General features: G+C 40.7%; 5 protein-coding genes across 6 annotated transcripts; 3 read left to right on the plus strand and 2 right to left on the minus strand.

Annotated features, from left to right (window-relative positions):
* The first annotated feature begins 10,068 nt into the window (after nucleotides 1-10,068).
* Nucleotides 10,069-50,151, plus strand: mao (monoamine oxidase). Its single transcript, XM_068329914.1, has 14 exons — nucleotides 10,069-10,368; nucleotides 31,301-31,395; nucleotides 31,973-32,110; nucleotides 38,060-38,164; nucleotides 38,257-38,348; nucleotides 40,336-40,477; nucleotides 41,912-42,061; nucleotides 43,358-43,517; nucleotides 43,593-43,689; nucleotides 45,777-45,830; nucleotides 45,907-45,964; nucleotides 46,078-46,175; nucleotides 46,440-46,551; nucleotides 46,933-50,151. The coding sequence occupies exons 1-14, from the start codon at nucleotides 10,314-10,316 to the stop codon at nucleotides 47,149-47,151; spliced, it is 1,575 nt and encodes a 524-aa protein (XP_068186015.1). The 5' UTR covers nucleotides 10,069-10,313; the 3' UTR covers nucleotides 47,152-50,151.
* LOC137605158 (piggyBac transposable element-derived protein 4-like) lies at nucleotides 11,088-14,782 on the plus strand. Of its 2 annotated transcripts, XM_068329611.1 has the most exons (3): nucleotides 11,089-12,637; nucleotides 13,026-13,549; nucleotides 13,912-14,112. In XM_068329611.1, exons 1-3 carry the CDS (start codon nucleotides 12,259-12,261, stop codon nucleotides 13,966-13,968), a joined length of 960 nt encoding a protein of 319 aa, XP_068185712.1. In that variant the 5' UTR covers nucleotides 11,089-12,258; the 3' UTR covers nucleotides 13,969-14,112. The 2 variants fall into 2 exon arrangements, with proteins under 2 accessions (XP_068185711.1, XP_068185712.1); XM_068329610.1 differs by having other exon boundaries at nucleotides 11,088-12,637; nucleotides 13,026-14,782.
* Nucleotides 50,152-50,603: 452 nt separating the features above from the next.
* Nucleotides 50,604-66,630, minus strand: itgb2 (integrin, beta 2). Its single transcript, XM_068328939.1, has 16 exons — nucleotides 66,600-66,630; nucleotides 65,354-65,405; nucleotides 65,134-65,231; nucleotides 60,522-60,726; nucleotides 60,267-60,437; nucleotides 58,522-58,763; nucleotides 58,249-58,407; nucleotides 56,450-56,545; nucleotides 56,272-56,361; nucleotides 56,034-56,171; nucleotides 55,087-55,277; nucleotides 54,051-54,283; nucleotides 53,031-53,250; nucleotides 52,675-52,889; nucleotides 52,267-52,433; nucleotides 50,604-51,535 (listed from the first exon to the last, which is right to left on the minus strand). The coding sequence occupies exons 2-16, from the start codon at nucleotides 65,400-65,402 to the stop codon at nucleotides 51,470-51,472; spliced, it is 2,340 nt and encodes a 779-aa protein (XP_068185040.1). The 5' UTR covers nucleotides 65,403-65,405; nucleotides 66,600-66,630; the 3' UTR covers nucleotides 50,604-51,469.
* A 2,528-nt stretch (nucleotides 66,631-69,158) lies between these two features.
* Nucleotides 69,159-104,276, minus strand: pde1a (phosphodiesterase 1A, calmodulin-dependent). Its single transcript, XM_068329060.1, has 16 exons — nucleotides 103,917-104,276; nucleotides 100,287-100,313; nucleotides 87,218-87,331; nucleotides 86,943-87,125; nucleotides 85,964-86,030; nucleotides 83,509-83,625; nucleotides 83,004-83,144; nucleotides 82,698-82,798; nucleotides 81,390-81,515; nucleotides 81,100-81,201; nucleotides 74,334-74,454; nucleotides 73,459-73,540; nucleotides 72,224-72,338; nucleotides 71,059-71,243; nucleotides 70,028-70,204; nucleotides 69,159-69,950 (listed from the first exon to the last, which is right to left on the minus strand). Exons 1-16 carry the CDS (start codon nucleotides 104,267-104,269, stop codon nucleotides 69,895-69,897), a joined length of 2,067 nt encoding a protein of 688 aa, XP_068185161.1. The 5' UTR covers nucleotides 104,270-104,276; the 3' UTR covers nucleotides 69,159-69,894.
* Nucleotides 104,277-111,731: 7,455 nt separating this feature from the next.
* Nucleotides 111,732-143,262, plus strand: dnajc10 (DnaJ (Hsp40) homolog, subfamily C, member 10). Its single transcript, XM_068330177.1, has 25 exons — nucleotides 111,732-111,986; nucleotides 118,240-118,479; nucleotides 118,625-118,790; nucleotides 118,956-119,006; nucleotides 121,367-121,449; nucleotides 121,822-121,953; nucleotides 123,713-123,806; nucleotides 124,853-124,930; nucleotides 126,825-126,868; nucleotides 130,401-130,466; nucleotides 130,931-130,996; nucleotides 131,095-131,184; nucleotides 131,282-131,392; nucleotides 131,476-131,590; nucleotides 133,068-133,195; nucleotides 133,805-133,921; nucleotides 133,998-134,099; nucleotides 134,258-134,318; nucleotides 134,694-134,788; nucleotides 138,915-139,048; nucleotides 140,278-140,331; nucleotides 140,421-140,568; nucleotides 140,648-140,770; nucleotides 142,768-142,872; nucleotides 142,949-143,262. The coding sequence occupies exons 2-25, from the start codon at nucleotides 118,276-118,278 to the stop codon at nucleotides 142,958-142,960; spliced, it is 2,379 nt and encodes a 792-aa protein (XP_068186278.1). The 5' UTR covers nucleotides 111,732-111,986; nucleotides 118,240-118,275; the 3' UTR covers nucleotides 142,961-143,262.
* Nucleotides 143,263-144,179: the final 917 nt, after the last annotated feature.

Consider the following 144,179-nt stretch of genomic DNA (forward strand, 5'->3'; position numbering starts at 1 on the left):
TCACTGCCCCAAATGCTCCTACTACCACGGGGACCACATTAACCTTAACCTTCCACATCTGTTCCAGCTGTTCTTTCAACCCTTGATATTTCTCAATCTTTTCGTGTTCCTTCTTCCTGATGTTGGCATCAGCTGGAATCGCCACATCTATCACCACTGCTCTCTTCTGCTCTTTGTCCATCACCACAATGTCCGGTTTGTTAGCCAGTAGCTGTTTGTCGGTCTGGAAGCTGAAGTCCCACAGGATCTTAGCCTTGCTGTTCTCAACCACCTTCGGTGGTATGTCCCACTGGGATTTGGGTACTTCTAGTCCATACCGGGTACAGATGTTCCTGTACACTATCACAGCTACTTGGTTGTGCCTTTCCATGTATGCTGAGCTGGCGAGCATCTTACACCCTGCTACCACATGCTGGACTGACTCTGGGGCTTCTTTACATAGCCTGCACCTTGGGTCAGATCTACTGTGGTAGATATTGGCCTCTATTGCCCTTGTACTTAGGGCCTGTTCTTGTGCTGCCATGATCAGTGCCTCTGTGCTGTCTGTCAGTCCAGCTTTATTCAGCCATTGGTAGGTCTTCTTGATATCAGCCACTTCCTCTATCTGACGGTGGTACATGCCGTGTAGGGGCTTGTCCCTCCATGTTGTCTCCTCCTCCTCCTCCTCAGGTTTCTGCTGTCTAAGGCATTCACTGAGCAGTTCATCTGTTGGGGCCATCTTCCTGATGTACTCTTGGATTTTTGATGTCTCATCCTGGACAGTGGCCCTGATGCTCACTAGTCCTCGGCCTCCCTCTTTCCGCTTAGTGTACAGCCTCAGGATGCTGGACTTGGGGTGAAACCCTCCATGCATGGTGAGAAGCTTTCTAGTCTTGATATCTGTGGCTTCTATCTCCTCCTTTGGCCAGCTTATGATCCCAGCGGGGTATCTGATGACCGGCAGTGCATACATGTTGATGGCTCGGACCTTGTTCTTGCCATTCAGCTGACTTCTCAGGACTTGCCTTACTCTCTGGAGGTATTTGGCTGTGGATGACTTCCTTGCGGCCTCCTCATGGTTGCCATTAGCCTGTGGGATTCCAAGGTATTTGTAGCTGTCCTTGATGTCTTCTATCCTGCCCCCTGGTAGGTTGACCCCTTCAGTTCTGATCATCTTGCCTCTTCTTGATACCATCCGGCCACATTTGTCTAATCCGAATGACATCCCTATGTCGTCGCTGTAGATCCTGGTGGTGTGGATCAGTGAGTCAATTTCTCGCTCATTCCTGGCATACAGCTTGATGTCATCCATGTAGAGGAGATGGCTGATTGTTGTCCCGCTTCGGAATCGGTATCCGTAGCCACTCTTTGTGATGATGTGACTGAGGGGGTTCAGGCCTATGCAGAACAGCAGTGGTGATAGTGCATCCCCTTGGTATATGCCGCACTTGATGTTAACTTGGGCAATTGGCTTGGAGTTAGTCTCCAGGGTTGTCTTCCACTTCCCCATTGAGTTCTTGATGAAGGCTCTTAGTGTCCTGTTGATCTTATACAGTTCCAGACATTCCAGTATCCACGTGTGTGGCATTGAGTCGTAGGCTTTCTGGTAGTCAATCCAGGCGGTGCACAAGTTGGTCTGTCTATTCTTACAGTCTCTGTGTACTGCTCTGTCCACCAGTAGCTGGTGCTTGGCTCCCCTGGTGTTACTACCAACTCCTTTCTGTGTCCCGCTCATATATTGATCCATGTGCCTACTCATCTTAGCTGCCATGATGCCTGACAGGAGCTTCCATGTTGTACTGAGACAGGTTATTGGCCGGTAGTTGGATGGGGTAGATTCCTTCTGTGGGTCTTTCATGATCAGGACTGTCCTGCCTTCAGTCAACCATTCTGGGTGCGTCCCATCCCTTAGCAGCTGGTTCATCTGTGCTGCTAGACGCTCGTGGAGTGCTGTCAGCTTCTTCAGCCAGTATGTATGGATCATATCGGGGCCCGGTGCTGACCAACTCTTCATCTTTGACACTCTTTCTTGGATGTCTGCCATTGAGATGGTTACTGGTTCTTGTTCTGGGAGGCAGCTGTGGTCAGTCCTTAGGTCCACTAGCCACTGGGCATCGGTGTTGTGTGATGCTACTCTTTCCCATATGCCCTTCCAGTATTTCTCCACCTCAGCTCTTGGTGGGTCTGGCCGGATGCTATTTCCCTGCCACTGAGAGTACACCTTTGCTGGTTGAGTGGAGAAGGTCTTGTTTATTCTCCTGGCCTCAATCTCCTTGGTGTATCACTTCAGTCGGGTAGCCAGAGCTGTTAGTCTCTGTTTGGCAGTTTCGAGTGCTTCAGGTATGGAGAGCTTGCTGTATTTCCTGGGTGCCCCTTTATTCACCATGTTCCCCTTCTGTAGCTCGGCTAGCTGGCTGACTATATATATATATATATATATATATATATATATATATATATATGGGGACACTTTCAAAGTTTTCCAATTTTTCGGACTGACTGACCTTCATTTCTTAAAGTAATGATGGCCACCGGTGGTCAGGGAAGCCGTCCGACTGAAGAAGGAGGCCTTCAGGGGCATGTTGTCCCTGGGGACTCCTGAAGCAGTTGCAGGGTACCGACAGACCAAAAGGACTGCAGCCTCGGCTGTGATGGAGGCAAAACAGAGGGTGTGGGAGGAGTTCGGAGAGGCCATGGAGAACGGCTATCGCACGGCACCAAAGTTGTTCTGGAGGACTGTCTTACACCTCAGGAGGGGGAAACGGAGAACCATCCAAGCTGTATACAGCAAAGATGGGACACTGTTGACCTCGACTGAGGAGGTTGTCGGTCGGTAGAAGGAACACTCTGAGGAACTCCTGAATCCAACTACCCAAACTGACCCGTCCTCTGTTGCAGAGGCAGAGCTGGAGGATGATGGGGGATCAGAGTCAATCTCTCGGGGCGAAGTCACCGAGGTAGTTAAACAACTTCACAGTGGCAAAGCCCCGGGTGTTGATGAGATTCGCCCGGAAATGCTGAAGGCTCTGGGTGTTGAGGGGCTGTCGTGGATGACACGCCTCTTTAACATTGCGTGGAAGTCTGGGACAGTGCTGAAAGAGTGGCAGACTGGAGTGGTGGTTCCTCTTTTTAAAAAGGGGGACCAGAGGGTGTATGCCAACTACAGGGGCATCACACTCCTCAGCCTCCCTGGGAAAGTTTACTCCAAGGTGCTGGAAAGGAGGGTCCAGCCGATTGTCGAGCCTCAGATTGAAGAGGAACAATGTGGGTTCCGTCCTGGTCGTGGAACAACGGACCAGCTTTTTACTCTCACAGGGATCCTAGAGGCGGCTTGGGAGTATGCCCATCCAGTCTACATGTGTTTTGTAGACTTGGAGAAGGCGTACGATCGAGTCCCCAGGGATATACTGTGGGAAGTACTGCGGGAGTATGGGGTGAGGGGGCCTCTCCTCAGGGCCATCCAATCCCTGTACGCCCAAAGTGAGAGCTGCGTTCGGGTTCTTGGCAGTAAGTCGAACTTGTTTCGAGTAGCTGTTGGCCTTCGCCAGGGCTGCGCTTTATCACCAATTCTGTTTGTGATTTTCATGGATAGGATATCGAGGCGTAGTCGTGGTGAGGAGGCTTTACAGTTTGGTGGCCTGAGGATTGCATCGCTGCTTTTTGCAGATGATGTGGTCCTGTTTGAGTCATCAGCCTGTGACCTGCAGCGCTCATTGGTCCGGTTTGCAGCCGAGTGTGAAGCGGCGGGGTTGAGGATTAGCACCTCCAAATCTGAGGCCATGGTCCTCAGCAGGAAACCGGTAGACTGTCTTCTCCGAGCGGGGTATAAGGTCCTGCCACAAGTGAAGGAATTTAAGTATCTTGGGGTCCTGTTCACGAGTGAGGGAACAATGGAGCGTGAGATTGGACGGAGAATTGGGGCAGCAGGAGCGGTATTGCAGTCGCTTTACTGCACTGTTGTCACAAAGAGAGAGCTAAGCCGAGAGGCAAAGCTCTCCATCTACCGTTCAATCTTCGTTCCTACCCTCACCTATGGTCATGAGCGATGGGTCATGACCGAAAGAACGAGATCGCGGATACAAGCGGCTGAAATTGGCTTTCTCAGATGGATAGCTGGTGTCTCCCTTAGAGATAAGGTGAGAAACACTGCTGTTCGCGAGGGGCTCAGGGTAGAGTCGCTGCTCCTTCACGTGGAAAGGAGTCAGTTGAGGTGGTTTGGGCATCTGGTGTGGATGCCTCTGGGACGCCTCCCTAGGGAGGTGTTTCTGGCACGTCCAGCTGGGAGGAGACCTCGGGGCAGACCCAGGACCAAGTGGAGGGATTATATCTCAACACTGGCCTGGGAACGCCTTGGGATCCCCCAGTCATAGCTGGTGGATGTGGCCTGGGAAAAGGAAGTTTGGGGCTCCCTGTTGAAGCTGCCCCCGCGACCCGACTACGGATAAGCGGTGGAAGATGGATGGATGGTTACTTTTCAAAGAGGGTGTACTCATTATTGCTGTGCTCTGTGTATATATATATATATATATATATATATATATATATATATATATATATATATATATATATATATATATATATATATATATATATATATATATATATATATATATATATATATATATATATATATAGGCAGAGCTGGAGGTAGCAGAGATTCTCAGAGATGAGGTTCTCTTTGGCAGTGAACAGGAAGGATAGGATCAGGAATGAGTACATCAGAAGGATGATGAGTTTTGAACTGCCAGGCAGGAGGCCTAGAGGAAGACCAAAGAGGAGATTTATGGATGTAGTGAAAGAGGACATGAAGGTAGTTGGTATGAGAGAAGAGGATGCAGAAGACAGGGTTAGATGGAGGCAATTGATTCGTTGTGGCGACCCCTGAAGGGAAAAGCCGAAAGGAAAAGAAGAAGATATACTGTGTGTATATATACTGTATATATATCTCCTCTCCCAGGCACTGCTAAGATCATGGCAGGAAAAATCGGGTACATATGTGGTTGAGAATGTTTTACTTTGGTACCATACCACTTCTAATTCTTTCTTTTTATTGTTTTGTCTTTTTTTCCTGCCGGCAGTTAACGTTCAGTCTTGGCTCTGGCGTCAAACAGCGAAGTGTCTATCCCATTTTTGCCCCCAAATATATCAGGGAAATTTTTCCTGCTAAATTAGAATAGCTAATTCTCACATAAATTATAAGTTACGGACACGGTGTGATCAGTCATTCCTCTTTAATACATACTGGTATGGGGAGCAGAGCACTCGAGAGTGATGCTCCCACAGTTGTTACAGCAAACTGTTCTTTTATATCTGTTTTTGAAGCCCATCCAAAAACAGATTTACTGCACACAAATGTTCACCTTCTGGTTTCCCGGACTTCATTGCTTCTTGCCCCCCTGCAATCCAGGAACTGTCATCAACCCCTGTGGTTGGTCATGCCCTTAATGTATTAACAATCCTTTTGACTCCGGCCATCGTAAAATCATGTCAAACCCCAAAAGACACCATGACTCTGAGAACTTTATTGCTAGCATTTCTCACATTCTGCCCTTTTGACACCAAGTGTCAACACAATAATGAAATGCACATCATGTCCAGATTTTCAAAAGTCATTAATGTCTCTGGAGTTCCCTGAAGTCCATTGTCATCTGTACTTCCTTGTCATTGGTAAATTGTTGTCTTTTTTTTCCAGGTGTCTGAATAATCCAGAGGTATATATATACAATATATATTGTATATATACATATATATGACGGTGTGGATGCGGTCTGGACCAAATGTATACACCTCAAGAGTAACACTACGGTCAAAATACCCAACTGATTCACGTGCGGAACAGAGCAAAGACAAATGCCACTTCTGACAAGATATTCACATACTGAACAGTTGTGCTATCAAACTGAGTTTGCCAATGCAACATGTGATGTTGCATTAACACAGTGATGTTTAGGAGCAACAGACAATGTCTGTGTAAAGCAGTGCCTCTCAATTTTTTTTCTGTTACGCCCCCCCCAGCAAGAAGAAAAAAATTTGCGCCCTCCACTCTCCGCCACAACTATAAATAATACCAATTGTCTATAAAATTGTTAAGTACACCTCTGCATAACATTGTATCCTTTCTAACATTAAACAAAAAAAAAAGAAACATCGTTCAACTTATAACAAAGAATAATTTTATTCACATTATTTTTTAGTCTATGACAGAAAAGAGTGCATCAATTTGCCTGGAATAAAAAAAACCCCTTGTTTAAACTGTGAACATTTTTGACCAACTTATTGCACCATTTGATACTGAAAAATAAAATTAAATAAAATCTATTCAAATTCAGTTCAGCAATATTTACTGGGAAGCACAATTCATAAAACACTTTAACCCACAAAACAAAAACGAATAAGACAATTTGTGTTGTTTTTTTCTTTCTTTTTTTTAATCAAAATGATGAAGTCAGGATTAATGTCTACAATGAGCTCGTTTAGGCAGTAATACTGAACTCTCAGCTCCTGCTCAATGTGTCAGCTCTCCTGCTATGGTGGTGGTGGTGGTGGTGAGCACTTTCGTACTCCACATTATATGATGCTAACAGCGCTTAAAAAACTTTTTCATGTTGTCTCTTGAGGGTTTGTTTAGTGCTCTTCAAAGCGCGTAACCCTACTCTGTAGAGCTAATGCTAATATACTTCCTGTGCACACCTGACAATGAGAGCACCACTGCTTACTACTGTAGTGGATGTGCAATTAAACTTTACTGTGGTACGGCAAAAAAAGCATTGCTCCCCAGGGTCACAGGATGTCCCTACCGCACCCCCTAGGGGCGTGCCCCACTATTTGAGAAGCGCTGGTCTAAAAAAATGTCTTTTTTAGACAGATATTGTCTGTTGCTCCCAAACATCTCCAAAGTCATGTTTAGGAGCAACAGTCAAATGTCTGTCTAAGCAAAGTCTGTTTTAGACAGAAATTGTGAACAATTACCTACTGGTTGCTCTCAGTCATCATGGGAATGAGTAAAACTGCTGTTCAGAGTAAGTCATGTATGTCAGAAACCTTTTTAAAACCAGTCAGTAAAAACATTTTCCACGTCAGAAGTTCAAGTCAGAGCGTCAGGCAGAGCAAAAAAAAATTTCTAGTACAATTCATGTACCTCTTACAGAAGTGTGGAATTATTATCTTTAAAATCTATGCGAAACTGACGAGTTTGAACCCGATCTGAACCTGACTCTGGACAAATGATTTGCTGTTTTAGGGAAAACAGTTGAACACCTGGTAGATTACAGATAATCCAATAGCAAACCATTAATGACAAATACCTGTATATGTGGATGTCTAACTCAAGTAAATGTTAAAAATTTAGAGTTCATTGTAAACTGTCTCAACCAGCCATGAAGATTAATACAATGATTAATGTGGTTATACAAACAATGAAGAGGTTTCAAAAAGAACAATGTTGAGATATAATCCCTCCATAGTTTGCTCACCCAAAGGTGATGAATATCAGCCCGCTCCACTATATGGTGGAGTGTAGCATGTCTGTTTCCACATCTGCATGGCTGGAATAGTGATCATTTTTATTGGTAATGTAGCCACCATGACTGACACTCCTTGGTGTGCTTGGCTGTGCTTGTCAGTGTCCATGTGTATGTTACAAATAAAGTGAAATATCTGTTCTCATGGGTGCTACTGGGATGAAGGTGTTCATGACTCTATAGCCATATGTTCTCTACACTGGGGTTAAAAGAGGAGCTAAGCTGTCAACTGATCACCACCAGTGGTGAGTTGAATCAGTTTGCGGGGGAAGATGCAGGACAGACCTGGGACAGAGAGGATCTGCTGGGAATGTCTGGCTGAGAACAATCAAGTTGGTCTACAACTCCCACCTTCAGCAAAGCCTTGAACACTTTCTGGGGATGGCAGCAGATATGAAATCTGATTGGTCCATGTTCCGCGCTGCCATTGCTGAGGCGGCTGAATGGAGCTGTCTTCGCAAGACTTCAGTGCTGGTTACGGTGGTAATTGCTTAACAGAGGTGATGGATGACGGTGGGCTGAAGAACGAGTCCTGCAAGGCATGGTTGGCCCATGAGAGTCTAGTGGCCGCTGACAAGTACAAACAGGCAATGCAATGCTTAGCTTCAGCTGTGAAGGAGGCAAAGATCTGGCTGTGGGAAAGGTTTGTTGAGACCATGGAAGATAACTTTCATAATTTGACTACATCACTGGATACAGTTGAAATATGGAGACATCATTAGAGTAAATTATACCTTGGGGACATTGGGACAGCAGTAGCTTAGTCCACAAGGTCTTAGCATGGGGAGCAAAGGGTGGCAAGACCAGTGTGGACCAAAACGTGTGGAGTAAGAAATGGTAGTTGGAGATATGTAAACTAGTTGGGGTGGCAGTAGCTTAGTCTACTTAGTCTTGAACTGGGGACAGAAAGTCGCCAGTTCAAGACACAGGTGGGCCAAAGTATTTTGATTGTGAACTGGCAGTGGCAGGTGTCAGTTCACCAATTGAGCATTGCCAAGGTGCCCTTACGCACCATCCCCCAACAAGCTGCTCATGGTGCATGGGAGAGCAGCCTGCCACCCAACCTGTGAACTTCCCAGTTTGGATTCATTAAAGTATACAGTACCTATCTACCTCCCATAGTAATCCCTCGCGTTCCGAGACTCACGGAATGCAGCGCACTTCCATGTATTAAAGAAACACTTAAAAGCGCTTTTAACAGTCTATCAGAGTGTGAGAAAAGGTAATACAGATAGAAACGTTTATGAACCCTCCCCATGCTGATATTAAACCACCTTCTATCTGCATTATCTTTTCCACACTCTGATAAACTGTTTAAAGCACTTTGTGTCTCACGGAAGTCTGAGACTGACGGAGTGGAAAAAAGTAATTTTCCGAAGGGGATTATTAAATGCTAAATTGACTGACTAATATGAGCGTGAGCTGTTTCTTTCTGCCCCTGGAATGAACTGAACTTGTCTTGGTATACCTATCCCATAGTCAGCTGGAATGTGCTCAAAAGCTGTTAGGAATGAAATATGAGCCATGGTTAAAGTAGGCAATATTTGATTTAGGTTCCAGTGGATTTCAGACTCTAAATAATTTAACTGTAATTATTTTCTCCATTACATGCAAATAGCATTGTTATTGGCTTTGTGAGAGCGTAGGAGGAGGTTGTCATAATTCTGTGCATTTGTTTTTTCCTACTGTATGTGGAAAAAGTATTTCCCCTCATAATTGGCTTTGTACATCTTGTTCATTTTCATCTTGGCTGATGTATTTTAGCTTATAGATTCTTTTATCTCTGCACAGTCCTTTTTGTCTCCAGTTCTGGTAAATTTTGTGTACCTTGATTTTATTGTCCAGTTCTTCCTCTGTGTCTCAGTGCCTCATCCTCACTGCGACATCTGATTCTTGTGATATCATTATCTCCCAGTGTACTCCTGTATTTCTGCCAGTGAATTAGGACATTGTTGCATTCCTTTCTTTTCCATACAATTTCTCGTGTTTCCTGTGTGTGTGTGTGTCTTCTGTTTTAATAGACTCATCTTGTTTATTCAAACTTTGTCCTTGCCTTATCGCTGTTTGAAAGAGCTACTTTGGATTCTGATCTCTTGTTGTACTATATCAAACATACCTTCAACTAGGGCAAATGATTGACAGAATTTTATGTAAAATGTTTATTTGTTAATTTGTGTCTCATGGAATTTGTGGACGTATGTGAGCAGATGTTATTCCTTATCAAACTACAAAAATTGCACAGTGCCTCCTCAAATTAAACACATGGAAGCCTCTTGATACAGATCCAAAAACCCCTTGAGGTTTCTCCAATTAAACAGAACAGGAGAACCAAGTCACATCCTGCTCAACTCAGCGCACTGTTTTTCATAATTTATAACAAATTGTAAGTATACAAAGACAAATGTTTCGGTGTGACACTCATTCGAATACATCTTTTGATTCTTCATCATCTTTCTCATTATTAGTTATCCAGGTTTTCTTAACAAATACTAGACTTATTATGAATTTCAAAATTTAAAAAAAAAGAAAGAAGAAGAAGCATCGACGGCAGTTCATTACCTTTATATCCTCTGATAGCATGGAATAATGTTTACATGACAGACGTTAAACACCATCGGAGATGGAACGGGTGACTGACTCGCTGCATCTGAGTGCTCGTCGTCCTTATCAAGACGCGCGCTCTGCTCCAGGATCGGTGGGCGGAGTCTGGCGCGAGGCCTGCCGAGTGCTATTAATACAGATGCGCATAGTTCTGATTTCTTCGTTCGGCGACAGAGCAGCACGGTGCAGCGGCCAGGGCAAGAAGGAAGCGCCATGACTTCACCAAGCAACACCTACGACGTAGTAGTGGTCGGCGGAGGAATATCAGGTAGGGCAGCGGTAAACATTCATTGGCTATGAAATTTTGAGAGCAACTGTTGGTTACATAAACCGTCCGCACGTCTCCCTGTGCGCTCTAGATGCGACAGGCAGCTGTGGCAAAAAGGCTGTTTTTGCATTAAAACACTGAAAAACATCCGCAGTCCGGAACTGATTCGTTCATTATCTGAGAAACGAAAGCTGGCGAGCTGAACGACACCCGTTTTGTCGGCGTCCTGGTCTCTTCCGCGACTGTTCCTCCCTCCCTTTACACCATTGTAAGGCAGCAGTAGTGCCCGTTAAGTAATAGCTAATCACACTGTGTGTGTGTGTGTGTGTGTGTGTGTGTGTGTGTGTGTGTGTGTGTGTGTGTGTGTGTGTGTGTGTGTGTGTATGTGGGAAGGGGGTGAAGAGAGATTTTTGTTTTAATTTTTAACAACACATTTATTCATAAAAGTCATAAATTAATTCAATTAATTAAATTCATAAAATACAAAGTAATCACGTTGACAAAAAAATCCAAGAGATTCACGTAAAGAGGATTTTCAATAGTACTGTGCGTTTACTGTGCGTTTTCTGTACAAAAAAACATCTAACCTTTTAACATTTATTAAACTAAAAAAAGCAGAGAAAATTAGGGGAAAAAAACAATTATCCGTTCTCTACAATCTTCTCTTCTGAAATAATTTCTTTTACTTTTTTCCTTAGTTTTGTCAATCTATGAAATTCTCGGTCTGTAAAAACTGGTTCACCACTTCTTGTTTTACTGTTCAAATAAAAGCTGATCCAGAAACATGATGAGGTCAGAAAAAAAAATTATACTTTTGCCCTCAAACCTTTTGTGACTTGAAGGATTTTTTTTATGTAGAAAGAGAGAGAGAAACTCTTGTTACACATTTGTACATAGTTTGACCTGGAGATGTAGATTTTGAATTTTCTTTCTCACTTTAAAACAATAAGGATTACAGAACACATGAGTGTTCATGGCCAGTAAAACGGATAACGTTTATGTAAAACTAGAGTCGATAAATACATAGATAGATAGATAGATATACTTAATTGATCCCAAACTGGGAAACTAAGTACTGTGCAAATACTCGTGCATTCGGGCAACAACACTCGCGACTTCACTTCATTGGGTAGTTTTGGTAGGTGGCCATGTGATACCGTATGCACATTCTATTGGCTGATGGCATGCAAAAGTGCGTTACGTTAGTCTCAGATTTACGTGACACACAAAAGTGCTTTAAGCAGTCTTATCAGAGTGTGGGAAAAGGTAATACAGATAGAAGATAGTTTAATATCATTATGGGGAGGGTCATAAATGTTTAAATTACCATAAATAGTAAGATAAATAGTTTGTCGCTCTATCGCAAAATTAGTTAATCGCGTGTGGTTCCTGGAACGCATTAACCGCGAGGAACGAGGGCGCACTGTATTCCCAGTGCTGTACTGTACTTTCTTTATGAATACATTTTCAATAATATTTGGTTTATATGAATCAATTTTAAACTTACAAACAATGAAATGTTATTTTCTAATATAGTACAGCAAATAATTACACTGTCTCATTTTCATCCACTTCTTACTTATTGTGGGTATATTATAAGGTTTTATTCTTAATTATTGTACAGTAACATGATATTATGTGCTTTTTAACTCACAGAGTGCCAAAGACGAAATATTTCGTCTTATAGAATCCAAACGTTGAGTGCCAAAGATGTCATATTTCGTCTTAGGCGTTTTTTATAGGGAACGTTAGATCAAAGCGTTTCGCACATTCTGTGTGATTTTCAGCCTTGTATTCCATTTATTCCGGTCGGGGGCAGTGTTTCACACCCTAGATCACCAGATAAAACGACGAAGAAGCGTCGGTGTTGGGGTAGTAGTGGAGAGCAAAATGGCGAAGCGCAAGGCGAAAGCATGTGGAGGAGGCAGGTTCAAGCAGCTCACACTGGCACAGAGCTTGTCTGGCAGTGTAGCTGCTGTGGAAATGAGCGACAGCGGTAAGGATCGGGGGGGTGCAGGAGATGCACCCAAGGAGGTTGAAGACCGGATCCGTGGCGAGGAAAGCGTGGCGGGTTGTAGCGGGGCCCCCCCGCAGTTCGGCGGCGTCCCACGTGGGAGCGCCGCTGCGGAGAGTTCTCCGCTGCGTCTGTCCGGCGACAGTTCTGACTCTGAACCGGACCCGGACTCGTCGTCTGAGTGGATTCCGTCAGAAAGCAGCAGGGAGTCCTCCCCAGATCCGTGGGAGCCCACGGAGGAGCTGAGGAGCAAAGGTAACTATTTTGCTACTTTGTTGCATGATGTAAAAAACACGTGTCGGCCCTCCATCCCGCATAAGTTGTTCCCCATCCATGAATGTATTACTCTTTTGTGTAAAATGGTACTTATTTCAGGCATGTGTGTGTATATATGTATAATATGTGTGTGTGTGTGTGTGTGTGTGTGTGTGTTTTGTAGAATGGTACATATTTCAGGCATGTGTGTGTATATATGTATAATATGTGTGTGTGTGTATGTTTTGTAGAATGGTACATATTTCAGGCATGTGTGTATATAATATATATATATATATATATATATATGTTGTGTAAAATGATATCCTACTTATTTCAAGCATGCATATATCTATAGTGTAAAATTGTATATTTCTATATTTTACAGTCCCTAAAAAGAGTAGAGGACGTGCACCTGCTAGAGGGAGAGGTGCGAGGAGACGCCAATCACTGGAGGTGGATGCAGGTGTTTGGAGTCATGATGGCTGGAAACCCACTAAGTTCCCATTCGTGGCAACCCCTGGTCCCCAGAATGCGGCTGCAGACCTGGATTCAGACCAGCCGGTTGACTTCATGGAGCTGTTTCTGACTGACGAGCTGCTGGGTCACATTGCGTCTCAGACCAACCTGTATGCACGGCAGTTTATACAGGCACATCCTGAAGCTCTGCCACACTCCAGAGAGAGGGTGTGGAAACCGGTGACAGTTCCAGAGCTCAAAAAATACTTGGGTCTTATGTTCCTCACCGGCTACATAAAGAAGCCCAGCGTCAGCATGTACTGGAGTGAGGATCCAATGGAAGCCATTCCGTACTTCAACAACACCATGCCACGCAACAGGTTCCAGCTAATTGGGAAGTTTCTCCACTTCAATGACAATGCCTCACAGGATGCTGGAGATAAACTTTATAAAGTGCGTCCTGTCCTTGATTTTATTATTTCTAAATTCAAACAGCTGTATCAGCCCCATGAAAACATTTGCATTGATGAGGGGATGTTGCAGTGGCGTGGCCGCTTGAACTTCAGGGTTTACAACCCTCAGAAGCCAGTCAAATATGGCATCAAATCTTATATTTTGTGTGACTCGCGGACTGGCTATTGTTATAATATGTTGCCTTATGTTGGCCAGTCGAGCACACTCCCAGACATTGTGTTCTCCCTCCTTGACCGCCTGACCGAGCAGGGGTACACAATATTCATGGACAATTTTTATAATTCCGTCAAACTGTGTGAGCAGTTGTGTAAAAAAAAGACTAATGTTTGTGGAACCCTCAGGAAAAACCGTGGCGAACCACAGATCATCAGAGAGCCGTCAAAGAGAGACTTGGGTGAGGAGGGGAAGGTGGTGCGACACAACGGCCGGGTACTGGTCTTGGCCTGGCAGGACAAGCGCCTGGTGAGAATGATTACAACCTGCCACAACGACAGGATGCAGAGGGTGGAGGTGTGGCAGAAGGGTCAGCGGGAAAAAGTGGCACAGCTCAAACCGAAGTGTGTGGTTCAGTACAATTCCTGCATGAATGGGGTGGACAAACTTGACCAGAACATTGCGTACTACCCCTTCATCAGGAAAACTCAAAACTGGACAAAAAAGTTTGTCGCCTATTTGTTCCAGATTTGTGTGTACAATGCCTATGTGTTATTCAGGTCCAGGAACCCAGGGATCAAGAAAACACACCTGGATTTCATGAAGGATATTGCCAGGTCCTGGACTGAAAAGGGGTACGTGTCACATGAGGAGGGCGAGGAGATGGAGGTCGAAGACGTGCTGCAAACCAGGTCACTCAGAAACAGAGACCCAGAAGGCAGACTCGATGGCCTGATGTCCAGGCACAAGCTGGAACGTTTGAGGGCCACCACAAAGAAGGCACATCCCTCAAGGAAATGTCGGGTGTGTGTTAGAAGGGGTGGGAGGAGTGAGACCAGGATGTGGTGCAAGGCATGTCGTATTCCCCTGCATGCAGGAGAATGCTTCACTGCGTATCACACGCAAAAAAAATATCATTGATTACACCCACACACACTCACCTGTAAATGGTTCTGACAGTTGAGTGAAATGAATGTACTTTGTTATGTTGTCTAATTTTCAAAATTGTTATAAAATCATTTGTTCATCAAAAATGTTTTTTCTAATGTTGTTTGCATTGTTTCAATAAGTAAAAGTATTTTCAGAAGTTTGATGTTGGAGTTTTGCTTGAATTTGCTTCTCTGCAGTAAAACGTCATTATCTCCGTTTTCTGGTCAAAATCAGCCGTTTTTGCTGAAACCACCCTGTGTTCTACGGGCAATAACTAAACACACATAGATGCTAGAAACAAACTTTTTTTTCTGATGAAAGAAGACAGTCTAAAGTTTCGGGTGATATGTGGAATGTTTATGTAGCCTAAAAAATGAATATTTGGTGGGCCTTCAAAATTCAGTGAAAATGCTCAAAATCTCTGGAACTGGGGAGCTGTCCGCTCTGAAAGTGTCTGGCAGTCAATGAGTTAATGGTTTGTGATTTCACAGTTCCAATATTTGTGATGGACCGATGTAAAGTCAAGTAAAATGACATAAACTTGATTTTACTTTGCCTTGCATTTATTTTGAAAACTGGCATATAATTGTCACGGTTCGCTGTGGCAGTGCTGGTGTGTGGCAGGGAGAGGGGCCAGGCTTGTGGGTGGAGCCACGGCTCCACACCTGTGTGTCCTCTCCACACCTGATACTCATCCACACACCAGTAACTGATTTTCAAACCTGAACTTCATTGGTGTTATCATCATGAAGCTTTTTAAGCCAGGTTGGATGAGAGCTGGTTGCGGGTCCATTTCTCAAGTTTGGTTTCTGGTAGTCTGTCCTGATTTTGTGATTCTTGTCTGTCTGGAGAATTTTTGAGTTTGCTATTAAATCATGGAGAAAAGATTTGCTTTTGGTGTTCTGCATTTGGGTCCATATCCCGCCATACATGACAATAATGGAGAACGACTTGAATTGAAACAATGTAAGCTGAGGTATACTTGTATAGTCAATTAATATTACACCTAAAAATGATGACCGGGTGACATCATTTTATCTTATATGTTTACAATATGAGTAGTTTAGGTCTTGTCTTTGCCAACCTAGTGGAGTAAATTCTGGCTGTCGATAGTGGCATGTTTATTTTTGTAATCCCCAAAGAGAAATTAGAAGCACACACTAGTTAGTCAGTCAATCACATGCACATACATAGCGACATTAGTTTCTTGAAAACAGTCTTTGGGTGTTTTTTCCTGTGTGCCTGCTTGTAAGTGCAAAAGTTTTGGGGGCTACCATTTTTACATTACCATACTTCCACTGTACTTAATGCTTCTAGACATGCTAACTCGCATGGCATGAATGCATACACAAATAAACACTAAAGCGTCAAAGGTTTCCACAACAGCAGGAGGGTGGAGGACGTGGTGTAAATGAACCTAGTAAATACAAAGCAATAACTTTCTCAGAATTGGTGGACAGTGCAGGTGGTATAGTTAGCTGGCTCTGATAATGCAGCACATGTGGTAGTGGCATGTACGTGGTTGAAGAGGCACCAAGAAGATTGTTTTTAACGAAAGTAGAACAAACCAGTGGATCCTCTGATATTGTGAGCAGCATACTTTGTTGGCTCTGACATTGTGGTGAGTGTGATTAAGGTGCCAACACTGCTAAAAAAGGATCACAATCAATTTCTTTCCATGCTGAGGCTGTGACCGCTATGCTTTCATGGAAAAGTCACATTTGGAACAGGGGAGACACTGGGCAGAGTATGGTGAAAAGATCTGAGAGGACACACTCAAAAGGAGGAAAGGCAGAAAGAGGACATAATGTCTCTGGGTGTACTCTGTACTTATAAACACTTGATGATTTCACAAGGTGGGAGAGGGGCCCCATGGATTTTTAGTGGTTCACATTGAATGAGAAAATAGAATTCAGGTTAAGGGATTTGGTACCATCCTCGCTGCCACTGCTTGAAATGTTCACAGCAGACTTAGAGACTTGCCCCAATTGGAGGAGTTTAAGTATCTTGGGGTCTGTTCAGGTCTGTCGTGCGGAAGAAGAAGCTGAGTCGTAAGATGAAGCTCTCGATTTACCGGTCAATCTACGTTCTTACTCCCACCTATAGTCATGAGCTTTTTGTCATGACCGAAAGGACAAGATCTCAGATACAAGCGGCTGAAATTACTTTCCTCTGTAGAGTGGCTGGGTGCACCCTTAGAGATAGGGTGAGGAGCTCCGTCACCAGGGAGGAGCTCGGAGTAGTGTGTGTGTGTGTGTGTGTGACAGTGAATATCTGTTAGACTGTTAATAAAGGCTGAGGCTGTTTGTTAATGAGAGATGTGGACACACACAGCTGTGTTCGCTATGATGCTGAGGAGACACCTTTAGTGGACACACACACATGACTGAAGGGGAGCTAACTAGTTAGCCAAATGCTAGCTGTTGTCAACAGCTTTGAGGAACTTTCAGTATATAGCTCCTAGCCAGGTCATTATTGCACACTGTTACCGTAGCCTGAACAAACTCCACCTCTGCGATGACCACGCCCATATCTGGGTAGACAATCAAATATGACTCAGGATAGGTCAATTCAGCCCAGTGTGTGATATCACAAATGGCGCACTAGTAAATTTAATCGTTTTGATTCTGTCCGGGCCATGAATTCCTAAAATTCCAAAGATTTATTGACGCACAAAGTGTTTTTTTTACCAGATTCTAGGATTTGGTGGGGTTAGGGAGGACCACTATGTATATGTCCAATCGATCAAAACAAGATTTAACTCATAAAAGAAGACGAACGTTGGAGCTTAAATATTTGCTTCGAACTTCCGATCAGGAAATAACACACCCTGTTCAAACTGAGTGGTACACTCGTAATGCATTTAATCAGTATTTAATGTCAGGCTGCTAATTTAATGGCAAATATGCCACTCTGTTTGACTCATAGAGCTGACTTTAACGTCGGCGCCTCACTGTTGTGAACCTCACCGTATGCCACTGTAGCATAGTAGCAACAGGGTGGAGATTATTACACAAGTCACAGGTATAGAATTAATATCTATTAGATAGTGTTTTGTGAAAAACTTGAATAAAGAGGTTCGTAGGAGGTGGGTACACAGAAAACTCACTCACACAATGAATCAAACCACTCCTCTAGGGCTATAATAAATGTGTGATTTATTACACGCAGAGAATAGAGATATTAAGAAACAATACGTACAAACAACAAACAAACAATAAGTCAAAAGACCTCTATGATGCTAGACCAAATGTGTCGTTTAGTCCCCGCAACGCATAGCAATGCAAACAAACAATTCTATGATGCTAGAATAAACTTGTAGTTTAATTCCCCACAGAGCACAGAAACAATTCTATGATACTCGAATAAACTTGTAGTTTAATTCCCCACAGAGCACAGAAACAATTCTATGATACTCGAATAAACTTGTAGTTTAATTCCCCACAGAGCACAGAAACAAACAGATAGTTGGTTGAGCTAAGGCAATATATGGTGGCATTCCAAATATGCTTGGCCTCTTACCTTGATACAGGGAAGGAGAGCCTACAACCCAGGCAGAGTAGCTTCAACCAGGCTGGGCGTCCGTATGTAACCCGCAGCTGACTCTCTCAATCTTCCTATCTTTCTCTCTCTCTTCTTTATCTTACCACCCTGAGACTGAAACTCCTCACCTTTTATACCTTTTAAGAAGAAAGGCCTGCATGCGAGCAGGAATGGCCAGTTCCAGCTCTCAGGCAGCCCTCCTTTTGGTGGTACCCCCCGCTGAGGTATAAACATCACCACCCTCGAGAATGCAGTGTAGGAGGCTTTCACGCACTCGTAAACCATCTGTATCAGGAGACCTTACACCTTTGGAATGCACCAAACCTATCACACCAAAACTAAGAAAACTAAGAGATCTTTATTACACATTGGAATGTAATTTAAAGGCTTTCATGCACCCATAAAACATCTTATACCTTGACTGAAAACAGGTCTCCATCTCCTCTCCATCGGTTCTCCTTTGGTTCTCCATCTGGTTTGATGGCTGTAACCTGCTGTAACCTCTTTGTCCAAACAAACTAAGATGTGACTTAGCCCAGCAGTTGCATGGAGAGGTTTTGAAGCAAGTTCTCAGTAAGGACATGATAAGAGTTTAAGATGTTGAGTCAAACCACACACACACAATGCAAAAAATGTAAATTTTCATTACAGATAGATAGATATTTTATTAATCCCAGTGGAAATTGCACATATCCACTGCTCAGGCATTACATAACGAATAAATACTGGATAAACACCAGGAGAAAAAGAAACACTGACATCACAGGACATACCACAAGACATACACTACACTAACGGACACATGCAGCATTAACAGGACATATACTAAACATAACTAAAATATAAACAGTATAAAATTAAAATATAAACAGTATAAAATTAAATTATACTAGAATTATACTAGTATAAAATTATTATACTAGAAGTCAAGTTATAAAACTATTAACTACAAATGGAAAAGATAAAAAATGAAAATATTGTACTGAAATGATATGACCAAAAAATTGCACAGAAAATAATTTGTCCAACAGATCGAAATGGAATGACATGAAAAAATAATATTGTCCATTGGTGGAGGGAATTATTTGCCATTGAGCAGTCTGATGATTGTTGTTCAGAGCCTAAAATCTTCCGAAGAAGCTAATGAGCACATTGGGGAAGCCAATGTCATCTTGACAGGGTGTGGCTTTAGTGATCGATCACTGTTGGTGCCGCGGGTGGCCACCTCAGTGTTTTGGTGCGCCCTTGTTTTTCTTCTTTTGAGCTTTAATTCGGTTTTCTGCGACTCTGATGGCTACTACTCCAGGGAAGCTCTCATGACCATCAGAGCTACTACTCCAGAGGATTTATTTCTGACTTTTCTGGCCTCAACTGCAGTTTTAACGCCAATTCTGGCCAGGACGGCTCGCAGCAAGGTGAGACGCCGCAGAAGAGGAAAGCTCAGGTGCGCTGCTGCATCTCCGCCGGCGTGGACTACGCACAGCGCTCCCTGGGATATTCCTCTCTAACGTGCGCTCATTCTGCAACAGAATGGACGAGCTGAGCCTGCTGCTAAACACAAACAGGGATTTTTCCACGTCCTACGTCTTGTGCTTTATGGAAACGTGGCTGTGTGATCTCATTCCGGACTCTGTGCTTCACCTGAGCGGGTTCGATCTCTACAGAGCGGACAGGAACATGGCGCGTTCTGGCAAAACGAAAGGAGGTGAAATTTGCTTTTACATCCACAACATCTGGTGCAACGATGTGACAGTACTAACTCGACACTGTTCCCCGGACCTGGAAGCCCTTATCATCAACTGCAAGCCCTTCTACTCGCCCCGTGAGTTCTCCTCATTTATTCTTGTTGGTGTTTACATCCTGCCGGAGGCTAACGTGCACGTGGCGCAGCGCGTGCTGGCTGACGAGATACTGAGAGCAGAACGTGCACACCCGGATGCCTTGGTTACTGTCCTCGGGGATTTTAACAAAGGTAATCTCTCCCAAGACCTCCCAAAGTTCAGGCAGCTCATCAAGATCCCCACCAGAGAAGGGAACATCCTGGACCACTGCTACTCCACCATCAGTGGTGCGTACCATGCTGTTCCTCACGCTGCACTGGGCCAGTCCGACCACATCATGGTACATCTGATTCCTGCATATAGGCAGAAATTAAAGCTAACCTGTCGTGAGGACATCCAAGAAGTGGACCAATGATGCAGTGGGGGAACTTCAGGAGTGTCTGGACTGTACGGATTAGAATGTTTTTAGGTCTGCCACCAACAGTCTAGATGAGTACACGGACACTGTGACGTCCTACATCACCTTCTGTGAGGACAGCGTCATCCCAACACGCACCAGGGTTAGCTATAACAACGACAAACCCTGGTTCACAGCCACACTCAGAAGACTCAGGTCAGAGAAGGAGGCTGCATTCAGAAGTGGGGACAGAGGCGGATACAAGCAGGCCAAGTACAGATTTGGTAAGGAGGTGAAAAGAGCCAAATCTGCATACGGTAAGAGAATGGAAGAACAATTCTCAGCCAACGACTCTGCCTCTGTCTGGAGAGGGTTCAAGGCTATCACCAATTACAAGCCTAGAGCCCCCCACTCTGTCAATGACCTACGTCTGGCCAACAGCCTTAACGACTATTACTGTCGTTTTGAAAGACAATGGGACAGACCTGACGCCCCCATCACTATCAATGACCATCCACCGGCCAGCAGCCCCATCCCCTCCCCCACTGTCTCATCTGGCCTTTCACAGCCCCACACCTCATCGCCACCCCCCCCTCCCCAACCTATCCTTATCAAAGAAACAGAGGTGAGGAGTCTCTTCCAACGACTCAACCACCGCAATGCTGCAGGCCCAGACTCCATCTCTCCCTCCACCTTGAAGCATTGTACCAACCAGCTGGCTTCAGTGTTCACTCACATCTTCAGTACCTCACTGGAAACCTGTCATGTACTAGCGTGCTTCAAGACTTCAGTCATTGTCCCAGTCCCCAAGAAGACAAAAGATCACAGGACTTAACGACTACAGACCCGTCGCTCTGACATCTGTGGTCATGAAGTCCTTTGAGCGCCTTGTCCTGACCCACCTCAAGGAAATTACTGGCAACCTCCTGGACCCTCTGCAGTTCGCCTACAGAGCCAACAGATCTGTAGACGATGCTGTAAACATGGCGCTACACTTTGTCCTCCAGCACCTGGACTCCCCAGGATCCTATGCCAGGATTCTGTTTGTGGACTTCAGCTTTGCTTTCTATACAATCATCCCAGCTCTGCTCCATGACAAACTCAAAGCTGAACGTGCCCGACTCAATGTGCAGGTGGATTACAGACTTCCTGACAGACAGACGGCAGTTCGTGAGGCTGGGGAAGCATGTCTCCAACACCCAGACTATCAGCACTGGATCCCCCCAAGGCTGCGTTCTTTCCCCTCTGCTCCTCTCCCTGTACACCAACTGCTGCACATCTGGTCACCAGTCTGTCAAACTCCTGAAGTTTGCTGATGACACCACCCTCATCGGCCTCATCTCTGATGGGGATGAGTCGGCCTACAGAATTGAGCTGGACCGCCTGATATCATGGTGCAGCAGGAACAACCTGGAGCTCAACGCTGTCAAAATAGTGGAGATGATAGTAGACTTCAGGAAAGACCCTCATGCCCTCCCCCCCATCATCATCTGTGACACTCCAGTGACCCCTGTAGAGTCCTTCCACTTCCTGGGTACCACCATCACCCGGGAGCTCAAATGGGAGCAAAACATCGGCTCCCTCACCAAGAAGGCTCAGCAGAGGATGTATTTCTTGCGGCAGCTGAAGAAGTTTCACCTCCCTGCGAAGATGCTGGTGAACTTCTACATTGCCACCATTCAGTCAATTGTCACATCCTCCATGTCAGTGTGGTTTGCTGCAGCCACGGCCAGGGACAAGGCCAAGCTGCAGCGCGTCATCCGTTCTGCGGAGAAGGTGATCGGCTGCTGCCTGCCAAACCTCCAGGAACTGTTCGACACAAGGACCTGCAGACATGCAGCCAGGATTGCTGCTGAGCCCTCTCATCCTGGCCACAACCTGTTCCAGACCCTCACCTCTGGCAAGAGGCTACGGTCCATCCGGACCAGGGCCTCACGCCATAAAAACAGCTTCTTCCCCACTGCAGTCAGCCTAATGAACAATGCCGCCCCCCCCCCCCAGGTAACCATCTGCCCCTGAACACCCTGCAGTGACAGTTTACTCTTTGGACTTCTCTTCTTCGCTTGTATACACCAACCATATTGGTTGGTGTATCACCGGCCACTTTATTAGGTACACCTGTCCAACTGCTCGTTAACACTTAATATCTAATCAGCCAATCACATGGTGGCAACTCAGTGCATTTAGGCATGTAGACATGGTCAAGACAATCTCCTGCAGTTCAAACCGAGCATCAGTATGGGGAAGAAAGGTGATTTGAGTGACTTTGAACGTGGCATGGTTGTTAGTGCCAGAAGGGCTGGTCTGAGTATTTAAGAAACTGCTGATCCACCGGGATTTTCACGCACAACCATCTCTAGGGTTTACAGAGAATGGTCCGAAAAAGAAAAAAAATCCAGTGAGCGGCAGTTCTGTGGGCGGAAATGCCTTGTTGATGCCAGAGGTCAGAGGAGAATGGCCAGACTGGTTTGAGCTGATAGAAAGGCAACAGTGACTCAAATAACCACCCGTTACAACCAAGGTTGGCAGAAGAGCATCTCTGAAAGCACAGTATGTCGAACTTTGAGGCAGATGGGCTACAGCAGCAGAAGACCACGCCGGGTGCCACTCCTTTCAGCTAAGAACAGGAAACTGAGGCTACAATTTGCACAAGCTCATCGAAATTGGACAATAGAAGATTGGAAAAACGTTGCCTGGTCTGATGAGTCTCGATTTCTGCTGCGACATTCGGATGGTAGGGTCAGAATTTGGCGTCAACAACATGAATGCATGGATCCATCCTGCCTTGTATCAACGGTTCAGGCTGGTGGTGGTGGTGTAATGGTGTGGGGAATATTTTCTTGGCACTCTTTGGGCCCCTTGGTACCAATCGAGCATAGTTGCAACGCCACAGCCTACCTGAGTATTGTTGCTGACCATGTCCATCCCTTTATGACCACAATGTACCCAACTTCTGATGGCTACTTTCAGCAGGATAATGCACCATGTGATAAAGCTGGAATCATCTCAGACTGGTTTCTTGAACATGACAATGAGTTCACTGTACTCAAATGGCCTCCACAGTCACCAGATCTCAATCCAATAGAGCATCTTTGGGATGTGGTGGAACGGGAGATTCGCATCATGGATGTGCAGCCGACAAATCTGCGCCAACTGTGTGATGCTATCATGTCAATATGGACCAAACTCTCTGAGGAATGCTTCCAGCACCTTGTTGAATCTATGCCACGAAGAATTGAGGCAGTTCTGAAGGCAAAAGGCGGTCCAACCCGTTACTAGCATGGTGTACCTAATAAAGTGGCTGGTGAGTGTATATCACATCACATTGTAATGTAAATTGTAAATATGTTTTATTCCTTATTCCTTATTGCTTCTCTTCCACCTTATAATGCACCGACACCATGTCAAGTTCCTCATATGGTAAACTTTACTGTACTTGGCAATAAAACTTTTTCTGATTCTGATTTATATTCAGTGACAGTGGATGCCCTACCACAGACAGGGCACAAAGGGGTTAATTGCTTAATTGATACAGTCATCAAATACCTAGTTACATGTTCATGACAGCTGGTGGAACACATTTGAGTACTTTCAACTTGGTGTAAACATTGATCAAGAAAAGTGCTTTCGTGTTTGTTTGTTTTTATAAATGCCTGTGGGTCTGAGTGGACTGTAATTTAGTCTGTGTTGTATGTTGTGCATATATGGTACATTTGTCAGTAAAGATGACTATAACTATGAAAAGCAGCAGATCTACAAGGCATGCACGCATGGAGGCACGCACACCCCCCCCCACGCACATTCACGGCACAGCCAAAGCTTGTCAAATACAGTCAAATGTGTTGGAGATTTATTTGTCTTTTTATTTGTTTCTTTGTAACTTCATTGATAACATCAGATGAACATTAGGCCTCATTTTCACAGCCTTAAATACCATATATATGTTATATATTATTATTATTCATGATCGAGAAAACGTGCTTGCGTAAGCATGATGACCCTAAGATGGATAAGACTCCAAATGCATACTTTTTCGTCCCATTAGAGTTCTCTCATCTGCACAAAAGTGCTCTCTGTTCAATATCGTTTACATCACTTGACTCATCACAGGCAATTGAATATAACTCAAATTCATTCATCTTCTAATCCACGTCTTCTGCTTTTGTTGGGCATTTCTATTTGAGTTTGAGGTGATACTTCAATATTATATTTTTTTTCATTCATTCATTCATTTTCCAACCCGCTTAATCTGCTAACGCAGGTCGCGGGGTAGCCAGTGCCTATCCTGGCAGTCTCAGGGCGTGAGGCGGGGGACACTCCGGGTACGACGCCAGTGTACCGCGGAGCCACACAGAAACAAACGATCATTCACACACACACTCACTCCTACGGTCAATTTGGGACCGGCCAATTAACCTGAAGCGCATGCTTTTGGAGGTGGGAGGAAGCCGGAGAACCCGGAGAGAACCCACGCAGACACGGGGAGAGCATGCGAACTCCGCACAGAGCGGGACTCGAACCCGGGTTCGCCGTGTTGTGAGGCAGCAGCGCTAACCACTGCGCCACCGTGCCGCCCTAATATTATATTTTGTTATTTTGTTAACTAAAATTAATCAACATGTGTATGGGTTATTTTTTTATTGTAGTAATTATTTATTGTTGCAATTATAAGAATCATACTTTATAATCATTCTTTTAGCTGCTTTTGTTACTGTGGTTGCGGTTGTGTCTTTTTTCCTGTCCCTTTTCGTCTTCGAACTCCCCATCTCTCTCCCCAGTGGTGTCCTTGCTCCTGGGCGATAGTTGGGTCTCCATAAAATGAAGAGTTGGTCTCGTTGTGTTGTTCTGGGAAAGTGCTTTGAGAAAAACTGAGATAAAACCATAACAATTGTTTTGATATGCAGCTTTATAAAGGAAGCTGACTTGACTTGATATTGGTGTGTGAATTATTATTGCATCTGATGTGGTAGCATCTTGTATGATAGCCTCTTTGTTTGAAAGGGTGAATGCTGGGTTGTTTTGTGAAGCGCTTTCATTCAACTTTTTCATTGTCGCTTCTCCCCACCTATACATTTGAATAAGATGAATGAATGAACATCGAATGATATAAACTGTAAATAACACACTACTTTTAGGTTATTCTGGTTACTCATTTCTATTCTTGTGAATTTACAGTAATTTTAAGGTTTTACGGTACATATTTAAAGTATCTTCATTTCAGTTTAGGAAGTTATTCTGCTACAGAAACATCCTATGAAGTTAGAGCAAAGTCCATCTATGTTGTATAACAGACTGAAATAGTGGAAAAAGTCTTATCCTCCAATTAAAACAGAACTGATAAAACAAATTCTTACCCCTTCCAATTGTTTGGTCCCCTCCATAATGTATTGAGCTTTTACACCATGACTTACCCTACATTTTTCATGAAAAACGATTATGTAGTTCTTGTCCGTCCATAATCCTAGATGTATAATTCTGTGTTGTCAGATGTATTATTTTTGTCGTTATGGCTTGGAGAGTAGTTTAATTAATCATAAAAGCCTATTTGTCAGCTCGACGAATTACCTTCAACCTGTGCAAATAAGGAACCCTTTGTGCTGAACTCCTATATTTATTAATTTACACAGCTCCTGTGTGTTACCAATGTAATACGTTACACCTTGTGTGTGACAAACCATGAGAAAAGTGGCTGTCATCTCAGCTGTAACCATTTTATATGCGATTGTGACAAAAGCACATGCAATTGATGTTTGTGCATTTGTGTTATGTTAGAATTTAAATTTTTCCTCATCTTTGCACTCATACCACCCAAAACTATCATAATTTACTTAACTTATAATTGAACTCTGAATAAACCAACAAATAGGTTGTAGGGCATCAATAAGGGTGAGGATTCAGGATGTGGGTGAGTGTAGCATTACAACCTGGCTGAGATCAGTAACATATAACATATTAAATTGTGAGGCGGCACGGTGGCGCAGTGGTAATTCATTTCTATTCTTTTACATCTTTTATGTCCTATTGCTAGATACAATGGAAGGGAAGAAACACGGAAAATGTTCCTTGTATACAGATACCATATTGCTCTACATAATGAATATAGTTAATTATGCCATAAAAATATATACCAATACGTTTGCTCAAATTTTGGCACTTTCTCAAGTACTAAAATTTATTTTCAAATACAGTAATCCCTCGTTACTCGCGGTTAATGTGTTCCTTGAACATCCACAAAAAATGAAATTCTGCGATATAGCGACCAAATATTACTGTACATCCTGCTTCAAAGCAGTTATGTATTGTGTGTGTTTGTGTGTTCGTCAGTCTGTTTGTATGTTCACCAAATATCTTCGCAACTGTTGCAGATAGAAAGATGGAACAAAAAACACATTACTTGAGCGGCAAAGGGGATGAAAATGAAATGATGACCTCAAGGAAATTAGGTCAAGATCAAATTTCAACTTTTGTACTTTCAGGAACCGGGTAAGATAGAAAGACGAGGGAGAAGGCCAAAGCTAGTACATAGCTTTGACCTACCATGACAGGTCAAAGCTATGCACTTGTCAGGTAATACTTTCAGGGTACCCTGACCTACCCTGGAAGTAGGTCAGGGTAAGTCGTGGGATTTTGCAGTCTCTGACTGCCTTGGTTCTTGTTCATTTTATTATTTATGGTAATTTTAACCTTTATGAACCAGTGACGTGCAGTGAGGTTCACGGCAGTGAGGCACCAATGTTAAAGTAAGTTCTACGAGTCAGAGTGGTGTATTTGCCATTAAATTAGCAGCCTGGTTAAATTCATGACGAGTGTACTACTCAGTTTGAATGGGGCGGGTTCTTTCCAGATCTAAAGTTTGAAGCAGATATTAAAGCTCCGACGCTTGTCTTGTTTTGATCGAATGTTATTCCAATCTAAGGTGAGGCTCGACTGCTCACTGCTGCACTGTGTGACAGTCATACTGATATTAAACAACCTTATATCTGTATTACCTTTTCCCACACTCTAATAAACTGTTTAAAACAATTTGGAATTAAAGAAATGTGTTTCTTTAATACACAGTATTACTGAGGTATTACTGTAAACGTTTTCCAATAAACATCTCAGCTAAAAAGGTTAAACAGTGGGCAAATACTATTTCATTTATATCCTGAAGGTTTAAGATACAGTACTTGGTAGCTATGCTTAGCTTAAAATAATATTTATACAAAGTCTACCTATTTAAAATATACGTTGAGATTGTATCAAATAGGTTTCCTGATCAAAGTAATATCCCAGAATGATTCTACCTTTTTCTATTGTCCTAGAAGAGATGCAAATAGTCTTTGTTTTCACAGACAAAGACTGACCTTAGGGCTGAGTACAGGTAATAACATCAGTGTAATGGGGCAAGATTGATCAATCTCTGACAAAACAAAGGAGAAAACCTTTCAGGCTGAGTGTGTTTGCACGGGGAGGAGAGGCTGGAGTTGGTTTAGATTGAACAAACAAATGTACATGCTGATAGGATAGGTCCATCTGATTTATTCTGTCCTGATCAATCTTGGTTATGGCACAGGCATAAGTCTACTGTATGGACAACCACATATTCACCCACAGAACTGCTTTTTGTTGTGTGGTGGCAAATCTCTTACTTATCACAGTTTTAAAATGAAGGTTAGAACAATAAAATTATCTTTGTTTTTGCAAATTAACCAAACTCAAACAAAAATATCTCTAAAGTTCAAGTCATTTTTATCTGCTGCTACCAAACACAGTCTTGTCAAAGGTGGTTTGAGAGGAATAGAGAAAACCCCCCCATCAGAACCCCTTTTTGTAATTTGCAGAAGGCTGGACTCTGATGCCTTCATTGTGCGTTATTATTCTTAATAATTTACAAAGGTGAAATTAGGGATCTTCTTTGTTGTTCCTCCTTAGCTGGCAGTGGAGTTTAGCAGTTATGTCATTGGTGCTGAATTGACAACTCTGTGCAAAAGGTTCAAGTATAAAGTAACTAAACAAACACAAGAAAAACTAAAACAAAACAAAAACAAAACACAGGTACAAAAACAAGCAATTATGAGAATAAATTTAAAATGAACCCTCAAGATTGTACAATGTACTGTGTGGCAGAGAGCTCAGTAGCATTAACTGCGACGAGGGGATTGCACTGGGTTCCTAACTGGGACGGACTTCCAACATGTAAACCTTTACTTTCAGAGAACTGTGTTCAGTACTCTGATCGCGCTTGAGTAAAATGTGTTGGTCAGTCTGGACGTCCATGCCTTGATGGACCTGTACCTCTTCCCAGAGGACAGCAGTGAGAATAGGCTGTGGGCGGGGTGTGAACTGTCACTGGTGATGCTTGTGACCCCACGCAGACATGTGGTATTATAGATGTCCGACAGAGAGGATAACTACACCTATGACCTGTGCTGACTTACTGACCCTTTCCAGAGCCTTCCTGTCAGCCTGAGAGCAGCTGTTAAACAGCTGCGTTCCCAGGAACTTGAAGTCGCTGACCCATTGCATCAAGTCCCCTCGGATTAGTGTGTGCGCTTTTGACAACACGTTATGTAAAACAGCTCTCTCCCTCCCTCCCAATAGATAATCAACGATAATGTAGCCGCAAGAGGGCAAAAGCCATTGTCTTACTGTGCCGGTCCCAAGCTCGGATGAATACAGAGGGTTGTGTCAGGAAGGGCATCAGACGTAAAACTTTTGCCAAATGAAACGTGCAAATCAAATCTATGACTTCTGTACTGGATCGCTTCAGAGGCAAAGCTCTCCACCTACCTTTCAGTTCCTACCCTCATCTATGATCATGACTGATGGGTTATGACTGAAAGAACAATTGCAGGTACAAGCGGCCGAAATGGGTTTTCTCAAGCAGGTAGCTGGTGTCTCCCTTCGAGCTAGGAGGCTCAGAGTCGAGTCGCTGCTGCTTCACGTAGAAAGGAGTCAGCTGAGGTGGTCTCTGAATCTGGTGCGGATGCCTCCAGGGCGCCTCCTTAGGGAGGTGTTCCTGACAAGACCAGCTGGGAGGAGACCTTGTGGCAGACCCAGACCCACTGGCCTGGGAATACCTTGGAACCCCCCAGTCAGAGCTGGTTGATGTGGCCAGGGAAAGGGGAAGTTTGGGGTTCCCTGTTGAAGGTGCTGCCCCTGGAACCCGACTCTGGATAATGTGAATGAAGATGATGTTGATTATCATCCGGAGTCGACAAAGCAAAGCAAAGGCTGCACTTACAGTGCATATCATATAGTGCAAATTATAATTAAAACAACATCATATCATATTGTAGTCCAGTGGTTTTTAACCTTGTTAGTGGTACTGAACCCTGCCAGTTTCATATGCTCACTCACCGAACCCTTCTTTAGTAAATATATATATACATTTTTTTTCAAATTTAAGACATGATTATATGTTTTACTGTTGTATTTAATGAATTGTGCATTAATTTAACCTTTTTCAAAGAACAAAACCAAGACAGTGCATGAACTCACATGAAATGACCTACCTGCAAATCAGTGTGATTTGCCAAATAAACTTTTACTGCAAGCTTCCAAATAAGAGCTGGCTCCACATAAAGGGACTGTCCCTCAGTAAAAACCATAACTTTTAAGTTACAGCCTATGCATTGATCCACTGCAAAAATGTCTTGTGGAATGGAAAATATTTAAAATAATAAAAACATTTGATAAATATTTTGTATTGGATGATTTTACTTTATGAAGGCTCATAAACTTTTTTTTTTTTTTTTTCAGTGACTCTATTTCTGAAAAAGTACCCCACCAGGTTGCTATTGTTTTGTTGCAGCAGCAAAATGAAAACTAATTACTGTACATCTGTACGACACCACATTGATCCAACAATAGTAGCATACTGGGTGATGGAGTGAGTACCTTGTGTTTTCTTTTAATAAGAGAAAAAGAAAAGGAGGAGCAAGAAGGAAGTTATTTTCTGAGGCCTATACCTCTTGCTGAAACTTGGCAATTATCAGTTAATGTCCATTTGCATTTAAAGTTAAGACAGAGGGACCCTGAAGGCAGTGATCATGTGATAGTTTATGGAATTGTTTGTCTCCCTTTGGTTTAGAGATTTCCCCTCCCTTCCTATTTCTTCTCTCCCAAATCTCTCTTCATATCTTGTGAGTAAATCAGTAACAGTAATTGGTGGCGGATGGCTGTCCAAAAGAGTCTGGGTCCTGCCCGGAGTTTCTTCTTCAATGGGGGAGTTTTTCCCCGCCGCTGTCGCTTTTGCTTGCTCTGGAGGGTTCAGTTGGGTTTTTCTGTGAATGCGCTTTGAATTGTCTGTTGCCATGATTAAGCGCTTCATAAATAAAACTTGATTAATTGAGTTTGTGTGCATGGTTGTCGATCTTTGTGTGGCTCCGCGGTGCACTGGCGTCGTGCCCGGAGTGTCCCCCATCTCACACCCCATGTCAGCTGAGTTAGGCTCCAGCTCCCCGTGGATGAAGCGGCAGAAAATGAATGAATGATTGATTCACGATTGTTTGTAGATAATGTTTCTCTTAATGTTTTTACAAAAAACACCTGCATCCAAGAATCAGCCTAGTCAGTTACACAAACAACATATATTCCAAAGAAAATCATACAGATATGTAAATAATACCCATATGTCTTTGTAGATATTTAAAGAATTCAATTTGCCAATCTTGCTAAAAGTTACATGATCGAGAAGGGTAACTGAAGGGTAATTGAAACTCTTAATTATAGGAAGATCTGACGTTGCCACAGTCATTAAACGTGAAAAAATTGCTTCCTTCCCTTTATGGGAATTAAAACAAAGGGCGTTATTGTATCTCACTTAAGTCTCATGTTGTATATTATGAACCACCAATACACAATGGCACATATTGTGAAGAGCAAAGAGGTGCAGGAAATGTAGTTGGTATTTGCCTTAATCCATTATTTTTCTGTCTTCAGGTTTGAGTGCAGCAAAGCTATTGAAAGCCAATGGACTGAACCCTGTAGTGCTGGAGGCCAGGAATCGGGTCGGAGGTCGCACCTTTACAGTCCGGGTAAGTCCATGAGTACAAAATTCCCAGATACACCAGCTGGACAAGAAAAAAACAGAGCTTTTTCCTGTTGCAGGCAAAAAAAACCCTGCACTTTTGTTTTAGCTAGCACATACTGTGTTCTGCATTTGTGTGAGACGAGCCCACTCTTACCAACAGGAAACTAAACCATAAGTTTGAATTGAAGATAGACAAATCACATCACACAAAATAACGTTTTCCAACCATTTTCAGTCGACGCTCTCTGAACACTTGGATATTCGGCTTCTGTGCGTGCATTGACTCAAGTTGTTTGCTTTATTTTCGCAAATTTGTTCTGTCTCCCATAAATTTTAGCAGATTTACAGACACACTTGACCACAGATTCAACATGTTCATTCATTCATTTGGTTTGACATCCAAAATAATTCCATTTGAGGTGTTGCAAAAGTTGTCATGTGAAGGCCAAGGCTGAAACTTTCTCAATCAATCACTTTTACTTTTCTCTTCAACACCATCAAAGATAGTACTCTAGAAAAAGTCATATTTTTTTTTTACATTTTCCCCTCGTCATTTTTCACTGTGCTTTGTTCTTTTTCAGAATAAGGAGACAAAGTGGGTTGATCTAGGTGGCGCTTACGTTGGACCAACACAGAACCGAATTCTTCGACTTGCACATGAATATGGCATAAAGACCTACAAAGTCAACATCTTGGGAGACCTGATTCACTATTACAGTGTGAGTGTCATTTTTATATGGTGATAGATAATTTTCTGCTCATACATTCTACGAATGCTAACCAAAATGACATTGCCTTCATGATATATAATGGTAGTATAATAATCACCTTGAAAATAGCTCATTAATTTTCCCTTACAGTCATCTTGGGCTGCTGCCCTATGCATGGTTTTCACCTTGTGCCCCAAGCCAATATGAAAAAAACAGTCATAACTTATATAACTTTTAAAAGTAAGTTACCAACTTTCAACTTTAAACTCCATATTTTTAGTTCAGATGAAAATATTTGTTCAACATATTTCAGCAAAATATGTTGAAATATTTTGCGTGAGTGTATGTCTGTGTCTCTCCGTGGTGCATAGGCATCGCACCCGGAGATTTCCCCTGCCTCATGCCCTTAGTCAGCTGGGATAGGCTCCAGCTCCCAGCGGATGAAGCGATACGAAGATGAATGAATTAGTGAATTTCAGCAAAATATTTTTTTCATGTTCATATTGGAAAAAAAATTGCATATGGCAATGGAAGAGCACACAGAACCAATGGATGGATTCTTTTTTAGTCCATTTTGTTCAGACACAAGAAGAATGAACAGTTTATTCATGTCTTAACCCTTAAAGTCCGATGATCACGCCGGCGTGATTAGAGCGCATGATGTTTTTAAACCATTCTTAACAAATAAAGTCTGTCACGTGGATTGCTGTGCTCATGTATACGTGGCAGTAGAGATGTGAAACTGTCTTACGGTTTTTATTTGGAGCCGATTGACCCCAGAAAACCGGAGATATGATCGTTTACATTTGATCTAAGAAAAGCGCTTCACAACGGCTGCTTATCGTCAGACGGCAGACACCGTATTTCTGTCCATGTAGGCGCCCTCGTACAAGCGGTGATGCATGTATTCACGTGATGTAAACATGTTTCGCGATTCTTACATGCTTGTCACGTGATGCAAACACGTACCCTGATTGGTGCATCTTGTCATGTGACGAAAACATCTGTGACTCAAACGTCTATGTGCATGATTTACTCATTCTTATGTGCGAATCGTCGGCATAGTCTTATTTTGAAAACTACTTTGAAGAGTGGCACAAGTGACACAAACTACATATAGTTATGTTAGAAGCCTATGGCAAACTTTTTTGAGTTCAAAATCAAATTCAATGAGCATTTTTTGGGTTTTTATGTACAATAAAATACAATTTGTTCCATTTTCGAATTTGACTGTGTGTCTCCTTTGAAGAGTAGCACAAATAACACAAACTGTATATACATGTAATTATGTTAGAAGCCCATGGCAACCTTTTTACAGTTCAAAATCAATTTGATCTGCATGTTTGTGGTTTTTATGTGCAATTACATAAATTTTTTTCATTTCTGAATTTTACCCCTGTGTCTATTTTGCCCCAATATGTCAATATAGTAAGTTATAGGGAAATAAAAACTATCTCTTCATATAGCTGAAGTTGTGCTGAAGATAACCATACCAAGCATGGGTGTGTTAAATCATTTTTGATGTTGTAATAGAAACAAATATCAAAAGTACCAAAAAACGGCCAAAATGGCCGAGGGCTTAAACAGGGGGAGCTTGATTGACGTGCTCCATGTCATTGATGGCTGTTTCTGCATCAGAAGTCGTGACGTCAGTCATGGCCAAACATTTCTCTCCTTGTGTGATGTCATATAGTGGTAGGGTGTTGTAAAATGTAAAATCATAGTTCCCTGGATGGTAATAGAGCACTAAGCCTAAGAAGGACATCATTTGTTCCTTGAATTATGGTTGTTGAACTCTCAAGATGGCTTGGACGTGTTCTGGACCTCATTTATGAACCTTGTCAGGTAAAATTCTTCCTGCTAAATGAAGAATTATAATTACAAGGTGTGATAAGTCATTTCTCTTTAATACATACCGATGAGAGTGATACTCTGACAGTCATGTGAAACCCCCACAAGGCACGATGACTTAGAACTTTAATACATGCATGTTCTCACACCCTCTGGATTGATAATTTGCCAGGATGGATTATTTAACAAGTTGCAATTTGTCTTTTGAAACCTTGTGACCATTTTCTCCCAGAAAGAAATCAAAGACACAGTATCATTGTGACAATCTGTTTTATTGAGGTTCCTAATTTAGCAGTTTTTCAGTTACATCTGTAGCAAACAGAGAAGGACCTGAGGCAAAACCCTATAGCATTTGTGTCAATGTCTGTCAACCATTAAAACTAAAAGAAAAGCAAAATTGTGAATCAGGATGAACTGGGATGCATAAATATGCGTTTGCCAAATCAATAACAGTGAACCGGTCTTAAACCGGTCTCAATCTGCTGGAACCTGTGACATAAGTGTTACAACATTGTACACAGCTGGAGTTACACAACTTTATTTACTGCTCTGAGGGCTTGAACTTGTCTCCAGCTCCCATTTGTTGATTTTTTTTTAAACTGGTACAATGGGGGTGTTAAACTAAACAGTTAATTTTAATGATTGTATTAATAATGGCATCATAACTGTTTCAGTAAAAAGAAAAAAGAGTAAAATTATATATTAGTTTTATCAAAATGTTATAGTCTCGTAGTAATTAAAAAAACAGTTTTAGAAATAAAGATTTTTTTTTTTCACTTTTGCTTCTCACTCAATAGTTTTCTTTGTCCTTGATTCATATATTCTTCTGTGGACACGGCACCAAGCTGACAGAACCTTCTCCACACATTTCAGTAATATCTATAGTAATATCTGTAGTAATATCTATAGTAATATCTGTAGTAATATCTGGCAGTAATATGTGTCTCTTTTTCTTCATTAACTTTTGATTGTTTTTATGCAAGAAAGCAGTTCAGTCACTTACTTTTTCTCCAACTTTTGCAATCTTTTCAGAGGCATAGTGATAATCAATCAGTCAATCATTCAGTAAATCAACCTTCATTCGTATAGTGCGTAATCACATCAGCAGACTTTTCAAAGCGCTTTAACAGACAAACCATACAGGACGCTTATGCTTCCTCTGGAGGATCTAACTAACTCGCTCTCACTAGAGCGTCTACAACGAGCAGACGTCGTGTTGTCGTTTGGTCTATCTTATTAAGGCAGAATCATGCAGGTGAGTCTCGTGATGAGAAACTTCTCTTGCGAGATCAAAACATATCGTCGATTTCTGGCTTTGAAATTTAAGTGGAGAAATGGAAAAATCGTGAATATTTTTGTTGAATGGAAGTGCATTTAAAACTTGTGTCCCAGGGACGCACGCTGTCTGACGATCGCTGTAAAAAATGTGCATCAAAGACACAAAGACGCACGCAAACGAGAACGCTGCGTGTATGTTTTCCAGCCAACAACCTCTCTACAAAATTAGAAAATGGAAAGGATAACAATTGCCACGGGGGTTTCTGGTTCTGTTTACTCCTAAGTGGTTGAAAGGAGAACCAACAAAGACAGAAGGAAAATGAGGCACAGGCCATCTATGTCCTCTTTATTCCTTGCTCCGTATCTCAATCTTTGTCCTATTAATTCCCTCTCTCTACACAGGTAGGCTCCTCTTCCTGATTTGATTTGCTGTCATGTACTCTGGACAAATTACCCCTCCTGTAAATTAGTGTGTGTGTGTGTGTGTGTGTGTGTGTGTGTGTGTGTGTGTGTGTGTGTGTGTGTGTGTGTGTGTGTGTGTTCAAAATAAATTTAAAGTTTTTTCTACATCATGGTCAATTATCCTTGGTAAGTATAAAGGAAACATCAATAGGGGATTTAAGAACAAAAGAAGGATGCTCCTAAATGGGACTGATAGTATTCAAGGTCAACAGTTTATTATTATGGCATTGCTCTAGGTCTTTTGAATTATGCATAATTTGACACAAAGAAATAGTGAATCTTAAAGAAAAATTGTTTGAAACATATGTTCAAAATGACATTTCATAGGTATTTTACTAAAATTAATCTTGTAGTATATTCTGTCAAGGAGACCTCCGTTTGTCATTTCCTCTCATTATTTGTTTGAGGTCTTAAAAAGCTCAAAAGGTAGATGGAAGAAGTTTATTAAACTCATGATTGGACATGATTTGAGAGCAGTTTGGCTCATGGTATAAACTACTGATTAGATTAGCTTTAAGGTCAGCACGTTAAATGATAAAAGTAAAGTTCAAAAATATAGACAAACAATACAGTGTATTAATTTTTTTTTTAAATGTTTATTTTTTAATAAAATAAATTCAAATATAGACCAAAAAATGTAATTAAAATAAAAAAAAAGTAAAATCTTTGTTACACAGAATAGATTAAGCATTTTGAATCAGAACCTAGTTGTTTCACCATCACACGTCCCCTGTATGTCATTGTCCGGATACCAAATTGTGTTATGTCTGTGCTGTCTCCTGAGTGAGGACTTACACTTATGTGGAAGTAGATACTAATGTGCATTCTGTCTTCTGCCATCCCCTTCTGTATTCACTCGGGCAGCATCACCATGGTGATAGTTCATTTGTTACACAGCAACAGATAGTTTTGATCATGGCATTAATAATGTATGTCCCGAGACACTAGCTGTGTCAGTTTTCTTTTCCAACCTTATCCTAAGATCGATTTTATAACTGTGATGGTCGGACTTTTTCCCCTACACACCAGTCCTGAACACTTTGTGGGTGAAAGAAATCATAATTTCTTTGCATGATAGATTGCACATAATAGGCTCATTGTTGATGTGAGACAATGCCATCAGATTATAATTAAAATCTTATTGTTGATTCTGTTAGTGTCTGTGTGCAGCTGACTTCAGACCACTTTGAAGGCTTTGACTCTACTTGTCAGCTCCTTGTAGTAAAAAAATGGTTAAATCTATTAAATTTATCAATTTAAAGAACTTTAATAAAGTTAATCTTTGAATGTTCTTGATTATCCAAGTCATGGTAGAACTCTCTGTCAAATGAAATCAATTAGATGTGTAAGATAGGCTGGAAGATATTTCACCCAAGAAGCTTCTTCGGTTCTGGATGACTGGTGGCTGGTTCCGGATATTTATTTTCCCTTGTACCCTGGGGAAGCCACACAAATGTACCTTTTGCCTCCCCAAAATCCACATGGAAGGGGCTTCAATCAGAGCTATCAATAATTCATTCATTTATTCACTCATTCATCTTCTTGAAGACGAGATAATCGTCAACATCTTGTCTTCAATAGTACAGTTTGGGACGGTGGACTCAAATGCTCAATACCATTTCAACCTGGAAGTTGTGTAAATAACATCTTTGCAAATCAGTTTACCATATTATGGGTTCTATACACGTGGAATAACGCCTTTGTTGGATTGTTCAGTTGTTCTCGACACTTTAAAGCTAGTGACTTGAAGCTTGAAATGCAACTTTTCTTCACATTTTCGTCTGGTATTTAACTTACTGCATTAATCTTAAACTTTTAGCATACAATCACATAAAACCTGCATGCTGAACCTACAGATAGAGCAGAGACATGATCACTGTGAAGCTTGAAGCAATGGAGCTGTTTTTGATCTAAATGTTCAGGATGCAGAGTCAAACCTTCACACCTTCACCTTTCTAATTTGAAAATATGGTTAACAAATAGAGCAATAGTAGCTGCGTTCAGCAATCATGTGGACTGTGTACTCTTGTATCAGATGGTTGTAAATCTTTGAATCCTTTGTAAAATGTTGCACAAATGGAAGCATATCAAGGTGTTCCATCTCTTAGTATACAGTTCACCGTCATTTTGATTAATATTGTCAGAAGTCTGTTAATGTGTGAAGGTAAATACGGATATTACTACTTTCACTGTCTGTAACTGTCTGTCATTGTTAACTGTCTCAACTATACCTGAAAATGTTTCCTCATTATGGTAGGAACAGTGCTAAATGACATTATTCTTGTAATCAATATCAGTGCCAATCGCTGACTTTAAAGATCAATGTCATGAACATATTGATAGTTTGTCTGTCTGCCTGTTCCACAGGGCAAGTCTTACCTATTCAGAGGCTCCTTCCCTCCCATGTGGAACCCTTTTGTCTGGTTGGACTTAAACAACCTGTGGAGAACAATGGACCAGATGGGTGCTGAGGTAAAGCTTGTTCAACGGTGTTCCTCCCCACTCTTTGTATCACGTCTTTGTAAAAGTATTGTTTTCCCACTCATCCTCGTTCTGTATTTCAGATACCCAGAGAAGCTCCCTGGGCAGCTCCCCATGCTGAGGAGTGGGACAAAATGTCCATGCTGGAACTCTTTGAAAAAATCTGCTGGACCAGGTAGCACAGAATATAGAAACCATTGTGCTTTTGACACCTAAGTGAGTTAGAACAGTTGTGTATTTTGTTTTAGGCTTATAAAACACAGACATAGGGAAAATATAGTATATAAAGAATAAAGAAACCTCTGAATCTCTGTACTTAACAGTATCCAGCTTGGAGCTCAAATGTACCACCATCAATCAATCAATCAACTTTTATTTATATAGTGCTTAATCACATTTGAAGACATTTCAAAGCGCTTTACAGTATGTACACCATGTATATACGTACACCATGTACGTATCCAGCTACTGAAATTAAGACATAAGACACCTCGTATGTCATTTTAGGTTCCTGGGTGGCTTTGAGTGGCCATGGGCCTCTGAAGGTTTAGTTGAGGACATATCATATATGATATCAGGTCATGGTTCAATTTGGTTTCTTGAGTAAGATACCTTACCAAAGTACAAAGTAAACCCATGGAACAGTTGCTGTTCCATGGGTTTATTAGTGACTGTGTAAATGGTTAACAACCTGATAATGTTATAAGCCTTTAAACAGTAAGACAAATTAGAAAGGTGATGAATAAATGTACTGTAGTCAGCCTGATCATAAAGACTATTTCTTTCAAGATTATTACTTTATGGAGTGGTTGGCCATGAAGAGACAGACATGAGAAGAAAGAGAATAGTCCTAAAACTGAACTACACTCTGCAGTCATATGGTGTGAAACTTGATGACTTGGAAACAAGTGATTAATAAACAATATAATCAGTGTCACATATTATTATATATTATGTATATATATTTTAATCAGTGACATGCGTTCAGGGGAGGCAGGTGAAAGAAAATGGAAAATGGAAGAAATAAATTAAATGGTTATATTTATCCAGTGATGTGTATTATGAAGTTGTTTTCTGTTTAATGTCACCAATATTATATTATTTTTACTCAAAATTGCCAAATTTTCACATTTATCGCTGAACTACTGAGAAGAGACCTGTGAGGCCCCAGCCAGCCGAGCCTCAATATAGATTGATCAATGACTCGACTAGCTGTGCTGGTAGCTAAACAGTGAGACCCTAATGCTATTTCTCTATATGTCGCTGATAAAATGTTGAAACACGTTTGCTCTATGAATTAAATTTCCATAGTTTAGGTAACGTATATAATGTACAGTGTTTTTTTGTCAACAACTGTATGTGTGTCACATCTTTTTTGAGTTGAGCGTTCCTAAAACGGCTGGGAAGAGGCACTAAGTGAGGCACGCAGTTCTTTTGCTTCATGGTAGGGGGCGCTGATGATCCCAGGGATTCTTCTTGTGATTCCTCTGCAGAATAAGTTACAGCAAGCTCCGATCTATAGTCAGCGCGTCAAGTGCAGCCATTCATTAGTTTTATTCTGCTCACCTTGTCTTACTATAAAAATGGAGGATTACATATCTCAACTCAAAATTTTTTCGATGCTTTTGTTCAGAAGGAGCTGCACATGTATTTATAAGTAAATGTAACAAACATGCAGGTAACAACATAACATTTTTTTAATCAAATGCTTATCTGTGTGTTTTAGTTTGTATGTGTAAATAATTATGCTCTGAGACGTTAAACATAACCCACTCTCTGTTGTTATTGAAATGGTGAATAATATACTCTGTAGGTTCATATGTTTGTAAATCTAATTATGATGAAGTCAGTGCCTCACCAGTCTTGAACCTCATCGCATGTCACTGATATATATATATATATATATATATATATATATATATATATATATATATATATATAAATAAAATATATGTATGTATATATATGTATATATATATGTATATATATGTGTGTGTGTATATATATATATATAATATATATATATATATACACTATATAATTACATATACACACACATACATATATTAGTGCTGTCAGGCGATTAATTGTCTGTTCAAAACCAAATACTTTTAACCCTTTGGTTCTGTTTTGTACGTCTAATCTCTCTCCCTTTCTTCAAGTACTGCTCGTCATTTTGCGACACTGTTTGTCAACGTGAATGTGACCTCTGAACCCCATGAAGTGTCAGCTCTGTGGTTCCTCTGGTATGTGAAACAGTGTGGAGGAACTATGAGAATCTTCTCCACCACCAATGGAGGGCAGGTGGGTCTTCATCATTTGTACCTCGCTTGGGTAAAAGACGGAGAAGCAAAGTTAAACAAGACAAAATTAACAATTTTAGTTTTGTAGTTGATTGAGGAGATAAGGCAGAATAGAACTGCCTAAGAACTAATGTGAGAATTATGTCTTTAGTACTGAGAATTAGCTTGCTTTGTCATGCAGAGTTATGTTCGCTGATGCAAAACGGAGTTTGAACATCAGTGATCGAACCCAGTGCCTTTTAAAGCAGTTCATAGACATTCACTTTTATTTTGTAGCTGATCAGTGTCGTGTAATCATAAGCCTTTTTTGAGCATGGTGGCGAAAATTCTTCCATTAGACTCTTACCGACAAGTGTCTTGTTTGACACAAGGTAAATGGACAGGTAAGACATTTCCATTTAAAATGATAAATCTGTTTGTTCCCTTAAACTGAACAAACAGATTCACCCTGTTTAACAAGACTGATTTAATTTTGGCTCATTTTCTGTTAACTTGCTGGCTCATTGATCAAACTGCCACAGCGGCTTCACATAATGTTACTGTTGAAGTGACACTGACTATGGAAAGGTCACTGCCTGTTAAATTTGTGAAAGAGGTGCTAAAAGCCTGTCGAATAGATTTGTACTTTTTATTGCATTTTATGTTATTTTAATTTTTTTTCAAATTTATTTTTGACTGTAATTTGACCGTCATAGTCCATTATAAGTTCACTTACATTATGAACCCAAGTGCAACAGTGTAGTCAGTTTTATTCATTTTTATTCATTTTATCATTCTTTCAGTAGTAAAGTTAGAACAGGCCGTTTGCTCATTCCACTAAAGGAACTTTTATAAACAAAATACTTACTTTAAAAATCCCAATCTTAATAAAGAATGTCTCCTTTATTAGGAATAATTTGTTCACTTAGTTGCAACCACTTATTTTATAAACATTCATGAAAAACATCTGTATCAGGAATGTGATCAAGAGCTTCCTATTTATCACATTAGCTCCTTAATGCACGATGCTCTTCCTTTTGGCGCCTTGCTCTAGCGTCGCGGATATGACGTCACAGTCCACCATATCCGATCGGTGTGTTTAGACCTGTTCAGACTGAGACGCATCGGTGTAGATGTGATGTGAAACTATCTTCCTAATGTGGTTTCAATCCATCCCTTAAAAATTGTATATCATGTGGTTGGGACTGTTCAGACTATAAAAGAGACAGCAAATATCAATCTGGATGGGCTAAAAATCGGATATAGGCGACCTGTCTGAACAAGGCAGTGTGGGAAAAGGTAGTACAGATATGAGGTGGTTTAATATCAGTATGGGGAGGGTTCATAAACGTTTAAATTACCATAAATAATAAAATAAATAGTTTCCATCCATCCATACATCCATCCATCCATATTTGTGTTGACCGACCACTCATCTCTCTGTTCTCCTCTGCAGGAGAGGAAGTTTGTAGGTGGCTCCGGTCAGATCAGTGAATGCATGGCCAAGGAGCTCGGAGATCGGGTGAAGCTCGAGTCTCCAGTCTACAGGATCGACCAAAGTGGAGACAAGATAATGGTGGAAACTTTGAAAAACCAGACATATCAAGTGAGCATTTTTAAACAGTAATGATTGTGCTTTAACCATTACAGTGATGGAAAATACATTTTTTAAAAGTTCTGCGTGAAGAACAAATTTCCATTTATTTTTTCTTTATACATTGAACATACATTCATTCAGTACAGATAGTCCTCAACATATGAACATTCGATTTACGAACATTCGACTTCTGAACATTCGGAGATACAAACAAACGCACACCACCAAGCAGCACCACTGTACAGTACAGTAGATCACACACACACACACACACACACACACACACACACACACACACACACACACACACACACACACACACACACACACACACACACACACACACACACACACACACACACACACACACACACACACACAAACTTTCTGTTACTATAGTTACTTATGACAGTAAGTGAAGCCAGCTTGCAGCCAGCTCCAACGACTTGTCTGAGTTTGTGTAGCCTGTCTTTGTGTGTGCCCACATATGGCGCGCCCTCAGTGTCATAGCAAACACACACACACATGCACAAGGCGACGGATCAGTTTGGGGCAAGACATTTCAAATACAGTGTAGTTGGACATCTGGCAGCTGAATAACATTAATTAAAGAAAGCACAATATGGGAGCTTTAAAGTCCTGTTTGTCTTCGAATAGTTGAGCGATAAAGCAGGGTCAGAGGAAACATAACAATTTTTCCTCTTTCTTTTTCTTCTTGCATTTTTCTTTTACTTGTTTTTGTTATTCTTAAAAATTTGAGCAAAGACCAAGATATGAATTTCTCCATTTGTTGTAGCAATGTTTTGTCAAAGCAATGTACAATAGACCTCTTTGTTGAATAAATTCACCTGGACTTGAAAGAACAGCTGTTGCTAGACACCACACTGTGTTTGGACACCTTACAGCTTGAGCCTTTCTCCATTTATTTTAATTTTCAATCAGACAAGGCTCAAACTTAAGGTCAGGGTACTGGGACTGGGTAGAACGGAAGGAATATTTTCATAGTGTTTGCTACAGCATCATCAGCATTTTTCTATTGAGAAATACATATATAATATTATATAATATTTGACAATTAATATATTAATTATTTATTAATATATACCCTGAGAGAAGATAATTGTCTCTATTAATTAGATGACAGGTAAGTAGAGAATATCATGGACTAAACTTGAGAGGAATTAAATAAGCCAAAAGTCTGTGTATGGATGAGGAACATTGTAACAAATGTAATTGGTTGCATTGTGTTGACCATGCGTTTTTGGTGCCTTATAAGTTAACAGACTCCTTATGTTTCTCTGTAAGGCGGATTACGTGATTTTGGCCACCCCTCCGTCTTTGAACCTGAAGATACACTTTAAACCTGAGCTTCCTCCACTAAGAAACCAGCTGATCCACCGTGTTCCCATGGGCAGTGTTATCAAGTGCATGGTATACTACAAAGAGAACTTCTGGAAGAAAAAGGGTATGGGATAATACTTTAAGGTATGTGTTATGCTTCTTTTTTTTTTGTTTCACTTGTGCACATCCGTCTCTGCAGGTTACTGCGGGTGCATGGTGATAGAGGAGGAGGATGCTCCCATCAGCCTGACACTGGATGACACAAAGCCTGATGGGAGTTTTCCTGCTATTATGGGGTAAATGGAGAGCTCCAGTTAATTCTATACATATTTAAAAAGATGCATGTATCATGAGGATTTACTATAGAGTAATGGTTGATCAACAGGCGGAGATTCGAAACACGAACGCGAGTCCCAGATGTGTTAGAATGAATGAAACAGCGCGGTGCACAGCTTATTGTGTCATTAACTTCCTGATTGATCAGATTAGCATTCGGATTGCTGACTGTTTGCTTTCTAATTGCTTTACAATGGAACAAACCAGAAAGAGATCTCAAGTCTGATCTCGAGTCGGCCATACGATTGAAGCTGCTACTGCTGCTGTGGTGAAGTCTCGGTATCACGACTTTTATCTCACAACATAGACCTTTTCCAGTGACACTAATCCTCTTGTCTAACTCACCCACACAATATAATCTATATCTCTTATTGCTTTATTGAACCCTGCAAAGATCAATAATCATAATTTCCTATAATATATGGATAAAATATAGCAAACAAAGATTAACACATTAAATTAAATTAGATTCGGTTTTATTTAGAAAATATATGCAATGCAAAGCTCTGTTTTCTGGGTTTTCTGGGGCGGCAGTGGCTCAGCGGTAGAGCGGACGTCTTGGAACCAGACAGCGCCCAGCCATCGGCGGTTCGATTCCCGCTCCAGCCAGACATCTTCGGAGTGTGAGCTGACAGTTGGAGGTGTCAGCTCACCTCAAGGCCACTGCCGAGGCGCCCTTGAGCAAGGCGCCGTCCCCCCCACAAGCTGCTCATTGGGGCGCACCCCCGAAGCTGCGACCCGTCCCTCCACCTCCCTGTACTCGTCATTAACTGCATGCCTACAGGCCCCTAGTGTGTGTTGTGTTCAGGGGCCTGTATACAATGTTTATGTGTGTGTGCTGACTAACACATATATATATATGCATGTACAAAAACTGGAGAGGAAAACATAATTTCCCCATTGTGTGGACTATTAAAGGTGGATTATTATCGACTGTTGTGTGGTTGCAGTGCAGCCACCCTGCCAAAGAGGGCACCCACGTTCCTAGTGAAATAAACTGACATTATGCAAAAAAAAAAGCAACAAAATGACTGAAGAATGAAGAATAGCTCCCCCGATGTCCGGGCACCTCACCCTGAGCCCAGCCCCCCTGCAGAGAAAACTCAATTGAGAAGCTTCAGAATCTTATTCTTTTGGTCATTGCCCAGACCTCATGATCACAGATGAAAGCTGGAACACAGACGGAGCAGTAAAATGGAGAACTTCATTCTAAGCAGTAAAATGATGCTCAATTGTATCATTTATTTCCAGTGGAGTTGTCTTGTTATAAACTAAAAAGACAAAAACTAAAAACATAAAAGAATATGTATGTTCTGAAATGCAGAAGTCTAAAGAGCACTTGGTCCCAGTGAATGGTAAGAGGTGATGATCCTGCTTCCTGCTTCTTTGCTTTACAACATCTTTGTTGACATCTGTTTGACAAAATGTGCCCAATGTCATCCCTATTTTTCATCCAGTCTGCAATCATGGTTTATGCAGGCAACTCTGCGACACCATTGTTGGGTCCATCAGAGGGCATTGGTTATATAGTTATTTCTAAAGATGAGTGAAAATAGTCACTACTAATTTGTTGTCAAGTTTACTAATTCTACAGTGCACCAAAAATGTGGGCTAAGGTTCAGTAAATCTGGTTGCTATTAAAGAAAAATTAATAGTTCCAACACAGATGAATCATTCATCATCAGGAAATGTTGTCATGTTTTTTTAAAATTAACAATAAATACAGGGTACCACCCAGGAAATGGAGTAAATTACAAAATACTGTCAGTCTTCATCAACAGTGAAACATACTTGCACCCACACAACCAGCATTTAAAGCACTAATTTCATTAAAAGTGACAGTTATTTTCCAGGAAAACTCCCAACAGTCTATTGCATTGAAAAAATTGAATGTTGAGCATCCCGAAATTGTGGCATCACAGCTCTTTATCATCTTGATGGAGCGTTAGGATTTCCCCTAAACTAACCTGGAAAAACACAAAGTGTATTATGTGAACAGACCATGTCATTGCTATTAATACATATGTCTGTTTTTACTTTTCTCCAGATTCATCCTTTCCCGCAAGTGCAGACAGTTAACAAGCTTAACTAAAGAAGAGAGGTAAATGAATAATGGTGACTAAAATGAAGGCATTTTCAATGCTGCTTTAATCACAATCATTATTTGTTGTCATTAGGTTAAAGAAGATCTGTGAGATTTACGCCAGAGCGCTGGGAACAGAGGAGGCCCTTCATGTGAGTTTGAATATGGTTTAGTACAGTCACCATATAGCAACAGTAGAAACATAGGACATATATACTGTATCGTGAATCTATTCGAGTGACACTTGTATGTTTGTGTCTGTCAGCCTGTCCACTATGAGGAGAAGAACTGGTGTGAAGAGGAATACTCTGGGGGGTGTTACACAGCATATTTTCCCCCAGGAATTCTTACCCAGTATGGCAAGTAAGTCTGTTTCTGTCTCTCTCTTTCTGTCTCTCTCTAGTAGAACATTTCTGGATAGCAGCTTTTATATGAAAAGTAAAATAAGAAGGGGCGATCCAGTTTTTACAGACAGAGTTGTATGGATTGAAAAAGACTAAAGAAAAAAGTAAAAGACATGATTGTAGAAGAGATGATTAATTTTGTCTGCTTTTTTAAAGTTTTTTTAGAGTAATTCACACCGAATTCTCTCTATAACGTTTTATTTTTCTGTTTGTTTTTCCCAAGGGTGCTGAGGCAGCCGGTTGGTAATTTGTACTTTGCGGGCACAGAGACGTCCACAGAATGGAGCGGTTACATGGAGGGAGCGGTCCAGGCTGGAGAGAGGGCAGCCAGAGAGGTCAGAGCAGTCACATCCTTGGAACTGCAAGATCCACAACATTTAAGCCCCATTCCCACTGCGTTTGCATTTCCACTGGTCAAAGTAGTAGCTGATTCTACTTTTTCTGAACCTTCTTTTAATATTTTACAAGCATGTCAACCAGGTTAATTCATGTACAAGACTTATGTTGAGCCCTAAATATTTTGTGTTGGTACTGGATTCACTTTGATTTACTGTAGCATCTTACTGTATCTTACACTATTCAGACTTTTTTTTTTTTGTAATAGGGAAGTAAATTGTGAAGTGTGTGATGATATACCATGTTCTATCTTGCTGAAATTATTGTATTAATTTCTGATGTGAGTGTAGTGACTTAACAACTGTTGTCCCCTGCTGCAGGTTCTGTGTGCAATGGGTAAAATCCATCAGAGTCTGATCTGGCAGAAGGAGCCTGAGTCTTTGGATGTCCCAGCTTTCCCTTTTCACACTACATTTTTGGAGAGGAATCTACCTTCAGTTGGCGGGCTGCTCAAACTCACAGGAGTGTCTGCTTTCCTGTGTGCTGCTACTGCAGCAGGCTTTATGGCATACAAGAGGGGCCTCATTCTCCAGAGTTAAACTTCTGTCATCTCACTCTACTGCACCTCAAATGGTGTGCTGCATTATATAGTTAATATTTCTAGTCCAATAATTTATGATCTATGACAAATCACTAAACTTTATGGCATAGGATACTTTAGAGATAGCTTGCTCTCTGACAGATTATGCAGGAAATTCAGACCATTAATATGTTTACTGTCTATTCACTAAAAAAATAAAAAAGGAGACAAATATTGTGATAAGCTTATCGAAATTGAAGATGTTAGGAATGAATGAGGGAGCTCTAAATGTAGCTTGAATCTGAGGTTCAGGTAGTGAAACCACTAAAGGCTAAAGAACCAGTTCTAAAAAGGGAAAATATAACTGTCACTATTAATGTGTGTGCGTGCGAGCGTGTGTGTGTGTGTGCGTGTGTGTTGTGTTTGTTGTGGGTTCAGTGTCTTATTGCTGAAGTGCTGATATATTCTGACCTTCATCAGAATACAGTTGTGTCAGTGCAGATGACAAATTTGCAGAGTGAGAGGTTTAGTAACGCTTGTGATGTTCTGTGTCACTTATTGATATCAATTCTCATGAAAAGACCAAAATCAATATTGTCCTGCACAGAACACATAGCTTAATCATCTGTGTTACAAATTATTGTATTATTGACATCTTCTTTATCAATGTTGTTTTATTTTCAGTCAGTCATTCCACTTGTTTTACAGTTTGTTCAGTGTTTTGTTTTGTTTTCCTCTTTAATGTCTGGTCAGTTCTTATATTTTCAGGAGCATTGGTTTGTGTGCCTGTTACACACAAATTATGGTGGATTTTCATGCATATTAGGTGGACCAGAAGCACCAAAGTAGATTGATCTAGGTTTTTTTCCCCACTTTATTAATCATTGTGAGATTTTTTTTCTTCACCATTTCCATATATTACATATATGACAGGAGCAAGAAAATAACCATTACGATTTAGACTAGATCTAGATGGAAAGGCAGAGTTATTTTTTCTCTGATTCGTTGAACAATGCAAAAAAGGTTTCATTGACCATGTTGTCAATTTCATGTAAACAACTCTATAGATAATTACTAAACAGAGTCATAAGATGGAGTAATGAAAGAATGAAGCTTTTATATTTAAAAGTACATCCAGATTTAATATTTTAATTTTTTATATTATACACTATATTAATCCCCAAAGGGCAATTACGGTAGTTAGTTGCAGGAATTGGACCGCCAATCTTGGGAAATTGGACGACCCGCTCTACCGTTGAGCCACTGCTGCCCCTATAATAAATAGCCCATTTATGCTCCTTCTACATGAGTAAATGGATACAACCATCCGTAAATGATCTATCATTCTGTAAGTACTGCTTAAATTACAGTAATACAACTGCTGGAGGGCAATGAAGTGAAATTTCCATAATAAATATGCAGATTGTTATAGAAATATGTGATAACATACTTGGTACATGGAAAGGAGTAAAATTTAATTTAAGAATGTTGTTCATAGTGGTCTGTCTAATTGATCCATATCTATATGGTCTCTAAAAACACACCCAAATACGACATAAATGCAGAAGATGCACAGAAGGCTTTGTATCCACGTCAGACCGCATAAATGGGCTTTTAAGAATGCTTTTCTAAGTTAGGAATTTACTCAGATTGACTTGAAATATATTAGATGATTTGTATTTGACTTATAGTATTTAACATTTTGGGGATATAGCATTTATAGCAGTGGCTTGAAAACGGGGATTAACAAAAAAAAAGAAGATTTGGTTTCAATCTAATTCTTTTTGAATTTGACAAAAAGAATTAAAAGTTTTATCACATGTATTTACGTGTAATATAGTGCGACTGCGGTGCTCGATGAATTCATGAACACATTTCAGTTTACCTTCCGATGGGTAAGATATATATGCTCTGTGATATTTGACATGCCATACCACAAATTTTTATTTTAAATTTTAATTCAAATCAAGTAAAAAGTAACACTAAACAAATATCACAAGTAAATTTAAAACATCGATTTGTACGACAACTTGAGAAACCTTGTAGGAATCATCTACCAATCGTAGTGAAGACTAGTTTGTGAAAGCTCCCAATAACATTAGTACTAGATTCAGTTGATTTCCATGACAATTAAGAGCAGCTTTATGGTGTCGTTTACTCCTGTCGGCAATCCGAGATGTAGTAAAGTTATTTAATACAACTGAATAATGGGAAATAAATTACTCTGACACAGAAATTCAGTTAGAGTAATCGCTGATTGTTTGCATTATTGCAAAAAACTTTTGCAATCCATGATAAGCTGTACCTCAGACTGGTGCTTGTGTCTCTTGTGATCTGTAATGCCTTAACGGAAGTAGTCGTGTTTTTACCATTTTTCTCAAGTGCCTATATGGACTCTTACAATCTAAGGAGCTGAGGTGTCGGATGGACAGAGCGGGTCATTGGTTCAATGTGTCATCTGTAACCATCAGATTATTTTGACAAACTCGCGTGTGTGTTTCAGCAGGTCGGTAACCTTTTATTTTTTTTACCTACCATTACCTGTTTTACCTGAGGTCTAGACTCAGTACAGAGTTGCTTCACGTAATGCTGGGTGTAGAAACTGTGTAAACTGTGATCATCCTAAAAATTTAGGCTTTAGTAGTCAAATAGCTTACAGTGTCTCCAATGAAGCCAAGTCTATTTTGTACTTGTGGTGCCATTATTATCTATCTAGCTGTTTTAATTCACCATGTGCACTAACCTTTGACCCTTATTTTTCAGCCTACGATATGCATGTAGTTTTGTGCTCACAGTACAGATAATAGTGGTTTGGCTCACATTTGACCCCACCTCTGAAAGTGTTAGTAACGCTCCTCAGCTGATCCTTCTTCATTGTCTTCTGTGGATCTTTGACTGTTCTTTCAATTTCATGTGCATTTGAATCTCATTAATTAACCTCTCAAATTATTTGATGTTTCTAATTCCTCTAGAAAAGCTGATGAAGTTTTAAAAAATGTTAAATAAAACCTTTGCTCATCTGAAATGGTTTTCTGTTTTTTTGTATATTTTAGGAGTTTGGAAGTTGCTACATGTGTAATGCCAAATTAAATGCCAAATCTACTAGCGAATATATCTAAACTGGGTGAAATTAAATGTTACCGTTTTAATCAGGTTTACTATGTGCTTTTTAAAAGATAAAGTCTTGTCCAACACTACACATAAGTTCTTGACAGACTTCCTCCAGATGTTTTTCACCTTTCACAGTAATCTCAAATGCGGATTGAGGATGATTTCTTAAGGAGAAAAAACATTCTCACAGTTTTGTTAAATTACTTTCAAGTATGATAATGCCATCCAATCAGAATAGTTTTCCCTTGCACTTCGTAGCACTGCTGCTGCTCTTGACTTAACGTGGACATAAATTACAGTGTCATCGGCGTATCGACATATCGAATGAACTTAAAACACTGCTCAAAAAAATTAGAGGAACACTTTTTAATCAGAGTAAAGCAACCTATCAGTCTACACACTCTCCAAAACACTTTCCAAACTGCTCCTAAGTTACAACGTAATGAGAATAACTCATCACACCACTTCAGTCATTAAAGACATACAGATCAATAAACAGCGTTCATTTAAAATTACAAACATAAAGAGGACAATATAGCATTCATAACACCTTGATGAAAAGAAATGAGAGAAAAATATTGACGGCAGTTAGTAAACAATTACAATGGAATTGTTTACTATATAGTAAATGACAGATTAAGATTTATTCTTTTTTTATTTCATACGTTATTACAAGAAACTTCACCACCTTCATCTCATTTCCAACATTCGAACAAACAGGCTGACAGGTAGAAGCCGTCTCACTTTGTGTAATCCCCGTCCCCTAATTCACATTAAACACTTCACTCATCACAATGTGTTTTCAACCAATTCATAAATTGAATGTTGTGGCACATTGTTGTATCAACCAACCATTCAGTTGCAATAGACTTAAGTGTCTGCACACGTCTCCATCAGTTCACCAATGTAGTCATTACATCTTACATACAATTTTTTACAACTCCAGATATTAGCCTTTGTCCCAGATATATCATAAAGCATAACCATGTTTACATTCTTCCTTGGAACAGCAAGGGTTTGTCAATGTTGTAGATGGTCAAAACAAGAAGATGACCCTGCCAGTGTCCTAAGGGTGTCTGTCCATTGTGTTTGAGCCTCAAGAAAGTAAGTAAGCCAGTAAATTATGTACATCAGCCAATGGAGAGATTTGAAAATATTATTGATGATATTCTCCTGACATAAAGTCATGCCTGGTACTGAACTCTCCATCCTGGGGTGGTAGCCCTTTACTCTCCAGTGAAGGTTGGGTTTGTCACAGTGGTGGTGGCATTTTGGAACAAAGGGTTGTCGGCCTGGTAATGGAAAAAACATGATTTTTATTTCTTATTATGAATGATGTCTTTTGTTGCTCAGAAGTGATTTGATCAGCTATGATAGATGATGCTACATACTTTTTTGTCAAACTTTTGACAAGTACAGACATCATCTTCATCCACCCTCCACAGACGATAAGATGATATATAGATGTGATAAACCTTTATTTATTTGAACATTTTTAATACGATATTCTGTCTCTTTAAAGGTTGTGTTGCAGATTTACTCAAAATAAACCAGGGAACTGGCTCATGACGTGAGATCGTAGGCAACTTGCTACTTGTTTATTTTAGACAACAAATAATCAGCTGTGATTTTCCATCTGTCTGTCACACGTCATCCATCCCTGACGGGCACAGTGTGTGACAGACGTGGGAAAGACCTGCAACACTTGGCTAGTTTAAATGATCAGTCTCTCGTCACTTTGGGCAACACTGACAAATTCAAAAATATTGTCAGACACAAAAGTGTGGTGTATTATAGAACATTTTTACAGCAAGACTCACATTTTGAGCCAAAATTTTAAGATAAGATTTAAGATTGTTCGAGTTGTAGCAGCGTAGGAGTGGACATCTTATCTTCTCTTCTTTTAGGATTTGTTTAGAATATGTTTCAGCCTCCAAAATTATTAGTAATTCTGAACGTGAATAGTAATTTTTGTTACAGAGCAACAGAATCTCCATGTGATGTCAAGCCGTGGTCATCTTACCTCCGCCCACTTGGATTTTTTCTTTTCATTCTCAAATTTCTTGTACTCTTTCAGGTCCTTCATGTAGATGAGTAACTTGATTAGCATCAGCAGCAGGATCCCAATAAGAGCCACGGATGCAATGGAGCCTGCAATAATGGCTGTAATGCTGGGTGGTTCAGGGCAATCTGAAAGAGGAGTTATAAATTACATTATAAATTACAAAGTTTTCATTGTATCATTCATCCCAGTGGTTTTATTTAATATTAATGCATTGTTTCAATTTAATTTATTTTCTCTGTGCTTATATTTGGCTTTCCATGACTTAGTGCCTGTTTCATGAACTTAAATGGAAGGAGAAGCAAAGACTTAAAGTCTACCACCTGTCTTGAATGACCCTATTGAAGATGATAGTAATTATGATCTTACCTCTATCTCTCAAAATTTCAGCTTTGTAATTATCCTCTCCAACCATCTGTTCCAGCTTAAATGTGATCCAGCAGCCCTCCGAGTCCTTTTGCAGGCATTCCTTGCTTGGTAAGGTAAACTGGTCTACAATCTCATGATTAATGACCTTTTTGCAAGCCACACTACAGTTTTGTTTAGCCAGACCTGATTTAAAGCCAAGGCACTCAATGCAGTCCCTGAAACAAGATTAAAACCAACAGCACCAAATTACTGTTTAATACCACAATCACAAGAAAACTGAAAAGTAATATTTTTGTAACTTAAAACAGGATTTACATTTAAAATAGAAAAGAAAAAGTTCAGTTTGGTTTTCTTACAATTTGGCCTGGCAAGGATCAGGACATGTAGGGCATTCCTGGCATAGTGGACGCTGGTATCCCTCTATACACTCACAGCGATTACACTTGCATGTACCTCTGCCATTACATACAGTGTTGTTGTGAGTGCGACATCCCTTATCTGAAACTCTGCACTGGCAGGCTGAGCCCTCGTATTCGGGAACACATTCACACCTGCCGCACTTGCACTTACCATTACCTGTAAAACAAAATGGAAAAGAGAGGTGGTGGGTGGTCCTTAATGTAGCCTGCATCACGCAAGGGAAATATTTTCAAAGTTCATATGATGTTCAGTCTTACAATACATAGCACGTAACAGCTTTCTTTAAACTTTATTATATTTTGTAGCATACAACATTAGACTTGTTAGTATACATCATACTTCTTATTATGTTATTATGCTACGTTTATGGTTATGATCAATATGAAATACTTTTTTATGCCTTATTATGCTTTGTAGTAGATTTTATGCTTTCTAGCATGCTATAGTAGACCTCTTAGTACACAAAATTATGCTTAATAGAATATTATGTCATGGCTATGATTCAGGTTAATATAGCATTTCTTCCTGTATGCCATATTACTGTTTTAAGTATACCTTATGCTTTTGTAATATATGATATTTTCCAGTATATGACAATGCACTTTTTAGTTGATAATACTTTCTGGTATATTATAATTATAACATATTATATTTTGTTGTACGTGTCTTTCTGCTATACCATATTATGCTTTCAGTTATATCATACTGAATTATGCTCTCTAATATATTGTATTTTACCTTCTACCATATTATCTTTTCTAAGACAGTCAGATAGACAAATAGATATAGATATAGATATAGATATAGATATAGATGGATAGTATACATTGTAGTACGTACTCAATGCAGAAAAAACACATTTTTTATGCTGATGTATTAAGTATTTTAGTGCCATGTGCTTATTTTGGAATCAATCCCGTTACTTTCTGAAACACTGGAAAAGCAGCAAACTCTACCTCCACATAGTGTATTCTGATACTTCTCACAGTGTTCATCATCACACTCGCAGAATTCTCCATGGTAACTGCTTCCACTCTCTGTAGAGTGGCACTGGCACCTGCCGCACACACAGTCTCCTCGTCCTTCACATTCTGTGCCATTGTCTCTCTGGCACGATGCTCGCAGGGAGTACTCATCCTTTTCCCCTATGGAACACTCACAGAACTGACCAATGAAGCCTTCATTGCATCTGAAGAAATGTATAAATAAATAAAAAATCAATCCTTCCGTTAGAACAGAACACTGTAGCGTTAAACATAAATTCCTCCCTCTGTTAGTTATTTTTATGTTATTTATATTATATTATGACTCATTCATTCATTTTCCATACCCGCTTCATCTGCTGTTGCGGGTTGTGGAGTATTGGAGCCTAATTTCATTGTGTTGTTACTATGTCCTGTACAAATATTTATATTTTGAATGTTCCTATTTCTTAACTTTCTCTTAGCAAACTGGAATCAGAATTGTCCTTGAGATTCAAAAAGTTCTCTCTTATTTTTATCTTATCTGTTTTGCACAATACATTGATTTTGGTTCTGAAAATTTCAAGTGAAAGTCTTTTGGGGGAAACTAACCAATATATAAAACTGATGCATGTACAACAGTGGGCGGCAGTCAGCCGCCTAGTCAGCTGGGATAGGCTCCAGCTTCCTACGACCCGCTACAGCGGATGAAGCGGAAGAAGATGAATGAATGAATGTACAACATTTGCACATTATCGATGGCACATTAGTGCAACACTGACCAAAGTATTACATTATTAAGAAAAATAAACTTAATAATAAAAAAATATTGAATAAAATGAAATCTACAGATCTAAACTTTACTAGTTTATTTATCAATAAGCATTTACTCTCCCTGTTCAGACCTTATTAGATAAACATAGTCATTATTACAAAAACTAGACAGTCCCCAAATCAGGTCTGTTACTTTAAAATAAAATAGGACTTCTAGTGCATGTTGACTAATTTACATGTTTGTTTGTTGTCTTACCTGCAAATACCACAGTGGACCCCTCCCTTGTATTTGCAGTGTGAGTGGCTATTGCCTTGGGGGTCTTTACATTCACAATCACACTTCATAGATAAATTCACTGTCAGTGTATCTTTAATCCCGAGAGGTCTAATAGTGAAAACCGTATCCTGAAAACATGAGTCAGCTGTCACTGTGACATCAAATTTGATCTGGAGAGAAGGCAACAAGGGTTGTAGAGTCAGTAAAATGTGTAACAGTTTCATAAGATGTTAACATTAGAAAAATCTCTGAATATAAAAGTCATGAGCTACTTATATGTTTAATGTCCTCTTGTATTTACATGGAATACAGTGAATCTAACCTTGAGATGCTTTCTGACATGTTAGCCTCATTTGTTCTCATTTATGCCAGCTCTGGCTACACAGCTCCTCTCTTGGATATATAAATGTGTCTCTTTCCATGTATTACAGACATTGATTATTATTATTTATGTGATTGAAATTATTTTCTTTCATTATGTGGAACTGAAGAGCCCCTGCCTTTGTCTGCATCCTACCACATAAAAAACAAGCCTATTTCATCAAACAAAATACATTTTACATTAATCATCAGGTAGAATTATCAACGTGACTGAATATTGTCAGAACGGTGTCTTGAGGGCGGTACTCTCTCAAATCTCTATCAACTTCCTGTATCTTGGTGAAGCGCCGTTTTCATCTTCACAGTTTACCAGCAGTCGACTGTATTCACATTATTATGATCAAGGTTGTAAAGCTAATTATAATTAAAGTTGCAAGAGCTTTACCAATAACAGCTCTTGTAACTAAAGAAGATGTACAAGCATTATCTTCAGACATAATTCGACTGAAATCTTCCTAATCAAGAAACATTTAACTCATATTCAATGAATGCACTTGATTAGTGAACAATTCCATTAAACATTAAATATTAGAAAAAGAACTGACCTCTTGACCAGCTCGTACATTATCACAAACACCTTCAGTGTCACCAGCTGGTCCTGAATGATCACATTTAGGAGTGTAGACGACTCTCACATGGTCAGGAAGATTGTCATGGGTCACAGTTACTTTTGAGGACAGTTTCTGTCATGAAGATACAGATGAACGTAGCACAAAATAATTAAGATTGTTTTGGTTGTGAATACAGAAAGAAAAGTGTGGTATTAGTGAAGGGCCAACTTACATTATAAGCACTTTTGATCAATTGAACAACGTTCTTAGAATCAAATGACAGAACTCCCACCTCTGATTTTGGAATCATTTTAGAGAGTTGCTAGAAAATAAGAAGCATTCAAGTTAATCCAGAATAAGGATCGATAATGTGTGCTCTAAACATTTTTTAAAGACATTTAAAAAATTACCTTGTACACAGTCTCTACATCTTTCGTCACTGCAAATATTGGCTGAATGTTGTTTTTTTCCAGCTGTGTAGCTAATTGTCCAACAGATGGGTAATCCTTCAGACCAAAAAATATTGACTAATGTCATTTGCTGTTAGTGAAACTCAGTCAGTCCTTCTTTTGATGTTTCGGAAAGTGTGCAACAATACTGCCCTACAATGGATGTTCAAATATATTGGAAATCACTTTTCATTCTTACAGCAACACTCTTCTTCTTCCTCTTTTCCTTTCAGCTTTTCCCTTCAGGGGTCGCCACAGCGAATCAGTGTCCTCCATCTAACCCTGTCTTCTCATCCTCTTCTCTCACACCAACTACCTTCATGTCTTCCCTCATTACATCCATAAACCTCCTCTTTGGTCTTCCTCTAGGCCTCCTGCCTGGCAGTTCAAAACTCAGCATCCTTCTACCAATATATTCACTATCTCTCCTCTGGACATGTCCAAACCATCTCAGTCTGGCCTCTCTGACTTTATCTCCAGAACCTCTAACATGTGCTGTCCCTCTGATGGACTCATTCCTGATCCTATCCTTCCTGGTCACTCCCAGAGAGAACCTCAGCATCTTCATCTCTGCTACCTCCAGCTCTGCCTCCTGTCTTTTCCTCAGTGACACTGTCTCTAGACCAAACAACATCGCTGGTCTCACCACAGTTTTGTACACCTTTCCTTTCATTTTAGCTGAAACTCTTCTATCACACATCACACCTGACACTTTCCTCCACCCGTTCCATCCTGCCTGGACACGCTTCTTCACCTCTTTTCCCCACTCTCCATTGCTCTGGACTGTTGACCCTAAGTACTTCAAATCCTCCACCTTCTTGATCTCTTCTCCCTGTAACCTCACTCTTCCACTTGGGTCCCTCTCATTCACACACATGTACTCTGTCTTACTGTGGCTAACCTTCATTCCTCTCCTTTCCAGGACAAACCTCCACCTCTCTAGCTTCTCCTCCACCTGTTCCATGCTCTCACTACAGATCACAATGTCATCTGCAAACATCATAGTCCATGGAGATTCCTGTCTAACCTCGTCTGTCAGCCTGTCCATCACCATAGCAACAAGAAGGGGCTCAGAGCTGATCCCTGATGCAGTCCCACCTCCACCTTGAACTCCTCTGTCACACCTACACACACCTCACCACTGTCTTACAGTCCTCATACATGTCCTGCACCACTCTAACATACTTCTCTGCCACTCCAGACTTCCTCATACAATACCACAGTTCCTCTCTGGACACCCTGTCATCAGCTTTCTCCAGATCTACAAAAACACAATGCAGCTCCCTCTGGCCTTCTCTGTACTTCTCTGTCAACATCCTCAAAGCAAGTACTGCATCTGTAGTACTCTTTTTTGGCATGAAACCATACTGCTGCTCACAAATGCTCACTTCTGCCCTTAGTCTAGCTTCCACTACTCTCTCCCATAACTTCATTGTATGGCTCATCAGCTTTATTCCTCTGTAGTTGTCACAACTCTGCACATCTCCCTTGTTCTTAAAAATGGGCACCAGCACACTCCTCCATTCCTCAGGCATCTTCTCACTATCTAAGATCCTGTTGAACAACCCAGTCAGAAACTCTACTGCCACCTCTCCTAGACACTTCCAAACCTCTACAGGTGTATCATCAGGACCGACTGCCTTTCCACTCTTCATCCTCTTCAATGCCCTCCTCACTTCATCCTAACTAATCTTTGCTACTTCCTGGTCCACAACAGTCACCTCTGCAACTCTGATTCCCTGAATCAATTCCATACTTACCATCGTCATGCTCTTGGTGTATACGTCATCTTCCATGTGGCAGTGTTCATCGTTGGGCTCCAGAATGCCAGCCAGTTTTCCATCGCCAGCCATGTGGAATCCAGCATCAGTTGTCAAGACAATCAGCCGCGTGCTGTTGTTCCTCCAGCCAATAATGTCCTAAATAACATAACAGGGCGATTTGAGCTTGAAAACACAGATTTTCTGCATTCATTTTAAAACACTTGATTGCATGGTGATATCGTGCAATTTTCCTCCAGAGTGAGTCCTTACCCCACACACAGCGGCCTGCATCATGGCATCAAGGCTCCCCTCGGGGGAGTCCAAGTTCCCGGAAATTAACTGTTCAGTCACTTTTTCTCTGAACTCGTCCTCCTTGGGTGTCATACTAAGCACGTGTCGATAGCCAAAAGCAGGCTGACACTGCTGGTCATCGTCGTCACATGGCTTCTGTAGTTTCTTCTCATTGGTGTTAGTATAAGGAAGGACTGTTTTGTCAACAAAGGCACCAAACCCTATAGTTAAATGGAAGCAGCTGTTAGCTCCTCTTTTTTCTTCTTCATTCTTTATACAATAACACTTATTTAACATTTCTATAATAACATTGTGCAGAAATGACATACTTGGTTTAAAGACAGTATGGTTTGTTGTCATAACTCTCAAAAGTGGAATGCCAAAAAAATTATAAATCACGTCGGAAGTGTGGCGAATATCGGCTTATGTAAATATGTTCTCACGATTTGTTTCTAATGTCAGACAAATGACTAAACTGCATGCCTACACCCGTGTGTGTGTGTGTGTGTGTGTGTGTGTGTGTGTGTGAGTGTGCGTGTGTGTGTGTGTGTGTGTGTGTGTGTGTGTGTGTGTGTGTGTGTGTGTGTGTGTGTGTGTGTGTGTGTGTGTGTGTGCGGGGCTGTACTATATAGAGACGTGTGTGAATATTTAGAGAGGGAATAAAAGCAATTTCCCTACAGGGATCATTAAAGGATTGATGATGATCATTATTATTCATTCATTCATCTTCCAAACCCGCTTCATCCACTGCCGCGGGTCGCGGGGTACTTAAACCTATCCCAGCTGGCTGGGGCGTGAGGCGGGGGACACTCTGGGCATGACGCCGGTGCGCCGAGGAGCCACACACACTCACACCTACGGTCAATTTCAGCCAATTAACCTGAAGCATTTTTGGAGGTGGGAGGAAGCTGGAGAACCCAGATATTATTATTATTATTATTATTATTATTATTATTATTATTGTTGTTATTATTATTATTATTATTATTATTATTATTGTTGTTGTTATTGTTGTTATCAATATTATTGTTATTATTATGATTATTATTAAGCTGCTGAGCTCCAGATTAAAATATTTTTTGCAGTGAGACCAAGCAACAGCAGCTCCTAAATAAATTGGTGAATATAAATTATACTGTATGTGTTTGTGAAACATAATGCTATGCCTAGCTTGTTGTCTAAATCTTGGTTCTAAGGCCATTTACATGTTTGCTGAAAACTATGGTTTGAAAGTCTTCTGTGTTTACACTGCATTATTTCTAAAACTATAACGTCAGTCTACAAACAAGACTGAAAAGTGTTATGGTATGTATGCCAAAGCAGTGGCGTAATTTAAAAATAAACAGTATGCAATATAATCATGGTGTTGGTTCAGTAAATCTAGATCAAAATCTGAGAATTCCTTTAACGTTGTAAGATGGGGCAGTTTTTGTTAGTTTGGTTCATAACTTTTGAGCAATGCAAAATGCATTCCTAGTAAATCTAAGAATAAATCTCCCCCACAAACTCATCCAAATGTTTCAGCTACCAGCTCCATTTGAAATCCAATGTCCAAGTCATGAAGTTAGTTAAGATATGGTTGTCACAGTCATGTGTCCTCATTTCTTTCCTTACTTCTTTGTTATCCCAAAATGACTGCTTCCAATAATCATAAAAAAACCCCAAAAACATTGTGTTACTGAATATTTGATAAATTTGTTAGACGAGAACAGTAATCTGATTACCTATTTGGGCATGCGCAGTAATGTTATTCAGAGCTGCAAATAGATCTCGTCCGAGGCCTTTGACATGCTCCAAGTCATCTTTCATTGAGTGCGACAAGTCCATCAGGTAATACAGGTCGACTGGGTAACCCTGAACTCTTTTAAAAGAAAGACTGAATGTGGTAGAAAGCCCTGAAAGAACAAAAATAAATAAATAAATAAAATTATCTTAAATCAAATAAAATGATGAAAATTTCTTTTCTTGAAGAATCTTACCAGGTCGCATTCTCAGACTAATTTTCTGTGGACTCAGCTGGACCGGCTGCTGGTCGGAGGACAGCGACACAGAGAGAGGCTTTTCCTCCACAGTGCTCTTGTCGTTCTGAGGGGAGATGATTTCATCCGGCTCGCAGCCTCTGGCTATCAGCTGAGACCGGGTGTCACAGCGTACCGCTTCCTGTTTACCTGAGCTGGTAAAATTCTGTAAACAAAACAAAGTTACACACATGTGATTACTATGATTATTGATATGCTTTATGCTCGTTATAAACTATATCTATCTAAGGATGTGTCTGCACATGTTGAGTATACACTCAAAAATTACTTTGTGACAACATTAGGAACAAAAACTTTCACCTGGTACCTGAACCCTGCTGGTCTAATTAAATATTCTGAGACTCTCAACCTGCCTGCTTGTCTGTTATTCTTTTGGGTTCCCTCTGCCAGTCTTGCTCAATTTTCTGACAAAGAGAGAATATCTAGCCTGTAAGCATCTAAACAAGGAGGACTTTGAAAGGTAAAACATTTTATCAAACTGTTGATTTGATTCTCATCTGTTCCCCGTATTAAAAAAGGAGCATCCGAAACAGATGTTTTAAAGTGGCTTGACAAAAAAGAGCTTGAAACAGGGAAATCCCACAGACCAAAATTATTCCTAAATTTAGCCAAAATTTAAAAGAATGTTAAATTATTATTCTAGAAATATATGAGGGAAGGGATAGGTAATGAATGTCTCTGCAGGACTAATGTCCTGAAGTGAAACCAAAAATCACATCACTCTGACACAAAGTTATGATGTGGTCAGTGTTGTCTCTTGGTTAAAAAATAAAATGAAATAGAAAAATAAATGTTAAAAATGTATATATATATATATATATATATATATATATATATATACACACACATATATATATATATATATATGTCGATATATATATCGAGCAGCTGGATAGTACAGTGGTTAAGGGGCGTGGTCTGGAATTCAAGAGGGGCGTGGTCTGGAATGCAGGAGGGTGTGGGCGTGGCTTCGAACCCCAGACATGACGGACACTATCCAGTGAGGGTCCTTAGGCAAGACCCTTAATGCTATACGAGCCTACCTCAAACATGAGTGAACACAATAATGACATAGTCATACCGGCTCGGACGTCGCCCGGGTTAACAAGGTCCGCGTCAGATGCTAGGGAACCAGGGCAATCTGATGACAAATGGGCTACTGGAACAAGACACACATGGACAAGGGCGGAGAATCGGAGTTGTTGGAATGCTACTACACAAGTAATCCCAGAGAGAGGGGATATATAGGGCGGATGTGGGACCAATGGATGCTTCGAAACCCACAATCAAGGCTAACAAAGAAACAGCTGTTAGCCCAGTGTTCCAACATCCGTAACCGAAAACTGCTGTCACAACTAGAGATCGATGAAATACTACAACAATGCTACGGCAAGGGGGAGCCAGGACGCCAGGTCAGCGGGGGGATATCACCCCCCCCACAATCCGTGATTGGGTACCAAGCCCCAAGAGACATACACAGCCTCAATACAAGAGCTGCTGACCTGCGAAGGAAGATCGTAACCCAAATGGAAACCTGGAGCCTCCGACAAATACCGAAGCTAAGTTGTCAAGTACCTTCAGAAGATCTGCTAGAAGATGTGAATGCTGCAATAAGAACCATCCCCACAGGGAACATAACTGAGACCAACAAGCTGATCCACAGTACAGCAACAGTAATCCTCGAAATGCTGGGATATAAGATCAACACAGGGCATAACAAACAATACCCTCCATGGAAGAGACGGTTAGAGGCCAAGATAAAGGCGACACAGAGAGAAGTCAGCCAGCTAGCCGAGCTACAGAAGGGGAACAGGGTGAATAAAGGGGCACCCAGGAAATACAGCAAGCTCTCCATACCTGAAGCACTCGAAACTGCCAAACAGAGACTAACGGCTCTTGCTACCCGACTGAAGCGATACACCAAGGAGATTGAGGCCAGGAGAATAAACAAGACCTTCTCCACTCAACCAGCAAAGGTGTACTCTCAGTGGCAGGGAAATAGCATCCGGCCAGACCCACCAAGAGCTGAGGTGGAGAAATACTGGAGGGGCATATGGGAAAGAGTAGCATCACACAACACCGATGCCCAGTGGCTAGTGGACCTAAGGACTGACCACAGCTGCCTCCCAGAACAAGAACAAGTAACCGTCTCAATGGCAGACATCCAAGAAAGAGTGTCAAAGATGAAGAGTTGGTCAGCACCGGGCCCGGATATGATCCATACATACTGGCTAAAGAAGCTGACAGCACTCCACGAGCGTCTAGCAGCACAGATGAACCAGCTGCTAAGGGATGGGACGCACCCAGAGTGGTTGACTGAAGGCAGGACAGTCCTGATCATGAAAGACCCACAGAAGGAATCTACCCTTATCCAACTACCGGCCAATAACCTGTCTCAGTACAACATGGAAGCTCCTGTCAGGCATCATGGCCGCTAAGATGAGTAGGCACATGGATCAATATATGAGCGGGGCACAGAAAGGAGTTGGTAGTAACACCAGGGGAGCCAAGCACCAGCTACTGGTGGACAGAGCAGTACACAGAGACTGTAAGAATAGGCAGACCAACTTGTGCACCGCCTGGATTGACTACCAGAAAGCCTACGACTCAATGCCACACACGTGGATACTGGAATGTCTGGAACTGTACAAGATCAACAGGACACTAAGAGCCTTCATCAAGAACTCAATGGGGAAGTGGAAGACAACCCTGGAGACTAACTCCAAGCCAATTGCCCAAGTTAACATCAAGTGCGGCATATACCAAGGGGATGCACTATCACCACTGCTGTTCTGCATAGGCCTGAACCCCCTCAGTCACATCATCACAAAGAGTGGCTACGGATACCAATTCCGAAGCGGGACAACAATCAGCCATCTCCTCTACATGGATGACATCAAGCTGTATGCCAGGAATGAGCGAGAAATTGACTCACTGATCCACACCACCAGGATCTACAGCGACGACAGGGATGTCATTCGGATTAGACAAATGTGGCCGGATGGTATCAAGAAGAGGCAAGATGATCAGAACTGAAGGGGTTGACCTACCAGGGGGCAGGATGGAAGACATCAAGGACAGCTACAAATACCTTGGAATCCCACAGGCTAATGGCAACCATGAGGAGGCCGCAAGGAAGTCATCCACAGCCAAATACCTCCAGAGAGTAAGGCAAGTCCTGAGAAGTCAGCTGAATGGCAAGAACAAGGTCCGAGCCATCAACATGTATGCACTGCCGGTCATCAGACACCCCGCTGGGATCATAAGCTGGCCAAAGGAGGAGATAGAAGCCACAGATATCAAGACTAGAAAGCTCCTCACCATGCATGGAGGGTTTCACCCCAAGTCCAGCATCCTGAGGCTGTACACTAAGCGGAAAGAGGGAGGCTGAGGACAAGTGAGCATCAGGGCCACTGTCCAGGATGAGACATCAAAAATCCAAGAGTACATCAGGAAGATGGCCCCAACAGATGAACTGCTCAGTGAATGCCTTAGACAGCAGAAACCTGAAGAGGAGGAGGAGGAGGAGGAGACGACATGGAGGGACAAGCCCCTACACAGCATGTACCACCGTCAGATAGAGGAAGTGGCTGATATCAAGAAGACCTACCAATGGCTGAATAAAGCTGGACTGACAGACAGCACAGAGGCACTGATCATGGCAGCACAAGAACAGGCCCTAAGTACAAGGGCAATAGAGGCCAACATCTACCACAGTCGATCTGACCCAAGGTGCAGGCTATGTAAAGAAGCCCCAGAGTCAGTCCAGCATGTGGTAGCAGGGTATAAGATCCTCGCCAGCTCAGCATACATGGAAAGGCACAACCAAGTAGCTGTGATAGTGTACAGGAACATCTGTACCCGGTATGGACTAGAAGTACCCAAATCCCAATGGGACATACCACCGAAGGTGGTTGAGAACGGCAAGGCTAAGATCCTGTGGGACTTCAGCTTCCAGACCGACAAACAGCTACTGGCTAACAAACCGGACATTGTGGTGATGGACAAAGAGCAGAAGAGAGCAGTGGTGATAGATGTGGCGATTCCAGCTGACGCCACCATCAGGAAGAAGGTACACGAAAAGATTGAGAAATATCCAGGGTTGAAAGAACAGCTGGAACAGATGTGGAAGGTTAAGGTTAATTTGGTCCCCGTGGTAGTAGGAGCACTTGGGGCAGTGACCCCCAAACTGGAAGAGTGGCTCCAGCAGATTCCTGGAACAACATCTGAAGCCTCAGTCCAGAAGAGCGCAGTCCTAGGAACAGCTAAGATACTGCGCAGAACCCTCAGACTCCCAGGCCTCTGGTAGAGGACCCGAGCTTGAGGATGACACACAGATACCACCCCACAAGGTTGAGAGGGACATTTTTTTTATTTTTTTAAAATATATATATATATTGTTACTGGCCTGGACCCACTATATATATGCATGTGAACTATAACAATGTCCCTATGGGGATCAGTAAAGTTAATTAAAATTAAAATAAAAGGTGTAGGTATATATTTGGACATGCTACTATATTTAGACATTTTGTGTAATATTGTTTCTCACCAGCTGTGTACACCAAGCACAGTACGGCCCAGATTTTACACAGTCGCTGCAGGAGTTGATCACAGACTTCACACAAGTTTCCTCATATTGACACAATCCTGTAAATCAAACCACAAACTGTATGTAAAAGTAAACTCAGGTCAGCAGCGGTAGAGAGGGTGATAGCTGGGATAACAGGTAATGGAGAGGACAGGTAACGTGACATTAATCAAACCCTTACCATTTCTCTCCATCAGCAGGAGAAGCAGAAACATTAAACACAGTTTCATGACCTGATGACAAAAAACAAATCCTTCATCACACAACAACACAACAAGGAATTGAACCCAGAACCTCCTGCTGTGAGGCAACAGCACGCCCCACTGCGCCACCACGCACCGATTTGTCATAACATCATTTTAAATATAGCACCAAAGTCAGCACAAAGAGGACAACCAAAGTTCACCACCGTACTTAAGAGTTTAAATATTTGTTTTAAACAAAATATGACGCTATAAACATACCAAAGTATTGCCCAGTGTCAGATCAAAAAAATATAGGCGTTGGTGAGTACATGACACAGAGAATGAATGAATGAGGAATTCAAGGAGGAATTCAAGGAAAATACCAGAATGTGCATCGAACATATGTGTTCTAATACCCCACATGTGTTCTAATACCCCTCAGTAATACTCAGGTCACATAAAAACCTTTCATCTAGTTAGATTATTCCCTTGGAGGTCATTTGAAAACATTTTTATATTGAAAATGAAGGGCTTACTCTCAAAAATCTCACAAAAAATATATTAAAACCACCCTTTTCTTAGGCAAGTAAGATTAACAAGGTAACCAAGAAGTAAGATTCAAACTGGATGATAAATAATTGTATGACTGGTGTAAGATATGGGTCACAATATGCCTTTTGCACCGTGGGTCTGAGAGGACTGCGATTTCATCTGTGCTATATGTCGTGCATATATGGTACATTTGACAATAAAGATGATTTTTTAACTGACTTTGACGAAGCCGACCTGTTAAGAGGTAGTAACAGAACGCTAACACAAGAGGAACGTTAAATTCTCAGATTTCAGTAAAAGTCTAAATGAATTTATTTCACATTTTGTATTTAGGTAAGACCTTCATTTGTGGAAATGTTTCAGACTGTGTCGGTGTTTCTAATCAAAACTAGAGAAAACTAAAGAAAACATTTTCTATGATAAACTGAGGGTGACTATGATTGTAAAGACAATGTAATGAAGAAATCTGTAAAACAATTTAAGAGCTACTGACAAATGTAAGACAGCAAGATGTACTTTGTACTGTACTGTATATGTTACAGTAAAAAGTACATACTTTTACTGTAAAAAGTACAACTTTGGTCTACCTGCTGTTGACCAAAGAATATTATAAAAACACAGAAAAGACATATAAAATTTAAATTCTGCATTAATAAAACAAATTACTGAGAGGTACTAAAACAAACTTACGAGTAACGGGATGTGTTCTGTGTTTGACAATTTGTCCTCAACTCTGTGTGAAGAGACCCCACCCACATAACAGGAAGTGTGAAGCAAGCAATCAGACAACAGCAAGTAGACTAAAAATGTAGGTTTCATGTCATGACGTTAAAAATAACCCTGGTGATATCAGACAATTCTAAAGAAAACCTTAAGTCACTTTAAAAGCCCGTAAAATTTGACAGACTGAACACGTGTCTGAAAACTTCTCACAACTTCACTTTAGTCAAAGTGCACAGATGAAAATGCAGTCCTGTCTGAGCCACGGTCAACAGGCAGTACAACAGGCAGTACAACAGGTAGTACAACAGGCAGTACAACACAGGCAGTACAACAGGCAGTACAACAGGCAGTACAGCTCAGGCAGTGAGTTATACTGCCTTTAGTTTTGCTTTAGTTTGAACAAACTATTGTGGAGTAGAGTCACTGAAACCTTTATCCATCTTCCTGCTGCTGCTGGTGAATGAAAGGGATTCTCTGCACTAATTTGTAATAAATTCTTCACTCTGACGCCTTAAACCACTTCCAGTTTCAGCACTTGAGTTGGTAACAACACCTCCAGCACCATCACACTGAACACGGGAGCCCCCCAAGGATGTGTACTGAGCCCCCTCCTCTTTACTCTGTTGACCCACGACTGCACACCAACTTTCAGCTCCAACCTCTTCATTAAGTTTGCAGACGACACGACTGTGGTTCATCTCATCAACAACAACGATGAGACAGCCTACAGGAATGAGGGGGGCCTCCTGGCTATGTGGTGCAAGGACAACCATCTCCATCTGAATGTGGAGAAGATGAAGGAGATTGTTGTGGACTTCAGGAGAACACGCACCCAGCATGCTCCACTAACCATCGACGGTGCTGCAGTGGAAAGGGTCAGCAGCACCAAGTTCCTGGGTGTGCACATCTCTGAGGACCTGTCCTGAGACCGCAACACCGCATCGCTGGACAAAAAAGCCCAACAACGCCTCTACTTCCTCCGCAAACTGAGGACAGCAAGAGCCCCACCCCCATCATTATGACTTTCTACAGAGGCCCCATGGAGAGCATCCTGACCAGCTGCATCCCCCTGTGGTCCGGCGCCTGAACCGTTTCCTGCAGACCCTGCAGCGCATCGTGAGAGCAGCTGAAAAGGTCACTGGTGTCTCTCTCCATTCCCCTCAGACATTTATAACACCCGCCTCACCCGCAAAGCCATCAGCATTGGGGGTGATCCCACCCCCCACCCCCCACAGCCTTTTCAGCCTGCTGCCATCAGGTAGGAGACTGCAGAGTCTGGGGCCAGAACCAGCAGGATCAAGGACAGTTTCTGTCACCAGGCGGTCAGGAGGCTCAACTCCCTCCCTGCTCTGCCCCCTGCCACAGCCTTGAACTCTACCCTCACACTGCCCTGCCCTCCCCCCAGCACCAGGCTACCTACCCCCCCCCCCATCAACTCAGGGACTACGCACACGTCACTTCCCCTACAGGATTAAAGAGTGTATAGAGATGTTAACCATCCCTTGTGTTTCGTCTCATACTTCGTGCTGTACTGCCTGTTGTCCTGCCTGTTGTCCTGCCTGTGTTGTACTGCCTGTTGTCCTGCCTGTGTTGTACTGCCTGTTGTACTGCCTGTTGTCCTGCCTGTGTTGTACTGCCTGTTGTACTGCCTGTTGTACTGCCTGTTGTACTGCCTGTGTTGTCCTGCCTGTGTTGTACTGCCTGTTGTACTGCCTGTTTACCGTGGGTCAGAGAGGACTGTAATCTCATCTGTGCTGTCTGTCCTGCGTCTATGGGACACTTGACGATGAAGCTGACTTTGACTTTGACTTGAATGGACTGAACTAATCCTTCAGGGGCGAGACGCGTTCATGAGCCAGCTACATGTAAATCAAGTTCTATGCATTACACCTTTCTCAGCCTTGCATAAGGTCATGGGCGGTTTTCCACAGAACAGCATTGGTGTGAAATTGAGGACGTTTGCATTCTTGCCTCACAGCAAGAAGGTTCCGGGTTCACTTCCTTCTTTGTGGAGTTTGTTCGTATATTCACCTCATGTCTGTGTGAGTTCTCACCAGCTTCTCTGGCTTCCTCCTACCTCAAACAATCTGCAGCTGAGGTGAACTGATCACTCCGAGGTTATCATAGGTGTGTGTGTGTGTGTGTGTGTGTGTGTGTGTGTGTGTGTGTGTGTGTGTGTGTGTGTGTGTGTGTGTGTGTGTGTGTGTATGTGTGTGTGTGTGTGTGTGTGTGTGTGTGTGTGTGTGTGTGTGTGTGAATGGTGAAGCCCTGCAATGTGCTGTTGACATCCGGTGTAACCCACTTGTCACCCATTGCCAGCTGGGAGAGGCTTCAGCTATTTTCACAACGCGGAAAAGCAGCTGAAAATGAGATGATTATGGTTGTCAACAAAATGGCACAAAGCACAATGTATGGCTGAGGCTTATGCAAACATTATTTATTCAGTAAAAAAAAAAACCCAAAACCCTTTGGAATTGTATGATTCTGGTCCAATGACTAACAGAGGAAGAAAAAATCAGGGGTTGATCAAAGTCATTTATTGTCTGAGGATCATGAAATGTCTGTAAAGAAACAAATATTCATTTAATACTTTTGCCAGTCATGCAAAAACTTTAATACTAAACAACTCTTTGCCATCCCTAAAGCCAGGTTTGGTAGCCATAATGTCAAAGTAACAAAAGTTTCTATGTTTTTTTTTAAATTTACTAAATACACTTTGACAGCTCTGACAACACATAGTAGGTTGGGAAAGAAGCACAACATGCTTGGTAATTATAACAAAAATCAGAAACCACTTATAAAACTCTGAACATATTATGAGAGGTATGTAACAGTATACCCCATATTCTTCTCAGTTTCACTCAGGAAGTCACATTTAGCTGCTCTATGTATCATTTCTTCCAACTTCCTCGACCACTTAAGGAAACTTTTTATTTTTCATGTTTCCTCTTTTTGATTAGTGTTGTCATTTCCAATTAGTTCACAGGCACTGTTCTTCTGGGTATCTAATAAAACTACAAACACTTTCACGACTGTGAATGTACCCCATAGCTGCTAAGAAGCTGTTGTCTTATAAATGTTGTCACTTAGAATATGATCAGTTTCATGATTAGCTGTGAATATAACATCTTTTTTTTTTTTTAAAGTCAGGTGCTGTATTTAAAAATAGAGCCTGAACTCTTTTCGTCGCTTCGTTGCAACGTCTGTTGCCATGTTGATCTGCCACAGTCAGATACAGTGATGAGTTTGCCACAGAATGTTCTCAGGCGTTCTCAGGCACTTCGTTCTCCTCTTTGTTCCTGTTTCCTGGTCCCGCCCCTGAAACAGATGACAGAAATAAGCGAGCTTAAGGGTTAAATGGTTGGAAATGTCTGAACACGACGGCGCGTTAGTACCATTCCAGGATAGGTGATCTGTAGGCGTGTGGTCTGGAGATTTGTCGTTGTGTGTTTCATCTGACTTTTGTGATTGGTCAGTTGTGTGTTCATCAGGGATTCTGTGACTGGGTGAGACATGTGATGGGATGTCTGCTTGCACTTCCTCCTGTTCTTCTTGCTCCTTATTGGCCAGTTCTGTACACAACAGACAAACCGGAACATTATCTTTACATTAAACTCTAAATATTTAAAAACATTCTTTTTTCGAGGAACCAATCACACAGAGAGCAGAAAATGCGTCTATAGCACTATGTTTTTTGTGGAGTAAATTTTTTTTTAAAAACTTTTCAGCTCAACAATACCAACACTGCTCCACAAAGACATCATGCTGCTTTGGTGTTTTCTGGCTTTTTTTCCAAGCCATTTTTGGTGCATCTCAGAAAAGCAGCTGCACCAGTAGGGATAACTCTGTGGGAGGCCTAAGAAGGAACAGTGTTGATTTTGAAATGGATTTTTTAAATTTATTTAAGAAAATACAACTCAGTAATGACGTACAGGTTTACAGTGGTGTTTTATGCTAAATACCACAGTACGTCACGAGGATAAACTGAAAATTTAAAGAAATTCTAACATATTTAAGTATTAAATTGCATTAGAGATGGGGTGATTCCAATTTAGAACTTGAGCTCAATTTTTACACAAATTGCCTTTTGATATGACTTGATTTGCAACGTCACTTGAAAGTAAAATTTTACAATTTAAAACCTTTTTCTTTAGAAAATTACAGAGCCTAAGTGTGATTATTGTCATCATTATCATAGTAATATCCCCTACAGCTGTTCATATATTTGTAATTGTAGACAAGAAATCCTTGGTTAATAATAACATGTAAAACAAATACACAGAGCAACAAACGCCTACATTGTAAGTCCATTATGGTGTGTGTGTGTGTGTGTGTGTGTGTGTGTGTGTGTGTGTGTGTGTGTGTGTGTGTGTGTGTGTGTGTGTGTGTGTGTGTGTGTGCATGTGTTTTGCAAATGCTATGTCACCATGCACAGAGAGCTCTTTCCATCTGTCCTTGTTGCTGGCAATGACTCCAGACAGACGCCGCCTCAGAGCAGGCACGTCGATGGCGGTCAGGGAAAAGTCCGTCTGTACGTCTTCACTGCTCCCGTGAAGACCGCTGCTGTGTCTCTGCACTGACTCTACGGTAACTGAACCGCTTCCTGTTCGACTGGAACAGAGCAGAGTTATGGATCAGGGGCTTACAGAAGGGAAAGGAAGGACAAACCTGTATTACTACTTGTACTTCATGGTGAGGCCGATGGCAGCTAAGGGCAGGGGTCAAAGGTGAAGATTACATAATATTTTGTCAGCCAAAGGAAAAATAGTGTAGAAAATATCACCATAATTCCTGGCTTCTGATTGGGTGGGCAGTCAAGGGCCCATATCTGTATTGGCTCAGTCATACTTCTTACAGTCTACATAGAGCAGCTCATGTCAGTCCATAAAAATTGCGATACTAACAAAAAATAAAAACTCAACCTACATTCCTTCATTGTATCCAAAGCTGTGTTATGTATTGATCTTTAAACCCATAAATGAGCAAAGTACAGTAATTCGTCTTCACATTAATGTTAACAAGCAAAGTTACTGTCCTACCTTTGGTTACCTTCTAAAAGTTAGACACATCAGAGGTGATACAATACGTATGTACTTTTACATTTTAATGTCAAGCAACCTGAAGAAGACTTTCAGAACAACATCACAACATTCCTTTCTTATTTACAACATACACGAATATTAGTAATAATAATAAATAACTTAAAAAGTTGACCTTGGAGTTTATTAAATTCTGGTTATATTGAGGCGACTATGGTTCAGGTTTTAGTTCTATTTGAGAACAAAGCTCATTCTATTTCTTTAAGCACTATTATATGTTATGGCTGACAAGAACCAGCCAAGCGTGCTATTGCTAGTCCCGTCTGTCATATTCTGAGGTGAATCTGGGGTGAACACTTAATTTATACTTTCAAACACTTACTTTAATGACAGTGTCTCATTGTGCCTTGACAGTAAAATCCATTCCACTTAAGGATCAAGTTGTAATTTTAATCTTGGGTCTATTCCACTATTTTTAAGGCATTACAATAAATACGATTCATTTCATATGATAAACACCTCTCCCGCAAATAAAAGTAGTAATACTTGCACCTCCTGTTTCCTGTATCTCCGGCCTTTTTGTCTTCTTCTATCAGAGGGCCAATCACCTTTTCTGTTGTGTCAATCAGACCACTGAAAGTCGGCTCCACAATGAAGTCTATGAAACCTGCGCCCAGACAGACACAGAGGAAAACAGCATGATCAGGTCACAGTGTGTGTGGCTCTTCAAACCACCAGCAGGTGTCACTCCTGAGACACCGTTAGGAAACGTACACCTCAAAATATTGGAATATGATGGAATAGCACCCCCAAACCCCTTTTTTTTTTCTTAAACACAATGAGACTTTTATATTTTCAGGATGTATTATACATATTTTTTGAAATTATGGTAATGTTTCACAGCCAATGAAAATCAAATATCTAGTATCTTAAAATATTAGAAAATTTTGCCGAGATCAATCAGCAAATGCATTTAAAATACTAAAAATTCTAAAATAATAAAGTAGCCAAAAATTCTGAAAAGTACTCCATTATGTATTCATTGCAAGTCCTGCTGGAAAAGCAAATCAGAATCTCCATGAAGCCTGACAGCACACAGGAAGAAGCATGAGGTGCTCTAAAATCTCCTTTTAGAGTGCTGTGTTGATCTTTGACCTGAAGAAAGTTTACCTGCACGAGCAGATGAAATGACACCCCAAATCATCATTAACTGTAGACACCCTGAAACTAGAATTCTATGCCTGTCCACTCTTCCTCTAAGCTCTGGAACCTTTTATGTGGTGTTTTTCCCGTTATTTTTTTTAAGCTGTAGGCATAAATTATGAAAATCTAAGTAAAAAAAATAGTTGAACCCTTGTAGTTTTACATCCCACCATGTGTGCATGGAGTGTTTCACAAAAGCACAAATAGACACATACTATTTGTGCCCCATTTGAGTCAAATTAATACCTCTGCCACCCTCGCAGCTGGCCAGAGCCCCCCAAGGATCAGCTGACTCCCTCCCCTTTGATAGAGACGCTCCCATTTAACCACATTGGTGTTACTGGACTGCCACCTGCACTGGATCACCATGAATTTTAGTTCATATTTCATATCTTTTGTGCTTTCTTCTTCAGGTCTATGTAACAGGACGTGGATTGATTGATTCACTTTTTCCACATACAACTTGTCAACGGGTCCCCAGCACAAGATTTCTATTTTTTTCCTGTTTTGTCTTTAATGCTCCTCTGTTACTAATTATTTGTACTTGAGGTTTTTAAGTATTATTTGCACATGATTCTCCTTACCTATCTGTGATTGGGCGATCATGGTGGCTTTGCGATCACAGAGAGGAGAGAAAGGAAGGCCAAGTTCCACCTCTTTATCTCCCTGGAAAAGACAAAGGATGACCAAAGAACAAGTTAACATGGGAGTCTCTGAGAAACCTGAAATCTAGACACCGTTTCTGTCCGGTGCCCTGAAGGTGTCAGCAGAACGAAGCTACCACCTAGATGCTGACATCACCCTGCAGGAGCTGTCTGAAGCCCTCTGTGATGTTAAAATACCTGAACAAATAAAATACTTATACTGCCACCTGCTGGCAGAATGAGGTGTGTATTGATGCACACTGAATATTAATTGTATAGCTGGCTGAGGTTGATACTGACATTTACCCCCAGAGTGTGTAGGCCTCATGTGGCACTGGGCGCACACATTTTGCTGCTTCCAGCCATCCATTTTCTAGTGAACAAAATGGCAGAAATCGTCTCGTCTACAGCCGTGTTTTCACTTTGTGGGTCAGACGTTTGGGGGACCCTATCCCAGCTGACTATAGGTGAGAGGTGGGGTGGGCTCCAGACTTATGGCTGGTGCATCGTGGAGCCACAAGAACACAAACAACCTGTCTCACACAAACCTACAGGCAATTAATAACTGATCAGTTCACCTTAATACAAGTTTTTGTTTTGTTTTGTTTTATTGGAGGTGGGAGGAAACCGGAGAACACAGAGAGAACCCATGCAGACCCGAGGAGAACTTGCAAACGATGCACAGGAAGGACTTGAAACAGTGCCCCCTACTGCCCACAACTTCAACATTATGTGTTTATTTTTTGAACTTTTCAAAAGAACAAACTTCAACAGCATGAAGTAAATGACTTAGGTGTCCTGTTTGACTGATCTACCTGTCTGAAGAACTCCTCCATCAAACTGTGGGTCCATCGGTAGTGTAGCGGCCAGGCTTTGGCTGGATGACTGATGTCTGCAGCGTGAAGCATCAGAGACAAGACCTTCACTTTGTCTATACTGGAGACAGAAAGAAACAAATAAAGCAATGGAAAAAAAACTTTAAAATCACAATTAAATCCCGCTGGGCTGGCCACTGTCAGTCATGTTCTGTTCCACTTTCAATAGTTAAGTCAAAACAATAAATTAATGGTTCCTTCTTATGTGATTGTTTGAATAATATACATTATAAGTAAAGCTAATAATACTCTACAGTTAATCCAGATGGATTACCAGGTTTTCCCAGAGATATGCATTAAGTCTTTCCTCCCTAATCCTGCCTTTGGGCAGAATAATTCATATCGCTCTACAGGCGAGTCCCTCCCACAGTCACGGTAAATAAGACGTGTGTTCAGCTGAATTCCGACCACACGTTCCAAAACAAGTGCATTCCCGGAAAAGTGCAGTTTTTCAACCAATGAAATAATAGTCCAGTAATTTCAATAAACATATACAGTACATCAGTTTCTACATTATGAGTTTTGATTAGATATACTCAAAGTTAAAGGTCCAGGAAGATGGTGTTTCTTGAATGAAAAAATATAAACATGAACTCCATCAATGATAATAGTACAGAACTTGAAGGTTTTACAAAAAATGATGTGGAGATATCTTTGTCAGAGTTGTTAGAGAATGACACGTGGGTAGGTTTATCCAGCCTTATGGATAACATAACTTCTTGCCGCCATCTGCCGAGCGTTATATCATCCCTCTGGCTGCTGCCCTCGAGGCTCCACTAACGGAGTGTGAAACTTATTGCCTCCACCCCTCAGACTCAACCGTCACCTCCTCCTCCCAGTTTCCCTCTCTCTACCTCCCTACCAACAGAAAACCCAAACTGAAAAGCATAAAGGTTACTTTCAACTTGACTTTTACCAGAAACTTTCCTAACAACTTTCAGGCGGCGTATTGGGAGTATAGAAAGAGAGAAGTGGTTCCACAAATACAAACAGCGTTCAAAGGAAGGAACCAAAAACCGGATGTAAACACTGTGATATTAAGTTATATGTAACATGCTCTAAAGCATCGGTGCTTAATACATCATCTAGTCAGATGACACTTGGGTTTTTGTTAAACTTCGTTCACTGCAGATGGACACACAACGGCACTCAGATGGTACAACGAATAAGCTACCCGGGGAGTTGTCTCCAATTTTTTGGCATCAGTTTTTCATCTTAAACTTTAAAAAAGAGGTGAAATTGAATGGGGGAGTTGGACCATGTAAGAAAACACAAACATATTACTCTCCCAACAGGAATTAGACCTACCGTTAGGAAGCTGGTAATATTTCTGTACCAGCTTCCTAATGGTAGTCAGAGAATGCATCCGGGCAATGGGTGGGTGGCGTCCTGAACTATGTAGTTTGCCATGCGTTTGATAGACCTGTTGTTAAGTTCATGAGGTCTGGTGAGGGAATACCAATGATTTTATCAGCTGTTTTTGTAACGCATGTGGTCCACATGGTAACGAACAGTAGAGAATGAAGCTCTGACAGAGTAACAAAAAAGGTGGGGTGCAACGCATAGTCTCCTGGGTTTGCGGATGAATGACAGTCTTTGTTGGCTTCGTTTCTGAATGCCCCTGGGGTGCTGGATTGAGGGAGATTGAACAAAATGTCCTTTGCTTTTTTGACATTGATTTACAGATAGCGGTCTATACACCATTTAGTGAAATAATTGGCTGTGCTGTCGTAGTCCAGGGTAGATTGATTGTTTAATAGAAGTGCAAGAATGGCTGTGTCATCTCAGTATTTCATACATGATATGGTGGGTGAGATGCTGAAGCATGTCATTGGTGTAAAGGGTGTACAGGAAAGAACTTAACATGTATCTCTGTGGTACCCCGGTGTTGATGGTGAGTGTAGGGGATGTGGCACGCCCTCACTGCTTGCACTCTATTGGTTAGAAAGCTGTGGATGAGGTCGATCAGATTGGGGATGTGAAGATTATGTAATTTCTTCAGAATTTAATCGAGAACAAGAAGTCTTTCCAAGACAGAGAGATGGTAAAAGATGCATTTATGAAAGCAGCTGATTCATTCTTACGAGACTTTAAAAATAAGGCAGAACCTTATCTTTGATCATAGCTCTCCAGATGTCAAAGAAGTACCATTATAGGGTTCAGTGAAGCCTTGATTGAGGCTTTGACGCAACAACTTTGGAAGGACATCGCAGATGCAATCAATCAATCAATCAATCAATCAATCAATCAATCAATCAATCAATCAATCAATCAATCAATCAATCAATCAATCAATCAATCAATCAATCAATCAATCAATCAGCTTTTATTTGTAAAGTGCTTAGTCACATCAACAGACATTTCAAAGCATTTTTACAGGCAGAGAGAAACAACAGAACCCTCCAGAGCATAAGTGACAGCGGCAAGGAAGAACTCCTTCATTGAGGAAGAAATTCAGGGCAGGACCCAGACTCTGGTGGGCGACCACCCACCTTGACCGATTGGGTGGAAAAGAAATACAATGAAGATAAGGACAGGATAAGAGAAAGAGGGAGACAGGGAGAAAAACTGGCAGACAGACCAGGTAGAGTCAATGTCTTTGTGGTTACATTAGGAGTTTTGATCCTGACGTGGGGACACTGAATATCAGGCTGCGTTCACCGACTCCTGGGTTGTTGTCTTCTATTCTTGTTCCGCATCATCTAGTTTGTTAATTCAAAGCTCAATTACAGCTGCATGGATGACTGTATAATGGCGACGAAGGAAGAAAAGAAGCAGGACCCCAGGTGATGGATAGATGAGAGGTGATACTGGTGTAGTTAGAGGAGCAGGTCCACAGTGGATGGACAGATGAGGGGTGAACCTGAGAAAAGCCTGTGAGGACATAGAGCACAGAGACTCCGGGGAAGAAGCTGCATTAGTAAGGTGTGAATGGAGACTTGGAGAAAGAGCTCGGTTGGAGAGGAGGAGTAACAGGGAGGTTCAGTGAGAAGAAGGAGAGAGGAGCTCAGTGTGTCTTGATGTTGAGTCTCCAGCATCTAGTCTGATGGCAAAAACTAAGTAGCCTAGGCTGAATTGTAAATTTCCTGAAAAACAAATGTTTTAAGTCTAGTCTTAAATAATGACAGGGTGTCTGCCTCCTGAACGAAGGTAGGGCGGTGGTTCCACAACAGAGGGACAGGATAGCTAAAGGCTCTAGCTTTTGTAGATTCTAATAACCACCAGTAGGCCTGTATGTTGAGAGCGTAACGCTCTAGATGGATTATATGGAAGTGAAAGCTCCTTCAGATAGTTAGGAGTCTGGCCATGAGGAGCTTTGTAAGTGAGGAGGAGTATTTCAAACTCTATCCTAGCTTTCACAGGAAACCAGCGCAGACCAGTGGTTTTGGTCCTGGTCAGAACACGGGCAGCAGCCTTCTGCATTAGTTGAAGTGTCTTCAGTGACTTTTTGGGACAGCCTGTAAGATGTGAGTTGAAGAGTCTAGTTTGAATGTGATTGGTGGTGAACTTGAGGTAAAGCTACCCTCCTAGGTGTGACAGCTATACTAGTAGTTTCAGTCATGGAGCGGACCAGAGCCTCCAATTGGCTTAGCCTCCATCAAAGCAAAAAGCACTACACTTTGTGCAGATACCTGTGTCACTGAAGGAAGCGGGGGGAAAACTAAACATCCGACCTACCGAGCAAGAGCAAGGGAGAGGGTGGAGAGTGGAAGGGAGGAAGCGTAGCCATGGTTAGCCACTAAGCTAGCACTAAACTATGGCAGATTACCCTGATAATTAAAAGGCTTGTAAGAGGTTTGTCGAAATACGTGGTAGCTTTTGCTATCAAGTTCACGCTGAAAATAGTAACTAACTTCCTCTACTATCTAAAATAACACGAGATGTTGACATTGATTATACGACCAATAGTGAACCAAGAGGCTGCTGCCAAACAAACACAACAGGAAATGATGTAAACCCTTACCACAACAGGAACAGGAGGAGGAGGGCAGCCAGTGAGCGTTTCTCACTGCAGTTGGATAAATCTATGGACATGAGTGACACAGCCCAGACGTGCATCTGAATTTGTATGGTGTCTACAGATGTCACTGCAAAAGAGGATTTATTGACAGTACTGCCCATGAAGGAACAGACAGTAGGAGAGGAAACATTTCTGCTTAATAAAAAGGCTGCCTGCAGCCACTCGAAGTCGCTACAAACTGACATGAGATGGTTTCGTCAGGGGAAATTCCTTCAAAGATTTTGAGAGCTCTGTTCATAGGTTAAGGATTCTACCTGTGTGACTGGACATAAAGAATACGAGCAGCTAAATGAAGATCAATGGCTGTTAGACTTGTCATTTTTAACTGATCTGACAAACATCTTCTTCCTCTTCTCCCCTCGGGCTTTTCCCTTCAGGGGTCTCCACAGCGAATCAGTGTCCTCCATCTAACCCTGTCTTCTCATCCTCTTCTCTCACACCAACTACCTTCATGTCCTCTTTCACTACATCCATAAACCTCCTCTTTGGTCTTCCTCTAGGCCTCCTGCCTGGCAGTTCAGAACTCAGCATCCTTCTACCAATATATTCACTATCTCTCCTCTGGACATGTCCAAACCATCTCAGTCTGGCCTCTCTGACTTTATCTCCAGAACCTCTAACATGTGCTGTCCCTCTGATGTACTCATTCCTGATCCTATCCATCCTGGTCACTCCCAGAGAGAACCTCCGCATCTTCATCTCTGCTACCTCCAGCTCTGTCTCCTGTCTTTTCCTCAGTGACACTGTCTCTAGACCAAATAACATCGCTGGTCTCACCACAGTTTTGTACACCTTTCCTTTCATTTTAGCTGAAACTCTTCTATCACACATCACACCTGACACTTTCCTCCACCCGTTCCATCCTGCCGGCTTGGGACCGGCACAATAAAACACTGGCTTGTGCCCTTCTTGCTGTTATGTGTTGAATCACCTAAATCTAGAGCTGCAAGGAAAATCTTATCAGTTGATATGATCAGCTCAATTAATGCTTTCAAACAAAAGATGCAACATCTCTCTTCAAACCTGCAGCGTCATTATTTGACAAACTTCCAAAACTGGCGTTTGAGGTGGAGATGCAAGGAAAGGCCCGTGTTCAACTTCACAGTGCCACACAGAACAAACCGCTTTCAACTCTTTTCTTTGCTCGAGCCAGTTTCTACATTCACATTCATCGTGTTAGAGAGGATGTTGAGGTTGAGTCAGTCAAATCTAAAACTGCAGCACTGTTTCACCTGAACTCTTCTGGACTGTAAGATGATATTTTGACACTATAAGCCAGCATTCAGCTGAAGTCCAGAGCCCATAGATAGTTCTGGAACTCACTCACAGAGGAAATGTACCCCAACAAGAGGGAATATGGTACCTTCTTGACTGCGTTATTCAGCTCCACTTATTTATGTGACTCAGCCGTCTCAAACTTTAAGATCAATAAGTCCAAATACTGCTCGGCCATGACTTATGATCTTTTGGAAATGTGCTTTAGGCTGGCTGTCAGCAGCTGCTGTCAGGACTATGCATCCCTGGCTGATACCATTCAGTGCAAATCATCAAGGTAAACTCAGGAAATGACCAAAAGATGTACACGGCTAATTGTGTTGTGCAACATGGGCTCATGCAGTTATGCAAGGTAAATTAACATACATTGTTCTCAATATATTTGGAAATAAATACATGTTTTGCATTTTTGTAGTTTGTAGATTGTTTTCATGTGTTAATACACATCCAGTATGAAGCAGAATACACAAGAAAATGTAAAGTATCTTTCAATATAACCTTAAAAAACGTTATTTTACTGAAATTATACAGCGTTCAAATGTTTTTATGCAAAGGAAAAATAGTTAGATTGGTTCAGGGAACATGGGGGAAATCTTGTATAGGGCAGCAGTCCAAGCTGACTGCCAGGGGGAGAAAGAGTTAACATACCTACGCTTATCTAGGTGTGCCAAGAAAACCTATTGATAATATTGATATTGATAGGTAACAATGAACTCTCTGAAGAGACACCTGTGAGTCAACAATTTAATTTCTAGTGACAGCTCTTTATGATTGCTCTGCACATGACAATAAAGCCTTAACTTGAGTTCACTTGACTTGGCTGTCTCACTCTTCTGGCTACTACACGGAGCCCTTGACCATACTGTTACATGTTCTTCCCATTCATGAGTAATGTCTGATGTCTCCTCTATTTTAGTCTCAGTTGGGCGAGCCTGCCTCTTCAATACAGCACCAACGCCAAATGACAATCCGCCACCAGCTGGCATTTCAACCACAATGAGTGTTACCAGCTTGAACCTTAGCTCTGTGTCTCATTAGAATAATAGTTATGTAATTAATGGTTGAGGTGGAAAATTCTGCTCCTGTTATTTGTTTTAGGTTCTTTTCATGTCAGTTAACATGTTTCAGGTTAGTAGAAATGCTCGTATCTGATCGCCCATTGCCTAGTATGGGCTGAGGACCTCTGTCATATGTGCCTGTTTAGATGTGGTTCCATTTATTATTCTTTTAAGTTCTATAATTGCATTTTGTTCCATTAAACATGCCTTTAATGGAAGAGAAATGTGCCAGGTGGCAAAACACTGGCTGATGCTGCTCCCAAGTTTTCCAAAAAAGCTCAATTTTCGCATGAAATATGAGGTCTAGATTGTTCAATTATATTAGATTAGAAATAATGACTTTGGATCTGACCTGTGTGTTTGGGTCAGGGCATTTCTCATGGTCTTGATCTGCTGGAAGTGACATGACATGTCAGTGGACATCACCATCTCGATGACCAGAGCTCTCAGCTCCCTGCAAATCACCAACACGCAAATAACATAGTGTGAGATCAATCATCATAATAACAGTGTGAGCTGCCATGCCAAGTACATATATATTAACATATACATATTAGATACAACCTGACTGTGTGTGTGTGTGTGTGTGTGTGTGTGTGTGTGTGTGTGTGTGTGTGTGTGTGTGTGTGTGTGTGTTTGCACCTCCAGTCATCCTTATTCAAGTTGATCAGGATGTTCATGTCCTCCTCTGCCATCAGCTTATAGGCAGCACTAACATGGTGGTTCTCCAGAACGGACCTGTCGTTGTACAGAATGGCAACCTCCGATCTGAAAGGTAGATGACAAAAGTTGGTTTCTACTACCGTGGAAACCAACAGCATGGTTTGATTGAACAAGAAGAAGTGATTTACTGCAGAATTTGACTTGCTAATATCCATTCACCACAATGACTTCAAATTTAGTCATTGTGCTGCATTTAAATGCTGGACACCATGATCTAAAGTTTTATACACAAAAATCACACAAACTTTGTCAACAGCTTATAAAAGTTATGCTTCTCCACCATTTTTAAATTTGTCCTCAATTTTTCTGTAATTTTCACTTCAGCAAACTTCATCTACAGGGATTTTGCTCAAGTTGTTTGATAGTTGATCAGCAGGATGCCAACACATGTGATGGGAAATTATCAAAGGTTTTTTGATAACTCTGAAGGTGTTGCCAAATTTGCATTTCTCTATTCATGATGAAAGAGGAAGTTGTTATAACTCCCCTATCAATTGTTCAATCCGGACCAAACTCATGTTTAATGAGACTCCCAGTCTAAAAATATTCACATTCTCATTATAGCAGTTATACTATGAATGTATTGAGTGACAAAGAGAAGTTGATTACTTTTAGTATCGAAAGCCAACCGTGGCACGAAGCCCAGACGGTGAAGGCCGCAAATTGTACGGTCTTGGAGACAAGAACCCGTCCCATTTAACTATGGGCATGAGATGAGGTTCACTCAGGATAAATCAGCAGGACTCACAGTTTGATGTATCATAATGTGAGTTTTTATATTTAGAATTGTGCATATTTGAATATACACAATTATAATGTGTAACAGCTCTTTCAAGCTGTTTATTACCTTTTCACTGAAAAAGAGTAAAAAAGAATCTAGATGGGACTTTTGCTTATGGTTAGTTGAAGACTTTTCACCTCCAATCCAAGATGCATCTTCAGTTCAACAACCAAGAAAGTCAAGTTGATTGTTTTTGCTCTTCTTGATTTACTACTGTCTATTGTCTAATGTTATTTTCTAAATTTCTGTGAAGATGGAAATTTCCCCACATGGGGATAAATAAAGGCTTAATGTGTCTTATATTTACCAATTCACTTCTACTGTATGTGTTTTACCAGATCCTGATGTGGATTTGAACCCAGGACTTTCTTATCGTGTTTCTACAGTACCACATGCTTCACAAACATGTACCCGACCTATAAAATATATATAACTGTTTATATTACCTGGTGTGAATGTGGAAGTTGTTAGTGGTTCCTGTGTGTTCAAAGTCATGAATGGCAGCGGCAAAAACCATTGCAAGTATCTCCAGCTCACTTAGCCAGTGCTGCAAGCACACACACACACACACACACGCACACACACACACACACACACACACACACACACACACACACACACACACACACACACACACACACACACACACACACACACACACACACACATAGAGAGAGACTGTTATTTATGCAGCATAGAGACAATGAGACACCGTCTGTCTCTACGTCGTTGGATCACACGCTGTGTGTTACCATTAATCCGGTGTGCAGCATCAGGAAGTGGACAGTCTGTGTGACATCAGCGGCGTGGATCAGGTTGTGGTAGGGGTTCTTGTGTTTACTGTACCCCCCCTCCAGAGCTTCAACAAACTGTACTAGAGCCTGCACTGGAATCTGTAACAAAAACATGTGATGTTTGGACAGAATATCTTTCGTTAAATCCGTGTTTGCTTTTCGGTTTGCCTGTTTCCACATTCCTCCTGTCTGTCAAACATGGTTCCTTGTATATTATTCTATGTTCTAGTCACACTCCTATCTTCCCCAGATTTTTGTGAGAAATCGTGCTTGTTGAAAATTATCTGAGATTTTTTTTTGTTGTTGTTGAAAAGTTCACGGAGTGGAATCAGAAAGGACTGAATCAAACTTTAAATTGTTGATCAGACCTGACACCCTGGTTTCGTAAAGGTAACTGCAAGTTTATTAAACTAGGTACCTCCCACTCATCCCAGTAGTGTTAATCATATGAATTTGTGTGTACCCTGAACCTGTTGATGAGGTCATAGCGGGTCAACAGGTCATACACCAGGAACTTGAGGGCATGGTCTCCTGTGGCCTCGTGGAAGGAAAAGACATCAAATGACCACTGGTCGACTTCCTGAAAAACAACCAGTTGATGACAAGGCGTTATAATCCTCTCAATGAAACCATAAAGTAAAATGTAGAACTGTACAGTAAAATACAACAGACACAGCAGAAAAAGAAAAAAACGAAACAGGATGCTCGAGGGAAAGGCTGGGGACCAGAAGGGTCTTTTCTAGATTGTCTGCTGTTTTTGTCACTCCCTGCCGCCCACCTTGTGTTGGAATTCTGCTGTCATTTTTATGTCTTTCCACGTACAGCATGTCTTAAACTCCCGTATTCCTGGTTTGGATCCCCAATCACTTTCTTTGCGTTTTACTTCAAACCTTCCTCTATCTCTCCTTATTTCCTGTCAGTCTTTCATTTTTGTGTTCTGCACTCCATGTCCTTTATTCCATGTTTTCCTCTTAATTATGATTTCAATATCATCTATCACTCAGCTAATGTTCCCTCTGTGTCTCCTTTTTGTGATTATTACTTACACATATGAGGTTGGGTTTTTGCCCCTTGTTTATTTGTTTATGTTTTGTTGTAATATCTTTGCTGACATCCACATAATATCTTCCAAAAGGCAAAGTGTGTATAGGATCAAAGTAATAAATAAACAAGCCCCATGGGTAATTACTTATTCATTTTTGTTATGGACAAATCTGCAAGTCCTACTCAAAAAAAATCATCAGAATACAATGACTAAATTAAGCCGCATTCAATAATGGGCCATGATCGAATGGCTTATTGAATACTAGTAACCAGGACTAGTACTAGGTGTCACCTAGCGAGTGATTCTTACTTATTGTAACTGCTGTCTGGAATTAAACATTCATTCATTCATTCATTCATTCATTCATTCATTCATTCATTCATTCATTCATTCATTCATCTTCTAACTGCCTTGTTCGCTGTTGCTACCCACTACGCCAACGTGCGGCCCTGGAATTAAGCCTATCCTCTCTATTGTCAGAATATGGTGAAACAAGATGGTTCCAGGTGTGATTCCTTTCTGTGCGGAGTTTGAATGTTCTCCTTGTATCTGCATGGGTTCCCTCTGGTTTCTACAGCTTCCTCTCACCTCCAGAAACAAGCAATTTAGTTCAACTGGTCACACCAACTTATTCGTACATGTGAGTGTATCTGTATGATTTTCATGTGGTCCCACGATTAGCAGGATGACGATGATGTGTCTTGTCCACAAGAAAATAGTCCATTCTGGAGTACTGATAGTGCAGTCAGAACAATTTCTTTTTTTTGTGTGTGGCAAAAGCAGAAATTCCATACGTCCACAGGAAGTGAAAAAAACAACAACTTGTCAGCATCGAAAGTGTTGACAACAATTTTCATTTGAAACCAATTACAGAAAATAATACAATAGATTAAACAAAAGATTTCATTATGCGTTTAAATTATTGTAAATTACATCATTTAAATGTAATTTAATGCTGTTTAAGTGGTTCTGTGGAGCCAATTTGACATAGACAGTGCTGTAACCAATTTAACATACTCAGAAATTGGCAAAATCTGGGACGTGTAGAGTTGTGACAATTTTCTGTTTCATGGCAAAAACATTTTGTGTTTCATTCTCATTCGGTAGTACAGACCGCACTTCGAGTTGATTGGGTGAAATCTAAACTTTGTCAACTCTGGATGTACAAGCCATCCAATGGTTCAATCCCCATCCAGTGCTTTTTGAATATGAATTTGTGCACTCACTGGTTGTGAAAATGTGTCATGTACACTCATGTACATTATATCTGTGTGAATAATGGCTGTGATGTGTCATTGCAGCACGATGATCCTCCTACATACCATAGTGGCTGTTTAGTCTTAAAAAGAAAGTGAGGACTGCATGATGGTCTGAGCCTCATGTGTGACAGATTTTTTTAATTAATTGTCTCCAGCTTTAGAATTGTTATATTATGCATTATGAGATATGTCATATCATTATTCCAAATTGTTATTCCTACTCCTTGAGGACTTGTAGTTCATAAGAATAAGAGTAGTACAGCGTTTATGCATCGCAAGCTATCGTTGAGACGTTTCCATGCACTCTTATTTTTTTAAATTTTAGATTTGCTTATCCTTTCCTTCTATCTATCTATCTATCTATCTATCTATCTATCTATCTATCTATCTATCTATCTATCTATCTATCTATCTATGTTTCTTTCTTATCTTTTTTTCTGCTTCTTCTCTACTTCCTTTAGCCCGTCATAAATCCATTTATTGTTTATATTTTCTTCCCTTCTCCCTCCATGTGTAGAGAAGAAGATGACTTTAGTTTGAATACATACTTTTTAAAATGAATGCAATTATGTAAAATCCTGTTGAGGGAACTGCAGTAATAAAAACATTTTTACTTTCAGAGCTGCCAAAGCTGTGGGAGGGTAGGTCAGTCCAGTCATAGTGGATGTCCTTCTGTACATTCTAATATCACACACACACACACACACACACACACACACACACACACACACACACACACACACACACACACACACACACACACACACACACACACACACACACACACACACACACACACACACACACACACACACACACACACACACACACACACACAAAGAGAGAGAGAAAAAGAGAGAGATCAATAAAAGGGAGTCAAGCACAAATCTCTTGCTTAGATACACACAGCTGTGTATTAGTAAACTCACATTAAGCAGACTTACAGTACATGCTGCAGTTTAATGTCCAGAAAGGAACGTGTATCATAATGTTAAGGGTGGTTTACAAACCAACCTGCAGAACATGGACTGATCCTGGACCATCCTGTTTTTTTCTTACATTGTAATATTAATCAGCTTCCTATTAAGCCTCCTATTTATGATCTCCATCTCTATCTGATTTGCATGCTAAGACCATTAGTCTCCATATATGATCTTATATAATCACTCTAACATCAAGTTGGCAAGTATTTACATACTGTCAATTTATAAGAATTTTATAAGTGTTGCATCTCTAAATGTTTCAACTGAAGACAGAATAACCTGAAAGTGCTACTCAGGTGTCTGAAAATTTCCTCCCATTTAGGATCAACAAGACCATTAGTCAGGTCCATTACTGAAGACAGATGATGACACCTGGATGCTGGGTGCTGAAATGCACTACAATCCTCCCTTGTTCTTAACATAAATTTGGTACAGATATTCTAATAAAATCAATATTCTTAAACTCTCAACCTGATTTTTTTAATTTAAAAAAACCTTTAAAAAAAGGTTAATGAAATGAATGTTGGCGTAGCTTTGTAAAGGAGTTCACCCTATAATATTTCAGATATATTTATGTTTAATTGACAGGATACATAGAACTTTTATTTACCGTTCCACAAATATCCCAGCCTGCACTGCATGGACAATGCTCCTGAATCTTGGCTTCTCTTCTGGACGACGCTTGATCACACCCATCTTTCTGCTGAAGGTACACGCCAGCCAGTCACGGACTTCAGTAGGCACCGACTCCACCTGTAAATCGCTAAGCTCGTCCTCAGTTTCCAAAAGACGCCTTCAGAACGGAGAGAAATGTCTGTCAGTCACAGTTGGGACAAACAGACAGGATTTATTCAGTTATATATGCATCCTGCTGTCCAGTCCTGCCTGGTCTCATCCGTGTAAACAGTATCCAACATGGCAGCAGCAAGCTCCAGGTTCTTGCGAAGTTCCTGCAGATCTATCGTACCATGGTCCATCTGCTCCAGGGCTGCTTTCAGCCTGACACAACACAGACAGAAGGTAAATCTCAGTGCAATCGTATGTCTCATTTAATTCCATCCAATCTATAAGAAGGCTTGTTGCAACGAGAGAGCGGCTTAGTACTGATCAGTAATAGAAAACAATTCGACAATCCCCAGGTTTCTTTTCAGCACCATCTAATTCACCTTCAAAGACAGGGCTTATCTGCAGTGTCCTTGAGACAATAAATGAGTTGGGGATGTAGCATATCTTGGACAGCTTGCTGATTAATGTTGAAAGGCCTATTGAGTAGTTGGTTCAAGTGTTCTTTCCATTATTGTACTATGTCACTCATTTCTGAGAACAAGATGTCATTGACAGATGTGACATGTGCCATAGCACTGGAATTGAGGCCCAATCAGAGCCTTCAAATCAGTACAGAACTTCTTGCTCTTCTTTCTCATCAGCAAACTGTTGCAGATATGCTGCCTTTGCTTCCCACCAGTCGTCCTTCAAAGATCAAACAAAAACTAAACCCAGCTGTCTTCATCACTCCACACCCCAACACGACATAATACTTGTGACATAATCCTGGAGATATATTTGACTGTGCTGCTACTAAATATCATTACATAGTTGTAAGATCATCTTAATAGCTCAGTCAACAAGGAATTGGTTTGGGGATTAGATGGTGGCCAGTTCAAGTCCATTGTAAATACAAGCATTGGACTGTGAAGTGATAGCGGAAGAGGAATCAGTTGAACAAGGAACTGAACCGCTTCCAGGGAGCTATCGAGTGGTTGCCTATCACTCCACCATCTCTCCTTTGTGTGTGTGTGTGTGTGTGTGTGTGTGTGTGTGTGTGTGCACAAGAATTTCCCCACTAAGGATTAATAAGGTGCATTAGATCTAGAAACAATGAACGCTACTTTAATTTATTCACTGTAACTTTTTGCACATTATACAGTACATAACACATGTGACACATTATATCTATTGTGGACAGTTTGACAATTATTTACATAGAACTGACTCTCAAAAGGCATCAATGAATTGTGAGACTACACAAAAGTGACAAACAAGTAGAACGGCAGAAGGATTTATTAAATAGCAACTCAACAAATTCTGAGTGTTGGGTATCAGCAGTTTCCTCCCATTTTTTTGCTTTCCATTCGCTTAGTGTCTCATGTCCGTCATTTCTCCCAGTACATCTGTTTTCGCTGCAGCAGGATGGAGCTATCATTCCTCCAACTCCTCGTCATCTCCATTTATAGATTCTGTACAACAACCCTGCAGGTAATCATCCCATTAAGATTCATCCCTTCAAACAGCATTTAGACAAAGACTGCTCTCTCAAAATTTGTGAGATCATCCATTTTGTTGTTGACCTCGACTGAGGAGGTTGTCAGTGGGTGGAACGGACACTTTGAGGAACTCCTAAATCCAACTACCCCAACTGACCCATCCTCTGTTTCAGAGGCAGAGCTGGAGGATGATGGGGATTCAAATCAATCTTTCTCAGCGAAGTCACCGAGTTGGTTAAGCAACTTCACTGTGGCACAGCCCCAGGTGTTGATATCTGCCCTGAAATGCTGAAGGCTCTGGGTGTTGAGGGGCTGTCATGGATGACACGCCTCTTTAACATTGCGTGGAAGTCTGGGACAGTACCAAAGGAGTGGTAGACGGGTGGTGGTTCCTCTTTCTAAAAAAATGGACCAGAGGGTGTGTGCCAACTACAGGGGCATCCCACTCCTCAGCCTCCCTGGGAAAGTTTACTCCAAGGTGCTGGAAAGGAGGGTCCGGCCGATTGTCGAGCCTCAGATTGAGGAGGAACAATGTGGGTCCCGTCCTGGTCGTGGGACAACGGACCAGCTCTTTACTCCTGCAGGGATCCTAGAGGGGGCTTGGGAGTATGCCCATCCAGTCTACATGTGTTTTGTGAATTTGGAGAAGGCGTACGATCTGGTCCCCAGGGATACACTATGGGAGGTACTGCGGGAGTATGGGGTGAGGGGGCCTCTCCTCAGGGCCATCCAATGTCTGTACGCCAATGGTGAGAGTTGTGTTCGAGTTCTTGGCAGTAAGTCTGACTTGTTCCAAGTGGCTGTTGGCCTTCGCCAGGGCTGGCAAGTCAATTTTATTTGTGATGTTAACGGTCAGGATATCGAGCCGTAGTCGTGGTGAGGAGGCTTTACAGTTTGGTGGCCTGAGGATTTCATCGCTGCTTTTTGCAGATGATGTGGTCCTGTTTGAGTCATCAGCCTGTGACCTGCAGCGCTCACTGGTCCAGTTTACAGGCAAATGTGAAGCAGCGGGAATGAGGATCAGCACCTCCAAATCTGAGGCCATGGTCCTCAGCAGGAAGCCGGTGGACTGCCTTCTCCGAGTGGGGAATGAGGTCGTGCCTCAAGTGGAGGAGTTTAAGTATCTTGGGGTCCTGTTCGGGGGTGTGGGAACAATGGAACATGAGATTGGACGGTGAGTTGGGGCAGCAGGAGCGGTATTGCAGTCGCTTTACCTCACTGTTGTCACAAAGAGGGAGCTAAGCTGAGAGGCACAGCTCTCCATCTACCGTTCAATCTTCGTTCCTACCCTCACCCTCAGTAGTGAAACCATCTCTCTACAAGGTGGGGGGTGTCTTTGTGGTAGAGGTAGATGCATCAGACATTGAGAGGGGACAGTTCTTTCACAATGTTCAGGATTAGATCAAAAGCTCCAATCCTGTGTGTTTGTCTCATGTAAATCATGTAGAGTACCATTATGACAAGGCGAGCTGTATGCTATGAAGAATGGTGCTGAAGGAGCGGTGTCACTGCCCAGGTGGTTCAGAGTTACCATTTCTGATGCGTCTACTTATTGTCTCTGTATAAAGCAGAACACTCATTTTCTTACTGACTGCTTTCACTTCTTCAGATGGGATCCACCCCTACCAGCATAACACAGATGACTCACAGCATTCACTTTGGTTGAGGTATGCACATAGGCAAGATGATCTTGTCTGTCCTGTTGTTAAAATTGGACCATACACAAATAATCATGGAAGTCATCAATGATAACTTATTTAGGGGCAAGAAATTCCATCTGGAAGACTGGAGGGTACTTGTGCTCAGCATTACTCAGCTGACGACTTGTTACTGGACATAAACTCTCAGGGTATTGTTGATTACGTACTGGATCCAATCTGCCACAACTTGCATCAAGGTGTAGTATGTAAACATTGAGTAGTCCCTGAACTCCAGAACATAACCATGGGTAAACGGTGTGAAATCTACTTAAGGGCTGCCGAGCATTCAGAAGTCCAACAGTCTATGAATGGCTTAGACTGATGAAAATAGGTTGTCCTGCCTTTATTTTGACGGTTAGATTTTTAAGAAGACATATAACCTTGTTTAAATGAGGCCATGAAAAAACATGGCCTCATGTTTTTTCATGGCTTTTTTCATGGTTCTTTCACATGGTGTCTTCATCGTTAGACCACTATATATACAGTATATATATAGTGGTCTAACAACTAAGCCTGCCAACTCCTGGAATGAGAAAAACAAATTGGTTCTGCATCGACTGTGCAGCCCACAAACTGGTGAAACACCACTCAAACGTGCTGATCATCAGACTCAGCTCCTGTCGTGACTTAACAGCAGGAGGTGCAGAACCCAGCCCCACATTCCCCTATCTTGGATATGGAGGTCAATCAAATTTTATTTATAAAGCGCTTAATCATGGCAACAGACATTTCAAAGCGCTTTAACAGAAAGAGAATGGCAAATATGGTTATTAGGTTAGGAAATGTGATGTAGGCGCTGAAGTGCGGACGGGCAAGTCAGGCTGCGTTCACCGACTCCTGGGTTGTTGTCTTCCATACATGTTTCCTGTCATCTAGTTGGTTAATTCAAAGAACAATTACAACTGCAAGGATGACTGCATGGTGGCACGGAGGAAGAAAAAGAAGCAGGACCCCCAGGCAATGGATAGATGAGGGGTGATACTGGTGGGATTAAAGGAGCAGGTCCACAGCGGATGAGCGCATGAGGGCTGATGTGAGAGAAGAGGATGCAGAAGACAGGTTTAGATGGAGGCAATTGATTCGCTGTGGTGACCCCTGAAGGGAAAAGCCAAAAGGAAAAGAAGATTGCCATGGTGACTTGATGGAATACTCGACTCATACGCACTGTGGTTCTTTGTCAGTCTGGATACAGTACTGAACAAGAATCTGTGGTTGTTTTTATTCCCCTCTATTAATGATGAATAATAGGCTGTGCTAGCGGAACAAAGTGCCGTCCTGTTTTTATGTAAACCATCTTGCCACGTTAAGTGGTGTTCTCCTAGTTTAGTAGAACGGTATATCTACTGACTTACCTAGTGTGTATTCCTCCTTGGGCAGTCCATACTCTGGACCATTGTGGGCAGTGACATTTCTAAGGTGATGTGCTTGAAGTCAGTGATAAGTGATCATGAATAAAGCCTCTGGGTGCCGGATCCAAGGAGCAGAGGTGGTGGCACAGATTGTCTCACACGGTGTCTCAGGGTCTGCCCTGGGTGTTATGTACATAGCCAGAATAACAACATGTGAAAACTCATGCATCAGGTAGTAGGGCCTGGTGCTAAGAGCTCCAGATCACGGTTTCACAGCGTGGCAACATGTGTTGCTGGAGTCTATCCCAGGTAGTTGCAGGTGAAAGGCAGTTTTGCCTCAGAGCCGTCACCTGTGTATTGAGGAGCCCCATGAAACAGACACTCACACTCACACCTATGGACAATTTAGAGTGACCGATTCACCTAAGTTACATGTTTTTGTTGTTGGGTAGAAGCCGGAAAACTTGGAGAGAACCCATGCAGACATGGGGAGAGCATACCAACTCTATACGGAAAGAAATCAAAACTCTCTCGCTTTGAGGTGACATAACAGAGCCATTGTGCTGCTATATTTAGTTAATGTTTACTGAAACAGCCTACTGTAGGCCTACAGTACCTAGGAAGAATTGATGCTGTTATGAAGAAAAAAAGTGTTATATTGACATTATGATTCGGACATTTTGAGCTACAATTTGGATGGATGTAGTTCCTGAAGACAGAGAAAGAGTGTGTGTGCGAGAGAGAGATGGATATTGTCCACGAGATATTACATATTAGTATGACTCAAATAACACAACAGCTGATATTTAATTGTTGGTTGAGAAAAGCAATGTTTCATTTAATGCTAATTACGCTTTTATTACCGACAACAATTTTTATTTAAAGTTAGCAAATTTTTTTATGGATGAACAATTGCATGAAGAAGGGCCGTATTACAAGAGAGAATTTCTTCATGCCAATATATTGCTTGTTCTAAGGCAGATGGTTTTTTGCGGGTTACGGTGATTTTATACTTGACACATGTAATTTGTATTGTTGTAAAGTTCCTGCTGGCAATGAGACATTTTTCTTTGCTGTGTTTGACTTTTCCATTCTTGAACTTGTTTGGGATACTCAGGACTTTATTCATGAGATGAATCCATCAAACAAAAGAAAAGCTAATGATGATTGAGAAGTGCTCATCAAGCAAGCCTGTCAATGACTTTGATAAACTGACCAAACCATCCAAGTCACATAAATGCTGAATTACTAAAATAAAAACTAAAATAAGATAAATTCAATCATGTTGATCACTTCAGTCAGGATTTTAGCACTTTTCTGCCACCCAATACGTACGGCTATCAAGTGCAGCAAACAGAGCTTGTTTTTTTTTGTTTTGTTTTTTTGCTGTAATGGTACTCATGTTTTACTCATTCAGCAACACAAGCAAATGTCTTCATTTGCAAGACAAGCACTGAAAACAGTTCATTTGCTTGCTACATTTATTAATATACCATAAATAAATCCTCCCTGTAGACAACTGCTGTCTTTATGTTCTGAAGCCATGCAGGGACTTGTCTCTCACAACAAAACTAAAAATGGAATTTTTGTCCAGATGGACAGACGTCTGATGTCAGTGATGACTCCCACAGTATGTTCTCAAATAAAGAAACAAGAGCTGACTGGTGTATAATCTCTAAATTGATTTTTTTTTTTTGTCTTTCATGTTTCTTTCCAGTCGAAATATTGCATTTCAGTTTGAGACTGAAGACATGCATTACAATTTCAAGAAGGCAATGTTTAAATTGAACATGTATGTATGTATGTATGGATGGATATATGGATTTGTTTTGTAATCATACAGTAGATTTAATTACATTATATTTGGACTCTGAAACTGTTTTGCGTTTAGGATAGATAGAATGATTGCTTGAATGTTCCAAAGACAGGAGACTGACGGCAGAGAAAATGAAAAAGAAGAATCATGCTGTTCTCGTTGGCAATCAAACATTCTCCTGATTTGGATGAAATCTGTTTTAGTTGCTATGGTGACAACACATTCAGAAAGACAGACAAATGGTGATAAACTTCAAGGCATTAAACATACTCTTGCAAAAAATAAATGTATATCAAAGTGTGTGTTGTGATGAAAGTCTGACCTCTCGCCATCTGGTCCTTAAACATTTCCTTACATTATATTGACTGACTAAAACATTAAACACCTTACAAGTCAACTTCACTCATGTGATGAAAGAGACATGTAAATAAGTGTCTTGGGGAAACTATGATTCTCACTCAAAGACAGAATCAGAGACTTCTGGGAGCACTTTTAGTTGGTTTCAATCTCAACAACATCTAAATAGAAATACGACTAGCCCTCAACAAATGACCGTCATTGGTTCAGAGAAGTTGTTCGCAAGTTGAATTGTTGAAAAATTGTTATTTATCAAATTTTATTCTATAATCACCATTTGAGGTCATTTAAATGCCATTGCTACTCTAAATGAGAAAGTACTATTCCCTAAGACTTACCAGAAACAATAATACAGGGCGCCCTCGTTCTTTGTGGTTAGTAAGTTCCAGGAACCACATGCGATTAAGGAATCCGTGATTGAGATCAAAATCTATTTATCTTATTATTTACGGTAATTAGATGCTCATGATCCCTCCCCCTACTGATATTAAACCACCTTCTATCTGTATTACCTTGTCCCACACTCTGATAGACTGTTTAAAGCACTTTTGTGTCTCATAAAGGTCTGAGACTGACGGACCGCAGCGCACTTCCGCCAATAGAATGGAGTCACGTACGGTATCACATGACTGCCTACCAAAAATCCACGATGAAGTGGGGTCGCGAGTGTTAATGTGCGAATGCGTGAAGGAGTACTGTATATTCTAAAAAAAAACAGCTCCCTGTGACCCGCGACGGCCGATAAAGCAGTTTGGAGGATGAATGAATGAACTTTGACCCTGCAGTTCCAGCTAGCTGTAGACCCATATCAAATCTCCCATTCATATCTATAATCTAGGAAAAAATCGTAAGTAATCAGTTATGTGAAGGTCCCATATGATATTCTTTAATTAATGTCACACTGCTGCCTTAAACTGCCTTATTATATACTTTAAAATACTTCTCCTCACTTATAAAAGCCCCTTAAGGCCAGGCACTAACCTATCTGAAAGATTTTTAGTTCTATACAATCCATCCAGAACTCTACACACTACTCAAACGTTTATGAACCAGGAAGCCACACTGCAGGCTTCCTGGAGGCTACAATCTACAAAAGTAGGACAGGAGCTGGAGCTAGAGCCTTCAGCTTTCAAGCCCATCTGATATGGAACCACCTCCCTACCTCGATATGGAAGGCAGACACCCTCTCATTATTTAAGAGTAGGCTTAAAACATTCCTTTTTGATGACGCTTAATGTTAGGGTGGCTCAAGGCGCTCTTAGTTGTGCTGCAGTAGTCCTACACTGTTACTCCTGCTCCTCTCTGACCTTTTTGTCTCCATATCTTCTCTCCTAACGCCCAGCAATTACATGTTACTGACTCATCTTCTTCCCCAGAATCTTTGTGCTCCATGTTTCCCAGGTTTTCCCAGGTCTGTCCTGCAGTGTCCCGGCCCCTGCGACTGCCATCATCATCGATAGGTTCGTCATTATTGACCACTTGTCCATTCTCTGTGATCAGGCTCCCTTTTGTCTTCAGCATCATTGCTTTTACCCGTCCCCTTTGGTGCGGCTCGTCTCCTAACCTCAGTGTCATCCTGCTCCCCTCCTACCTCAGAGTTAATTTTACCTCAAGAATGTAGTGCATCCCAAGGATGCGCTCCAAAAAAATCTGTGCATCCCAACATGACAGTTATGTATCCCAAAAGTAAAAACAGAATATTTGGTAGAAGCGTACGGAAATATTGAGTTTTGCCAATAGCACAATATAAAAACTAAACAAAGTGTTTATTTGAATGTTTTTATTAATAATATTAATTAATAAAAGAGCTAATTTATATATTAGTTTTATAAAAATGTTAAAGTCTGGTAGTCTTTTAAAAAACAGTTTTAGAAATAAAGAAAGATGCAATACAATTTTTTTTTCACTTTTGCTTTTCAATCAATAGTTTTCTTTGCCTTCAATTCATATACTGTATTCTCCTGTGGACACTGCACCAAGGGGACAGAACCTTTTCCACACATGTTACTGACAAATATTACTACAGATATTATTTCAGTAATATCCAGCGTCCTTCCGTCCTCTTTCATCATCACACATTTATCCATGCAGCTGTGATAGTGTTTGCGATATAGCTACATAGATGGTTTAATATATCGGACAATCAGATAACTTCTCTCTTTCTGTCCCCAAGTACTCAACACTCAATTAACATGTGAAACCCGCAGTGAGAACGCCCACATAGACATTGAGAGTTATGCTTCCTCAGTCATGGACTACCTCATTTTCCACACTATAAGGCGCACTTAAAAACCTTTTGCGATTCCATTGGCACCCATACCACTGCACTGAAAAACCAAGTGAAGCAAATGAATTTGGCGCTTGCCATCATTCCGGGAGGATTAACAAAAGAAATCAAACAGCTGGACGTTGATGTAAACAGAGGGCGTTCAAAGTAAAGTTGCAAGCGTTGTGTAGCAATGGATGAGAGACGGAAAACACACCTTTACCAAGACTAGGAGGCAGCGCCGGGCGAGTTACACCACCACACGTGAATGAATTGTGAATGTCTGGGACAAGGCATCTGCTTTCACTGTTGTTCGAGCTTTTGCAAAAGCCAGCATCATTGCTGAGCAGCCACCCGACAACGAGACTGAGTCTGACAATGACGAGAGGGAACCTGGAATGTTTGATGGCAAAATTACTCAGGTGTTTAATTCAGATACCGAATTAAACACCTGGGTAATAAATGCGTAGCAGATTAAATCTCAAACAAACTCACTGCTTTGCTTTTGTTAACTTGTTAAAGTGTGTGTCCAATAACACAGTGCGCCTTATGGATGAATTAAGTACAGATATAGACCCCATAATTGAGACTGTGCCTTATAAGCAGACTTGGTAAGCAGACTTCATAACACAAAGTTTGCTTTCAAATATAGATCTGTTGAGCTGGTCAATTGACAGAATTTTTTCCATCAGACCTGCCGGAACTCGTGAGTGCCAAGGCCCAGATGGGACTTTCATGGCTGGCTACATGCTAAACAGCTGGGATATATTCAAAACTATGTGTCTGGCCCCAGTGGATGTGGAAGACGTCAAGGATGTGTATATCTTCGCCTCCATAACAATCGGGATTACAGCACTGGGGTTTGGAGTTTTCATGCTGCATCGCAAGCAGAGAAAAATGGCAATGCAACTGAGCAAGCACAAGAGGATTTCGACAGAGCTGTGGAGGCAACTGCCAGGGTGCATGCTGCTAGCAAGGAGGCCATGGCTCTGATGCTCAATGATGCCACAGCCAGGATGAGTGACCAGCAGGAAGATGCCAATGCTCAGTTCAAGGATGACATCACCCAAAAGCTGGAGAGATTGGGAAAACGTATGGGAGCGACAGCCAGAACCCGTGATGCTGACTAGGAGTTCTGGAAGGCACAGAATTCAACATCATCTCAGCCACACAAAACACACAAAAAAAGAAGTTCAATCAGCACTGAAACCACAAAATTGCCCAGAAACGACCACTCCCAAGGGACTACTAAAAGAACATTTGGTCTCTTCTCAAGAACTGATAAAGACGATGCAAAGATGCATGCCCATTGGACTGAATGGACGATTTAAAACAACAATGCATCAAAATAATTCAAATGTGACATGCAATGTATGAATTTGGTTGACAATGCGTTACAATGAGAGAGTTGATGAACTTTACAAGCCAATGGCTTCTACCCGTCAACCCCTGTTTTCTTTTCGGATGTTGTTGTTGACGTTTACATACTGATGAAGGTGACGTCTGCTGTAATAATATGTCTGGAAAGAAAAAAACAAACTGAAAAAATAAATGAAATAATCCGGTGTGTCCTATGGTCTGTAAAATACGATACATTTCCGATGCTGCAGATGGCATTGCCACCCAAAAACAGACCAGGATGTACCATAATCAGAAGCCATTGATGAGCAGGGATGTCCTTCTACTACTGCAGGCCTACAACAGTGCCTTCATATCAGGAGATGCACAAACCTACGGTACAGCCAGGGCTGACCTGAAATGGGGCATTGGGAAAGCGAGGCACATCTACAAGCTGAAGGCCTTGAAGGCTGATGTCCAATTTGAGAGGGACAACCAGGTACCAGCAATAAAGGCAGGGCTGACTATGAAACACCAACCCCACCCCTTTTCCCTACTGATGTAGAAGCAGTGCTGAGCAACATCAACCCACATAAGGACCTGATAGCATCCCTGGATGTGTGTTCAGAGCATGTGCTGGGGAGCTGGTAGGGTTCCTGATGGACTTCTTCAACCATGCTGTTGTTCCAACCCGTTTCAAATCCACCTCCACCCTGCCAGTACGATAATGCTCTACTCCACCATTCCTCAACAACTACCGTTCTGTGGCGCTCACCCCCATCATCACAAAATGCAAAGAGTAGCTGGTTTTGGCAAAAATCTAATCCTGTCTGTACCCCACCCTGGACCCCGCATCAGCAGTTTGACAGTAGAGCTTGCAACCAGCTTTAAATTCCAAGGGATTCACATTTCACCTGGATGACTAACTGCTCCACCCTGTCCAGAAAGCTTACTAGGACTCTGAAGAAAAACCATCTCTCTTCATGTCCTTGTGAACTTCTGCCACTGCACCATTGAGAGCATACTAACCAACTTTATTACAGTCTGGTACAGGAAGTACTCGTTCTCAGACTGAGCATCAGAATGGGGAAGAAAGGTGATTTAAGTGACTTTAAGTGACTTTGAACATGGCATGGTTGTTGGTGCCGGATGGGCTGGTCTGGGCATTTCAGAAACTGCAAATCTACTGGGATTTTCATGCACAACCAACTCTAGGGTAAATACAGAGTAGTCTGCTTACCATGCTGCTTGAAGTCTGCTTACCACTCACTAGTCTGAGCCTAGAAACAAAAACATGCTGTACACTTCTGCATCCACAACTCTGACCCTAAAACCCAACTCTAACCCTAACCCTGAACCTGACCCTAACCTTAGGCCCCGTCCACACGATGACAGATTTTTTGAAAACGCAACTTTTTTGTTGAGTTTACGCCTTCCGTCCACACGACAACGCAGATACCAGGAACGAAAACGCAACTTTAAAAAAAAAAAAACGCTGGGTCTGCGTTGTCGTGTGGACGGTGCTTTTTAAAAACGCTGACATCTTGCCTGCGACGAAAACCTCTGTGACGTCATATTTATGGGCCTGTGTGTTGTGACGACAAAAGACGGAGGATTCCTATTGGATAAAATTTGACTCAATACTGTCACCACATGTTTTGGCATGCTTATAGCTGTCTTCAAAAACACACTGGTACGTTTACGTGTGGACGAGAATCGTTTTCGATGCGTTTTCAAAAAATCTGTCATCGTGTGGACGGGGCCTTAATCTTAACCTTACTAAAATGTAATCCAGCTGGCATTTTCTAATATGCTGTGGTCTTGGCAACTCCATCTCTTTCGAAGATGCTTCTAGAAGCGTATTAGCTGGTAAAAACATTGTTGTCAGTCGGATGCTCTGCAATGTTCACCATTTCTATTGGTGAGCTTGTGAAACCAGTACAGTATAAGTGTCATCTGTACCTGCATCGAGGGTGTATTGGGTTATTAAAATATAGAAGAGGTTGTGATCAGGGGAACTGCACTACAATATGCTGTCACAAAACTTAATTACGATCTCATCAGATAAATTTGTGGGAGAATAAGTGAGTATAACTGTTGTTGCAGGGTTACCAGAAAATACAGGTAGAAAACATTTGTGGAGTGTAAGATGATGAATTACAAACGGCATTCTTTACAACTTGAGCTCCATTTCTCCATGATGATGAGCTAACAAGGTAACTTGAAAGTGGTGGATGATGCTGTCCTTGCCGACACTCAGGATTCTAATATTGCACCAGCTAGTGCAAGACCACCGTCAACTGCCCCAGCTACCCACAATAGAAGTTAAGGATTTGGACGTGTTTTCTTCACAAACCTCAATGTGTGCAATATGTTTGCTGACTTTCTAGGATATCTTCTGACCTTTCACAGTTCCTGCTATTTATTATTGTGGGTGTCATGCCACCCACTTTACTAGACAGGTGCTAGTAGGATATGGTTAAGTTGCTAACCCCCCATCCATGCAACAGGTTGTGATAGGTTACGGGGCACCAGTAGCATAGCAAGCCCTGACCTGTCCTGCTGATGTATATGGGTCTCGCATATTACTAAATACCAGACATGTTCTCCCAAACAAAGTACTTGTCATATCTGGGAGCTTTACTTTTTAATTTAATTTTCATAGTTGTAGAATCACTGGAAAGGGTGGGGCCAACAATGCATCATCTGATCTGAACTTTTTCATAGAATATTGTGTGTGTGTGTGTGTGTGTGTGTGTGTGTGTGTGTGTGTGTGTGTGTGTGTGTGTGTGTGTGTGTGTGTGTGTGTGTGTGTGTGTGTGTGTGTGTGTGTGTGTGCGTGCCTTTGTGTGCATGAGTCTTACCGTTGGGATGTACTTTTATATTTCTGCCTGTAATGCAAAACAGAAACAAAACAGTTAAATTATTTCAGAATGCATTCAGAATGCTTAATATGCAAACTTTTTATACCCACAGGATAAATTTGGAAACTGCGAAAGAGTTCAAAGAAGACTTTAACTGCAACTGTTCAATAAAAGTAACTCCTATTTGTAATTTGTCCCCTGGCTGTGGACAAATGTGGATTGTTTTAGTCGTAGCCAGAAGCAAAAACTTCAACATCCAGATCTATACCCCAAACATAACTGCATTGTTGCTATCTGCTGTTTTCTGGGTTTTAACAGGAAATTTTATTCGATCGTTATTAAAATCTATTCCACATGTTATTCTGTAAACCTGGAGAGACAATACAATTTGATTGACACACAAAAGCAGTGAAGTAGTATTGACTCCATATGTTGAAAGATAACATGACATTTCTGTGCGTTCTCAGGCTACATAGTAGGCAGAGCAAATAACATTACAAACCTTATCCCACTGCTTAAAAGGAACCAGTTGTTTTAATAGATTTATTTGATTTATTTGGCCCAAGCACAAAGGGTGACCAGAGCTCTGTTATTTAAGGATATTATTATTATAGGATAGTATTATTATTATTATTATTATTATTATTATTATTAGGATTTTAATAATTATCATTGCTATTGTTTTTGTTGTTGTTATTATTAGGGCCTAAATATAAAATAGTATACACACTATCAATATTTACCATAGGCAGTTTGCACTTGCCACAAAACAGGAAGTTAATACATCTTTGCTGTCCATGATCCAAATTTTACCAGACTTCACAGGTTGGACACACCTCTAAGACATATTTATGTCAAAAATCATCACGGTAATGTCATAGTGTCATCTGTTGAAACAAAATACTGCATTTTATAATTTCATTCACACAGGTTTAAGAAAGTCTTGTTACAATTATCTGCTAATGATGACTGGAATGCAGCTTTGTGGTGAAGAACGATCTTTCTGTATGAAACAGAATGTCTTGTCAATCCTCTAATATTTAACAGACTTGTCTTAAAAAGACTCCCACCCTGACAACATTTACATGCTTGCAGTAGTTAAAGTGATAGCACCACCTGCTGGTAACACAAAACACATGTTGAGTGACATGTTACCATCCATTTTCCATTTACCGATTTTATCCGCTGTTGCAGGTTCACAGGGAGCTGGAGCCAATCCCAGCTGGCTTAGGCCGTGAGGCAGGGAAAACTCTGGGCGCGACGCCAGTGCACCGCAGAGCCACACAGAAACACCACATCACTGTGACACCCCAGTCATGCCACATAATATTTTAATCATATAACCAGCTAAGGTCTGTGCTTGCATAATCCTGAGCCTGAGCAGCACTACATGCATGTACACTTTAACTGACAAAAAACAAAGCTAATGTCTTAACTTGTGTTTGATGTTTGATTTGTCTTCGCTCACTTGATCCTTGATTGATGGAGTTCTGTGGGTTTAATAACCTGACAAAAGAATTAATGCTATAATAAAGCAACAAGCAAACATGTTTTCTAATGTTTGTAACTTGGATGAGTAATAAATTCAGTTATTTAACATGTAGGATTAGTTACATTAATGTTACATTACACTGAGTTACATTTTAGTTACATTCATTAGTTACGTCTGCCCCTTTGAGGACAGCCGTTATGCTGATTTTCAGGTCATGTGACAGCTGTTTTGAGGCTCCCATGTTGCCATTTTTCAGAGAGGATGCAAAGAGGAGAGCATCCTGCCATTGGCCGACTTAAATAACCCTTTCTCTTGATTGCCTTTCACCTACGTATGCAGGTCAAAGGTCAATGCCCTTACCAAACAAATTTTGTGTTCCAATAATTAGTGCTGAAGGTATGCAAATCACTATTACACATCACTATTATGCACCTGCCTACTGTTATTTAAATAATTATTGCACACTTTCTTTATATCCTACAGACTTTATTTCACTTCTCAAATATCACTATGTTTGTCTGCTATATGATGTGTGTGTGTGTGTGTGTGTGTGTGTGTGTGTGTGTGTGTGTGTGTGTGTGTGTGTGTGTGTGCGTGTGTGAGTGTGTGTGCGTGTGTGTGCGTGTGTGTGCGGATGTGTGCGGGTGTGTGTGTGGAGCGAGGGTGTAATTGCACCGCCCCTTATTTCTTACTTATTTGAATTTTTAAAAGCTGAAACCTGGATCTTGGGATCATGTATTTGTCTTTGTTCATGTTTATGTACTTTTGTTTTTAGAGTTTTTTATTACCTGCTGCATTACAAATTTCCCAGTTTGGGACATGTAAATGAGCTTAAACTTGAACTTGATTTCCTGGTATGCTGGATGACATTTCTAGCTGAAATTATTAGGCACTTTCGCATTGTTGAAAAGTACAAATTTGGGATCTCCTCCATAAAAATGACTGGATTTATTTTGTATAAAATCTAGAATAATTTGAAAGCAAAAAAAGATATGAAATACTAACTGAAATCCATAGCCATCATGTCCTTAATTTTTTGCTGAAGTTGTACTTCCAACATGTAAGAAGAAGATGAAAGAAGCAGAAGAAGAAAAACTAGAATAAGAAGAAGAAAAAGAAAAGAGTTTTAGGGGGTTCCTGGAGGACGTTCTTCCAGGTGTCCTACCCTAATAGTTCTGTTGAACCATTTCAACAACAAACATCCTTAAATAAATTAAATTCTTTTGAACATTATATGCTTTTTAGTACCAGATCACAGAATATATTTGTCTTTGGTTAAAGTCTTGATGGTATTTTGGAGAGATGCTTGAACGTTTGTAATTGAATGACCTCAAAAAACTAAATGAGCATCATGTGTGTCCCAAATGACGTCAACCGAGGAACTGTTTGTAGGACTGTTGTCTTGAGTTATACGAATGGCAAACTTATTTCCTTCGTTCGAAGCATTCTATGGCTTCTAAATGGCACTATTTTAAATTCATTTTTGACAAGTTTGCATTCATTCATTCATTAATATTTTTGAAGATAAGACAATTGTTTGGGGGTTGCAGGAAGCTGGAGAACCCGGAGACAGCCCCCCCCCCCCCCCCCACACACACACAGAGAACATACAAACTCCACACAGAAAGGACTTGGCTGGAATTGGACCAAGGACCTTTCTGCTATGAGGCAACAAGACTACCCACTGCATCACAGCGCTGCCCTCACTGGGTTAAAATCAGATTTGATTTATATTTCATTTGTGGCTCTATTGCATTGTGTATTATTATTATAATTATAGTAATTTTGTGTCTGTGTATTTATATACATAGTTGTCTGTTTTTTTCATCCACTGCTTCTATGCCCTGCATCTCTCTCTGTCTATCTTTGCAGACAGTTTGCTGCATCGCAACGCCCTGTTACTATGACAACAAGGAGGACCAAATAGACAAGCCATTTCATACATGCTGCTAGCCGCTCACATTCTGACAGATGCGCTGATGTTTCCCTATTGCAGTTGTTTGCTTGTTAATATCCATAACAGAAATGAAATATTAGACAGGCAGACAGAAGGAAGATAATCAATACGCATGCTGTGTCTTGTCTTATGTTCAGCGGCAACACATCACAGTTGCGCTGATTGATCCGTTTTTACTCACATTCCTCTCAGACGCACCAGGACCTGGCTGTCATTCGCCTCTTCACTCTGAGCCTCCTCTCGCTGCCGATGCTCCTCATTCCCCTGCTCCTCTTCAGTTTTCTGTTTTGAGGCTGCTGTTATGTCCTCAGTATGCACCTCTTCCCGCTGCAGCTCCTCCTCCTCTAGCTGCTGCATCTCGTCCTGGTCCTGTTTCGTGTGCCCAATCTGATCCATCTCCTCAGTCTGTACCTGCTTCTGCTTCAGCTCTTCCTCCTCATCGGTCTGCACCAGCTCCTTTATCTGCTGCACCTCCTCAGCGTCCTGTTCCGGTTGCAATTCTTCCTCAGATTGTGTCCCCTCACCTTGCCGCATGTCCTCCTCCATCTGCTCTCCCTCCTGTTGCTGGAACTCCTCCTGCCGTTCCTTTCGTTTCTTTTGCACACACTCCTCCTGTTGAACCCCCCCAAACTCCACCTCCTCTTGACCTATGTTGTGTTGTTGCATTTGCTGCTGTGCTCCCTCCTGTTGCTTTACCTCCACCACCTCTTGAGGAAGCTGTGACACTCCTACCTCCTCGTTCATCTTGATGAGCGGAGAAGAAGAGGGTTTTTGTATAAGTATTCACAGAACTGAATTCAGCTCGTCTCTCAAACTGACCAAGTTGTGAGCGTTAGGGTTTTGGATCAAACATCCCACATCCAACTTTTTGTGTTGCTTGACAGCTTAGCCGATTGAAAATGATGCTGTCTGCTCTGATCTGTTCAAGAGGTCAAGAGTTAATGGTCAGAAGACAAAGGTTTTTATATTTACTTCAAATGTTTAAAATCAGGAGCACACCTACTGTATGTTTTGCCGGAGAACACCAAATGTGAATAGAATGAGTAGGTTCCTTCACGAGTTTAACATTTAATGTCTGTGCCTCAGCACTGCAGCTGCAAAATGATCCAGCTGAATGTCCCAGAGCATTGCCGTAGCAACGCAAGGAGGAAGTCGAGCAGTAAAAGAGAGTGAGACAGATAGAAACAGAGAGTGAAGAGGAGAGACAGTGTGAGATCCAGAGAGTGAGAGAGAGAGATAGAAGGACAAAGCAGAGACAAAGAACATCGCAGAGCGTTTCCGTGGTAACTCAAGAATGGTTGCTAAGAGTGATGGAATCCTGTAACCGACAGATCTGCCTCTTTTACCTCCTCCTCCTCATCTTCATCCCCTCCCAAATTCAAACACGCACTTTGCACTCTGTTCATAAATACCAAATATGCATCTCAATCTATTCCTTCCTCACTCAACAGCTGCATCGGCGTGAAAACCAGTGTGTGTGCGGTTGTTAGATTACGACATTATAACATGTTCATAAATAAGAATGTTTTGTTTTTCTCATAAAATACCATACTGGTTAAATGGCACACCCAGACATCAATATTCAGACCTACTGGCATCCTCTAGAGGCTACAGAGGGCAGTTACAATATGAAACTGAAGGGCACTTGGAAAGCACATTTCCACCACTGAGCCACAGTATTCTGCCTCTGATTATCTTCAAGTTCACTGAAGTCAGTTCGAAACTTTCTGATTCACTGTACTTTGTTGACAAAGATATATTCAGAATAATAAAACACTTCTGGGAGATGAGAGTTAAAGCTGTGAACACGTTAGAGGACGCACCAGACTACAGACAATACTCTCAATTTGCATGTTCTTCATGCATCACAAAAGTGATTGCAATGTCACTCTTGTCACTACAGCTGTTCCAGACCTCAGAGTCTCTTCTATAGTATTTTGCGTCGCATAATGCTCCAAACATTTTCATGGACGATGATCCTGTACCGCAGGCAGGTCAGTTTAGGACTTTTATTGTGGTGCTATGCTGTTGTAACATGTTTAGGAGAGGGGAATCAAACATCCACCCTGCCAGATCATTTTTTAAAGCTTAAAACTGAGCTGTAATGTTTCAATAATGCAACTGCCAGGCCTTGAAATTAACTTCAAGGCCTGGCACTTCCTGGTACGCTGACAACGCATGATAGACAAACGATCTGATTGGCTGAACTGAGTGGCGCTATTACCGTATTAACTGGAGGAGCAGCGCCCGCCATCTTTGGCCACGAACTGCAAGTAAAAATCTACTCTTTTGAATTTATCATGGAGTGGTCACGGGTCTGGACGGAACCATCAAGGGGTCCGGACGGAACCATCACGGGGTCCAGATCCAGATCGCGGTCCTTCATTTGGTGACCCCTGCTCTACGGAGAAAGAGTGAGAGAGGAGAAAAAAGATTTCCCCCCCAGTCGCACTAGTGCTCCCAAATATATTTAATAGTCGCACTGATAAAAATTTGGGCGCATATGCGACCAAAATAGTCGCAATTTCGAGCCCTGAACTGCTGTTCTAAAGATGTCCAGTGGGTGTCGCAATAGCAACTCTGTTAAGCAAGCTGAACAAGTTAGGCTGAATAAGTAAGCTACAGCCTATCCAGAGCTGGCCTTTCATTCTGCCTGACTAATTTGTACGTTACGTACACACAGGGATGCTCATAGCCAATAGCATGCATGTGCGGTATCCAGTGACTACCAACTACAAATCAGCGATGTAGTGAAGCTGCGCGAAGTGCGAATAAGAGGGATGACTGTACTGGAGTTTGCTGGTCGATGTCACATTTGTGTTCGTTTGCTTAGGTGAGAATCCAAACTCCTTTTGGAAATGTAGGGCAGGCGGCATTTCCTCAGAAACTTTCCTGCAACAACTTAGGAGAGCACTTGCCGATCTCTAGCAGTATGCGTATTTACATCCCGCCAAGCTGTGATTTATTGTAATTGTCAGTGTTCATCCGCTCATCTGTCCACCAAATATCTTCACAGCCATTGTAAAGAGAAGAAAAAGAACATTACTCGGGTGGCAAAGGGGATAAAAATGAGATGACCTTAACCTTGAGAAAACTAGGTCAAGGTCAAAGTCAAAATCAACTTTATTGCCAAATGTACCATAAATGCTCGACATACGGCACAGACGAAATTGCAGTTCTCTCAGACCCCCGGTGAACAAGAAGTACAACACAAACAGAACATCAGACAGTACAGCACAAAGTATAAGACGAAACAGAAAGGGGCGGTAAACATCTCTATACACTCTTTAATCCCGTAGGGGAAGTGACATGTGTGCAGTCCCTGAGTTGACAGAGGGAGGGAGAGAGGGAGAGATAGTTAGGTGCTGGGGGGAGGGCAGGGTGATGTCCAGGTTTACTGTAGGACCCAAATGCGCAGACGTCAGGTAAAAGGAAAAAATAGATTTATTTAACAATAAATGTGAAGCGATGATGAACCAGATGATCAGGCTGAACAGGTAAATCGGCAGGTAAGGAGAAAACAAGCAGGCGGCTGGAAATGGTTGTAGTCCAACAGGCAACAGACCAGAACTGGAACATGGAGAGAACAGAGTTATCAAAAAGTCAAGGTGAGAGTTCAAGTGAGCCAAGGTGTGGATACTGACAAGCAGTACAAACGAACTGGTGATGAATGGTGGAAAACTGGTCCTCATGAAGGTCTGGAGATTGGAGATTGGTCACAGGTGTGGTGCTCTGCTGCCAGCAACAGCCACACCCAGGTAGGTGGAAACTATGAGGGACTCAGAAGAGGGAGGGAGAGAGAAGCAACTGCAAATCCTGACAGGTGAGGGTAGAGTTCAGGGTTGTCCAGAGTCCAGAATCAGGCAGGGTCAGGCATGAAGCAATCAACAAACCAGGCAGACAGATCAGACAAGGAGAAGGCAACAGGCTGGGTCAAGAGAGGAGATGGGATACAACACAGTCAGGAGTAGGCAGGATACGTAGACTGGGGAGTCAGGCTGGACACTAATCAATCTGGCAGAGAGCAGAAGGCTGAGCTGGCATTTGAAGGGTGGAGACAGATTGGGGAGTGGCTGCAGGTGTGTGGAGAGAAAGCAGGTGACCAGAATGACCTGATTGCAAATGAGGGTAGAATCTGAAATGACATGATATGTTAGAAAACAAACAGAAACTATTAGAAGTCCACAACAATCTCCTTGCAAAAATTTAAACTTTTACAACCCCCCCCCACATATCTCAGGAACCGGATACGATAGAGAGACGTAACAGAGGGCGTTATACTCAGGGAGGCAAGGGGAAGAAAATTAGATCACAACCTTGAGCTTAAAAAACGAAGTCAAGGTCAAATTTTCACTTTCATACCTTTTTAGGTACACATCTCTGAAACCTGATGAGATATAATCACAAAACAAAAAACCAACATTTGTAGGAAGCCAGATGGACAAAAATGTGTAGGTCCAGGGTAAAATGTTGAATTCAGGGGTGTCGCGGGATGTTGCAGTCTGTGACTGACTTGTTTAGTATCTATTTTTAATCTGTAAAATAATTGCATTTTTAAACAGAAGAGTTGTTCTTAAATCCACTGCTCTTTGCTTCATCGATTGTTTGATTTTGAGTTGAGGGGAAGTGGCCATTTCTATTTTCTTCTTAAGCCACTCACATTTTTCTTGTACTTTTCTACCTTCTGTAAAGCATCTTCAAGCTTCACAGATGTTGCACTAAGATCTCTGTAGACCTTCTTACTCATCCTGGCAACCGTTTCCTTCCCTCTTTTTGGTGTAGTTTTGGGTTCAGGCAGTTGAGGTGTATCAACTGGTTTGGTGTGACTGAAGTTGCCTCGTGAGACATAATGCAGGTCAACACCAATGTCCTCTGAGGACAATGGCGGTGTAGTTTCAGCCATGAAATTCCTAACTTCAGACAGTGTTTTCATTTTTTGTATCTGCTTTGTTCAGCTGTCCACCATTAATTTCCCTTCGGGGATGACTAAAATATACTAAATAAAAAATTAAATACATTTTCTGCTAACTTTTCCTTCGTTCCTCTCGGTTAATGCGTTCCAGGAACCACTCGCAAATACCTTATTCCGCGATATACCGATGAGCTATTTATTTTATTATTTACGGTAATTTAAATGTTTATGAACCCCCCCATACTGACATTAAACCACCTTTTATTTGTATTACCTTTTCCCACACTGATAAACTGTTTAAAGCACTTTTGTGTCTCACGGAAGTGCGCTGCGTTCCGAGACTCACGGAATGCAGCGCACTTCCGGATGCCGTCAGCCAATAGAATGCGTGTACGGTATCACAGGATCACCTACTAAAAATCAGTGATGTAGTGAAGCCACACGTGTTGGTGCGCAAATGCGCACGGGATTATTGTATATACAAAGTTACAGAGGAATAAAGCTGATGAGCCATACAATAAAGTTATGGGAAAGAGTATTTTAAGCTAGACTAAGGGCAGGAGTGAGCATTTGTGAGCAGCAGTATGGTTTCATGCCAAAAAAGAGTACTACAGATGCAGTATTTGCTTTGAGGATGTTGATAGAGAAGTACAGAGAAGGCCAGAGGGAGCTGCATTGTGTTTTTGTAGATCTGGAGAAAGCTGATGACAGGGTGTCCAGAGAGGAACTGTGGTATTGTATGAGGAAGTCTGGAGTGGCAGAGAAGTATGTTAGAGCGGTGCAGGACATGTATGAGGACTGTAAGACAGTGGTGAGGTGTGTGTAGGTGTGACAGAGGAGTTCAAGGTGGAGGTGGGACTGCATCAGGGATCAGGTCTGAGCCCCTTCTTGTTGCTATGGTGATGGACAGGCTGACAGACGAGGTTAGACAGGAATGTCCATGGACTATGATGTTTGCAGATGACATTGTGATCTGCAGTGAGAGCAGGGAACAGGTGGAGGAGAAGCTAGAGAGGTGGAGGTTTGTCCTGGAAAGGAGAGGAATGAAGGTTAGCCGCAGTAAGACACAGTACATGTGTGTGAATGAGAGGAACCCAAGTGGACGAGTGAGGTTACAGGGAGAAGAGATCAAGAAGGTGGAGGATTTGAAGTACTTAGGGTCAACAGTCCAGAGCAATGGAGAGTGTGGAAAAGAGGTGAAGAAGCGTGTCCAGGCAGGATGGAACGGGTGGAGGAAAGTGTCAGGTGTAATGTGTGATAGAAGAGTTTCAGCTAAAATGAAAGGAAAGGTGTACAAAACTGTGGTGAGACCAGCGATGTTGTTTGGTCTAGAGACAGTGTCACTGAAGAAAAGACAGGAGACAGAGCTGGAGGTAGCAGAGATGAAGATGCTGAGGTTCTCTCTGGGAGTGACCAGGATGGATAGGATCAGGAATGAGTACATCAGAGGGACAGCACATGTTAGAGGTTTTGGAGATAAAGTCAGAGAGGCCAGACTGAGATGGTTTGGACATGTCCAGAGGAGAGATAGTGAATATATTGGTAGAAGGATGCTGAGTTTTGAACTGCCAGGCAGGAGGCCTAGAGGAAGACCAAAGAGGAGGTTTATGGATGTAGTGAAAGAGGACATGAAGGTAGTTGGTGTGAGAGAAGAGGATGAGAAGACAGGGTTAGATGGAGGACACGGATTCACTGTGACCCCTGAGGGGAAAAGCCGAAAGGAAAAGAAGAAGAAGAAGAAGTCTTTTGCATAACTGAATACACAATATTTTAAGTGAGATAACCTGAATAAATGAATTTATAACACAAACACTCTCATTTCCATCAAAACACATCGTTTCCATCATAATAAATAAAATGATGGAAGGGACTGTTGTGAAAACGACAATGTTTTATATTTCATTTAAAATCTCATGACATATTAACATACATAAAATATACTCAAAATACACGATATAAAATAATATTTTTCTCATTATTTGTCCATTAAAAAGAAATATGAAATGCTTGAACATGGTGACCAATAAATCTAATCTTGGTTTTGCAAAACTTGATTTTTTCCCCCTCATATCCCTTCCTTCCATGGAGCTAACAGCGCTACCCTGCTATGAGCTCTCCTGTCACATGACCCCGATGTGATTGCAAGTAGACAACGTTAAAAATAAAAGGTTAAAACTTATATTTTGTGGTGGGTGATGGAAATGACAGTGATCTCTAGGGACAGGTGTTCTTTTTATGAAAACAATACTAACTTATGTTTCAAACAAATGGTATTTTTCATTTATATACGGAATTTCAATGAATCATATTTAACATCAGTCTTATGAAGGACTGAGAGTCAAAAACCTGGCCAAGGGACAAAGGATATATAACAAAAACAATTAATATAAAACCATATTTTATATAATATATTTGACTGGGCTATGTGTGGCCAGCTGGACAACACTGACACACACACACACACACACACACACACACACACACACACACACCTATGGGCAATTTGGAATGGCCAATCAACCTCAAGCATTTCATTTTGGAACCCGGAGAGAACCCTCGCAGACACGGGGAGAACATGCAAACTCCGCGCAGAGCGGGACTTGAACCCGCAACCGCCTTCCTGTGCAGCCACAGCGCTACCCGCTGCGCCACTGTGCCGCCCTAGCAACACCGGACAGTATGAGAGAAATCTGTAACCGCTTCAGTCTGAAAGATAGTTCTTAACTTGACCTGGTTACATATAACAAAATTAATTATCTATCATACATTTTTTGTAATCTCGTCTTTGTGTCTAGCAAGAGCAGCACGACTAAAAAAATGACAGACGTGCTTTTTTTCTTATTTCTGCCTGGGACACAAAATTCTTTGATAGTTTGAGAGACACACTGATCCTTTAGATTGCCCGACAGGGAAGTGTGATTTGTCACTCCAGAGGACAGAGAACATTGTTCTGGAGTCCAGCTCAGCCATGGTAACACAATCTGTGAAGCTGTCAATGCTATTTATTGAGCTAAGCTGTGCCTTTTATTGTGAAAGGCATCAACCGGAAGTGGAACGTGTTTCCGTTTGGAACTTGCTGCCGGTCTTTGGCGGATGCTGACGCTCATCGTCATTTTAGATGCTGGCACGTGTTTAGAGCATTTTGTCCTCTATCGTTGATTTAAATTTTAATAATTGATCATCTTTTGATGAAGTTGGTTTAGTCAGTGCGGCTCAGACAGCTCAATGTCAGATATTCTCCTTCTCATTCGTCAATTAGCTAACTAGCTGCCGACCGGAACTAGCTAGCTGGTTTAATTTAGCTTCCGTTAGCTCGTCCGGGAGTCAGCATCAGACCCGGTAAGTAAACACCGGACGTTTTATTTCCGTGTTTGTTTTGTTTTTATTTCTTCTCCAGATATACCTAAATAACTTTAAAACTTCTGTATAAGTTATCTAGTGTCTACCTACGTTATGATGCGGTTTCCTGTTTATTATACAGTATTTTAATATTTATTTATTGACTTCTTTACACTATCGTGTTTGTCTGAAAGCCAGTAGCTTCTGTAGTTAAATATAAACTGTGTGATAAAACTGTGGGAGATGGAAAAGTTATGTTTTGCTGCCCTCTTTATTACTTTGTTGAAGTAAAGGTAACTTTACAAATACTTCCTGAGTTGCTGCCAGCCGCTGTCAGAGCAGAGATCCGTTTACTGGAACATTTTGACCGGTTCTATTACTATGTATTTACTCAAAAAAAGAGCAGACTCTCTTCTGTCACTGGAGAAAAAAACGTTCTACCCTTTTCCGTTCTTTAGTTTTATTTATTGGCAGTAGAACTTTAGTAGAACACCTCGGATGAACAGGCTTTCACCAAGAATCACAGTTTTTGACCAAAAGCTGAACCCCCCCCCCCCCCCAAAAGACTTTTCTGACAAATCGTCTCAAGAAGATCAGAAACTTTGACACTAATGTTGTTTTGCATTATTGACAGCTCAAACATTTCAAAGGTTTCCTTCTATAAAACAACAAAATACTCAGAGAAAAGGCAAAATAAGTGTTTACAATTATAGAATCAGAATCCTTTAATAATCCTTTAATAACTGTCTTTTTCATCTATATTTTAATCGAAACACACACACACACACATATATATACATACATATATATATATACATACATACATACAGTATATATATATGTATGTATGTGTATATATATATATATATATATATATATATATATACACACGCACACACACACACACACACACACACACATATTTTTGCTGTCGTTACTGTAGTGAAGCTACTGAACCACAGCATCTCTGGTTTAGGTGTTACTCAGTCTGGTGTCTAGTTATGATATTATGATATGTAATAATGGCTGATCCAGTGAGCTGACAGCACCAAAAGGATCAGCCTATAAAAATACTGCAGTAGGAGTTATTGAAGAGGAAGATGTACTGATGTGTAGACAAGGTAGATACAACACCCTATTTCAACCAGACTACAGTATGTCAAGGAACAGATTTCAAATCACATGGAGGTGACTGAATTTCAACAATAATGCCACGCAGGATGCAGTAATGCTCAGCGTTTAATTACGCTGTGGAAAAATTAAAATCATTATATCAACCAGGGGAAAATTCAACATTATATTGCCTCACAGACATGAGGCCTTTTGTCAGTGGAGCTAGTTCTATTCCAAAGATAGCGTTCTCCCTCCGTGATCGTCTGACAGGTCATGTTTACATAGACAAACAATTTTTACTATTCTGAAGCTCTGTATGAGCTGGTAGCACAAACCAGTGTCTGTGGGACGCTTAGGAAGAATGTGGGGAACCAGAAATCACCAGGAAGATGAAAATGTTTGACCTGGGGGTGGAGGAGGAAATTGTGAGGCATAATGAAAGGGTGAGGTGGTAACAGAAAAAACAGGTGTCTGAGGCTACGTCCACAAGTAGCCGGATCTTTTCGAGAACGCAACTTTTTTTCAAGCCGCATAGAAAAAAAACTGCGCCCACATGACAGAGTTTTCGAAAAAATCTGTGTCCACACATAGCCGCATAGGTGTGTTGATCAACACATTTCTAAGCAGAACAAGAGTTTTTCGTTGCAAGGAGATGCCCCCCAGATAGAAGTTTTGTTTACAGTGTCCACACGACAACGCAGACCTGGCATTTTCAAAAAACTTCACTTTGATCGGTGTTTCTGAAAAGTTGCATTTTCGTCCCGGATGTCTGCGTTGTCGTGTGGACAGAAGCCGTAACAGCAACAAAAACAAAAACAAGATCCGGCACCGTGTGGACAGGCCTCAGTTCAAGCTTGTTCTCCTTCATGAACAGTGTCGATAAGTTGGACCAAAATTGTGTAATATCTGTTCAGTAGAAGGTCACTAAAGTGGTTAAAAAATTTGTCGCATACCTCTGTCAACTTTCTATGTTTAATGCGTATGTACAGTATAGAGAGAAAAACCAGGAGAGTGTAAAACAGAATTCATGCAAAAGGTGTTCAAAGCAATACATGGGGGAGGAGGAAGTAGTAGGTTTGGGTGTTGAGGGGGATGATCACCTAGTCCTAGAAGAAAGCCGTTCTACTCTAAGTTCACCTGAAGACACTGAAAAATATAGCAGGCTGTGGAAAATGGACAGGCACAAATTGCAAGCCTTATTGCCCACCAGGAAGAAGTCTAGGCCAGCAAGGAGGTGCAAAATGAGCTGCACGTCCTGCTGTGTTCCCTTACACCACTGCTTCTCTAATAGTGGGGCACACCCAGGCGCGTGTGATGCTGGGGAACATGATTTTTTTGCCGTAACACAATGAAGTGTTATTACACATCCACTACAGTAGTTAGCAGTGGTGCTCTCGTTGTCAGGTGTGCGCAGGGAGTCTTAGCTCAAGGAACTATGAAGAAGCGTCGGTAGCGCTTGGCTTCACTGTGACGACAGCATGTTTACTGTGTCTAAACATGCTGGAAGCGGACAGCATGAAGCCAAATAAATAAAGTCGTCACTTAAAGAAATTACAACCCAATCACGCTGATGAGCTGCTGGAGTTTTTTTCAGCGAAAACGTGCCAAATATTGCCAGAAATCATCCCTTTTTGTGAATGCTACTTCAGTAAACCAGCGAGCTCTGTTACTGTCATTTAAGGTGGGTACCAAACTACTCAGTGGAACCCCCACACACACACACACACACCATAGCAGAGGAGCTGAAGCATTGAGCAGGAGCTGAGAGTTCAGTTTCATGCTTCAAACCTCACTTTGAAGAGCTGTGACTGCTAAACGACTGCTAAAACAATATTTGTTTATATTGTTCATATATTCATATTGATTATGTGTGTATATATGTGTATGCCACCACAATCCTTCTTTTCAGTGTTTTTGCTGTGACATAGAAGTTAACAGCTGTTCAGATGTTTGAGGTGTCTCAAAAGCTAAAAATATTATCAAAGTCACTGTTCTGCTCGACTTACGTCTTTTCTCCCTTTTTTTGCTGAAACCCCCCTATGTTCTACTGACGATTACTAAAGAACCTGAAAAACTTCTTTCATGATGAAAAAAGAGAGTCTGCACTTTTTTTTGACCGTTTCACTATGTTTATGGTCATAGAACTCAGTATTGTATGGGCCTTGAAAGATCAGTCAAAATACTCCAAAACACTGGCGGTATTTTGACTTCGTTTTTGGATTCAAAATGCTGCCTTTGGCCTATTATTTTAGAAAAGGTAAGACTTTCATGACTCCTCTCACTGCTTGCCTACCTGTCAAATACACACACAAGCAGCAGGTACGATTGCAGAGGGAAGACAGATAAGACTGAACATCATCTGTGAAAGAAAATAAAAGAACTAATGAAGAATGACTGATTAGTACTTCAGGATGAATATCCAGTTTGTCATTTTAAGGAGTAAACACTTAAATTTAATTCATCTTTATTTGAAATTCAGATCACTACATGTCTTGCGTTCATTACTTATATTATGACAAACATTTTGAACAAAGAGGGTCTACAACCAGAATGTCAGTTAATTTTCTACGGAATGGCAACTACAGGGGAGTCCTTTCCTATAGTTTACTTCACATCTGTTGGGCTTGGAATCCTTTTTAATATCCAAAAGAGGTAATTGGACCTGGTTTTTAAGCAAAAGAAAATACTGGGAGCCACAAAATGTTTTTGATATTTAAAATGAAGTTATCAGTGGATATGTTGTTTTACTTATTTTGTAAATGTCAAATTTTCTAAATTTCCCAGTTTGGGATAGATAGATAGATAGATTAGATAGATAGATAGATAGAGTCTGTCTGTCTGTCTGTCTGTCTGTCTGTCTGTCTGTCTGTCTGTCTGTCTGTCTGTCTGTCTGTCTGTCTGTCTGTCTGTCTGTCTGTCTGTCTGTCTGTCTGTCTGTCTGTCTGTCTGTCTGTCTGTCTGTCTGTCTGTCTGTCTGTCTGTCTGTCTGTCTGTCTGTCTGTCTGTCTGTCTGTCTGTCTGTCTGTCTGTCTGTCTGTCTGTCTGTCTGTCTGTCTGTCTGTCTGTCTGTCTGTCTGTCTGTCTGTCTGTCTGTCTGTCTGTCTGTCTGTCTGTCTGTCTGTCTGTCTGTCTGTCTGTCTGTCTGTCTTCATGTTTGTATAAACAACTGTAGTATATTTCATATGACCTGCCACTGAAAAAATGAAATTTTATTCAAGTAATGAACAGATTTTGAACTCTTACAATGATTCTTTACAATCTTAGATAAAGTAGGTTCAAATTTCAGTGTTAATACTGTAACTGAAGCTCATACAAAGAAGAAGAAACGTACCTGTACTTAATTTTGTTCCTTTGCAGAAATTATTTTTCACAGCGTACCCCCCCCCACACACACACACCCCAAGACCCAGTGGACTGAGCAACAGCCCCCCAAAATACCTTTGATGTCATTCCTTAATAGATCTTTTTAAATGGTGGTGGTGGTTATAATAACATTTAGAGAGTAAGTCACTGTTAAGATAAATGTTGTACAGGCAAACCTGGGATTCCGACCACAATTTGTTCCTGAAGGATGTTCGAATACCAATTTGTTCGAATTCGAAATATATATTTTTTCCCATTACAAATAATGTAAATAGTCTTAATTTGTTCCAAGACGCTAGAAAACTACCTTTTTTCAACATGTTATTTCATAATGTCATTTATATATCAAATTGTATTGTATGAAACAAAGCAAAGAAATGTAAAAGAAAAGCAAACACGAGAAAGAAGTTACCGTAGCTAGTACCGTAGGCAATGGAACACAAATTAAGTGAAAAATTATTGAATACAGTGAACTAAAATAAAAAGCATATTACAATTAAAGTATAAGAACAATAAAGATAAGAATTTTTACCTTCGTGGTGGTGAGCAGTTGTGTTAAGTACGATCCTGTGACGCTTTTATTTTGGGGCTTCCTGTTGTACCCGGAAGTGGTGACATGTAAATATAATGCTCTTGTTTTATTGAGTGCGTCATGTGTAATGTGCCAGTGTTCAATTGTATCTTCAGGTGAGTGTAGCGAGCTCTTGTTCAATAAAGAAGAGAAAAACTTATTTTGTTCCGCTTATCATACACCACGCAGATTCCGGATGAACATGTCTGGTATTGTAACAAGTTGGTGTACGTGAACGTTGGAGAGGGAGAGGAGGAGGAGGAGGATGGATGTTACTGCGTTTGTTTCGTGTTCGACTTCCAAATTTTGTTCGACGTCTAAGACAAAATAATTCAGAATTTTTTGGTCGAATTCTGATTTGTTCGATGTCTAAAGCGTTCGAAAACCAAGGTTTGCTTGTACTGTGAAATCTAATTAGTACAACCATTGGTCAGAAAAGTTTTGTTAAATTCTGATGCAACTTGACTTGAAGCAACAGCTTCATGTTAGAAACATAGTTCTGTTTAAATCAGAAAGTTACCTGTAAAGTGAAACGTTACAAAATCAATTTCTAATTTCTTTGTCATCTGAGTAGTCATACTAATTTAAACTTCTTTCTTCTTTTCCTTTCGGCTTTTCCCTTCAGGGGTCGCCACAGCGGATCAATTTCCTCCATCTAGCCCTGTCCTTTGAATCCTCTTCTCTCACACCAACTACCTTCATGTCTTCCCTCATTACATCCATAAACCTCCTCTTTGGTCTTCCTCTAGGCCTCCTGCCTGACAGTTCAAAACTCAGCATCCTTCTACCAATATATTCACTATCTCTCCTCTGGACATGTCCAAACCATCTCAGTCTGGCCTCTCTGACTTTATCTCCAAGACCTCTAACATGTGCTGTCCCTCTGATGTACGTAATAGGTTTGATTCGCATCTTTGATTTGGCAAAAGTTTTACGCCGGATGCCCTTCCTGACGCAACCCTCTGTATTTATCCGGGCTTGGGACCGGCACAATAAGACACTGGCTTGTGTCCTCTTGCGGCTACATTAGTCATACTAATTTAAACTACTGTATTCTATTTGTTTTTCGTCTGACAGAATGTGCAACAGTCTCGACCTAAAAATAATATAATTCACACGTTTTCTTTATAATAAACTTGAGTAAATCAACACAAAAATGGTGATTTTTTTTACAAAGTAAACATCTTTCTCGTCTGTGTGTTCCAGCTCCTGATCGTTGCGGTTCTCCTGTGAAGAATTCTCATGGAGCACAGGGATATCCTCAGGGCTCAGCCATTGGTCCTCAGGCTTTTGCTGGCACTAACACTCCTCACCTGGCTGGGGGCAGTTTGGGCAGATAGCCAAGACTATTATGATCTGCTTAGAGTAAGCAGAGGAGCAACAGCCAGAGAGATTCGGCAGGCCTTCAAAAAACTAGCGCTCACCATGCACCCAGACAAAAACCCTGTGAGTTACTATGAAGAATCACAACAGAATCAAAACCTGTTTGTAAACCGCAAACCTCTGACAACCTGATTATGACTTCATTTACTAAAAAACCCAGACAAAATCATGGTTTCCACAAAACCACAATTAAACATTTGTATTTTAGGGTGACCCCTCAGCCCACGAGAAGTTCCTGAAGGTCAATCGGGCATATGAGGTTCTGAAGGATCAAGATCTCAGGAAGAAATATGATAAATATGGTGAAAAAGGGTTGGATGAGACACCGGAGGGAGGACGCTACGAGAGCTGGAATTATTACCGGTATGACTTTGGTAAGTATCCCTTTTCATTGTGCAAATCTGTTGAGGTGATAGAGTAAAAAAACATTTTGTAAGGACAGGCTATGTTAAATATTAAAGCAGTACATATTTATGTTGGAAATGTGAGCTTTGTCCGACAATTTATCTCACGTTCTTTTTTTACTTTAAACTGTTCAGGTATCTACGATGATGATTTGGAGATTATCACTTTGGACAGTGGAGACTTTGGTAAGAGTAATGGGTGTGCATGGGTGGTGTTTCATGTTGGTGGTAAAGATCCTCGCGTGTTTCGTGTTTGGCCGTTTTCTTGGTGGGTCACTCATTAAAATAAAAAATGAGACTGATTCTTATGAAATCATAAAATGTAGTGTTCCAGTTGTCCGTGTTACCAAATCTCACTACAGAAACAAGCAGTATAGCATTTTGTAAATTTTATCAGCTACTGTATCTTGTTCGTGTTGCTGGCCCCAGTCCCATTGATGGGCACAAGCACCCCTGTTCTAATGTGTATAAGATGAGTAGATGTTTCAGTTAATATCATAACAATATTGCTACTTTTAATAATGGTTGGTAACCACACGAATGAAGAAGCGATAGCGCTAAATGCTACACCTTTGTTTGCCCACAATTGTAGATTGAAATGCTTCTCGGAGCCAGTTGTATTCGTAGGTTGAGGACTTCCTGTATATTTACATTGTAGATTCTCATTGAAGGCATCAAAACTATGTTTTACATATGGAATTATGTACCGTATTTTCTGCACTATAAGGCGCACCTAAAAGCCTAAAATTTTCTCATAAACCCGTAGTGCGCCTTAAAATCCGGTGCGTCTTATATATGGATTAATATTCATAGTAATATTGGTTAAAAACATGATCGCTGAAAAAAAGCCGGCAGTCTGGCCGCCAGTCACGCCGCACTCCACCACCAGAGGAGCACCCTCACAAGGCACTCGGGCCCACGCCCCCTAACAACGGTAGTCAAGGGGCGTCACTGAAGTCCCGGCTCTGACTGAGCTGCTCTCAGACGGTAGAGCAGACTGTAGGAGCACCGGTGGTTACGTAGCAAAACATAAGGAACTTTCAACAATTCTAGTAATAAAGTTTGACTGACTGACTGATCTCAGTATTTCCTAACTATTTGGCGTCGGAAATAACCCACTTTAAACTGAATTGGTCTTAACAATGCCATTGTGCTGTCATCTGGAATCTAGTGACGGTCCATTCTATTAGTCTGTGGAAACACAAGGAGAAACTGGCATAAAGGTGAATGAAAGACCCTCAAAGCTGAACTTCCAGCCTTTTCTGAAATTTCAAGAGCAGAGTCACTGCTAGACAAAGGTGTCTGGTGTGCTGCATTGATTTACAAATGTAGTTGATAGCTCTGGGGGGCAGTGGAGGGGCGCGTTCAGGCTTGTGTATTCTGTCTGCAGCGACATGCGGTGAGATTCATGGCGGTGGAGTCAGTTCTAGGAGTACAACAGCGTCATATTTGCCAGTAAATTATCAGCCTGACATTAAAAACTAGTTAAGAAGTTGTTTAGGACACACAGCAGCAAATAGCTGCACCTCACCTCCGACTGGACTACCGATCGATCGAAACAATATTTAATTAATAAATGAAGACGAACGTCGGAGCTTAAATATCTGCTTCGAACTTCAGATCAGGAAATAATCCGCTCTGTTTGCACTGACTGCACTCGTAATGAATTTAACCAGTTTTTAATGTCAGGTTTTTTAACATGCGTGTTGACTTCTTTCTAAGATGGCAAAGTGATCAAGTGATCAGGTTTCCTTGATGAGGCTCAGAATGGCTTATTGACATAACAATAAGGGCCATTCAAAGGTAGTCAGGAAGTCATGAATGCAATCATGACTGCCTGAGCAGCGTGGCTCCATCTAGTGGACGGATTGCGCAACTACAGCCACTGCAGTTTATCAAATAAATTGTATTTATTTTTTATTTTGTGCGCTTTATAATCCGGTGCGCCTTATATATGAAATAAATTATAAAACAACCAAATTATTGAGGGTGCGCCTTATAGTCCAGTGCACTTTATAGTGCGGAAAATACTGTAGTCAAAAAAAGGGAAATAACTCAAAAAACATTTCATGACATGTTATATATTTTAGATTCTTCACAATAGTCGACCTTTGCTTTGATTACTGCTTTGCACACTCTTGGCCTTTAACTGATGAGCTTCATGGCATTAGGCACATGAAATGGTTTTCCAACAGTCTTGAAGGAGTTCCCAGAGCTGCTGAGTACTCATTGGTCTTTTTGCCTTCACGACTGCACACGGGGATACATTTCAAGTTTTTGCCATTTTCCGAACTGACTGAGTTTGAATCCTTAAAGTAATGATGGATGGTTGTATGTCTTTACTTAGTTGGTTGGGTCTGGTCATAATATGGATATTAAATTGTTAATAAGGGCTGCCAACTGTGTAACCAACCTGACCACTGCACAATGCAACCGATGCTTTCAACTCCATTGAGAAGGCCTTTGTATGGTAACAGAAAGGGTACTTAAATATGGATAATGTGTAATAGTCCTCACAGGTAATCATGCAGTAACATATTTTTCAGAAGCAGCAGTGAACTCTGGAGATATCTGGTTCATCAACTTCTACTTCCCACGATGTTCTCATTGTCACCAGTTGGCTCCAACGGTAAAATAGCATTGAAACACATGATAAACATTCCTTCTTCACATTGAAATATACCTTTTATGCGTGTTTTTGCTGTTTATATCAAATATAAATTGTTATTCAGTAATTTTCACGTTTTTTTAAACTGAAAATTAGTGAATTAGTAATTTTAAGCTTTTTTATGGCATTCGACTTTTGGAGTACAGTTAACTTTATATATGCGTTTAATCATTTTTCTCTCTGCACTGAAGACATTTTCCCTATTTATCCTTTTTATGGTTCACATATATTTCAATTCAATTTTTTTCATTTTTAAATGTTGTCAGAATGGTCATTTATGTTTATATTTATTACATTATCTGTGTCTTTTTGTATGATTTTTCCTTTTCTCAGTGGAGGGAATTTGCCAAGGAGATGGATGGAGTGATCAGGATTGGAGCAGTAAACTGTGGAGATAGCAATAATCTTTGCAGAAGGAAAGGCGTCACATCCTATCCAAGTCTGTATATTTACAGATCAGGACAAGTATGTTCTCTGCTCAGAGGTCATTTCATTACTGATATCCTAACCAGCTAATATAGTTAATAAACTTTGAACACAATAGAAATGTGAGCATCAGTGAACCTGTTGAATCTGGAACAGCATATTCAAAATATTCTATCCAGGGTCTTGAGAATCTAAAATGCATACGTCCCTGCACTGTGAGGGAACGGGCACATATTGTTAATAGAAAGACACGATAGCCAATCAGATCATGAGTTGGCGAGTGAAGTCCTTCTAGCTGGCCTCGTGTTGTGTTGACATGTACGTGTTCTGTGATTGGATACTCACTTCTGAGAAGGCAGCGCCATGCAGATCGTTACGGTTAGAGCGCAGAGGAATCTAGACGCCTTTTGAACCTGTAAAATCTACTATACTTATTTTTTGCTCCCACAATGGCTGAAGGAGGAGAAAACGAAGATTATGTCTAACGGTCCCTGAACTAGCTAACCTGTACCAGGCTGGAAAAGGGTTTGTCAACCATTTCCAGACAACTACTGTACTTACGAGTGGTACCCGTAGTTCGCAGAGTAAAACATGTATCTCATTGTGTTCTTGTGACTTTTGCGTTTCTTTTTCTACTTTATCATTGTTTACTGAACTTATATGTAATTAATTATGCACAGGCAAAGTATGCATATTGGTTGATAAAAAATATGTTTTCATGTAGGGGTATTTGGGAATTTTTTACAGGCTGGAACTGCTTAAAATTATTTTAGTTAATTGAAATGGAGAATATTTATTTGAGTTTCGAGGTGTCTGACTGACGAGCTCAGTCAGGGAACTGTCCATTTTTATAAATTTCCAGATTTAAAAGTTAATTGGAAGCAGTGTTTTAGGTGTGTGTGTAGAGCACATGTGTCAAAGTCAAGGCCCGGGGGCCAAATGTGGCCCACCATTTAATTTTATGTGGCTCGCAAGAGCATAAAAAGTCAGTGTCTAAAATAAATAGGTCAAAGCTGTGCTTTGATCAAAAACTACATTTCCCACAATGCAGTAAATAAGCCCATTTTAATTTTGACAAAAGCATTTTGAACAAAGTTAATGTCCTATCTAGTGTTTCATGTTATATTTCATGTTATTCATTGATAGTTGATCCTTGATTTATGGAGTTCTGTTGGTTTTATAACCTGAGAAATTGAAAGGTTTTATGTCATAATTGAGAAACAAGCAAACGTAATGTTTGTAACTTGAATACGTAGTAGATTCAGAGCTATTCAACATTAAGGAGTAGTTAGATTCATTTTACATTTATTTTAAATTACATTGAGTTACATTTCTTATTTATATCTGGCTCTTTGAGGACAGCCGTTATGCTGAAGTCGCTCTCAGTGAAAATGAGTTTGACACCCCTGGTGTAGAGCAAGGCTTTAGCAACATTTAATTTTGATCAATAGGTTGCTGTTTGTTTTTCCTGCCCCAAACTTGAGCCTGTTTGTTATTTGGTATAACAACTATTGTTGCTGGAGTGATACCACTCTGCTACCCATTTTAATGAGAAGGAACAGAAAGAGTGAGGCAAGAAATAACCACTTTTAATTATTTTAGAGTGGTCTTTAGGTTTTTGGATTTTGACTTTCTTCTCACAACACAACTCTTACTTTTCAGCGCACATACTCAACGATTAGGAGTATTTATTTTGTGGTAACCTGAACTCCGGTTGTTCCGATGCTCGTTCAGCTTAACATGTGAGCATCCTTGATTACTTGTCCTCTTTGATTTGATGATTTTGTGTTTTTTACAGAAAGCAGAAAAGTTTAAAGGGGAGCGTTCTAAAGACCATCTGGTCCAGTTCTCTATGCGTTTCATCACAACAACAGTCACTCAACTTTGGCAAGGTAAGCTACTCTGCATAATAAAGCATTTTGGGTTTATATCTGACCTTGTTGTGGAATCTTAATGTCTTTCTGCTCTGTTATTTCCAACATGCATTCAAATAGTGATAGTTAGATAGATAGATAGATAGATAGATAGATAGATAGATAGATAGATAGATAGATAGATAGATAGATAGATACTGTAGATAGATAGATAGATAGATAGATGCTACTCACACTTTGCAGCAGCGTCAATAAAAATAAAAATACAGTTAAGAAGAATGAAACTGAATGTTTTCAAGTCGTTCATTTGTCTATATTTATGAATTTTTTTGATCAATCGATTAATGGCTAGATAGACTGATAGATATACTTTATTGATTTCAAACTCAGCTGCTTCAGTAAACCAGCTAGCCTCATATAAGGTGTTGTACCAAACTGCTCAGTGCAAAAAGCCCCACCATAGCAGAGGAGCTGAAACATTGGTTTGTCATTTGCTTAGTGTGAACCTGCTGCCACCTGTGGAGGAAACAGGGCATCAGTGGAGAGTCTGATTCTGATGTTTTCTGGTGAATGATAGTTTAACTGCATATTGCTGGACTACAAGCATAATTTATTCAGAAACATGCAGAGTGCCATGCTGGAGGTGTCTTTGTAGGGCTCTGGCAGTGCTCCTCCTGTTCCTCCTTGTACAATGGAACAGGTTCTGCTGCTGTGTTGATGCACTTCCATAGCTACTCTTTTAATGACCGTTGTTGTTTTATCTTCTGTATGCTGATGACACTGTGCTTACAAACTAACAATACATAACTATGCACAGAGACAAAAAAAAAAAAAAAAAAGCTGCTGATCGCATTATGACTCCCAGATCTTAATGGTGTAGGTAAACAGTACCCATGAAGATTGTAGTGATGCATTTGTTGAGCAATGTTGTGTTCTATAAAAAGTGTGGACTAAATATATTCTGCCTGGTAGGCATGTGTGTGATTGTGCACTGATAATCAGACTGATTGTATAGTTATATGGTACCACTGTATGACCTATGGGTGTGGTTGTGCTTTTACTAGGTAACATAATTGCGGAGATAGAAAGTGCATTCTCAAATGGGCTCGGCTGGCTGATCACCTTCTGCTTTGACACTGGAGGTAAGATACAGATACAAACATCTGTTTCCTGAATGTGTTGCCTCATTGTTAGCTGAAACACTCAGCCATATTTTGCTTGTACATAGGTTTGCGATGTCGTAAAAGCCTTTACACATTCCGGCATCTGATTTGACACGTATGGGTTTAATTTTCAGCCAAAACATAGCAATTATAAAATGTTTTAGTAAAAAATGTGCTTTTGCAAATAATATACACCATAAAGAGAGAATTGCATTTTGTTTAAAAAAATCAAATATGGCATTGAGTAATTATAAAACATATTACTTAAAGGTGGTACTTCAGAAATATATATCATGTTCTTCTAGTACAAAGGATGTGTCCTACAAATTCAACAAAAAAGTCACATTTGGCATAATCTTGGTTGCATTTGCCAGGCACAATATAAAAGTGTAGAGGCCTCCTATGTTGACCGATGCCTGCTCCAGTTTTACACGGATAGAGTATTTTTACCTCTCTCTCAAAACATCTGTTTTCTCTGGTCGAGATATGTTCACTATTATCTTCACACAAACGTTGTCCTTCAGGTGCAGATGGACTGCTTTTTTCTGCCCTGAGGCATTCGATCTCCTGTGTTGCTTCATCACTTTTGGAGTGATTGTTTGTCTCCTTAATGTACACGTGTGGGCAGTCCTCACTGCACTGCATTGCATATACTACACCATTCATCTCATGTCTGGGTGTCTTGCCCTTGTGGAAAAACAGTGTTGAATGGCTTAAAGTGAAGAAATTGTTCCTATCTCTGTGGTCTGTTTTGGGGCTTCTGGTGTTTTTAACAAAGACCAAGTTGGGGTAACCACATTTGAATTGTGGTATTCTTCTTTTTCTACTCCCCTCTGCATTTGAAGGTAAATTTTTGACATGATAATCTCAGGTTCTGATGACTCTTAGTTTATATTCCAGAGGTTGAGGAGAGTCGAACCGTAGATGTTGGTCGGTATGGGTTGGTTTCCTCTACTCTTCCTCACCGAAGGTCCCATCCCAGCCAATGTACACTGCATAGTCCGAATAAGCTGAACTGTTGACTCTGACATCCTATAGTGAATTTAATGGTGCTGTGCGCTATGCCTCCACATCCTTTTCAGGAGTGCCATTACTCGGAATAAACAAACTTTCAGTATGGCAAACTGTTGTGGTTATATTTTTAAATCCGCTTGGTTTCTGTTAAGAATTTTTTTTTCCACCATGTTCACTGGTTGGTTAGTTTGGATACAGTTGGTGGGAAGTCCTTGCACCAAGTGGAGGAGTTCAAGTATCTTGTGTCTTGTTCACGAGTGAGGGAGGGATGGAACGTGAGGTAGACAGATGGATCTGTGCAGTGTCTACAGTGACAGAGTCTTTGTATCGGTCTGTCGTGGTGAAGAAAGACCTGAGCGGGAAAAAAAACCAAACTCTCGATCTCTCGATACTCTTACCTGTAGTCATGACCGAGAGGATGCAGGTGGTCGAAACGAGTTTCCTCCGAGTTGTTGGGTGTACCATTAGAGATGGGGTGAGGAGCTCAGTGAATAGGGAGGAACTCAGTAGAGTCGCTCCTTCTTTACATTGAGCTGAGCCAGGTGAGGCTGCTCGGGCATCTGTTTCGGACGCCTCTAAGACTCCGTCCTGGGGAGGTGTTCTGGGCGTGTGCTGCCAGGAGGAGGTCTCAGGGCAGACCTAGAAGACCCTGGACAGACTAACTTGGGAACGCCTTAGCATCACCTGGATGAGCTAATGGAGGTGTCTGGGGAGAGTGACGTCTGGACATCCCTGCTCAGACTGTTGTCTCTGTGACATGGCCCCGAATTATGCGGTTGAAGGTGGATGGATGGATGGACGGACGGATGGATGGATGGACGTTTATATGTAAAGTTTTCTTTGCTTCTTTATGTCTCAGATTGCTTGGAGCCAAGAACAAGACAGAAAGTTGCTGGAATGTTGGTAAGAAAATAGTTGCAATATCATCACAGGTGCTCACACACTGTATCTCCCATCTCATCTGCTAATATGAGAAGAAACCAAAACACTGTAGAATTTAACTTTTTTCAGTGGAAATTTGTCAGTTAGTGTATGTAACACAAAGTACTGAACCAAAAGAAATCTTTGATCCACATTCATTAGTTTTTTTTACACACATGCACTGTCATAGGATATAAAACAATCCTGAACATAGTGGGAGCGTCTCCTCATTGTTCTCTACTTTTAGACTTTTTATTTTTAGCCATACCAAAATGGAACCTCACAATGACCAAGATCATTAAAAACTCAACCACAATCAGTGCCTTTTACCTTCTTGCAGTGTTAAATAAGAGAAGCACAAAAAGAAAAACATGCGACATAAAGTAAAGCATAAAAGATGAGTTGCTTTAATGCAAGGAGAGAAAAGAAAAGATACAGTTATGTTCATAATAATAGCAGTGCATCTAATAATATGAGTACACCTCAAAATTCTTCAAATAATATTTAGTTAAATGCACACAAATACATTAGGGACACTGCATTTTCTATTTCAAAGCAAGAAAAGTGGAAAAAGTCATTGAGTTTGATAATATTTTACAGGAAGTCAAGAAACAATGTTAAATAAATAGCAGTGTTGGCATCTTTCTTTAAAACTCAAAAATATACTGCATAAAACTAAGAAATGCTTGAAGATTCACCTTTCCTGAGAATCTTAAATTAATATTTAGCTGCATAACCAAAGTTTCTATCAACTACGTCGGATCTGTAGTGTATGGAGTCGACCAACTTCTGGCACCCGTCAACAAGCATTCCAGTCCAGGACAATTATACTAGGTCCACAATTCCCCTGCATTTCTTGGTTTTGCATCATGAGCAGCATTTTTTATGTCAGCCCACATGTTTTCTATAGGATGAAGGTCCAGGGATTGTGCTGGTCACTCCATTAATTTTGTTTGTCTGGAACTTTGACTTTGCTCACCCCCTGGTGTGCTTGGGGTCATTTTCTTGTTAAAACACACATTTCAAGGGCATCTCCTCTTCACCATACGGCGACATGACTACTTCCAGTATTCTGATGGACTCAAGCTGATCCATGATCCCTGGTTTATGATAAATAAGACCAACACCACAGTATAAGAAACATCCCCTTATCATGATGCTTGCACCACCATGCTTCACCGTCTTCACTGTGGACTGTGGCTTGAATTCAGTGTTTGCAGGACGTCTGAGAAACGGTCAGTGGCCCTTAGACCCAAAAGGAAAAATCTGACTTATCAGTCCAAAAGTATGCCATTTCTTTCTAGGCCAGTCGATGTGTTGTTTGGCAAATTATAACAGCTTCAGCAGATGTCTGTTTTTTTAACAGCAGGACTTGGCAGGGGCTTCTTGCCGGTAGCTTTTCTTCACACAGACATCCTCTGATTGTTAGAGTACTCAGACACAACCTTAGATCTTCTCTGATCCTCCTGGTGACGATCGTTAGCTGAGCCTTTGCCATTTTGGTTATTCCTGAATCCATTTGAGTAGTCATTTTTCTTTCCCACCTTTCTGGTTTTGGCTGTCATTTTAATGCTTTTGATATCATTTTAGCTGAACACCTATCGTTTTTTGCATTTCTTTTTTGTAGGATAGAAATTACTAATTAATGTAAAGTATGGAATCCTTAGGACTTACTATCAAAAACACATCTACACTGTAGTACAGCGTGATGGCTTGTGGTAGGTCAATCTATGTTCCTACTCTCACCTACGGTCATGAGCTTTGGGTCATGACCTAAAGGACAAGATCCTGGATACAAGTGGTTGAAATGAGTTTCATCTGTAAGAGGAGCAAAAAGTTGCAGGTCATCCACATTTTACCATCTTTAAGACAGGCCTAAAGTTTAGTTAGTCTGTTGGTATCAATGGGCTTTGAAGGATAAAAATGGCTGGGTATCGTCTGCATGGCAGTGAAAATGTGATGCTACCTAGAGCAGGCATCACCAAATGTCGGACTGAGGTCCGGATCCGGACCGTGTGATGGTTTTGTCCAGACCCGTGACCACTCCATACTTAATTGACGAGAGTAGATTTTCTTGGCACATTTTTACTGATGCTCGCGGCCGTAGATATCAGACGCTGCTACTCAAGTTAACACGGTTGTAGCGCCACTCAGTTCAGCCAATCAGATCGTTTTATCTCATAACCCTTTTACCTCATATGGGCTGACCACACAGCACTAATTAAAAATTGTAATGTTGAAGCGCCTCTACAAAACAAAGCACAGAGCTTTTGAGCAGAATTATCCCCTGAAGTTCGAGCTGAGGGCAAAATGACCGAGAAAAAAAGCAAACGAATGTTCACTAAAGGCATGGTGGATTTTGGGGCGACATCAAACATCTTTTAGTGATGGGACAGTTGTGAAGGAGTGCTTGAAAGCTGTTGGTGACACAGAAAGATGAGAAGTGTGGAAAAACTCAAACAAATCCTGATGTCAGCTTCAACAGCAACCAGAAAATCAGAAACAGCTTGATGCAGCTATTCAGAGAGCACCTTGTGAACAGGGCACACCTTGTGTACAGGGCACACCTTGTGCACAGGGCACACCTTGTGCACAGGGCACACCTTGTGTACAGGGCACACCTTGTGCACAGGGCACACCTTGTGCACAAATAAATTACTTGCAGGCCACATGCCCCTTTCTCTCATGAAGAAAGTTCTGTTTTCCCCTGAAAGAGCCAGTTTTTATTCATGCTTTCTGAACATGTTAATGTTTTTTTACTTGAAGTGTAGGCCTTCAGTTCTTTAGGCTGGGATGTCTTTAATTTATGAGAAAAAGGATTATTCAGCTCTTTTAGCACTTTATTTTTTAATTCTGAAGGTAACGTGTTCTTCAATCTAAAATAAAGGCTTGAAATCTATTTGCCTGGGTCTTCTTTTATTCATGGTGAGGTAAAAGAGCTAGCTGTGCACTCAGTTAAACATATCCTGAATTAAAAATTGCTAGTAAATGATAATGTGGACATAGGGAGCAGCTGTAAGACACAAACTGGACTTGTGTTCCGACTTTTTACTAAGAGGACATTTTTATAACTGGACCTCTGTGACTTTTAATAGAATACCCTTGACCTAGAGTATGCATTTAATGAATGAAAAGAACTGGCTTCTAAACAGATCATTATGGAACCCTGCAGCTAACTTGACTGAAATATCAAATGTGACACATGGACACACCATGCCCAAAAGAGGAATTTCTTGTAACTCCACCCTAAATAATTTAATATGCACCAACATTTTTTTGTTGAAAAACACTTGTCACCCTGAAAACATTCATACACAGTATATTTTAATTGTAGTGATAGCGCCACCTGCTGGCATGAGGAAGAGGGATTAGAGTGACAAAAAAGTAGTTGATGTACATTATTACTTTCAAGTGTCACCTTGTGCAAGGGTCCAGTCAAGGCTACTTTCAGCTTTAACTACCACTTTGTAAATGTTGAGATGGTCTTCTCTTTGACATGTTTTTTTTGTTGTAGGATGGTCTTGTTAAGGTGGGATGGATGGATTGCACAACAGAGGAGGAGCTCTGTGCCTCCTTCCAGGTGACAATGTCATTGATTGTTACAGCTCATAAAGTCTTCACAGTCGCACATTCTTCTTTCCTTTTCCTTTGTCTATTTTTGTTCAGTTTTTCTCATTTTTTCCCCCCGTTTTTCATCCCCTATTTTGTTTTTCATTGTTTTAAAATGTCTGTTTAGGTTATCATTTATCCAAGATCTTTAAATCAATTTACTGGATTTTAGATTAGATTAGAAATTATTTGTCCACACACACACACACACACACACACACACACACACACACACACACACACACACACACACACACACACACACACACACACACACACACACACACACACACACACACACACACACACACACTTTTTAGATTTGCTTGTATGTATAGAGTATTTGTTTCAAAAACAGTACTGAATTTTGCATTAATAGAAGGTTGTGTTGTTGATTTTTGCGTTACAACAAGTCTAATCTTTCTGCTATTACAGGTGACTCAAGGAGTGACTGCATTGTTTCCAAAAGGAAGTTCACTAGATCAACAAGACAGCGTATTAGTAAGACAGATCATTGTACTGGCTCTATTTTGACAGCATTTCTACGCCGATGACACGTAGTTGTTCGGCAGTGTTGAATCATTGTGCCTATTTTTCAGTGGCTTGATACTTTGGACAGTAAAGAAGTTTATAATCAGGTTATCAATCATCTGCCTGATTTGCCGCTGCTGACCACTGACAACTTCCAGGTAAATACAGAAGAATAGAATTGAACTATACTAGTCCCCCATTACCAATATTCCAACATGTGAACTTATTTAATGCTACGTAACTTTCTGTCTTAAGAAAATGCTTGCCCATCACCGCTGGTTGGTGACTTTTACATTCGGAGACGTAAGCCCTGCTTTAAATGAATACAAAAGGCTACAGGCTCTTCTCCGGAATGAGCACATACAGGTACCTACCCCCCCTGTCTGATGTTGTATTTGTGTGTCTCTTTCTACTTTCCTTTATGTGCAACTTAATTTTTTTCTTTCCAGGTTAGCAGAGTAGACTGTACAGCAGAGTTAAAATTATGTCAGTCTCTCTACATCAATAAACCATGTGTTGCTGTATTCAAAGGACTTGGAATCCATGACTTTGAAATCTACCACGGTGAGTGCTGCAGACTGTACCTTTGTTGTTCTGTTTTCTGTTTTGTTTGTCATTTTTCCATCATTACTATGGGATTCCAAACATTCCAAGCCCACAATTTGGTCACTATTTCAAGTCACTGTTCGTTTACAATTTTGCTGTTTTAACAAAAGCAATATTGTTAAAGGAATTTTACAATGCCAATCTGACAGAAGAACTCAACAAAACAGAGCCAGAACCCTACCCAACTTCCAGCTCTGCTCCCTACTCCTAATATACCAGACACTCATACAGATCAACCCTGAGCTATAGGATACAGGAATCACATAATCCAAAAGCCATAAAGAAAATATCAATCAACTTTTTTATTGCGCGTAATCACATCGGGAGACATTTAGAAGCACTTTAACAGACAGAAAACCAACAGAACCCACCAGAGCAAGCATAAGCGACAAGGGAAAAACTCCTTCATTGAGGAAGAAACTCTGGGCAGGACCCAGACTCTGGAGGGCGGCTATCTGCCTTGACCGGTTGGGTGGAAAAGAAATACAATGAAGAAAAGGACAGGGTACGAGGAAGAAAGAGACAGAGAGACAGTGGAAGATGGGCCAGATAGAGTCAGTGTCTTTATGGTTAGAATTAGGAGATTTGAGGAAGCAGGACTCCACCTGTGGGAAGGGTTTCTCTTGCTTTACTATTGTTTTGAGATTTGTACCAGTCTTACTAGGCTCTGTAGAACATCTAAGTCTTTATTTGTCCTAAGCCTTGGAACCATGTGGCCCAGAAATGAAAGATATGTGCCCTGAATTTAATTTAATGACTTATTTTGATATTGAGCTCTATTTACGTATGTCTGTGGCTTTTTGCTGCAACTTTTTTTTTCAAAAACTGCTGAATTTTGTGATTTTTATTTTAGATTTTGTGATTATTATTTTATCAGTCAACTCAATATCAGAAAAGGGTAAAGAATTTGTTTTTGAAATTAATTTTATTTAAGAATGAGAATGAGACCGTCAGATATTAATTTTTTTTTCTTTTTTAGTCCAAAACCTAAACATGACAGCACTCTGAGAAAAAAAAAATCTGAAGCTGTATCTTGGGGGTTTGTTAGTGAGTCAATTCCGGACTATTGAGTGCACCTGAACATCACCAACAATTCATTAATGCCAAGCGTACATGCAATAGCTCTATTTCCTTTTTTGACAGCTAGATTGATTGCCTTTAACCTAAAAGATATGTCATATGTCTTTTTTGTGTTTCCATCATAAGGGGTGTGCATGATGTGCAAAATATCTGTTTAAAACAAACTGTAGTAGCATCTTCCTCAGCTTATTATTTCTCCCACCCGTCTGTGGTCAGCCCATAAAAATCTATGGATTAGCCGCATCGAAAAAAGTAGCAGCTGACAGGTTAGAATGTACAGCAGTGGCTTCATCCCATGTCTGTTTAATTTTAATTGAATTGAATTGAAATTGAATTTAATTTTATGTGTCTGCAGGTAAAGATGCATTATACAACATTGTGAGTTTTGCAAGAGCGAGCATTCATGCTCATGTGACCACTCTGAGACCGGACAACTTTCCTTCAAACAGAAAGGAGGCTTGGTTGGTCGACTTCTTTGTCCCGGTTTGTAAGAGTGCTTCACACTGTGATTCTTTTTCACCTGTTTAGGTTTTATTTTTATATTTTACACCAATATAAAAATGATGAAGGGATATTGTGGATGAAGCGGTTGAAAATGAATGAGTGAATGAACAGGACAAAATACAATCACAAATAGGTTTCCCTTTGGTTGTTTTTCAATTACATACATTGTTTCTCCTTTTAAAATTAATTAAAGCACACAATGTTGCAGGTCACCAAGCAGCTCTCCCTTAATTCATCTGACGACACCTAATTCTAAGACAGAAAATGACAAATGCAATGGCCAGAAGTTTGATAACTTTGAGCCAGGTTTGAGACAGGCTATCATTTATTTTTAATTAAACTTTAGAAATATCTTCTTTATGCTTCTCGATGTATTCCTTTAAGTTAATTTCATTTTAACTTTAATACAAACATTACATGACATTGTTGGTTTTCCTCCCTCGGGAATAAATGCATAGTTGTTTCCACACTCTTCGTACTCATCTAGTTATGTCACATTAACGGGAAGGGACTTGAAAAAAACATTCGCTGAAACACATCAGTCAAGATATGACCTTTTTCTTTTTTGCTGCTTATCTAATGTTGCAGTGGTGTCCACCATGTCGAGCATTACTGCCTGAGCTGAGAAAAGCTTCAATGCAATTGGTTGGACAGGTGAAGTTTGGTACTTTGGATTGTACCATCCACCATAACCTCTGCTCTATGGTAGGAATAATTGACTTTATTACCAGTAATGACAATATTTGACATGTTAGTAATTTACTTTCTCTCTGCTTATTAGTATAATATTCAGGCTTATCCCACAACGGTTGTCTTTAATGGGTCCTCTGTCCATGAATATGAAGGACAACATTCAGCTGACAGCATTTTGGAGTTCATACAGGTATTACTCCATATTGATGATATGTTAGTAAACAGCACTCCTGTTCTCAAGGTAGGATTATGATCCTGGATAAGCAAACTGGTCAATAAACAGTTTCTTAAACAGAAAATACTTGCAGTGTGCGGTTTGGCTGAAACAGATTATTGCTGTCACTGCAGGATCTGGTCCATCCATCTGTGGTGGTCCTGGATCCTTCCAACTTCACAGAGAAAGTTAAAGGTAAAACTAGTTTTTACTGCGCTATATTGTTAGTCTTATACTGCTACTGCTTGAACAATGAATGATTGTACAAAAATCTTCAAATGCATCAGGTTACACAGGTATATTTTTAAGCAGGACATTGAAATCAAACTTGAAAACTTAATTTACTGAGTAAATACCTTTAACTGTGTTGCTCTGTTAGTTGAGGATATTCTTCAGAGCAATGGCGAAAGAAACTTCCAGCACAGTGAGGCCTTACCTTAATTACTAGTCGGTGAAGAAATTTAAAATATAGCTCTTAGTTAAGAAATATATCTGATAATATCTGAATAAATCATGCCGACTTCGTGCAAGTGTTACATATACCCATAAAAGTAATCATCTCTCCTCTAGGTCGAGCTGAAGGGCAGATCTGGGTGGTAGACTTCTATGCTCCATGGTGTGGTCCCTGTCAGGCTCTGTTCCCAGAGCTGAGACGCATGGCGAGGGTACAGAACTCAATACACTTCATATACACACCATTTACAGATACACTTTGGAGAGAAAATCAGTGCAGGGTAATTGTTCATGTGTCTTGAACATGGGGCCTGTAAAGAAACTCACGTACTTGGAAATTCTCTGCTACAGATGGGTGGGATTAGCAAAACAATGATTAGATATCAAGTTTAGGAACATGTTCTTTTCTATGAAATACAAGATGACAAAAACATCAAACTGCATTCCCAATACTCTATTTGACCCTGAGCAAATAGAGCTGATCCATTCTATTAGTGAGCAATTTCACATTGCCCATGATGACTTTATATATGTATAAAATGGCAAAAAAAATGGAATATCTGCTTGATTACTGTAGTGAAAATAAGATAGAAATTAATGATAAAGTAGTAGAAGTAATAAAGTAGTAAAAAGTACTAAAGCTAGAAAAAGACGCAAAAACGAGTGGAGCGATTGTAACAGGCTGCAGATGTGTTGGTGCGTGTGCACTTAACTGAGTACGGGTTCTGCTCCTACTGCAGTGGTACCTTTACTTACGAAATTAATTGGTTCTGGAAGAAATTTCTTAAGTAGAAAATTACGTAAGTAGAGACGCATTTTCCATGCAAATGCCTTAATCTGTTCCAAGCCCCCCAAAATTCAGACATACTGTAAATGTTTTATAAAGCAATAAAATGCATCCAAATATGTAACAAATACATGTTACAATTAGATTATTACACAATGAATGAGAGTTGTGCATAACGTAAAAAACAAAGAATAGAATAAAGAATAAAAATGATGGTCATTTACCTTTTAACTGCTGTCCTCATTGTTTTTTGTCCTCTTTGGTTCATGCCCTCTTGCCCCCCCATGAACAACAGAGTGAATTCCAGTCCTCCTTCTGAACTTCTCCAACCACCCACGCGATGCCTTAAACTCCTTAAACTTGCTTTTGTTTTAATAACGTGGTGATTGTAGATGCATTACGGCCATATTCTATGGTGTGATCAACCAAACGCATCCCTTTTTCATGCTTTTCTATCATCTCTTGCTTTGTTTGTACGGACAAAAAACTCTTTTCTTCATCTTTTGTTTTCCTCTTTTCTCCGTCACTTTCTTGGGGTCCATAGTGAATACTCTAAAAGTTAATATATTTACGTAAAACTATCAGAACACCTCATGGGTCAAGAGCCGAATGACGAGGACGCTGCATAGACACCTATTTAGTTACACACAGAGGTCCCTCTTAGCCAATGGGATGCCAGGATGCTAGGTAATAGCCAATGGCACAGCAGCTATGAGAATGTTGCGTTCAGGAACCTGTGGGAGCTGCGAGTATCAGCCCATACTGTATTTTTATCTTTCGTATCCTGAAATTTCTTTAACTAGAGGCAATATTTTCCTGTTGAGGCGTTTCGTAACTTGGAAATTTCATATGAAGAGACATTCGTAAGTAGAGGTACCACTGTACTACTATTACTATAGTAGTTCATATACTGCGCAAATGGGACAAAATAGCATTCATGTGACATGGAGAAAGAGGGAGGGGAGGTAGGAGGGGGCACTTAGTTCTTAGTTCCCTCATGCCCAGGCTTATTCAGGGCCATTTGGTGTGGTGCACCTTGGGACGAGTCTCTGCTGCTCCCAGTTGATCCAGACAGAAACCATTCATCTCATGAATCTGGATTGCGTTCACTAAATCCATCAGATTCTTCAGAAGAGCTCGGCAGTGGTGGTTACCAGTTTACCCTTTTGATGCTGCCACCTAACTAGATCAGTCATCATTACACTAAATTCCATGATTAAAAGTCTGATATTCACTGACAAGATCCACCAGCCTGTCCCCCCCTGTCTGTGGCAGCCAGTGAGTTAACAGCACAAATCTCTGCTGTTGTGGTGATAAGAGCGAAAACTGGACTGTGCTGTACATCAAACTGCCCACTAAGTCCTGACACATAGAACATCCGCACAATAGAGACGACTCATACTTTTCACCCACCCACCACTCCTGTTCTTTTCTGAACTTTTTTCTTACTAGTAATTCCCTGATCTGTAATATCACCCAATCAAAAATTCACCCAACCATCATCAGTAATCATACCCTTGTAATGATTAACTAGTCTACGAAACGCACACATAGAACAACCCCAGAGGACGCTTTAACACCCCTCTCCTCCAAGATCCGAATTTTGACATCCTTATCAAATGGGAGTGGGCAATCTTTCTAGAGGTGAATGGCTCCCCAGAGGCATCACCATCTCAGCTGTGGGAAATAGATAAAACAATGATGAGAGATCTTTAATTTCAGATATTTAGAAAAACAAAAGGAAATGCAACTGGAACAAAAAATCAAGCACCAAATTGCACCCTGTACAGTCTGGCATATCATCTTCAATATGGACCCACCATAACCAATCTGATATTATATGGCTAGACTTACAACGGACAATTTGTAATGACATCCAGATGTAAGACCTGCCCATCCTGACTCCAACACTACAAAAAAAACCCCACCTTGTTTCAAAGCTCCTACCATGAGCTTGAGTCTGACGGCCTGGGTGGAAATCCCACAATATTACTAAGAGTAACTGCTCTCAAAACTCAGCCAATTTGGAACAACCCAAATTTCACTTGTAACAAAAGAACACCTGTTTCTGCACTTAAAAACATAGAGGAATTACAAAACATGTTTACTGATGGCAGATTCTTCACATTTGTGGACATGATCCAGAAATTTGACATCAGCAACAAACACTTCGCAGATTCATTCAACAATTAAATCCACAGTAAAAAAAATCCAACACCAAACTTCTCTACATCTCACAACTTATCAACATAACATCTTCAAAGAAGTTAATATCTGACATATATAAGATATTTAAAAAGACAAACAGTATGAGCCTTCTATCTTCCAAATGGGAATCAGACATTTCAATCTCTACCGTATGCCAATTTCAGCAAAATTACCTTTCTCATAACCATAAATGCCAACCTACAACCAATACAATACAAGATTATCCACGGCATTCATCTCACAGGACACAAATTATTTTTTATGGTATTTTCCACAGACATTTGTCTCCACTACTCTCAAAACTGCCTGGACACTATATCTAAGCACTCTGGCGCTGCATCCCCATTAAACATTTTTTGCAAAGGACTATTTTGTACTTTCTTTGGATACTGCATACCAACCTCTCCATCTCTCTGACTGCTTGGAGACGTCACTTCAACCAGACTGAACCAATTTAACAATACAACCCTGTTGATTATTGCCAAGAAAACTACCCTTATATACTAAAAATTAAGAAAGAAATTTGTATACCCATCTGGAGAAACCTGTTACTGGACCACATATTATTAGAAGCCATCACTCAAAAACCGATGGGTTATCACTTTCATCACTTTCCAGTTGTCTAGAATCATTCCTACCACTGCCCCAAACAACATCAGCCAGTAGGATTGAGATGAGGCCAACCCCCTACCCTTTATTTATTTATTTGCTAATTTATTTATTGCTTATATATTGTTTTATGTATCCACTTTCTAACTCCTGACTCATCGTTTGCCAGAATCTCTTCAGAACTGTCTGAAAGTTTTTCCATAGTCTCACCAAACCTTTCTCACGACCGGATCTGAAGCCACACATTGTTTTGTCTGACAGCTGATACAACTACATAGACAACCACTGATCTACAACCTAATCGAACCGCCAATCACAGAACATTGGACGACCCGCTCTGCCGCCCACTTTACCACTGAGCCACTGCCGCCCCAAGTTGCTTCTTCTAGTCATCAAAAACTTTGTCTCCAGTATTCTGCTACATTCATCAATACAGATTAACAATTGGGTCGAAATAAGGTTTTATCTCTCCTTGGCAGATTTCAGCCTCTGGAAAATACCACTTGTAAACTGTATAATTCAGTTTTAAAATGAGCTTAAACAAATATTACGTGAATATCTGCAGTGACACTGATATTTTATGTGCTCACATGATGGATATAACTGCAAACACTGGTTCAGATGATTAACTTAATCAGAATTGATGCACTTTTAGGACCTGAATGAAAACTTAGAGAACATTTAAATTGCACAGTGTAACTTTGCTCTGTGCTTCTATCTTTGTCACCATTTAGATGGTGTCCGGTCAGATCCTGGTTGGTTCAGTTAACTGTCAGCAGTTCCAGTCATTCTGTTGGAGTCACAATGTGAGGGCGTACCCTGAGGTCCGCCTATACTTCGGAAACACTCACCAACCAGATCGTTACATGTATGTATCATTCTCTTTGTGGATGAATCTCCAACTGGCATCATTTGTTCTCCATTGATTTCATTTCTTTTTATTTTTTTTGTGTGCAATTTTTGTAACACCTAATGCCTAGAAACAAACAAAGTATGTTAGTTTCAGTCATCAATTTTACCCTACAAGAAGTGGCTTTTTTGTGTGTGTTTTGCTGTACAGTGATCCCTTGGTCCTGACGGTTAATGCGTTCTAGGAACCACCCGCAAAAACGAAATTCCGCGATATAGCGACAAACTATCTTATTATATACGGTAATTTAATTGTTTATGAACCCTCCCCATACTGATATTAAACCAAGTTCTATCTATATTACCTATTCCCACACTCTGATAGACTGTTTAAAGCACTTTTGTGTTTTATGGAAGTCCGAGACTCACAGTATGGTCTATTTTAAAGGTCCATTTTAATATAATGCATTATGTGTTACAAAATACGTATATCACTATTTCTTTGTATAGTTGCTATTTACGCCTGTCCCTTTTTCCATCACACATTGCCTGACAAACATTAAGTAACTTACATTCCTTTGTTTAGTTTGATGGATATGACAATGCATGTGTTACTTTACATTAAATAGTTACCAGGTGCATCAGACCTACTATTTGGGTAAATTGACAAGGGACTGTTCGTTCCAAAAAAGTTTGAAACTCTGAAATAATTTATAAAAATTTTGTAAACAGTGATGCCAATTTTCTGGCTTTCTATTGATTTCGTTGCTTTTTTTAAAAAAATGAAATGGGCTGTATGTGAAATGGGTTTTGGGGACCAGCCCAGAATTTTTGGGACCAGACCAGAATTTTTACCCCTAAAAAACTGCAATTGGAAACTTCTCAGCCATTCTTCACACCAGACATGGTCTTATTTAAAAAGTCATGAATCCAAATATAGAACTGTCAGCAGTGCTGCATTTGAAAAAGAAAAAGCAAACAAACTCAACTTTAGTCAGAAGTTGTGATATGAAAACAGTTAGACTTGTGTTTGTATTTTGGGTTTGACCATTATTGAGATTTTTGAAACAATCTCGCAAACACATTGTTAAAGCTGAAGACTCTAACAGGGAATCGAAAGGAGTAAAATTATTTGCGAAGGAATTTACCTGCAAACTAATATATTAAATTAACAAGTTGAAACTATCAAAACCTAACCGAAAGTGTACTTTTTTTTTGTTTTGTTAACATTCCTTTGTGTCTCTTTAGGACCTACAGTGGTTGGCATCGAGATGCTCATTCATTGAGAGCTTGGGCACTGAGGTGAGATACTGGCAGTAAAAAGAATCAATGTCTTAGTTAATTGGATGTCTTTCAAATGTTTGGATGTGTCTGATGTTGTTTTCTGGCAGCTCTTTACCCAAAGCGTCAGTGGACCTGACTCCAGAGTCCTTCAGGTCTCAGGTCTTGTCAGGCCAGGATCACTGGGTTCTAGACTTTTATGCCCCTTGGTGTGGACCTTGTCAACACTTTGCTCCAGAGTTTGAGGTCCTAGCTCAAGTAGGTATATGATTTTTTTAATTTTATTTCTTCTGGCGTTTGCATGTTCTTGAGATGATTTCCTTCGTCCGATTGGCAGCTTCTTAAAGGGGAGGTTCGGGCTGGGAAGCTTGATTGTCAGGCCCATCATCAGACCTGTCAATCCGCTGGAATAACTGCCTATCCGACTGTCAGATTCTACCCGTTCCTGGGACAAAAGAGGGTGAGTACCCTACATAAAACACATAGAAGTTGTTTTATAAGTCTATTTATTTGACATTGCAAACAGCTAAGAACGACGAGGAACAATGGTTCTGAAATATTTAACCATGCGCAGGCCTCAGAAGCACTGCGATTGCTGTCAGTAAAAAAATGCAAATTCTACACACCTTACCCTCAGGAGAATTTTAGAAGTTCTAGTTAGAAATAACCAAAAAGAGAAAAGAGTAAAAAATACTAAAAATACAGTTATCAATAGAAATCTCTTCTACATGCTAATGCACATGTGTCAAACTCAAGGCCCGGGGGCCAAATGTGCCCCACCACATCATTTTATGTGGCCCGTGAGAGCATAAAAGGTAAGCGTGTCTAAAAATAAATAGGTCAAACGTGTGTATTGACCAAAACTACATTTCCCACAATGCAGTAATTAAAATTAAATTTTTGTCATTTTAACATTGAAAGCGTTTTGAACAAGTTAATGTTCTAACTTGTGTTTGATGTTATTTTTCTTTATTCATTGATAGTTTGATCCTTGATTGATGGAGTTCTGTTGGTTTAATAACCTGACAGATTAAAAGGATTTATGTTAGAACAGAGAAACAAACAAACATGTTTTTTCTCTGCAACTGTAATGTTTGTGACTTTAGTAATAAATTCAGAGTTACTTAACATTAATGAGTCGTTACATTTGTTTAACATTACATTGACTTACATGTAGTTACGTTTATTAGTTACATCCGGCCCTTTGAGGACAGCCGTTATGCTGGTGTGACCCTCGGTGAAAGTGAGTTGACACCCTTGTGCTAATTGTGAAAAGATACAGAAAATGGCCAAATGTATCCGCCTGTCGATCCTCGCAATTTTACTTGAGTGGAATATTTTTCACAAGGTTTTGAAGTGTGTTAAGGGATTTTTTTTACCATTCTTCCAGAGGGCTTTTGTGAGGCCAGACACGGATATTGGATGAGAAGGTCTGGCTCTAAAGCAGGGGTTTCAAACTCATTTTCACTGAGGGCCACATCAGCATAATGGCTGTCCTGAAAGGACCAGATGTAACTAATAAATGGAAGTAAATATAACTCAATGTACTGTAAAATAATAGTAAGCGTTACAAACATTACAGTTGCACAGGAAAAAATGTTTGCTTGTTGCTCTGTTACAACGTGGATCTTTTTAATTTGTCTGGTTATGAAACCAACATAACAGTTTGATCTCAATCAAGGATCAAACTATCAAATGAAAAAAGAAAAATAATATCAAACACGAGTTAAGACATTAACTTTGTTCAAAAACTTTTATGTTAAAGTTAAAAGGGGCTTAATTGTGGGGCATTGTGGGAAATTTAGTTTTTGGTGAAAGCACTTATCAACCTATTTATTTTTAGACACTCTCGCGGGCCACATTAAATGATGTGACGGGCCACATTTGGCCCCCGGGCCACATTTGACCCCCGAGCCTTGAGTTTGACACGTGTGCCTCATGCGTCTCTGGTCAAAGATGTTCTATTGCGTTGAGGTTAAGACTCATTCAAGTTCTTCAACAACAAACTCACTTATCCATGTCTTTAGAGACGTTGTCCAAAGCAAGAAAGGGCTTTTGTTTGCAAAATAACAATTTATTTACAATTATATCATCCAAAAACAGTACTGCTGCCGCTATCTGGTCTATAGATGGATATTTCAGAAAATCTTGACCATTTTGTGTTTGTGGAACAGATAGTGTAATGCTTTTGCTGTGCATATTGTGTTAACAATATTCAATTGAGAATGATTACATTTATCAAACATTGCCTTAATTTTTGTGGAATTTTGATCACGAATTCTACCTTGACAAAAATAAAATATCATGGGTTTGAAACAGTAAAAGCTACTTTGAACATTTGTTTATGGTCAAAAAGCTTTATGATGCCTGTGTGTGTGTGTGTGTGTGTGTGTGTGTGTGTGTGTGTGTGTGTGCGTGTGCGTGTGTGTGTGTGTGTGTGTGTGCGTGTCCTTACAGAATCTACAAAGTGGAGAATACATTAGTAGCCGTGATGCCAATACCATTGCTGACATTATCAGAAAGCGACTACAGCAGTTGCCGCAGTTTAAGACTATTTCAAAGGTAACTTGTGGTTCACATCACAGTAAAACGTGATCCAAGCAGTGAAGAAGAGTAACATTTTGATATACGTTTGCAGGATGAGCTCTGATGATTATGTGATGACGGTGCCGTGGGAAACATCTGCAATGTGACTGAGCAGGAAAAGACAGAAGTGGATTAACTGTCATTGGACAATAGCTCAGTTCACACTCCATGATCAGATGTCAGTGACACACTGACTTACCTCCTATACTGAATGTTTCAATGCCAGCCTTTTTTGTTTGTTTGTTTATTTGTTTGTTTTTAATCTTGTCTATTTATTCACTCTTTGAACAGTGAAACACACTAAGCCAAATGCTGGCATGATGTTGTATATTATTGTGTAGAATTTGCTGGACTGTCAGAATAAAACTATTTCTGTTAAATGTTGTACACTTACTTTTAGTTAATTGTAATTTTCTATATTTTAAAAAAAAGTTGAATATACCGTGGCATAGAACTTAAAATATTAGGCTAGCAATAAGGTTACTGAAAAAATATTTAAAAAAGCACAGCTACTTCAGTAGATTTTTGAAAAAACAATTATGAGAGTTTCCTGATTTTCCATTTTTCCAAGTATTTTGTGATCTCAGAAGGGAAATTAGGAAAACAAGATTTATCCCATAAGTCTAGGTCGGAAGGAATTTGTACCTATGGGAGTGGGGGAGATGGAGACTTTGTTGGGTGCTGATCGTTTCCTGCCTCCACTGAGTGAAGGGCCCTGGGGGGGTGTCAGTTCTTTAAGATCTTTGATGTAAGACAGAGCCTCACAGTGAAGAACTTTGTATGCAGTCAAGTAAATAATTGCAAATATAATCTATTCTTCTGCTATGGGATTAATGGACAGCAGACCGATCTCATTTCTAAGTGTTATTTTATTTTCAAAGAACTTAAAGTCATCACTGTACAGAGTTAAAGGAATGGTGGGCTCGATACTCTTGTACCTCTTTGTTAGCCTGGTCAGTCTGAAAAGGAACCGAGGGTTACCTTTATTGCTATAAGTGTTTCGCCTTCTAAGGGAACCATCTTGTATATTTCTTAGCTATCTTTCCAGGTTACATAATCTATATCTGTTTTTGTTGAGCACCAAATATTCCCCACTGAAAGGGAGCGATGTTTAAGCTCCTGTGCTAACGAGTTAAACCATTTTTAACAGAGCTATCTCATCTTCAGTTGTTTTTATCATGTCTGTCACACTATTTGTGAGATACTCAATATCTGAGCTAACACTATGGTAAAGGAGAGAATTCTTTCCTTAAATTTAGCCGTCATGCTATCAGATTGATCTA

This window comes from Antennarius striatus, chromosome 12 (assembly GCF_040054535.1).
Source record: "Antennarius striatus isolate MH-2024 chromosome 12, ASM4005453v1, whole genome shotgun sequence".
In the NCBI taxonomy this organism is placed as follows: domain Eukaryota; kingdom Metazoa; phylum Chordata; class Actinopteri; order Lophiiformes; family Antennariidae; genus Antennarius; species Antennarius striatus.

Coding starts and splice junctions, on each gene's coding strand:
- mao (XM_068329914.1), top strand. CDS start 10,314: ATGACTTCACCAAGCAACACCTACGACGTAGTAGTGGTCGGCGGAGGA. Junction 43,518..43,592: donor GAACTTCTGGAAGAAAAAGG/GTATGGGATAAT, acceptor CCGTCTCTGCAG/GTTACTGCGGGTGCATGGTG. Junction 43,690..45,776: donor AGTTTTCCTGCTATTATGGG/GTAAATGGAGAG, acceptor ACTTTTCTCCAG/ATTCATCCTTTCCCGCAAGT.
- LOC137605158 (XM_068329610.1), top strand. CDS start 12,259: ATGGCGAAGCGCAAGGCGAAAGCATGTGGAGGAGGCAGGTTCAAGCAG. Junction 12,638..13,025: donor GGAGGAGCTGAGGAGCAAAG/GTAACTATTTTG, acceptor TATATTTTACAG/TCCCTAAAAAGAGTAGAGGA.
- itgb2 (XM_068328939.1), bottom strand. CDS start 65,402: ATGAAACTGTGTTTAATGTTTCTGCTTCTCCTGCTGATGGAGAGAAAT. Junction 56,172..56,271: donor TGATCAAAAGTGCTTATAAT/GTAAGTTGGCCC, acceptor TCTTCATGACAG/AAACTGTCCTCAAAAGTAAC. Junction 53,251..54,050: donor TCAGAATACACTATGTGGAG/GTAGAGTTTGCT, acceptor TTTGTTTTACAG/GTAATGGTAAGTGCAAGTGC.
- pde1a (XM_068329060.1), bottom strand. CDS start 104,269: ATGCGGCAAGGTGAGGGGACACAATCTGAGGAAGAATTGCAACCGGAA. Junction 100,314..103,916: donor CTGGTGCGTCTGAGAGGAAT/GTGAGTAAAAAC, acceptor TTTGCATTACAG/GCAGAAATATAAAAGTACAT. Junction 71,244..72,223: donor GGAGATACAGGAAACAGGAG/GTGCAAGTATTA, acceptor GCTCTGTTCCAG/TCGAACAGGAAGCGGTTCAG.
- dnajc10 (XM_068330177.1), top strand. CDS start 118,276: ATGGAGCACAGGGATATCCTCAGGGCTCAGCCATTGGTCCTCAGGCTT. Junction 119,007..121,366: donor TTTGGACAGTGGAGACTTTG/GTAAGAGTAATG, acceptor CATATTTTTCAG/AAGCAGCAGTGAACTCTGGA. Junction 131,185..131,281: donor TGACCACTGACAACTTCCAG/GTAAATACAGAA, acceptor TTCTGTCTTAAG/AAAATGCTTGCCCATCACCG.